This window comes from Xenopus tropicalis, chromosome 9 (assembly GCF_000004195.4).
Source record: "Xenopus tropicalis strain Nigerian chromosome 9, UCB_Xtro_10.0, whole genome shotgun sequence".
Taxonomy (NCBI): Eukaryota; Metazoa; Chordata; class Amphibia; order Anura; family Pipidae; genus Xenopus; species Xenopus tropicalis.
This window is the reverse complement of record NC_030685.2, coordinates 9672683-9816861: the sequence shown is the minus strand read 5'-3', so window position 1 is coordinate 9816861 and position 144179 is coordinate 9672683. Positions and strand designations below refer to the sequence as shown.

Here is a 144179-nt window from a genome sequence, read left to right as displayed (position 1 = left end):
ACAGTATCTTTATTAGTAACTACATAGGTTTAGTGCCTATCTTCATTTTCTCCTTCTTTTGGTTGTTCTTTCCAAATAAATAAGTGTCAGGACTGGCCTCTGGCGGGAGACCAGCAGGTAGGAGCCTATGTACAGATAACCCCCAGAACTCCCTTAAAGGGCCAGACAGCCAAATAAGATGAAAAAAGGTAGTTTAATGAAAATAAAACAAAAATAAAAGTAAAGTACAAGCCTGTGATGTGGTAAGATAGAGTCCGGCAACAGGCAAATCCGTAAGCAGGCAGGGGTCAGTCCAGGCAGGGTTCAAGCAGATCCGTTAATCAGGCAAGGGTCAGTCCAGGCAGGGTTCTAGCAGATCCGTTAATCAGACAGTGGTCAGTCCAGGCAGGGTTCAAGCAGATCTGTTAATCAGGCAGGGGTCAGTCCAGGCAGGGTTCTAGCAGATCCGTTAATCAGACAGTGGTCAGTCCAGGCAGGGTTCTAGCAGATCCGTTAATCAGACAGTGGTCAGTCCAGGCAGGGTTCAAGCAGATCTGTTAATCAGGCAGAGGTCAGTCCAGGCAGGGTTCAAGCAGATCCGTTAATCAGGCAGGGGTCAGTCCAGGCAGGGTTCTAGCAGATCCATTAATCAGGCAGGGGTCAGTCCAGGCAGAGTTCTAGCAGATCCATTAATCAGGCAGAGGTCAGTCCAGGCAGGGTTCTAGCAGATCCATTAATTAGGCAGGGGTCAGTCCAGGCAGGGTTCTAGCAGATCCATTAATCAGGCAGGGGTCAGTCCAGGCAGAGTTCTAGAAGATCCATTAATCAGGCAGGGGTCAGTCCAGGCAGGGTTCTAGCAGATCCATTAATTAGGCAGGGGTCAGTCCAGGCAGGGTTCTAGCAGATCCATTAATCAGGCAGGGGTCAGTCCAGGCAGAGTTCTAGCAGATCCATTAATCAGGCAGGGGTCAGTCCAGGCAGGGTTCTAGCAGATCCATTAATTAGGCAGGGGTCAGTCCAGGCAGGGTTCTAGCAGATCCATTAATCAGGCAGGGGGCAGTCCAGGCAGGGTTCTAGCAGATCCATTAATCAGGCAGGGGTCAGTCCAGGCAGAGTTCTAGCAGATCCATTAATCAGGCAGGGGTCAGTCCAGGCAGGGTTCTAGCAGATCCATTAATCAGGCAGGGGGCAGTCCAGGCAGGGTTCTAGCAGATCCATTAATTAGGCAGGGGTCAGTCCAGGCAGGGTTCTAGCAGATCCATTAATCAGGCAGGGGTCAGTCCAGGCAGGGTTCTAGCAGATCCATTAATCAGGCAGGGGTCAGTCCAGGCAGAGTTCTAGCAGATCCATTAATCAGGCAGGGGTCAGTCCAGGCAGGGTTCTAGCAGATCCATTAATTAGGCAGGGGTCAGTCCAGGCAGGGTTCTAGCAGATCCATTAATCAGGCAGGGGGCAGTCCAGGCAGGGTTCTAGCAGATCCATTAATCAGGCAGGGGTCAGTCCAGGCAGAGTTCTAGCAGATCCATTAATCAGGCAGGGGTCAGTCCAGGCAGGGTTCTAGCAGATCCATTAATCAGGCAGGGGGCAGTCCAGGCAGGGTTCTAGCAGATCCATTAATTAGGCAGGGGTCAGTCCAGGCAGGGTTCTAGCAGATCCATTAATCAGGCAGGGGTCAGTCCAGGCAGGGTTCTAGCAGATCCATTAATCAGGCAGGGGTCAGTCCAGGCAGAGTTCAAACAAATCAGAAGTCAGGCAGGGAAACTGGTAGAAATGCAGAAGGCACATTAGGGCAACTGATCCCATGGCACTCAAAGAGCCTCCTGTGGCTCAGTAAGCAAGTGTACGTGCAGTCTAGCACAAAGTCCATGGTTTGAATCCCCATAGTTCCTGACAATATGTCTATAAAAAAAACTATACATACTGAAATGAATATATATAGATCGAGGCCACCTTTTTATGGCTGTCACGCAATATCCTAGAGCAGTGAGAGCAATATATATGCAAAGCTTTATGCACGCAGAGCTTGGTTACCAGCAGTAATATGATACACCTTAGGACTCTCACCATGGGTTTACTAGGCACATTCTTGTTACTAAGGAAGTCCAACAAGGTAACTGCTTTCACTTTAACTTTGCTTCGTAAGTTACAGTTCACAGAGGAACAGAGATGGCTGGAAATGAAAGACCCGCGGATCATATGAGGGACTATATCCGGCGCTTCAGCCTTGATGGGAGCCAGGGCTATAACCGAGTCCTCCTCCAGCTGTTTGGGTATATGGGCCATGGCAAGTCCTCCCTCATCAACTCATGCAAGTACGTATTAGATGATGGGGAATATCACATTTATGCCAAAGCAGTAGCCGCCGATACTTGCGTCACTTTCAGCAGGACAGGCTACCCCCTCACCAATACCATTACCATTGTGGATAACAGGGGGATGCGTACATTTAATGCCTATGAGAAGGGAGAAATATACGCCCAGCTGGGTAAGTGCCATTAGAAAGAAACCGATTGGAAGAAATTGAAGATTTCATACAGATGCAGCCAGCAAGTTTTCACATTATGTCTCCCCATGTCCAGACACCATTGCTTGAATGTTAAACTTATGTTTTTATATACCATTTAACTCTGTCTGGCAAAAGGTATACTTTCTTTTGAAACTGGTCTCCTCAGTTACATATATTATTCTTCGGGATCTACAGTATCTAGTAGAATTAAGTCTAAAACAACTGGACTTTCTGAGTTTTTTCCTTGAAAACGTTTCACCACTCATCCGTTTTCAAGGAAGACAACACAGAAAAGTCCAGTTGTTTTAGACTTAATTCTACTAGATACTGTGTATCATGACCTGGATGAATGATAATCTTCATAGACTGATTGATACATAATGTATAAGACTTAATTCTACTAGATACTGTGTATCATGACCTGGATGAATGATAATCTTCATAGACTGATTGATACATAATGTATAAGACTTAATTCTACTAGATACTGTGTATCATGACCTGGATGAATGATAATCTTCATAGACTGATTGATACATAATGTATAAGACTTAATTCTACTAGATACTGTGTATCATGACCTGGATGAATGATAATCTTCATAGACTGATTGATACATAATGTATAAGACTTAATTCTACTAGATACTGTGTATCATGACCTGGTTGAATGAGAATCTTTATAGACATTCTTCAGGATAAAGTATCCCTTATTTTAAAAAACCCTTATCTGTATAACCTGTATACCTTTTATGTAGTTACAGAACCTCTCAAGTAGGGGGTACATTATCCCTTATAATACATGAGTGATACTCAGAGTTCCCTGTATAACTCAGCCTGCAGCCTTGTGCCTTTATATGGGCACAGAACCCCTCAGTGACTGCTAATATCCTTATCATTTACAGTAGGGGGTACATTATCCCTTATAATACATGAGTGATACTCAGAGTTCCCTGTATAACTCAGCCTGCAGCCTTGTGCCTTTATATGGGCACAGAACCCCTCAGTGACTGCTAATATCCTTATCATTTACAGTAGGGGGTACATTATCCCTTATAATACATGAGTGATACTCAGAGATCCCTGTATAACTCAGCCTGCAGCCTTGTGCCTTTATATGGGCACAGAACCCCTCAGTGACTGCTAATATCCTTATCATTTACAGTAGGGGGTACATTATCCCTTATAATACATGAGTGATACTCAGAGTTCCCTGTATAACTCAGCCTGCAGCCTTGTGCCTTTATATGCGCACAGAGCCCCTCAGTGACTGCTAATATCCTTATCATTTACAGTAGGGGGTACATTATCCCTTATAATACATGAGTGATACTCAGAGTTCCCTGTATAACTCAGCCTGCAGCCTTGTGCCTTTATATGGGCACAGAACCCCTCAGTGACTGCTAATATCCTTATCATTTACAGTAGGGGGTACATTATCCCTTATAATACATGAGTGATACTCAGAGTTCCCTGTATAACTCAGCCTGCAGCCTTGTGCCTTTATATGGGCACAGAACCCCTCAGTGACTGCTAATATCCTTATCATTTACAGTAGGGGGTACATTATCCCTTATAATACATGAGTGATACTCAGAGTTCCCTGTATAACTCAGCCTGCAGCCTTGTGCCTTTATATGGGCACAGAACCCCTCAGTGACTGAAATATCCTTATCATTTACAGTAGGGGGTACATTATCCCTTATAATACATGAGTGATACTCAGAGTTCCCTGTATAACTCAACCTGCAGCCTTGTGCCTTTATATGGTCACAGAACCCCTCAGTGACTGCTAATATCCTTATCATTTACAGTAGGGGGTACATTATCCCTTATAATACATGAGTGATACTCAGAGTTCCCTGTATAACTCAGCCTGCAGCCTTGTGCCTTTATATGGGCACAGAACCCCTCAGTGACTGCTAATATCCTTATCATTTACAGTAGGGGGTACATTATCTCTTAATACTCAGTATACCCAGACCGATCTGTATAACACAGAATGTAGTTTCTAGTGTCTCTGATGAATAATCTACAGCAAATCTGGCAGTAAAACTGTTCTCTTTGTGTAGGTAACTTTATTCCACTTAATCAGATAGTTAAATGGAAAAATAACTATGAAGAGATGATAAACAGATTGGAGGACTCAGAAATGGATCCTAATTTCACAGATTTTACTATTCCTGTGTTTGTTTACAGGTAAAATCTTGTTCCTTGGTTATTCTCTTTCATATCTCTCAATGCTGCCTGAGTCCTGTTTTATTCTGATCTTGCACGTTAGAAATACTCATTCAAATGCCTGATATAACTGCACATTGGGGGGGGGGGGGTTATACCTACACTATATACTACTAACTAGAAAATTCCCATTTTAACAAAATAATAATAAAAAAGTACCTGTAATTGATCCCAACTAAGATATAATTACCCCTTATTGGGGGCAGAACAGCCCTATTGGGTTTATTTAATGGTTAAATGATTCCCTTTTCTCTGTAATAATAAAACAGTACCTGTACTTGATCCCAACTAAGATATAATTACCCCTTATTGGGGCAGAACAGCCCTATTGGGTTTATTTCATGGTTAAATGATTCCCTTTTCTCTGTAATAATAAAACAGTACCTGTACTTGATCCCAACTAAGAAATAATTACCCCTTATTGGGGCAGAACAGCCCTATTGGGTTTATTTAATGGTTAAATGATTCCCTTTTCTCTGTAATAATAAAACAGTACCTGTACTTGATCCCAACTAAGAAATAATTTTTAGTAGTAGGTATGGAGATCCAAATTACCAAATTACGGGAAGATCCCTTATCTGGAATACCCTTGGTCCCGAGCATTCTGGATAACTGGTCCTATACCTGTACTAATCTTCTTAAATATACTCAAAAGGATGCTGGGATATCTTGTCAACTTATTGGTAAAAAAATGTGCATAGAACTTTGTTCTCCAATTTTTCAATTTTCATTTTATCTGTTTTTGAAGTGTTAAAAAAAGACTGGCTGAGGGGGAGAGGAACGAGACAAAAGAATTTATCGATATCTGCCAGAAAATGACAGGTGGGTTTCCAACAGGAATGGAGGGATACCGTGAAGGTGTTTGTTATTTCTGAGGGACATTCTGTGTAGGCAGGAACAAGAGCCCCTCTGCCCTCCCCCCTTGGCAGCTTAATGGACAGAATGGGTTAATGCCTTATATATATAAGGCATTAACCCATTCTGTGCATTAGGCTGCCAAGCAATGCCCTCCCCTTTATACAGAGATTGTTTGTCCTTATATTGCAATATATTCAAGCTGGCCAACTGTGTCCCACTCACCCCCGGTCTGTCCTACACTCACTCACCCCCGGCCTGTCCTACACTCACTCACCCCCGGTCTGGCCAGTCCTACACTCACTCACCCCCGGTCTGGCCAGTCCTACAATCACCCCCGGTCTGGCCTGTCCTACACTCACTCACCCCTGGTCTGGCCTGTCCTACACTCACTCACCCCCGGCCTGGCCTGTCCTACACTCACTCACCCCCGGCCTGGCCAGTCCTACACTCACTCACCCCCGGTCTGGCCTGTCCTACACTCACTCACCCCCGGCCTGGCCAGTCCTACAGTCACTCACCCCCAGTCTGGCCAGTCCTACACTCACCCCCGGTCTGGCCTGTCCTACACTCACTCACCCCCGGTCTGGCCTGTCCTACACTCACTCACCCCCGGTCTGGCCAGTCCTACACTCACTCACCCCCGGTCTGGCCTGTCCTACACTCACCCCCGGTCTGGCCAGTCCTACACTTACTTACCCCCGGCCTGGCCTGTCCTACACTCACTCACCCCCGGTCTGGCCAGTCCTACACTCACTCACCCCCGGTCTGGCCAGTCCTACACTCACTCACCCCCGGCCTGGCCTGTCCTACACTCACTCACCCCCGGTCTGGCCTGTCCTACACTCACTCACCCCCGGTCTGGCCAGTCCTACACTCACTCACCCCCGGTCTGGCCAGTCCTACACTCACTCACCCCCGGTCTGGCCTGTCCTACACTCACTCACGCCCGGTCTGGCCTGTCCTACACTCACTCACCCCCGGTCTGGCCTGTCCTACACTCACTCAACCCCGGTCTGGCCAGTCCTGCACTCACTCACCCCCGGTCTGGCCAGTCCTGCACTCACTCACCCCCGGTCTGGCCAGTCCTGCTTTCAAGGTTAAAACCCCCCATTGATTGCCCTTATTGGCCCATTGGGTTCACCTGACTGTAGCTGGGAAGGGTGGGAGCTACAACATGGAGCTGGCCACTACTAATGTATAAGTTATAGCAAACAAGGGAAAGTTGTGCTCAACCACTAACTTTAAACCATTAGATGGGGGTGCAATGAGGCTGTGACCACAGCAACTGATTATCGGGGAGTGCAGAGAACCTCTTGTCTTTGTCTATATGGTTTAACATTTAGTGGTTGAGCACAACCTGTACTTTTTTACTATAGGCTCCTTGTGGGACCTCTGATTGGGATTATATTACATAATCCCAATAATTACATGACCAATAAATATCTGGCTGGTCACATCCACCCTGGTGTTTCCCTCCCACCCACTCGTGTATAAATCCCACCTCAGAGCCGGCATGGAGTGGGGATTTTCATGTAAAATGGAGGAAGCAAACCCCGCAGTCTGCCCCCAACCCCCCTCAATTGTTACATCACACCACTTACCAACACCCAGCGGGTTTCCATAGGGACAATGCTATAACCAATTGTATTCTTTCTAATAGGAGTTTATCCAATTGTGGTTCTGACCAACAAAACCTCTGGTGACTTCATCCAGGCTGAGAAGGAGTTCCTGCTGATGGGGGTAGAAAAGGTAATTAAGGTAGAAAACTACACAAGGGAGGATCATGGCAGAACCCAAGGGCGCCACAAGGAGATCCTACACTTTCTCTACAGTGCTGTGGAAAATGTCAACCATCAGATGAGATGGAAGAGGAACCCAAGGAAAGAGAAGGTCGAGCGCAAGAAATTTCTCATTGAATTTCTACACAACAAAAACATGAATCAAAAATTGAAAGTAGACAAACAAACCCAAACCACTGAACCGTGGAATTGAGAGAACACATTGATATTGCCATAAAGTCAGCAAAATGATTGCCAACCTTTATGGCACAAAGCTGCCATCTTGAACCTTATGCTCCTGTCTAACTGCTGTAAGCTTAAGGTAAATTAGCCCTTCTATTACCACAAGCTACACCGTATTTTACCCAGGATGAGACTGTATCCTTTAGGGCTGATCCCTCGCTTGATATGGAGGCCGGGTAGATATGTGTTGTATCTCTCAATAAATGGGCACCAGTGGACGTTGAAACTATGAACTGTTTATTTACACAGCCACTTAGGAGTAATTACAGCACAGAATAGGTAGGTAGTAGCATCTCACAGACCAGGCAGTACTTATAATGAATGGTCACAATAACTCTTTAGCTGCAGGGCACAATGGGTTAACTCCCAGCTCTCAGGTATATGCTTCCAGTGGAACCTGGGGGATCATTATCTAACCCTAGGTCGGTACACTGGTAACCCTACTCTGGGCAGTATTATACCCAGGATTATAATCCCTCTACAATTCCTTGTTGGAGCCAGAAGCTGCTCACTAAATAGCCCTGTCTACCTAGTGTGACCTATAACAGGAGCTGCCTATTCCATCTGGGCCTACCTATTCCCAGATTTCACAGTAGCTTCACAAAATGGCCTCCAGCCTCATGGCTGCTCAGCCTTTTATACCACAGTGACACCTTATGGCCAAACTGTGGAACTGAACAAAAGATCATGCTATGACCCAGGAACAAGGGATTTACTTCCCATTACATTAAGGGCCCTTCATAGCTGTCCAAATACTAGGGGACCACAGAGTTAGAAAAGGTACAGTTTACCAGTTCTCTACACTGCTATAGACCTAGAAACGTATCGACTTGGTTCTTGAATCATTTGTACCAGAACATTGTTGCTACGGATCACCGGGGATCAAACTCCATCGCACTGGGTCATGGCTATACAAGACTACTATCTTCTAAGGATATGCTGAATATCATTTCTGGATTTGGATGAAGACTGAACCCAATCTGATCCCCATTTAACATATTTCAATTTGAGAAAAAAAAAAACAAAAAGACTGGGACAAAATGATAAACTCCAATTAGGAGACCAAATGGCTAAAAACTAGTGATGAGCGAATCTGTCCCGTTTTGCTTCCCTGAAAAATTCCCGAAACGGTGAAAAATCAGCGAAACTTGTTGTCACCTGTGCCCATTTTGACGTGACCGCACCCTTTTTTACGTGACCACACCCATTTTGTGACGACCACGACTTTATTTGGTGCGTTTTTTGCCGGTGAATTTTTTCGGATGTTTTGCAAAATAATTTGCCAATGGCGAAATGCAAAAATTCGCTGTGAATCTATGCTTGGTTAACAAATTCGCTCATCACTAGCCATTGGATCTTGGACACTATTTTATTGTGGGGGGTCAGTACCAAGGGGTTGTTCTCCTTTGAGTTTACTTTTAGTATGGTGACTAATTGCAATAGGTCTTCATTTTTCATTTGTTGTTTTTTTTATTATTTCAGTTTTAGTTACTATTTGGAGTTTCAGCAGCTAATTGGTTGATAGGAAAACCTATAAAAAATAAATAATGAAGACCAATTGAAGACTTGCTTAGAATTGTCCATTGTATAACATACTAAAAGTTAACCTAACAGTGAACCCACCCCTTTCAGTCTCTTATTTACTCTCCATATTGGATACATAGTGAATAAAGTACCCCCAGTTGTATAATATAGGGATATTATAAGCCCCCAAGGATTTCCTTATAATATATAGTGAATAAAGTGCCCCCTATTGTAACATATAGGGATATTATAAGTCCCCGAGGAGTTCCTTATAATATATAGTGAGTAAAGTGCCCCCTATTGTAACATATAGGGATATTATAAGCCCCCGAGGAGTTCCTTATAATATATAGTGAATAAAGTACCCCCTATTGTAACATATAGGGATATTATAAGTCCCCGAGGAGTTCCTTATAATATATAGTGAATAAAGTGCCCCCTATTGTAACATATAGGGATATTATAAGCCCCCGAGGAGTTCCTTATAATATATAGTGAATAAAGTACCCCCTATTGTAACATATAGGGATATTATAAGCCCCCGAGGAGTTCCTTATAATATATAGTGAATAAAGTACCCCCTATTGTAACATATAGGGATATTATAAGCCCCCAAGGAGTTCCTTATAATATATAGTGAATAAAGTACCCCCTATTGTAACATATAGGGATATTATAAGTCCCAGAGGAGTTCCTTATAATATATAGTGAATAAAGTGCCCCCTATTGTAACATATAGGGAAATTATAAGTCCCCGAGGAGTTCCTTATAATATATAGTGAATAAAGTGCCCCCTATTGTAACATATAGGGATATTATAAGCCCCCGAGGAGTTCCTTATAATATATAGTGAATAAAGTACCCCCTATTGTAACATATAGGGATATTATAAGCCCCCGAGGAGTTCCTTATAATATATAGTGAATAAAGTGCCCCCTATTGTAACATATAGGGATATTATAAGTCACAGAGGAGTTCCTTATAATATATAGTTAATAAAGTGCCCCCTATTGTAACATATAGGGATATTATAAGGCACAGAGGAGTTCCTTATAATATATAGTGAATAAAGTGCCCCCTATTGTAACATATAGGGATATTATAAGTCCCCGAGGAGTTCCTTATAATATATAGTGAATAAAGTACCCCCTATTGTAACATATAGGGATATTATAAGCCCCCGAGGAGTTCCTTATAATATATAGTGAATAAAGTGCCCCCTATTGTAACATATAGGGATATTATAAGTCCCCGAGGAGTTCCTTATAATATATAGTGAATAAAGTGCCCCCTATTGTAATATATAGGGATATTATAAGTCCCGGAGGAGTTCCTTATAATATATAGTGAATAAAGTACCCCCTATTGTAACATATAGGGATATTATAAGGCACTAGAGATGTAGCGAACTGTTCGCCGGCGAACTAATTCGCGCGAACATCGGGTGTTCGCAAGTCCGCAAATTCGCGAACTTTTCGTGATGTTCGCAATTTGGGTTCGCCGGCACCGAAAAAATCGCAAAACTTACGATAACGTTACGAATGCTCCGAAAAAGTCGCAAAACTTACGATAACGTTACGAATGCTCCGAAAAAGTCGCAAAACTTATGATAACGTTACGAATGCTCCGAAAAAGTCGCAAAACTTACGATAACGTTACGAATGCTCCGAAAAAGTCGCAAAACTTACGATAACGGTACGACTGCTCCAAAAAAGTCGCAAAACTTACGATAACGTTACGAAAGCGCCGGAAATTACGAAAAAGTCGCAAAATTACCGATCATTTCGAAAAACGGCGTGTGTCAATTTTTCAGAGAAGTTTTTGCCCTTGATCCCCCTCCTGCATGTCACTGCCCAGGTCGGGGCACCCTTTAAACAACTTTAAAATCAGTTTTCTGGCCAGAAATGGCTTTTCTAGGTTTTAAAGTTCGCCTTCCCATTGAAGTCTATGGGGTTCGCAAAGTTCGCGAATATTCGCAATTTTCGGCGGAAGTTCGCGAACAGGTTCGCAAACTTTTTTTTTGAGGTTCGCTACATCCCTATAAGGCACAGAGAAGTTCCTTATAATATATAGTGAATAAAGTGCCCCCTATTGTAACATATAGGGATATTATAAGCCCCCGAGGAGTTCCTTATAATATATAGTGAATAAAGTACCCCCTATTGTAACATATAGGGATATTATAAGCCCCCAAGGAGTTCCTTATAATATATAGTGAATAAAGTACCCCCTATTGTAACATATAGGGAAATTATAAGTCCCCGAGGAGTTCCTTATAATATATAGTGAATAAAGTGCCCCCTATTGTAACATATAGGGATATTATAAGCCCCCGAGGAGTTCCTTATAATATATAGTGAATAAAGTACCCCCTATTGTAACATATAGGGATATTATAAGCCCCCGAGGGGTTCCTTATAATATATAGTGAATAAAGTGCCCCCTATTATAACATATAGGGATATTATAAGTCACAGAGGAGTTCCTTATAATATATAGTTAATAAAGTGCCCCCTATTGTAACATATAGGGATATTATAAGCCCCCGAGGGGTTCCTTATAATATATAGTGAATAAAGTGCCCCCTATTGTAACATATAGGGATATTATAAGGCGCAGAGGAGTTCCTTATAATATATAGTGAATAAAGTGCCCCCTATTGTAATATATAGGGATATTATAAGTCCCGGAGGAGTTCCTTATAATATATAGTGAATAAAGTGCCCCCTATTGTAACATATAGGGATATTATAAGTCCCGGAGGAGTTCCTTATAATATATAGTGAATAAAGTACCCCCTATTGTAACATATAGGGATATTATAAGTCACAGAGGAGTTCCTTATAATATATAGTGAATAAAGTACCCCCTATTGCAACATATAGGGATATTATAAGGCACTAGAGATGTAGCGAACTGTTCGCCGGCGAACTAATTCGCGCGAACATCGGGTGTTCGCAAGTCCGCAAATTCGCGAACTTTTCGTGATGTTCGCAATTTGGGTTTGCCGGCACCAAAAAAATCGCAAAACTTACGATAACGTTACGAATGCTCCGAAAAAGTCGCAAAACTTACGATAACGTTACGAATGCTCCGAAAAAGTCGCAAAACTTATGATAACGTTACGAATGCTCCGAAAAAGTCGCAAAACTTACGATAACGTTACGAATGCTCCGAAAAAGTCGCAAAACTTACGATAACGGTACGACTGCTCCAAAAAAGTCGCAAAACTTACGATAACGTTACGAAAGCGCCGGAAATTACGAAAAAAAGTCGCAAAATTACCGATCATTTCGAAAAACGGCGTGTGTCAATTTTTCAGAGAAGTTTTTGCCCTTGATCCCCCTCCTGCATGTCACTGCCCAGGTCGGGGCACCCTTTAAACAACTTTAAAATCAGTTTTCTGGCCAGAAATGGCTTTTCTAGGTTTTAAAGTTCGCCTTCCCATTGAAGTCTATGGGGTTCGCAAAGTTCGCGAATATTCGCAATTTTCGGCGGAAGTTCGCGAACAGGTTCGCAAACTTTTTTTTTGAGGTTCGCTACATCCCTATAAGGCACAGAGAAGTTCCTTATAATATATAGTGAATAAAGTGCCCCCTATTGTAACATATAGGGATATTATAAGCCCCCGAGGAGTTCCTTATAATATATAGTGAATAAAGTGCCCCCTATTGTAACATATAGGGATATTATAAGTCCCCGAGGAGTTCCTTATAATATATAGTGAATAAAGTACCCCCTATTGTAACATATAGGGATATTATAAGCCCCCGAGGAGTTCCTTATAATATATAGTGAATAGAGTGCCCCCTATTTTAACATATAGGGATATTATAAGTCACCGAGGAGTTCCTTATAATATATAGTTAATAAAGTGCCCCCTATTGTAACATATAGGGATATTATAAGCCCCCGAGGAGTTCCTTATAATATATAGTGAATAAAGTGCCCCCTATTGTAACATATAGGGATATTATAAGTCCCCGAGGAGTTCCTTATAATATATAGTGAATATAGTGCCCCCTATTGTAACATATAGGGATATTATAAGTCACAGAGGAGTTCCTTATAATATATAGTGAATATAGTGCCCCCTATTGTAACATATAGGGATATTATAAGTCCCCGAGGAGTTCCTTATAATATATAGTGAATATAGTGCCCCCTATTGTAACATATAGGGATATTATAAGTCACAGAGGAGTTCCTTATAATATATAGTGAATATAGTGCCCCCTATTGTAACATATAGGGAAATTATATAGTATAGGTTGTGTGCTGGGTTTACTCGGATGGGTTGAACTTGATGGACAATGGTCTTTTTTCAACCCTATGTAACTATGTAACTATATGTAACTATGTAATTATAAGTTGCTGAGAAGTACCATGACCATATAAAAGCATGAGACTGAAGGCCATGGAACTCTGAGGTGACTTCTAATATCCTCATATTTTGCAACAGGGGGCACTTTATTTATTATAATATACAAGTTTTAGCTTTTCACTAAGCTCCAGTTATAACTGATGGCATCACTAAGCACCGTTCATAAGGTTATAAATTTACAGTACAGTTATAATAGTTTACAGTACCAATGCTAAAGGGGTTGTAAATCCAACAATAACCCTGTCCCACTGCGCCCCCTAGTTTTGCTCTGAAAGCTTCCAAAAAACATAATTATAGTTGCTTACGGGAATATACTGTATGTCATTCGATAAGTCAGAAATTGTGTTAGTTTTACAGTCTAGAACAGGGGTCCCCATTTTTATTTTTTTTTTTACCTGTGAGCAACATTTAAATATATCAAAGTTGGGGAGCAACACGAGCGACCAATTAGGGCTGTGATTGGTTATTTGGTAGCCCAATGGGGACTGGCAGAATTCAGAAGGCTCTGTTTAGCAGTAATCATGGTCTTAATGCCTCCAAACTTGCCTCCAAGTCAGAAATGAAAAAATGGGCACGAGCTTTGAGGCAACATCCAAGGGGTGAGCAATATGTTCCTCAGAAGCTACTGGTTGGAGATCACTGGTCTAGAAGTTCTGAACATGATCTAGAAGCAATAAAGAATTATCATTTTACATTTTAGTGATACTAAATAAAAGCCAAAGGAAACCCCAGGTGGGGAACCCTTACGTTGATGGCACATTAAGAGTTTTCTACAATGGCGTATCTCAGTTGGCAGCGCCCAAAACCGTACTTACCGCCTTCCATTGACTTCAATTGGAACCTCCTTACCCTGTAATATGTTCTAATTTGTGTTCAATGCAGTCAATCTCAGACCTCAATCCTCACTCAACCAGAAGAGTCAGTCACTGGTAAAAATAAATACATTCCAAAGGGTTCTACTTCTATAGAAACAACTGAGCTTGAGTCTGTGATTTTTTTTATAATAGAAGGGTGGGCTGAGAAGGTGGAATGGAGAGAAAGTTATGACAAGTTTCTGTCCCAGCTACAGGATTCTGGGTTGGACCCAAATTTTTCTTTTTCTTGTGTAAAATAAACCCTTCATTTCAACCGTGTCCATTTATAGAGTTCCTTTCATGTCACTGTTCTGACCAAGTGTCAAGCTTAGACCCAATCAGAAGAGCTACAGTCACATGACACACTGGCAGCCCACAGACGGTGGTGTAAAAAACGCTAGGAGAAAGGAAAGCTAGAGACCCCAGATAGATTTGTTACATTCAGCAGGGAAAGTTGGATATGGTAGAAGAGAAGGAAGAACTGAAGAAGAGAGTCGAGTGAAAGAACGGAGAAAAATAGTGAAGGGCAGTTTCAGGTCCTCTAGGCTCCTTTGGTAATCATTGGATCTCATGAGGTTCTATAAGGCTGGAAAATGATTCTGGGAAGAAAAGGAAGGGGAAGCGGCAACTGGAGGAAGGTTGAACTGCTCTAGGCCTGGAGGAGAGTGTCTTTCCAGAAGAGGGTAGAAGATCACCAGGAGGAGGGAAGAACAGCTACATCTCTAAGACTATTAGAAGGTTTAAGTCCAAAGTAATGAATAGGGCCCCATTTAATAACCATTAAATTTTTTTTTCTCGATTCAGATTTTTAGAGCTAAAAGTTGTCAGTTAAAAAGTTGAGAATTTTCAGAGATTTACTATGCCTCATAAACAGTTAAAAATTTGAATCCAACAATTCGCCATCTAAAACTTGGCGAGATCATGTAGAAGTCAATGGCAAAGGTCCCTTCTCTTCCCTCGAAGATCTTTCTTTTGCCTCAAAACTTTGGAGGTCTCGGATTTTTGACGCTGGTTTTCTGCGCAACAATTCAAAAAATGTCCTTATATCGTCTATTGCATTTGCAGGGCGCTGGCCACATTGCCAAACCAAGAGATGTCGCTAAGGGGAGATGTTTTTATTAACGGCGGAGACCTGGCAAGTAAGTATCAGTTACAAACAGTGCTAGGAAAACAACAATAATAGAAATGTGATTCAGAACTGAGCAACCAATGAAAAGCTGGCGAGAGCTGCTCATTAGCAACCCATTTTACCAAGCAGATGCCAGCAATTATATTCTTGGGAAAAATACTACATTGTGGTTAAAAGCCATGGTGATTTGTGTCTGTGCAATTGCACCTCATTCATAATGAAGCCCTGTATAAGCTGTGGAGAAAAGAGGAGGCTTGGAGAAGAGAGGAAGCTTGGAGACAAGAGGAGGCTTGGAGAAAAGAGGAGGCTTCGAGAAGAGAGGAAGCTTGGAGACAAGAGAAGGCTTGGAGAAAAGAGGAGGCTTGGAGAAGAGAGGAAGCTTGGAGACAAGAGAAGGCTTGGAGAAGAGAGGAAGCTTGGAGACAAGAGGAGGCTTGGAGAAGAGAGGAGGCTTGGAGAAGAGAGGAAGTTTGGAGAAGAGAGGAAGCTTGGAGAAAAGAGGAGGCTTGGAGAAGAGAGGAAGCTTGGTGACAAGAGGAGGCTTGGAGAAAAGAGGAGGCTTGGAGAAGAGAGGAAGCTTGGAGACAAGAGGAGGCTTGGAGACAAGAGGAGGCTTGGAGACAAGAGGAGGCTTGGAGAAGAGAGGAGGCTTGGAGACAAGAGGAGGCTTGGAGAAGAGAGGAAGCTTGGAGACAAGAGAAGGATTGGAGAAGAGAGGAGGCTTGGAGACAAGAGGAGGCTTGGAGAAGAGAGGAAGTTTGGAGAAGAGAGGAAGCATGGAGACAAGAGGAGGCTTGGAGAAGAGAGGAAGCTTGGAGACAAGAGGAGGCTTGGAGAAAAGAGGAGGCTTGGAGAAGAGAGGAAACTTGGAGACAAGAGAGGAGGCTTTGAGACAAAAGGAGGCTTGAAGAAGAGAGGAAGCTTGGAGACAAGAGGAGGCTTGGAGAAGAGAGGAAGCTTGGAGACAAGAGGAGGCTTGGAGACAAGAGGAGGCTTGGAGAAGAGAGGAGGCTTGGAGAAGAGAGGAAGCTGGGAGACAAGAGAAGGCTTAGAGAAGAAAGGAAGCTTGGAGAAGAGAGGAAGCTTGGAGAAGAGAGGAAGCTTGGAGACGAGAGGAGGCTTGGAGAAGAGAGGAAGCTTGGAGAAGAGAGGAAGCTTGGAGACAAGAGGAGGCTTGGAGAAGAGAGGAAGCTTGGAGACAAGAGGAGGCTTGGAGAAGAGAGGAGGCTTGGAGAAGAAAGGAAGCTTGGAGACAAGAGGAGGCTTGGAGAAGAGAGGAAGCTTTGAGACAAGAGGAGGCTATGTACGTATGTATGTACATAACCCTGTGTGTAAATAGAGCTCACCTACCAGCAGTAATATGATACATCTCAGCAAGCCTCTCCCTGTACGAAAATAAACACAGAGAGGTAACTGCTTTCACTTTTAATTTGCTTCGCAATTTACAAATCACGACGGAGATGGCTGGATATGAGAGAACCTCGGATCATGTGAGGGACTTTATCCAGTGCTTCAGCCTTAATAACTGCGCTCTTGGGAGCCAGGGCTATAACCGAGTTCTCCTACAGCTGTTTGGGTATATGGGCCATGGCAAGTCCACCCTCATCAACTCATGCAAGTACGTATTAGATGATGGAGAATATCACAATTATGCCAAAGCATCAGCTTCCCATCAGAGCGTCACTTACAGCAGAACAGCCTACCCCCTCACCGACACCATCACCATTGTGGATAACAGGGGGTGCGCTACGTTCAACACGTATGAGACGGGAGAAATTTACGCCCAACTGGGTAAGTGGCATTTGATAGATACGTAGCTTTCTAAGAAGTTCATTGCTCTATCGTGCCGTTATATGGTTACAGAACCCCTCAGTGACTTCTAATATCCTTATCATTTACAGTAGGGGGTACATTATCCCTTATAATACATGAGTGATACTCAGAGTTCCCTGTATAACTCAGCCTGTAGCCTTGTGCCTTTATATGGGCACAGAACCCCTCAGTGACTGCTAATATCCTTATCATTTACAGTAGGGGGTACATTATCCCTTATAATACATGAGTGATACTCAGAGTTCCCTGTATAGCTATCTCTATCCCTATAACGTATAGGAGTAAGTACATTGTTGATGATGAATACTCTGCAGCATTACATTGTTCCCTTTCTGTAGGCAACTTCATTCCACTCAATGAACTGGTTGAATGGACAAATAACTATGAACAGATGATTTACAGATTGGAGGACTCAGAAATGGATCCTAATTTCACAGATTTTACTATTCCTGTGTTTGTTTACAGGTAAAATATAGAGTCTTATTCTGTTCCATATCCCACAAAGTTGGCTTAGTCGTGTCTCGTATCCTGCATGTTAGAAATACTTCTTCCAGTGCTTGACATAGCGGCACTGTTTGGGGTATATACCTGTAATATATACTAAGAAAGGCTTTTATTTAAGTACCTGCTTTCTATACCCGTTTATATAATTTGCAGATCTGGAAGTCCACTAAGTTCCAGAGCAAAATGGCGCCGACACCTGGAGCTTCATAAACCCCATAGGGCTTATTTATATAAAGACACAATACAGAACCATTGCACAGACGCTTAAATATAAGGTGCCCCATCAGTAATAGCTTGGTAACTCAGCAGGGAGTGCTATAATATATAAATATTCTGCTTAACGCACTAGATATGGAGCTGTTTGAAGACCTTGACCATTAAGTTTTAGACACAAGGCCCAATAGACAATCTATTCATGCCCATTCTATGTCTCCAGATCTGACTTGCGCCAGCACCTTATTCACCAACATACAAGCTCCAGCCCAAGAGTATGAAGTGGTGCAACCCCCAGGCCAGCTTGGCAACTTACTATGAAAAATGGCCAGAAAACCTTGATCTCCATTGAACAATGAGGCCCCATCTTATCAGATGTTCTTTGTATCTGTTTTTGCAGCATTAAAAAGGGCCTCGCTGAAGGGGAGAAGAAAGAGACCAAAGAGTTCATTGACAACTGTCGGAAAATGACAGGTGGGTCATTGTCGAACCTGATATAGTGAATGGGAGCGTAAGGTTTCAGACAGTAATAATTAGGATACACCAAACCACACATTTAGATTTGGCTGAATACAGAATTTAATCCAAACAACTTGCATATTTAGATCAAAAGTTTTTTAAAAACTTGCATAGCCTGCTAACCAAGTATAAACACTTTCACTTGCCCAGACCTTAAAGCCACATAAGGGTTTACACTGCGTTTGGTCAGGAACTCTAACCCAAGACAAAGATCTCCCTTGTTGGGCCCCACCAGTAATAGGAGATAATAATAGGGTAGGAAGTAACAAAATAGCCTTTGCTTACTGAAAACTGAGGTCCAGGCGTGGAGCAACAAAGGGAGGAGATAAACACTAATCTGAAATAGCAGCTTTCTGCTAAAAATATCCTGTAGGGATATTTGCTCTAATAAAACATAGATATAATGGCAATGTTGATCCAGAGGTAAGGAGAAGCAAGTGGGAAAGGGTTAAGGTGGGTAACTGCAGTGGGAGGGAACGAAAGAGTCAGCCAAGAATATAATTTATTCTTTACTCAAAGGGAACCTGTCACCCTAAGAAATAACTCCAAATTATTTTCTATCATGTTGATTGAGCAAAATAAACTTCACTTACACTATATAAATAATATCAATCTTGTTTCCATCAGTCTTGGAATTACTCAACTACAGCAAGCAGGCAGGCGCCATTTTGTGGGCACTGATAATAAACAAGCTTTGTATCACCCCAAAATCATGTGTATGTGATAGAATGGGGGACCTGATACCCATGGACTGGCTTCACTATTAGATGGAGAGGAGGGGGGGGAATGTGAGGAGGGCAGTGACATCTAGGAAGTGCTGAATGGAAAGCGAAAGTTCTTGTCTGCCCCACCTCTATGCCTAAGGCATAGAGGTGGGACAGGCAATATGTGAATGACAGCTGGGATTATTCGATGCCTTTATAATGGGGATGGATGTATTAATAAAAAAAAGACTTTGGGTTTTATGTTTAATTTGAAAAGGGCTTTTATTATACAGATTTTTATGTCTGGGTGACAGGTCCCCTTTAATTGGTAGCCATGATAAGGATTTCAGCAACAAAGGGGCATGAGAGAAGGGGAATTCTAGTAGAAGAATTTAAGACAGACTTGATCAGGATTAATGGGTGGACAGTTAGTAGCAAGTTGCAGTAGCCCAAGTAGGATAGAATGAGGACATGGAAAAGTGCCTTAGTTGCTACTCATTGGCAGTACTGTGTAGGCTAAAGTGGCTGCAAAGTTCTTCATCAGAGAAGGTGGAAAAGTTAAAGATTCCCTATACATATTAGTAACAATAAAATAGGGAGTAGAGGCAGGGTAAGGTGGGAATATAATCGGGTCAGTTTGCGATGACGTTGGTTCATCCAATAGCAGATCGGTAAGAGGCAATTAGTAACCTCAGCCTCGGAAGTTTAAGAAGGAGAAATATATTTGTATATCATATGCCACATATAGATGATATTTAAAGCCCCATCTCTCAAGCTTTGGGCTAAATCAGTGTTTCTCAACCTTTTATCATCTATGCCTCGTGCCTTCAATATCCCCAGCTTTGTAACTAGCATGATGGGAGGCTGGGGAATACTATGGGGAACACTATGGGGAACACTGGGGTAGATTATATGTTTCACTCACTATTATTGAAACAGAAACTCAGCTGGGTCTCCCACCAGCCTCTGGGTTACTCTATTCATTGTTACGCTGAAAGGCTCATACATAGTTCTGAATATTACAGACATTCCCTTTTTGGTCATGATCTCATTGTATGTACGTTATGTGCAGTATTTCCTGTTCAGCCAGTTACTGTAAGTAAATACTAAACAACGCCCTCTCAATGACATATCAGTATATCATAGAAAAAACTTTTTTTTTATGGTTAAACTTAATAAACATACATGTAGCTCTTGTTAGAGGTAGATCTAGTATAAATAAATTTGAAGCAACTGGACTTGTTTAGTAATCATTGAAGACGTTTCACTACTCATCCGAGCAGCTTCTTCAGTTCAACTGACTGGTATGGGAAGTCCTCAGCATATATACTCTTCCACTAATCCAATCACAATGGCACTTTGTAACTCTTCCGCTAATCCAATCACAATGGCACTATGTAACTCTTCCGCTAATCCAATCACAATGGCACTGTGTAACTCTTCCACTAATCCAATCACAATGGCACTGTGTAACTCTTCCACTAATCCAATCACAATGGCACTTTGTAACTCTTCCACTAATCCAATCACAATGGCACTTTGTAACTCTTCAGAAAGGTGACATCTGAAACTCACAGAGGTGTGAATGCTGTGGAGTTACTTTGAAAGGATTACCCAAGTATCATGCAACTCTTCAAACAGGTGTTACTTGTTAGAGTTGCATGAATGGATGTGTGAAGAGTTCTGAAACTGCCGGGGTACAGCTGTTAGAACAGCATTGTATGTAGCAGACAGATGGTGTCGAAGTCCCCCGCCTCTGTTAAGGGATGGTTTCTCCACTTTGACATGAATGGCCTCTTTTACACCTCTTTCAAACCAGCGGTCTTCTTTGTCCAAAATTTGGACATTGCTATTTTCAAAGGAGTGTCCCTTGTCTTTTAGGTGTAGAAAGACAGCAGAGTCCTGGCCTGTAGTGTTCGCCCTCCTATGCTGAGCCATTCGCTTAGAGAGCAGTTGCTTTGTCTCACCAATGTAAAGGTCTGTGCACTCCTCGCTACACTGGACTGGACCTGGATGAATGAAAATATTCATAGACATCTTGTTAGAGGTGTAACATCAGGGGCAGCAGGTACCAAACCCATACTATGGAAATCCAATAGTTCCCAAAGCGCCATCTTGGTCTTACAAAAATAGTAATGTGAATGGGCTAGTGCATAAGGGAGTGGGATGGATAAATGGGATGACCTTGAGTATGTTTGGGAAGACAAGAGGAACCACCCAATTTTGCAACTGGACCTTTATTTAGACCATTGGCTAGTACTATAAACCCTACACTACACTGATGAGCCCCAAGAAGGGCGAAACCGGTCTGTAGTTGGGAATCGGATCAGCTATTATCCCAGCTTCTGCTTCAAAAACCCAGTGGGTGAGCGTTAGCCTATAGGGTAAACCCATGTACGTGAGATTTTTTTAGGGGTTTGTTTGGAATTCCCAGAATTCCTTTGGTCTATTTTGCTAGTACCATAACCGACACATTATCTACTGACTACTAACAGAGAGTTGTATTATCAGAGATGATAAAGAAATGAAAAAGATTGAAGAAAATGTACCAGCCAACAACCAAGCTGGAATTGTAATCATTATCTTATTGGCCTGATGCTTTTTCTTAGATAAAATACAACAGTATTTGTTAAATTCAAGTTTAAAATATAGGTATGTGAGTGAAAAATGTGGTTGATTCAGTCGGGGCTTGGTAACTAATAACTCATTGGCACTGCACAACCTTGGGTAAAAAGTATATGGCAATAAGTACAAATAATGTTTTTTTTCCCAAGACCCTTTTTAGTGAAGTTTGGGCCAAGGAGAGAACGGATTTTGTAGGGTCCCTTTCTGTTCATCCTTCCTCACTAGTTAAAATATAAATCTCTACACTCCATCCATCCTCTGATTTTAAAATATGTACCTTAAGGGGCACCATCCATAGTAATGTGGGCGGTGCCACAGCTGAGCCTGACTGACAGTGGCGTAGCTAAAGAGAAAGCAGACCTTGCACCCAGGGGAGAGAGTGGCCTCCTCTATAGCTCCAAGAAATTCCCCCTTCCCAGGGAGCAGAACACGAGCAGAAGGGTGAAGGGAGGGCCAGGTAGGTGTGCCCCAGGCCCCTCCTAAGATTTTTTGCTGGGGGGTCGTGGTTTGTCTTTGCTATACCACTGCTGACTGATATCATGTTCTCTGAATGTTGGTTCAGGGATCAGGCAGGTTAGAAAACGTTATCTGTTTATGCTCCGTGTTGGCCAGTTCATGGTGCACTGGCAGACTTACATTTGGACATTGAACTAGTAGTTTAAATTTGGCACCAAAAAATGGTGCCACGCCCCAAGGAGGGTAACAGTAATTGGAGTCTAGAGAGTTTTTAATTCTCTGAACCTCCATCCAGTGCTAGTAGGTTTATATGATCATAGACGGAATATTTTGTGTACATTCCACTCAGGGAATGGAGGTGATATGGTTGTCTATGACCACCATCCGTTAAGGCTACTTATTTTATTTGTGTTTTGTTTACAAACTTTTTATACCATTTAATAAAATGAATTAAGGGTCTTAAAGCGCACCCTCTAGTGCTTACCTTTTTGTATCCTTAGTAGAGGCAATGGAATAATCAGCTTTGTTATGTTTAACAGGAGTCTATCCAATTGTGGTTCTGACCAACAAAACCTGTGGTGACTTCAAACAGGCCGAGAAGGAGTTCCTGCTGATGGGAGTGGAAAAGGTGATTAAGGTAGAAAACTACACAATGGAGGATCATGGCAGAACCCAAGGGCGCCACAAGGAGATCCTACACCTTCTTTACAGCGTTCTGGAAGATGTCAACTTCCAGATGAAATTTAAGAGGAACCCCAGGAAAGAGAGGGTGGAGCGCAAGAAGTTTCTGCTAAAATTTCTACACGAGAGAGAAGTGAAGCAAAAACTGGAGCAAATGCGTCGGCAAGAGACAACAATCGTTGTTATTAAACTAGAGGAAAATTAGCAGGGGTATTTGCCGAATTATTATTATGACTAGGTTGTTCAGCGCCATTTTGATAATCTCAATAACAAGACACCCTCATAGCACAAATCCATCCATATGAAACCCCGGCCTCTGCCTCTGACTGGCCCAGGCGTTTATGTTTATTACCAGGTGAAAAAAATGTATTTACATAACATTCAGGTTGTTGTGATGACGAAAGACCCTCTTGTATCTGCTGTGATACAATGGAAGATACTGCCATGTCCGATGTTTATATTTATAACTTTAATAATACACATTCCACTGCCTATTTAGTACATTTAGATTTGTTATTATGAAATGAAGGTTTAATCGTCAGCTGGGCGAGGGTGATAAGAACACATTTTCCAATAATAAGATATGACATGTGACACTGTTGACAGGGATTGCTTTATGGGTATATGTTTTTGGATTTTTTTTAGAATTCCATCACTCCACACCCTTTAATATTCATACTTTAGGTGCTTTAAGACATTCATCACATAGATAGATTCTCTTGCAATGATTATGGCCCGACCGTGAATGGCTGGCGTGATGGGCAGCTTGGTCAGCCTCCAAACTAAGGGATAATTGCTATAAAAGTCTCCTGGGTCAGCGATCTCCCAATAGAAGTCACCAGTAGACAAGACCTTACAAGTTATGGGCACTCACAAGATTTCTGAAGATTTATTAGATCAGATTTATTCTTTCATGGTGATGACCTCCTCAGTATTCAGTAGAAGAACAAGAGTCTCTTTATCTTGTGGTGATACCTTAATATGTTTGTGGTTTAACTGCCTTACTCCAGCTAAATGATTACACAATGTTTGCATAACTACCAAATATTTACTGTTTTTTAATGGTTGGAGTCACTAAAACTAATCAATGTTGGCTTTTTCTTAACATAGATACTATATCATATGACTCTGTGTAGACTGTAAGGTTTTATAGATATAACATCAAGCACTCCGGACTGTAGAGATCTGCTGTAAAACCAGACTTTATTTCTTCATATTAAAAACAATATGCCTGACGCGTTTCGTGCGTACATGCACTTATTCATAGGCCAATGAATAAGTGCATGTACGCACGAAACGCGTCAGGCATATTGTTTTTAATATGAAGAAATAAAGTCCGGTTTTACAGCAGATCTCTACAGTCCGGAGTGCTTGATGTTATATCTATAAAACCTTGGTGTATTCTCCCTTCAGCTGCGGGTTCGGGGCTTGAGCACCCGGACCACCATTGGACCTTGGTGAGCATATGGTTTACTTTTGAATGAGACGCCGCTTATGTTATTCATTCTGTGCATTGAGAGTGATAGACTCGGGGTTTCCACACCCGGGTCTCAACTTTTCACTGGGTATATAACTAATTTAATCTAAATAACCAACTAATTGAGTTATTTTCGTTGTGGTTGTGCATGAGCGGTTGCTTATTGATTCTATTATTTATTTTGCAATGATTGATTAAGTTACTGGCACCTGTTTTATGCCGTTCTTTTTCTTCTGTGTAGACTGTAAGCTCCTGAGGAGGGACCTTTGGCCTTGTTTGAGATTGTCTATGTGTGTTGCAAATCTTGTATTGCTAACTATCATGCTCTTTACTCCACTTCGATGAGAATGGATGCACTTTACAAATAAATAGCGATAGAATATGAGAATGTAAGATTTTAATAAACAACTATTGTATTCCCTTCCGATGACTTGACTGTTTTATTCTACATATTCTGCAGAACAACTCAGAGAGATATATCTTTATCAAATGTTCAGCTTTCCCACCAGTGAATCAAATACAATTTTTGTTATTTAATGGCCCCCAAAACTAGAACAAAACAAAACATGTTGATAAACTCTGTTTCTCAGGGTCCTCTCTTCACAGCTGCTCCCAGCATGCATTGCCTAAAGGGAGTTTATATAAACTTTCCTCTTTTTCATATCTGAGCGGAGCCTTCCCAATAGGCATTAGAGAGTTATGTTTAACTAAAAACAGATCCAAAATGTACTGGTAAAGGTCACAAGCAAGAATAGTTTGTGAACATATTTGAACATTTTGTGCTCTTTCACTTAGGGGCCATTTTCTTTTTGAGCAATTTGCTATAATTTTGGTAAATCTTTTTGATATAGGTTTTTAAATGCCTAAAATGAAAAAAATCCTATACTACTTAATATAAACACATTTATCAGAAACATAATTTATTTTATACATGGAAATACAACTGATTTGGAAACACCCATCTGTCCCAAATGTGCCAATACCAAATACGTATTGTTGTATAGATTTTTTTTTGTTCAGGTCAAAAACTCCCAGCAGTGAGCTACTCCAAAGCACTGCCCCAGAAATCTGAATACTTAAGACCAAAACTGTAGGGCTATCCCAGGAACCAATACATTTTTGGAAACTAAACTTTCTAAAGAATCCAAAATGGGTATATATATCTTCATTGTTTTCATTTAGCACCCTGCCTGTGTATTATGTTTTACAAGATCCCCTAACAGTATAAAGGTACACATTGGACAAATTCAGTAAGGGTAGATATGTCTTTTTACACCAAACTACCAAACTGTAAAGCTTTGCTAAAAACACATAATTAACTATAATGCTTTGATAAATACAATAAAATAACAATAATCAAATAAAATTGTGTAAATCAATTAACTAACAAAATAACTGATATGTCAGAATGATTGGTGGTCAAAATACCTGTCAAAATTCCTGAGTGTGTGTATGTCTAAAAGATGTGTTACTGTGTGTATGTAAGTGTGTAAAAGCGTGCTATGTGAATAAATAAGAATAACTTACTGTTTTTGTAGTAGGAAGGCCGCTAGCATCCATGGAGTGTCCTTGTGTATGATTGTGCCAGAGTTGCAGAGTATTGTGCAGTAGGTGGTGAAGGGGCTGTAGGAAAGGTCCAACCAGCAGCACGTGGTCACATGAGGAAGCCACGGATAGCAGCGAAGTTGGAGGAGGGGTGGCATGACCCAGGCTCAATCCCTGCAGGTGCCCCATAGGTGGATTTAAGGAAAGGGGAGGGATTAGTACATGGGGGGAGGAGTAGGTGGCCATTTTAGAGTGAGAAAAGTTTACCTGGTCACCATTTTATGGGAGCCATAGGGCAGCAAAGTTCCCCACCTGCCCTCCCTAAACTTTATGGTTTGGGGGTGTCACACGTGTGGCCAAGGAGGGTAGGGGTACACAAGTTAATAGTTAATGGGAGGGACAGGCAGAACGGGTAAGTTACCTCCTTTCATTAAGGATATTTGTCACAGCAGATGGCGGGCCCTTGTCAGTCTGCCAGGATAAAATTGGGCCGGTAAGAGAGACTTATCTCGGTGGGATGGTTTAACCCCTAAGGTTGGTGGCCATTATTCTGGAGGGAAGATACTCAATAGGTGATGGCGGGCGCTCCAGGTAAGGTGGAGGCTCTTTGATAGTTACGGATGGGGCGGCATATCCTCTGGGCCAGGATGCTTTATGGCTGGAGGATATTGCTTCAGATAAGGAAGGGCAGACTGACTTGAGGTCATGCTGTTTGGTGGTCAGTCTGGCAACAAAGGTGTTGGTCGACCGGCATTGCTCGAACTTGTAAAACTATAACTGCCAGAGAACGTAATTAATAGACTCTTCGGAGTTAAAGCCTTTTCATGCCAACACATAGGAAATACGTGCTTAGCAGGCAAAGGGTTAAAGCGTGGTGCTTCACAGTATAGCAATACCCCTTATCTGAAAAACCCCAAATTTGGTTAATACATCCAGTAACTTAATCAGAACACTTATATTTTGTCACATCACCTCCAATGGAACCTCAGGGAAACCTCTAACCTAATTCTCTTCCCACTATGATCCCTACACTAACAAGCAGTACCACTGGGAGAGACACCCCCAATCTGTCCTACCACGTTGGAGCTCAGAGCTGCACTTTACTATCTGACTTGCCTATCTTACACTCCTAGAATAATCTATAAAAGAAGCTCGCCTACCTGTATCTACATACAGTACAGGTATGGGATCACTTATCCAGAAACACATTATCCAGAAAGTTCTGAATTACAGTAAGGCAATCTCCCATAGACTCCATTATAAGCAAATAAGTCAAATTTTTAAAAATGATTTCCTTTTTCTCTGTAATAATAAAACAGTACCTGTACTTGATCCCAACTAAGATATAATTACCCCTTATTGGGGGCAGAACAGCCCTATTGGGTTTATTTCATGGTTAAATGATTCCCTTTTCTCTGTAATAATAAAACAGTACCTGTACTTGATCCCAACTAAGATATAATTACCCCTTATTGGGGCAGAACAGCCCTATTGGGTTTATTTAATGGTTAAATGATTTCCTTTTCTCTGTAATAATAAAACAGTACCTGTACTTGATCCCAACTAAGATATAATTACCCCTTATTGGGGGCAGAACAGCCCTATTGGGTTTATTTCATGGTTAAATAATTCCCTTTTCTCTGTAATAATAAAACAGTACCTGTACTTGATCCCAACTAAGATATAATTACCCCTTATTGGGGGCAGAACAGCCCTATTGGGTTTATTTCATGGTTAAATGATTCCCTTTTCTCTGTAATAATAAAACAGTACCTGTACTTGATCCCAACTAAGATATAATTACCCCTTATTGGGGGCAGAACAGCCCTATTGGGTTTATTTAATGGTTAAATGATTCCCTTTTCTCTGTAATAATAAAACAGTACCTGTACTTGATCCCAACTAAGATATAATTACCCCTTATTGGGGCAGAACAGCCCTATTGGGTTTATTTCATGGTTAAATGATTCCCTTTTCTCTGTAATAATAAAACAGTACCTGTACTTGATCCCAACTAAGATATAATTACCCCTTATTGGGGGCAGAACAGTCCTATTGGGTTTATTTAATGGTTAAATGATTCCCTTTTCTCTGTAATAATAAAACAGTACCTGTACTTGATCCCAACTAAGATATAATTACCCCTTATTGGGGGCAGAACAGCCCTATTGGGTTTATTTAATGGTTAAATGATTCCCTTTTTTCTGTAATAATAAAACAGTACCTGTACTTGATCCCAACTAAGATATAATTACCCCTTATTGGGGCAGAACAGCCCTATTGGGTTTATTTAATCGTTAAATGATTCCCTTTTCTCTGTAATAATAAAACAGTACCTGTACTTGATCCCAACTAAGATATAATTACCCCTTATTGGGGGCAGAACAGCCCTATTGAGTTTTTTTTAATGTTTAAATGAATTTTTAGTAGACTTAAGGTATGGAGATCCAAATTATGGAAAGATCTCTTATCTGGAATACCCCTGGTCCTGAGCATTTTAGATAACAGGTCACATACTTGTATATTAGGATCATTTAGAGAGGTTGAACAACCCAAATTAATTATGTGACTATATAACATATTTTTACATGAGTTTTCAGGGTTTTTTTGCACTTAATAAAATACCAGACATTCCAGTTTTCAAGCCATAACTTGAATTGGAGTTTTTTTTTTCCAACTTACTTTTTATTATTTTTTACAATACATATAAACCACAATAAACACACTGCTTACTTTATCAATTTCTCCAGAGACAAAAGACAAACACCATAACTTGACATAACTGGTAGCTCCCAAAAAAAGAAAAAATTCCCAGACAAATTCGAATTTTTTTAAGCGCTAAAACCCTTGAATCAACAAAAAAAAAGAAAGAAACTTGAATATGAAATGTGAACTTTGCCTTTAACATACAGCAATTACATCACAAAACTGCAAGTTGTTATAGAATGCAGCAACCGTCCTTATCTTTACTATTCCACATCGGAACCTCATACCTTTGCATGGCCCACATTTCCAATTCTGTTTTCCTCATGGCTTTAGTTCTCCTGGACACTGCATACAGATCTGCTTGTTGGCACAGCTGATATCTCATAGCCTGCTCGGCTATCCTAGCCTCTTGCTTCATCTTCTCTTTCTCTATGCTTTCAGCCATAGCAATATCATGGACATACTTGAGCAAAAACTTCTTTCTCTCTATACGTTCTTCCTTTGGGTTCCTTGCCTTCTCCATCCGGAACGTGACATGATCCAAAGCAGATTTAATGAGTTTGAGGAAATCTGTATTTCTCCCCAGTGTCTGTATCTGATCCTCCTCGGAGTAGTTCTCCACTGCCACAACCACCTCTGCCCCCAAACATTTAAACATCTTTTCAACCTCAAAATAATCCCCACTAGTTTTAAAGGTAAGGACAATGATTGGGAAAACACCTAAAAGAGAGAAGGAAAAAATACCAATAGTATAAGCCAATTCCCCATTATACTGCCAGATATATATCCATAGACTATTTGAATATGGTAGATTATATTGTACTGTACATGAACATTAATACAACACTATCCATATCATGTATACAGTATCTATGTATATGGTTTGGGTTAAATCGGTTGTAAACCCAGCCACCCACTGCGCCCCCTAGTTTTGTTATAGAAGTTGCCAAAATACATAATTATAGATGCAAGAAAATTCACCAAAGAGAATTCTACTGAACTTCATTATAAATGCAAAAGAACTGGCCAATGAGAATGCTGATTCCCAGCACTGTGTCAGGCCCCTTGCTGGTACCTTACATATAGAGATAATGATGTCATTTTCCCGTCATTATATGGCACAGGAATCAGACATGGGGATAAAGGGACAGACTTGTTCAGTGCTGGGAAACTGTGCTTAATGCTCCCAACTCCAATTGCAGGAACAGAGAACAGGGAGCCAGATTTATACAGATCAGCTGGGATTCTCATTGGAGGATTTGTTATTGTGCAATATTGCTTTAAGAATACAGCCCTGATGTTGCTGGACTACAGCTCCCAGCATGCCTCACCCTTCATTATATGTTACATTATTCTGGGATTTGTAGTCCAGCAACAGCTGAGTAACGTTTGGTTTAGCCGCGCTGTGCAGCATTGTTTATATCCCCTTTAAACCATTCTTTCACTCATTCTCCTACCTTGGCTACAGGTTACACTTAGGGGTGTGTTTATTAACATTGGAGACAAACATCCCTGGTGACGTTGCTCATTGCAACCAATCAGATCTTTGCTTTTGTTTTCTGACTTGTAAGTGACTGTTCAAATCTAATTGCTAATTGGTTGCCACTTATTGGCATATGCAACGGCGCTGCTCCTCACCTAATGGACAGTTATTGTGGGTTGGGCCAGGTGATAGCACCGTCACCCCCACCCCCAGCTCTGGCACCAGATTGCCCCTAAAAGGTGGCTGGGGAGGTTTTTTATTTTTTAAAAATAAATTTATTATATAGGCATCCGAGGGCCACCCCCCTTAGAACTGCCGCCATTGGCACAGGCCCTCCGGTGACTATATATATTATTATTATTGTATGTAATTGATCGTTACCTGTCAGGTTTCTGCAATTTTTGAAAAAAGCTCTTATTTCCAACCCCTCCTGCTCTGACAATGGGGCCGACACCCTGCAATAAAAATAGACAATAGAAAAGAAAATCAAAGAGAATTTTCAAATATTCCTAAAACGACACGTTAGTGATGAATCAAATGTTGTTAGAAATGGATTCGCTGGGAACTTTGCTATGAAAAAAAATCACAAAGGTAAAAAAGTCACCATGAAAAATGTGGTTGAGACAAAAAAGACGCCGCAAAAAACGCAGATTGACTTTATTATATTTGAAGTAAGAAAAAACGCCCATTGACCAAAGAAATCACCAAGGGGCTGATTTACTAATCCACGAATCCGAATGAGAAAAATTCGGATTGGAAAACGAACATTTGGCGACTTTTTCAAATTTTTTTCATCGCGGTTACGACTTTTTCGTAAATTCTCGAGACTTTTTCATAGCCATTACGACTTTCGCGAATTGTCGCAACTTTGTCCTATTGAGCGCTTGAAAAATTCGCGACAATTCGCGAAAAAAATCGCAAAATACCGATCATTACGAAAAAACGCATTTGAACGCTTTTTGGACGTTCGTGGATTAGTAAATGTGCCCTATAGGGGCGGATTCATTAAAACACGAGTTCGAATCCCGAATGGGAAAAATTCTAATTGGATATGATAATTTCTGAAGATCGCAAATATCACAAAATGCTTACGGAAAAATCGTATTAGTCACGATAATATTGTATTGACGATCGAAAAGTCACAAAATTTTTGTACCGAACGATTGTAAACAGCGGAAAAACCTTTTTGATTTTTTCACGCAAGCGTACGAAAAAGTTGCGTAGGAGTCCGAAAAGTGGCGCAAGCATCGAAACAATCGGCGAAAATACGCTCAGAGCGTCCGTGTCTTTATAAATCTCCCCCAAAATGTCGCTGAGACAAAAAAGTTGCTACAAAAAATTGCCCTTTGACTTTAATGCATTTGGGGTAAGAAAAAACGCAGACTGACAAAAAAGTCCCCAAGGCAAAAAAGTCGCCAAGAAAAATGTGGCCGAGACAAAAAGTTGCTGCAAAAAATTCCCTTTGACTTTAATGCGTTTGGGGTATGAAAAAAAGTTGCTCATTAAAAAATCGCCTATTGACTTCAAGGCGTTTTGCAAATCTTTCAGAGTTTGGCGAATTTTTCGGTGAAGCGAGACAGATTCGCTCATCACTGACCCAAGTACAGTATATAAAGTGCCCAACATGAATCTGTCATTTTACAAAAAAATAAGGTGGGGGCTCAAGGGGAGACAAGTCCAGGGCTTCTTCATGCCACAAAATAAGAAAAATATTGGAAAAAAATTCCTTACTTATAAACAAACACCGGAACTACAAAGTCTGTGTAATTTGGGTCCAACCCGGACTCCTCCAGCTGGGACACAAAGTCTTCATAACTGTCTCTCCATTCCACCTTCTCATTAAGGGGCATGAAGTTACCTGGAAGTAGAAATTATTACTGTTAAATACGCTTGGGATCCATCGCTGCTTGTTGCTTCATACATATAGGAATTTATTATTATTCATTAACCGCAGAAGGTTTGAGATATTTTTAGGGTTCCAGATCCAGTCCCTCAACATTTGATCCAACCACCGGTCATTCATAATATGAATCCCCCCCCCTAATTGAATTGAGCTCTATTAAATATAATCCAGTAGTTACCTGAAGTGGAAATTAATCCTTATAAAAAACCTTTGGGAATGGGAGGCGCAAGCTGCTTCAAAGGACTTTTAATACTTCGTTTAATACAAATATGTGACAATTTATACATTCCAGACCTATCGTTGCACTTAGTTCAGACCACTTTATATCATAATAAGATAACAGGCTCCTGTTTACTTGTGTCACTGAAAAAGAATCCATTGGCAACCCCCCTCCTCCATTGCAACAGCCCATGCAGCAACTGTCCCTCAAGGCCCTGCTGGCTGCCTGTCTGTGTATTGCTGGACCTGTGGTCCCACCTTTTAGGCCTCATCCCCCCTATAAACTCTTCTAACATTGACCCCTTCGGCTGAGACTAAGGGGCATTTAATAACATTTGGATTTTTGTGGTTTTATAGTTTTTTGAATTCACAAATAAACTCCTTTCCATGAGCGTCAGTCATTTATAAAAAAATCCAAACCAAGAAATCACCAAAAAAAAAAAGACAGACTCTTGCACAAATAACTCAACTCTTTCCTATTGTTTTATGAAGTACAGCATCAAAAAAAACCCAGAAAACTTCTAAAACCATGAAGCAAAGAAAGATCTTCCAGTTGTCCAAGGGCCATTGACTTCTACATGATCTACACAGGGTTTAGATGGCATATTTTTGCTTTCGGAATTGTGACGGATCTTTTTGGTTCAAAAAACCTGAACCAAAAAAAGCTTTAGGAAATTTTTTCTAAATGTTGGCCAGCTCTTCTTTGCACGCAGCTGCCAAAGGTCTCTCTTGACTGCAGATGTCATCTGGACCTGGTGACCATGTTAAGAGAGGGTGGTCCTACCGCTGCTTCTAGTACTGTAACAAGTTAGATTTTTTATTTCTTGAGGTGGAGAGACCATATTTTCTTGCTGTAGAGACTGATAGGAACCTACATCATTACACAGGGATCTGCATTTGGCTGGTGGCATTTATGCTCAATCAGAGCTGATGGTCCATTATTCATAAAACAAGCTCTGCCTACTTGGGGTGGAGTCACAGGAACTTTAACTGGGAATATATTTGAAGACCCATATTTGAAGATCCTGGATAATCAGATTTCCTATGGAGTTTAGACCCAGGATGGAAGGTCTACTGTTCTGGCAGAGGTTTGTAGGCTGAAACACTAGTGAAATCAGTGCACATATTTTTGGCACCTAGAGTATAAACTGGGACCTACAGATGCAGCCAAGTTCCCTTACCGTGTTGTCATGTTAAGTCTCTTCCAGTTAACACAGGGGAAAAAGAAAAACCAAAATTTGACACCAGTTGGCGCATGGTCTATGGTGTTTCCTATTGTGTTTTGCTAAGTCTTTGCACTATCTAATGGTGTCTGGACATGGTGAGACAAAATGTGAAAACTTGCTGGCTGCATCTGTACATTAGAATACACATCAATATGTGTCTAATATAATATATAATAATCATTATAAGATAAAATGAAAACAGAATTGTGTAGGCTTGTGTTGAAACTGACACTTGTGGAAAAATGAAAAATTGAACCCAGCAAAGTTTACAATGGGGTGAACTCACCTAAGTAAGTGGCCCAGGTGCCCACACCTCACCCCTTCAGCTCTTGGGAAAATGTTAAACCAAATAGTCTCAAAATGAGAAAAGGTTGGCACAAAAAAAGAATTGTGGTGCAGTTAAAACATGTTTAGTTAATTAGTTAATTAAAGAGAAAAGCTAAAAACACCAGTCAGAATACATGAATGCATAAGCCCTGATGAAGCACATTTTTTAAGTCTCCCCGTGTTAAAGGAAAAATGGCATATATGAAAGATAAACATGTATACTTACCCAGCTGAGCATAAATCATTCCTCTCTCAGACTCGTTCATCCTTCCAAACCCTCTGTTATCCACCACCGTGATGGTGGCTGTGAGCTCATAGGCTCTCCTCTCCATGGTTACAGCACCCCCACTTGATATCACCCCTGATTTAGCATGTACTTCATACTTTCCTACATTCAAAACATACATGAGTGAGTTTATGAGGGCAGACTTGCCGTGCCCTGTGAACCCAAACAGCTGCAGTAGGACCCGATTGTAGCCCTGGTTCCCCCGAGGACAATAGTCCAGGCTGAAGTTCTGAATGTAGTTTCGGAGCTGGTTATAATCCATAGCTGAACGGTCTCTGAGGGTCTCTGTGCTTGCTAAGTAGGTGCTCCTTTGTTATCTTTCCTTGTTAGGTCTCTATTACTTTCACTTTCTATGTTTCCCTCGTTTACCGACCTGTGTTTGCAGAACTAGTGAGACCGGTCCCACCCCTTATAGAATTCAACACAGATACCGAGTTTATATCTAGATGTATCCTTCGTCTAAAACTGGCAATACACATACCGATGAAATAGTATCAACTGATTTTCAGTATATATATAAATGCTGTCTGGATGATCCTGACCAATATTGGTCGGTTGGTTGGGTAGGCTGGAAAACATCACCTGTCATTGGACCATTGGATGTGATGAGAAAATAAAATGGTTTTAATAGGGGAGAAGGGAGCCAGTACACAACCCTACCTATACTATCCCTTTACTATCACTTTAACAAATGGTCTATGCTGAACCTAGAACTGTACCACTACAAAATTGCCTATAGAATAGTCTATAGAATGTAAAATAAATTTAACAGAAAATTCTATAAGGAAGTTCCTAGAAGAAAAAATGGTTATAGGCACAACTGTGGTGCCGTATGTGGTATTACTGTATCATTGGTACCAGTTGTATTTGTATTTTATTCCTTGAGCGCGTAGAAGAACTATTGTGGAAACTTCAAATTTTTAGCCCATTTCAGGGATTGTATTAACTTCTTCCAAGATCTCTGCTGGGACGGTGGTGGGGGGATATCATTCCAACTTGCAGCACAGCAGTAAAGTGTGACTGAAGCTTATCAGAGCACAGGTCACATGGCTGAGGGCACCTGGAAAACTAAGAATATGTCTATCCCAGTGCTGTCCAACTTCTGTGGTGCCGAGGGCTGGAATTTCTCTAGCATACATAGTGGAGGGCCGCTAATGGAAGCCATTTTTGACCACTCCCCTTTTTAGCTTTTAGAATGATGCAGAGAGTAATATTCTGAGACAGTTTGCAATTGGTCTTTTTTATTTGTGTTTTTTTTTTTTTATTATTTCACTTTTTGTTCAGCAGCTCTCCAGTATGGAATTTCAGCAGCTATCTGGTTGCTAAGAGTTCAGTTTAACCTAGCAACCAGCCAGTGGATTGAATGGGAGACTGATATATGAATAGGAGAGGACCTGCATAGAAGAAAAAAAAGTAATAAGAAGTAACAATAACAATAAAACTGGAGCCTCACAGAGCAATAGATTTTTGGCTGCCGGGGTCAGTGACCCCCATTTGAAAGTCAGGAGAATAAGGTGAATAATTATAAAACTATTTAAAAAATAAAGACCAACTACAAAGTTGCTTAGAATTGGCCATTCTTTAACATACTAATAGTAACCCTAAAGGTGAATTTGTAGTTTGGTGGGTTGTTATAAAAAGATACATCTACCAATTTTATATGATTTGAATTTGTGTGAAAAACAATATTGTGCCAATGAATTGTACTCATCTAAATATAGAAGGAATGGGCTTTAAAAAGTAGCGTTTCAGGCTGATTTATGGAAAATTTCTCCCAAAACCCCACTAGTCCCGCCCATCTGTTCCACTTCCTGCTGCTTCCTTTTCCAGGCTGTGCAGGGGGGCTGGCAGCACTGTAGGATAGGAACCAATCAGCAGCTAGGCTAACCTGATAGGGAACTGAAGCCTGTCTGTGCTTGTGTGACTGCAGGGCTGTGATTGGCTACTCCAGTGTTGTAATGGGGCTGGCCAACATGGAGGGCACCAAAAAGTAGATAGTGGGCCTATATATAGCTAGCCGCTGTCTAATAGAGATAACCCTCTGCCTTAGAGTAACTACAGATACAGAAAAACAATTTTGTGTTTGTTTATTTTATATAAATACACACATCAATTTACTCAGCTGTTGCTGGACTACAAATCCCAGAATAATGTAACATATAATGAAGGGTGAGGCATGCTGGGAGCTGTAGTCCAGCAACATCAGGGTTGTGTTCTTAAAGCAATATTGCCCAATAACCCCTTGAACATTTAGCAGATTTAGACAGTGATATTATAACATACATTATTAGTCTTTTTTTTCTGCTGCTCACTAGGTTACAATTACAGTTTTCTAGTTGTTAGGGTCCCATTTACCCTAGCAACCAGGCAGCAGTATGGTAATAGAAAGGAGGATCAATTGGAGAGGGTCTCTATAGTGAGATAAGCATAAAAGCATTAGTATAAGTAATTAAAAACTAATATAATTAAAAATAAGGAACAATTGGCTAGTTTTTAAAAATAGCCACAACATATTGAAAATCAATTTAAAGGTGAACTTTTCCTTTAATACAGGTATAGGACCTATTACCTGTTATCCAGAAATCTCCGAATTACAGGAAGGCCACCTCCCATAGACTCCATTGAAAGCAAATAATTAATTTTTTTTTTAAATGATTCCCTTTTCTCTGTAATAATAAAACAGTACCTGTACTTGATCCCAACTAAGATATAATTGCCCCTTATTGGGGCAGAACAGCCCTATTGGGTTTATTTCATGGTTAAATGATTCCCTTTTCTCTGTAATAATAAAACAGTACCTGTACTTGATCCCAACTAAGATATAATTACCCCTTATTGGGGGCAGAACAGCCCTATTGGGTTTATTTCATGGTTAAATGATTCCCTTTTCTCTGTAATAATAAAACAGTACCTGTACTTGATCCCAACTAAGATATAATTACCCCTTATTGGGGGCAGAACAGTCCTATTGGGTTTATTTAATAGTTAAATTATTCCCTTTTCTCTGTAATAATAAAACAGTACCTGCACTTGATCCCAACTAAGATATAATTGCCCCTTATTGGGGCAGAACAGCCCTATTGGGTTTATTTCATGGTTAAATGATTCCCTTTTCTCTGTAATAATAAAACAGTACCTGTACTTGATCCCAACTAAGATATAATTACCCCTTATTGGGGGCAGAACAGCCCTATTGGGTTTATTTCATGGTTAAATGATTCCCTTTTCTCTGTAATAATAAAACAGTACCTGTACTTGATCCCAACTAAGATATAATTACCCCTTATTGGGGGCAGAACAGCCCTATTGGGTTTATTTCATGGTTAAATGATTCCCTTTTCTCTGTAATAATAAAACAGTACCCGTACTTGATCCCAACTAAGATATAATTACCCCTTATTGGGGCAGAACAGTCCTATTGGGCTTATTTAATGGTTAAATGATCTCTTATCCAGAAGATTACATGATGATGCCTTATCCGGAAATACCCAGGTCCCGAGCATTCTGGATAACAGGTCCCATACCTGTATAATTGATTAATAGCAAAATATAGTTTTTTCTTCCTGGTCCTCTTCCCTTTCCACTTATCCTTCTCTGGCTCATTGCAGCATTTCAGCTTTGCTTTGCTTCTTAGCCTTAGAACATCCTTAACACCTGCCTTATATACGCCCTTATAAATGTAAATAAAATGTTGTTTGGTTGGCCCTGGGACATTTCCCTAGAATAGTGATCCACAAGCAGTGACTCCCAGGGAACATGTCCTTCACCAACCCCTTTGATGTTGCTCAGATGGGGCAATTCTTGACATTTAATTGTAGTTAAAGGGAAAAGTAAGGTTGGGGAAACCTAAATTAGAATTTTGTGTAGTGAATAAAGCCTGTGGCCCCATCAAGGAGATTAGTGCGGGGGGTAGGACACCAGGGGCGCTACTGCCCCAGTTGGGAACCATAGTGTTTAGATGTAGGTTGAAGGGAGCTGCCAGTTGGGGCAGTTGCATGTTCTGCACTGTATTGTTGAACATGCCAGTGAGATGGGCTTGGGCATTGGCTGATCCTCCACCCCAGTTGGGAACCATAGTGTTTAGATGTAGGTTGAAGGGAGCTGCCATTGGGGGCAGTTGCAAGTTCTGCACTGTATTGCTGAACATGCCAGTGAGATGGGCTTGGGCATTATCTGGTCCTCCACTCATAACAGATAATGAAAGTCTCCTATTGCATTGCCAAGCGGCAGGAGTACCAAGAACTTCTTGAGAGTAACTGAGACGAGTTTGTGCGTTCTGAGACGGGAAAGGATAGTTGGAATTATTAGCGCCATTAGGCTGGAAGGTTGCGCCATTGAACACACCTGGAAGAGCTTGCTGAAGTAGAATATTGCCTGCGTTCATTCCATCTACGTGTGTGCCTTGTCTGCTTTGTACAGGAGAGGCCTGAATGGGTATCTGTCTAGTGGTAGGAGTCTGCAAGCGATCAATTAACCAATCACATGCTGCCCTAGCTACCTCTTTTACCCTAGCCTCTTCTTCTTTCTTAGCCTCCTTTCTTTTCCTGGCTTCCTCTCTTTTCCTAGCCTCCTCTCTTCTTTCCCATGCCTCCTCTCTTTTCCTAGCCTCCTCTCTTCTTTCCCATGCCTCCTCTCTTTTCCTAGCCTCCTCTCTTTTCCTAGCTTCCTCTCTTTCCCTGGCTTCCTCTCTTCTTTCCCTTGCCTCCTCTCTTTCCCTGGCTTCCTCTCTTCTTTTCCAAGCCTCCTCTCTTTCCCTGGCTTCCTCTCTTTTCTTAGCCTCCTGTCTTCTTTTTCTTGCCTCCTCTCTTTCCCTTGCCTCCTCTCTTTCCCTGGCTTCCTCTCTTTTCCGAGCCTCCTCTCTTCTTTTCCTTGCCTCCTCTCTTTCCCTTGCCTCCTCTCTTTCCCTGGCTTCCTTTCTTTCCCTTGCCTCCTCTCTTTCCCTGGCTTCCTCTCTTTTCCGAGCCTCCTCTCTTCTTTTCCGAGCCTCCTCTCTTTCCCTGGCTTCCTCTCTTTTCCTAGCCTCCTCTCTTCTTTTCCTTGCTTCCTCTCTTTCCCTTGCCTCCTCCCTTTCCCTGGCTTCCTCTCTTTTCCTAGCCTCCTCTCTTTCTCTCGCTTCCTCTCTTTTCCTAGCTTCCTCTCTTTCCCAGGCTTCCTCTCTTTTCCTAGCCTCCTCTCTTTCTCTCGCTTCCTCTCTTTTCCTAGCTTCCTCTCTTTCCCTGGCTTCCTCTCTTTTCCTATCTTCCTCAATTTCCCTGGCTTCCTTTCTTCTCTTAGCCTCCTCTCTTTCTCTTGCTTCCTCTCTTTTCCTGGCTTCCTCTCTTTTTATAGCCTCCTCTCTTCTTTTCCTTGCTTCCTCTCTTTCCCTTGCCTCCTCCCTTTCCTTGGCTTCTTTCCTTTCCCTAGCCTCTTCTCTTTCTCTCGCTTCCTCTCTTTTCCTAGCCTCCTCTTTTTCTCTGGCTTCCTCTCTTCTCCTAGCCTCTTCTCTTTCCCTAGCCTCCTCTCTTTCCCTAGCCTCCTCTCTTTCCCTGGCTTCCTCTCTTCTCCTAGCCTCTTCTCTTTCCCTAGCCTCCTCTCTTTCCATGGCTTTCTCTCTATTCCTTGCCTCCTCTCTTTCCCTGGCTTCCTCTCTATTTCTATTTTCCCTAGCAATTTGCTTCATTTTTTCATTCTTTTCCTTCTCATTCATGTCAATAACATGGGCAAATCTGAGCAGGAATTTCTTTCTCTTTATACATTCTTGCTTTGGGTTCCTTGGTTGGCCCATCCGGAATGTAACGTCATCCAAAGCAGATTTCAGGAAGGTGAGGAAATCTGTATTTCTCCCTCGTGTCTGTAACTTATCATGATCAGAGTAGTTCTCCACTGCCACAACCACCTCTGCTCCCAAACTTTTAAACAGCTTTTCAACCTCAGAATAATTCCTTTTTACTTTGTGGGTGAGGACAACAATGGGGAAAACACCTAAAAAAAGGAAAGAAAAAAATATGCATGAAGCATTCTCCCTATCAGGTTGCAGATTATTTATACCTCATTCAAAGTTTTTAGCGCTATAACTGTAGTATAACTAGAACATTTATGTCTACATAATGATCTAAATCAGTAAGTGCCTGCAAAAGTAGAATCAACAGCACCATCCTAGTAGAACCAATGTTCTGGCACTATATATTGAACACATGGAGTGCCAAGATCCCTGAAGATCCCTGAAGATCAAGATGACCCTGAATTGAAAAAGTTAAAAGTGCAAAACATGAAAAATAAAAATGGGAAAAAATATAAAAAACTATACATCTCAAATGTCAGTGTACATACCCCAAGCCTTTGTGATAGAGAAATGTTCCCCTAGAAATGCACTAGGCACTCATGAAACCCATGGAAGGTCATAAAAATGCAATAACACTGGAGGCCCACGAGGGAGACTATGAAGTGGATAGACAAGGTGGAAGATTCTTCATACAGAAATTTGTGTGATATTGAAACAGATTTACCTGTCAAGTTTCTGCATTTTTTAAAACAAGCTCTCATTTTTGGCTCCTCCTCCTCGGACAATGTGGCCACCACCCTGCAAATAAAAGAGGCAATATAATATAAGGACAATGGCATCAAGGAAAGAATGAGTATATTGGTAATATTAATATCCTAAGGGTACAAGGGTCACATCTGGCAGGGTTGCCTCTTTACATATGTTTGTAAACATTAAATAAAGAAAATAAACATTCCTTACTTATAAACAAACACCGGAACTATAAAGTCTTTGTAATTTGGGTCCAACCTGGAATCCTCCAGCTGGGACACAAAGTCTTTATAACTGTCTCTCCATTCTACCTTCTCATCAAGGGGCATGAAGTTCCCTGGAAGAAAAAAAAAATTACTGTTAAATACACTTGGGATCCATCACTGCTTGTTGCTTCATGCATATAGGAATTTATTATTCATTTGAGATATTTTGGGGGTTCCAGTCCCTCAACATTTGATCTAACAAATGATACAAATTTGATCTAAATATAAACCAGTAGTTACCTGATTTTGTTGGGGGGGGGGGGAGGGGACATGTTAGTACATAGGGGGTGATTTATTAGATTTTTTTCTAAAAAAAAACCTCAAATTCGAATTATGGTTCAAAAACTCGAATGTCCATATTGAGTGAAAAAAACCTGAAAATGTAAAAATTCACAAACTCGAAAATTGATAAATAAGCCCATTAATGTACCCCTATTTATTGGTAAGTCCGACCGATTACTGTACTCTTCTATTTATCTCTCTCTATAAACAGGTATAGGATCTATCATCCAGAATGCTAATCATCATTGGCACAAAATGTAATGCCTAGCAACCAGCTAGTGCCTCTCCATGGCAACTCTGTTCTGGTTACGGAAGTAAAGGGTAAACTGAAAGCTAAGACATGAATAAACAACATTACCAACATGTTGATAAAGATTGGCTTATTTTTGTAAACAAAGCTAGTGGTTGTATGAAATGGTGGATGGTCCATGGAGCTTCTGAACCAGTTTTTCGAAACCACACATTGAGTTTCTGCAGAAGCTATGTCTTTTAGATCAACTTTGGTCTCGTTTACATTTACAATGAGACACAGGTTAAGAGTAGACCACTTATAGGAACAAGGGAGACCTGTGCTCAACATCTGCCCTGGACAAGTATGGGGTAACAAGTCATGTATGGGGTTCCTTTGCACCTTGCACCCCCTGGTCTTCCATCCATGTCCTCTGTGCCTTAATTCCACATGATACGCCAACAAACTTTTAAGATAGGCCATAAATCTATGTAGGAGGACACATATCTAAAAGACAATGAGACAAAGGTTAAGAGTAGACCACTTATAGGAACAAGGGAGACCTGTGCCCAACATCTGCCCTGGACAAGTATGGGGTAACAAGTCATGTATGGGGTTCCTTTGCACCTTGCACCCCCTGGTCTTCCATCCATGTTCCACATGATACACCAACAAACTTTTAAGGTAAGCCATAAATCTATGTAGGAGGACACATATCTAAAAGATAATAAATATTAAATAGCAGTGTTGATGGGCGTTCCTATCTAGTCCTGATTTAGACTCATTTCCTATATTAAAGCAACCGTTGTCAGACATGAGAGATAACTTTTACTTGTCAATCATTCACTTACCCAGCTGAGCGTAAATCATTCTCATCTCGAAGTTGTCCATCCTTTCAAACCCTCTGTTGTCCACAACCATGATGGTGGCTGTGAGTTCGTAGGCTCTCCTCTCCATGGTTACAGCACCCCCACTTGAAATCACCCCTGATTTTGCATGTGTTTCATACTTTCTTTTACTCAGAACATATATAAGTGAGTTTATGAGGGCAGACTTGCCATGCCCTGTGAGCCCAAACAGCTGCAGTAGGACCCGACTGTAGCCCTGGTTCCCCAGAGGAGAATGGTCCAGGCTGAAGTTCTGAATGTCGTCTTGGAGCTGGTTATAATCCATAGCTGAACAGTCTCTGGTAGTCTCTGTGCTTGTCCTAGTAGTCACTCTCTTTCAATGTTCTTTGATCTATATTTTACTTTCACTTTTCACACCCATTTTCTTGTGTTACTGTTACTACCACACACTTTCCAACCCTATACTTCCTTGTGCTTACTGTCAGATCTGTGCCGGCACTCTCTTGAAAAAGGTTGAATGTTTATTTGACAGAAAGATATTTTTTTTCCCCCTTTTTGTATAATCACATTGAGCTTCTTCTTTATGAGAAAACTGAAATTTCCCAGCATGCAGGGCAATGTAAAACATATTAATAATGTTAGACAATAATGTTAGAGTGCACCCAGTAAACATCATTATTAGACCATAGAATATGTCCAATGCATAATTACTAATTCTACTATTAGCTAGGCTAGAAACTGGCCCAAGGTATTTGCCTGGTTTGCTTTACAGACTTCTATGGAGCTCTGGGGGATATGGTATTCTCATTGTCTGCCCTAGGTGCCCATCTAGTACAGTTGAACAGGGTGGTTGGAATGACATGTAACCCATTTATAGGAGGGTGCTTGTGCTAGTTGGTGGCCATTTTCGCCCCAGATTGGATTTTTTGGTGTTCCGTTGGCTAACAGTAATGGGCAGGTTAAGGGTAATGGGTAGGTAAGTGTTCAGGTCAGAATTGAATTCATGACCCCAGTTATACAAGGCAGAAAGGCCAGTACCATATTTAATAACAGAACACTGCTTCCCATAACAGATTTCTGGTATTATGACGGCAAAATTATCTTCTGTTTTGATTAGGTATACAGCTGGTCTAGAGGTGGCCATACAGGGTAAGATCCGCTCATTTGGTGATGGAAGTCACACAACAAGCGGATCTTCTCCTGATATGCCCACCTAAGATTGGCGATATTGGGGTAATTTGATTGTTTGGTCCTAGGGCATAGGCACCGTTGGGCTGAGGACTGCATCAACAAGCCGATGCGGCCCCTGATCCAACAGAACATCAAACCTACCTGATTGAGATCTGGCCAATTTTAGGGCAGATATCAGTCGGGGAGGCCGGTCGGGGGTGCCCATACTCGGACTGAAGGACCTCAATCGGCAGCTGAAATCGATGTATGGCCACCTTAACTCATAATGATCAACCTGGACTGAGCTGCTTGATGGAAGGTCCAACATGCAGTGCAAGGGGTAAGACACTCAAATCTTCTGTTGCAATTACTCAACTGTATTTGAGCACTTAGGGGTTTGTAGTTGCCCCCACCTGTCCCCACCTAAACCCTGACTTAATGCAGACTCTAAAGGTAAGGAGCTTTGTTGGGCAAAGGCCATAATAGGGAATGGACGTGCTCTTTGACTGAGCACTAAGTAGAGCACGTTTGTGCCCCTTGGTGTTCTTGTGCTTGAATCCGGGACCTGGGTAAATGACTGCTGTAGTCTCCATATGATCAGATTTATGTGTATAGTGGAAAACCTTCCATACATTAGTTATATGTCACCATCGGAGCAAATGCCTACCCAACAAACTGGCTCAGCTGGTTTCCTGGTTCCCAAAGGAATTCAGTATAGGCAATATCAAGTTTCTGATGGAGTTGCTATGGAAGGAACAATGTTATTTCCCTCTACACCTTGCTTCGAATACACACACCCCTTTATATTAAGGAGATTATATAAAAAAAACTTTTTTTATATATTTATTTATAAAACAACATCCTAGGGCTCATTGACCAATGCTGGGAGTCAAATAGGTAGGCAAGTCTTTACTCAGCATGGGCTGGTCAATCAGTCAAACTGGGCACCCTTGAACACAGGTTCCGAGCATTCTAGATAACAGGTCCCATACCTGTATATGGTCTCATCTTTACAAAGTTATTTTATTTTTTATTATTTTTGTGTATATTAGGCCATACCTTTTGGAAGGATCTTGGGTAGCTTGGGAAAAAGTTGGTGTTTCTACTGTAACTTTATGAGTTGAAGGCCAGTTAGAGAGAAGACCATTTGCTCCCCTAGGTACATCTGAAAGCTCAGTTTGAAGGCCAACCACTTAGTGTGAGAGTTGGGGAGAATGGCCATTTTCTCCCCTATGTACAGCTGGAGCATAGCTTGAAGGTCAGATAAGGTGCTATTTGGGGTGAATATGTATTCGCTGCCCTAGATATTGGTGAAACTATAACTGAATTACTGATACACCAATATTTTCTCTGTACACATCTCATAGCTAAGGGGAGCCCTGGCCAAAAGCCACTCAGTAACCCCAACAACCATCATTTAAACCCATGTTTTGAAAAAGGCAAAACAGAAAAGCAGATAATTCCAACAATTAAAAGTAAAGATTGAAAGGTTGAAAAGAACAGGCCGGTGCATGATGTTAAAAGTTAAGGTGAACTTCCCCTTTAACATTTTTCTTAAATGGTTATTGAATATGGCAACATCTCTTATTTCTTTTTTTCTCCTTCTTCCTGTTTAGCTCATTCTCATCCATTTGATTTTCCATTGCTGTCATAACCTGTATTCTTACATGTTCCCGCATCGGAGCCGCAGTGTATTTCCTAGCCTCCTCTCTTTCCATAATCTCCTTTGCTTTCCTAGCCTCCTCTCTTTCCCAGGCTTCATTCTTGGAATCAGAGTCAGTGGTATCAGAGTATCGATAATCTTCATATTCATTGTAACTAATATGTGCTGACTCCACCTCTTTCCTAGCCTCCTCTCTTTCCCTAATCTCCTTTGCTTTCCTAGCCTCCTCTCTCCTAGCCTCTACTCTTTCCCTAATCTCCTTTGCTTTCCTAGCCTCCTCTCTTTCTCTAATCTCCTTTGCTTTCCTAGCCTCCTCTCTCCTAGCCTCTACTTTTTCCCTAATCTCCTTTGCTTTCCTAGCCTCCTCTCTTTCTCTAATCTCCTTTGCTTTCCTAGCCTCCTCTCTCCTAGCCTCTACTCTTTCCCTAATCTCCTTTGCTTTCCTAGCCTCCTCTCTTTTTATAGCCTCTACTCTTTCCCTAATCTCCTTTGCTTTCCTAGCCGCCTCTCGTTCCCTAATCTCCTTTGCTTTCCTAGCCTCCTCTCTTTTTCTAGGCTCTACTCTTTCCCAGGCTTCGTTCTCAGAATCAGAGTCAGTGGTGTCAGAGTATCGATAATAATCAGAGTCATTGTATCTAACATCGGGCCACTCCTTTCCCCTAGGTTTCACTCTTTCCCAGCCTTCACTCTCTGCATGTGCCTTTATCTTCTGAGCCATATCAATATCATGGACATATTTGAGCAGGAATTTCTTTCTCTCAATCCGTTCTCCTTTTGAGTTCCTGAGCTGTTGCACCCGGAACGGCACCTCATCCAAAGCAGATCTGAGGACAGTAAGGAAATCTGTATTTCTCCCACGTGTCTGTATCTGATCCTCCTCAGAGTAGTTCTCCACTGCCACAACCACCTCTGCCCCCAAACATTTAAACATCCTTTCAACTTCAAAATAATTCCCACTTGTTTTATAGGTGAGGACAACGATTGGGAAAACACCTGGATGAAAAAAAAAACATTTGCATGTTGAATGAGCAGCCTTCCCTTCATATTGCCAGTTCTCCATATAACTTTATATACAGTCAGTACCGAGCCTTGGGTAGAACCTAACCCCCTGCCCACCTTTAGATTAGCCTATCTCCTTGCATGGAAGGGGGGTGCAACTTGGGCACCATGGCCCGGAGATGGCCTAAACCTGGAGGAAGGCAGATATAAAAAGGACGTGCCTGGGCCACCCACTGTTGCACCCTAGGAACGTGCCTCTTCTGCCCTTATCTTCTGCCCATGGATACAGTTTATATTATACTATACATTACAAGGGGCTTACATATTTTATTGGATGAAAAACATGAATGTTTGTGTTGTGTTTTTTTCTAACCTTTATTTAGCGATAGATGATGAATATCTAGAGAATAAAGTACCCCCTATTGTAACATATAGGGATATTATAAGCCCCCGAGGTGTTCCTTATAATATATAGTGAATAAAGTGCCCCCTATTGTAACATATAGGGATATTATAAGCCCCCGAGGTGTTCCTTATAATATATAGTGAATAAAGTACCCCCTATTGTAACAAATAAGGATATTATAAGCCCCCGAGGAGTTCCCTATAATATATAGTGAGTAAAGTACCCCCTATTGTAACATATAGGGATATTATAAGCCCCCGAGGAGTTCCTTATAATATATAGTGAATAAAGTGCCCCCTATTGTAACATATAGGGATATTATAAGCCCCCGAGGAGTTCCTTATAATATATTGTGAATAAAGTGCCCCCTATTGTAACATATAGGGATATTATAAGTCCCCGAGGAGTTCCTTATAATATATAGTGAATAAAGTGCCCCCTATTGTAACATATAGGGATATTATAAGTCCCCGAGGAGTTCCTTATAATATATAGTGAGTAAAGTACCCCCTATTGTAACATATAGGGATATTATAAGTCCCCGAGGAGTTCCTTATAATATATAGTGAATAAAGTGCCCCCTATTGTAACATATAGGGATATTATAAGTAACTGAGGAGTTCCTTATAATATATTGTGAATAAAGTGCCCCCTATTGTAACATATAGGGATATTATAAGTCACAGAGGAGTTCCTTATAATATATAGTGAGTAAAGTACCCCCTATTGTAACATATAGGGATATTATAAGCCCCCGAGGAGTTCATTATAATATATTGTGAATAAAGTGCCCCCTATTGTAACATATAGGGATATTATAAGTCCCCGAGGAGTTCCTTATAATATATAGTGAATAAAGTGCCCCCTATTGTAACATATAGGGATATTATAAGTCCCCGAGGAGTTCCTTATAATATATAGTGAGTAAAGTACCCCCTATTGTAACATATAGGGATATTATAAGTCCCCGAGGAGTTCCTTATAATATATAGTGAATAAAGTGCCCCCTATTGTAACATATAGGGATATTATAAGTAACTGAGGAGTTCCTTATAATATATTGTGAATAAAGTGCCCCCTATTGTAACATATAGGGATATTATAAGTCACAGAGGAGTTCCTTATAATATATAGTGAGTAAAGTACCCCCTATTGTAACATATAGGGATATTATAAGCCCCCGAGGAGTTCATTATAATATATTGTGAATAAAGTGCCCCCTATTGTAACATATAGGGATATTATAAGTCCCCAAGGAGTTCCTTATAATATATAGTGAATAAAGTACCCCCTATTGTAACATATAGGGATATTATAAGTCACAGAGGAGTTCCTTATAATATATAGTGAATAAAGTGCCCGCTATTGTAACATATAGGGATATTATAAGCCCCCGAGGAGTTCCTTATAATATATAGTGAATAAAGTGCCCCCTATTGTAACATATAGGGATATTATAAGCCCCCGAGGAGTTCCTTATAATATATAGTGAATAAAGTGCCCCCTATTGTAACATATAGGGATATTATAAGTCACAGAGGAGTTCCTTATAATATATAGTGAATAAAGTGCCCCCTATTGTAACATATAGGGATATTATAAGTCACAGAGGAGTTCCTTATAATATATAGTGAATAAAATGCCCCCTATTGTAACATATAGGGATATTATAAGTCACAGAGGAGTTCCTTATAATATATAGTGAATAAAGTGCCCCCTATTGTAACATATAGGGATATTATAAGCCCCGAGGAGTTCCTTATAATATATAGTGAATAAAGTTCCCCCTATTGTAACATATAGGGATATTATAAGTCACAGAGGAGTTCCATGACCATATGAAGGTACGAGGCCGTACCTGGAATTGATAATTACCTGTCATGTCTCGGCAGTTTTTAAAAAAATCTCTCATTTGTGACATCTCCTGCTCCGGCAATGTGACCAGCACCCTGCAAGTAAGTATAGGGAGTATGAGGAAACCGGCACACATTGAGACAAGAGGCTGGGTTTATAGTAGTATTGGTACCCATAAGATGGGATGTAGAGTGATAAGGAACAGTACAGCGTCCTGTATGGTTTTAATTGGTTGTACTCCCAACCATAATGTTGTCCCACTATTCTTAAATCAATATTAAGGGTGAGGCATGCTGGGAGCTGTAGTCCAGCAACATCAGGGCTGTATTCTTAAAGCAATATTGCACAATAAAACTTTCCCAGCTCTCTAGGGCCCGCATTGGCAGCATTGAAATGCAAAAGAATCCTCCAATGAGAATCCCAGCTGATCTGTATAAATCTGGCTCCCTGTTCTCTGTTCCTGCAATTGGAGTTGGGAGCATTAAGCACAGTTTCCCAGCACTGAACAAGTCTGTCCCTTTATCCCCATGTCTGATTCCTGTGCCATATAATGACGGGAAAATGCCATCATTATCTCTATATGTAAGGTACCAGCAAGGGGCCTGACACAGTGCTGGGAATCAGCATTCTCATTGGTCACTTCTCTTGCATCTGTAATTAAGTTTTTAGCCAGTAGAATTCTCATTGGTGAATTGGTTTCCATGTATAATTACGTTTTTCATCAACTTCTATAGAGAATTAGGGGGCGCAGTGGGGCAGCGTCTACTGTTGTTTAACTTCATTAATGACTTGGGGGAGGGTATTATGAGTAATGTATCAGTGTTTGCAGATGGCACAAAACTCTGCAGACCAGTCAATTCTATCCAGGATGTGGCACCTTGCAGCAGGATCTTGGCCAACTGGCAATTTGGGCGGCTAAGTGGCACCTGGGAGGTAACAATATGCCCCCATTTATACCCTTAATGGGACTTACTTATAAACAAATACTGGAACTATAAAGTCTGTGTAATTTGGGTCCAACTCAGAATCCTCTATCTGGGACACAAAGACTTCAAAATCTTCTTTCCAATCAACCCGCTTATTAAGGGGCAAGAAGTTACCTGGAGGCAGAAATACGTTGTTATAAATAATTTTGTGATGTTTTATACATATAGAACTATATTCATTTAAATAAACCTGAGTAACCATAGAGGGGGGGTATTTTAGGTCCCCCCTCCAGTAAATACAATTGTTAAGTTACACTAAATGGAAAAACATGTATAATGAGCTGCTTTTTGTCTCACTGCTTGCCATGCTGCAGATGGGGGAAGGGAGGGGTTTGTTTATACATAGGCATCTCATTGGACTGTTTAATTGTTCTCATTTGTGCTTTTCACAGGAAACCATGATAGTCTATCTCTGTTCACATGGAGAGGTTCCCCCACCTTGTTCCTGTAATGAAGGACTTAATTCACAAGCCCCATTGTGTGTAAAACAGTTCACTCTACTCCCTTATAGAAGAACCGCTCTCTCTAATCTTTCCTTCAGTTCTCTATCCAAGTATAAATATTATGGTTTTAGGCCAATATTCCTCAATTTTATTATTAACTTCTGTGCTTTACTGCATCAAACGCTTTAGCAAAGTCCAAGTAGATGAAATCCACTGCCATTCCAGCATCAAGGTTCCTACTCACCTCCTCATAAAAGGCAACTAAATTAGTCTGGCAAGATCTGTTACGCATAAAACCATGTGGCACAAACTAATAGTATTGTGAACTGCAATGTATTCAAGTACCCTATCCCTTATTACCCCTTCCAAAAGCTTTCCTACTACTGATGTTAGACTAACAGGCCTATAGTTGTCAGACTGAGATGGTCTATAGTGACTGGGGGAATCAATTTCATCTGCACCTTTCTTCCTTCTGGTTTTTGTGCATAAACCTATGCAGCACCAGATTAGCCATAAAATTCTAGCTATTATCAACCCAGGTATGTAACATTGGTACGTACCCCGCACTCACTTACCCAGCTGAGCATAAATCATTCTCATCTCATAGTCGTTCATCTTTCCAAACCCTCTGTTGTCCACAACCGTGATGGTGGGTGTGAGTGTGTAGGCTCTCCTCTCCATGGTTACAGCACCCCCACTTGAAATCACCCCAGATTTGGCATGCATTACATACTTCCCTTCATTCAGAACACATTTGAGTGAGTTTATGAGGGCAGACTTGCCGTGCCCTGTGAACCCAAACAGCTGCAGTAGGACCCGATTGTAGCCCTGGTTCCCCCGATGACAATGGTCCAGGCTGAAGTTCTGAATGTAGTCTCGGAGCTGGTTATAATCCATAGCTGACTGTGCTCCTTCCAGGAGGTGATTCCTTAAAAGCTCCTGTTCACTTCTACACTTATATTTTACTTTCTCTTTTCTGATCTGTCGCAGCCTACACAGTAGAAAAAAAAAGCGATTTCCTCATATTTGCAATGTTTGTGAGACAGGCACTGCCCCGGTAGAAAAACATTCTTGCTTTCAGAAAAAAACGTACCTTTCTGTGGTTCTATGGACCCAAAATACATGGCAGGAGAAGGTTGTATGCCCAGTGTGCAAATATGTAGAAAAATAGGAGAGGTAGAATAGGCTACGTAGGCCATGGATGTGACCAAGAGAAGATCCTTCTTCAGGGATAATTATCATTCATTGATCCAGGTATAAAACATGTTCCCAACCCCAACCCAACTGGCATGAGGTACAGTAGAGGACCATACATAATGCATAAAGAGTCCATCAGTGAAGAGTTTGTAAGTCCATAAATCCATTTCATAATACAAAATTCAAAAATATCCAAAACAATGAACAACAACATAAGAATTTCTGCATTTCTGGCAAAGCGGTGGGGGTGAGGTGGTTGTCCAGGTCACCTAGGGTGCCTGGCTGACTTGGCCCACCTCTGTCCCAGCCAATCAGGTTTCTCTCCAGTCTGTAACCGGGATAGATGATGTCACAGAGAGAAAAACAGGGGAAAGAGTTCTCTGAAACCCTACATAGGTTTTGGGGCAGCATTCCTGGGGCACCAGTGGTTGTTAGATGACTACTAAGGGGTGTGTATATGTACATATTGCTTGCAACTGAATACTGATTACTAAGTACCCTTTTTAAGCACCTATGCAGGGCACATCAGTCCCGGCTCATGTTATGGCTTATGGGAAATTGCTGCTCACCGGTAAGGCTAAGCACATATGGGACTTACTTCTAAAGGTACATCTTTCTTGTTATTTTATATAATTCAGTAATTTATTTCCCAAGTGTGAAATATTCTATTATTAAATAACACTTTTTATTTGAATACAAATTATTCATTGAATACTTTTTTCTTTTATAAAAGGTATAAATTCCATTTTTGAGCTTTTGACATTGAATCTTCCACTCTGAGAAGGGCAGCTTCGGTGGAAAGGTGGACCTTTAGGTTGACCAAATAGTAGTACAGGGTTAAATTATTTTAGTCTGCCCGGTCATTCTGTGGGATGTGTTGTGTAGTCACTAAGGAATCAGTAGGGTGGAACAGTTCTGCTTCATTTACACCTTGTAGGAATCTACTGTACTCTAACATCATAGCAGTATAGAAAGTGCTATTTGTATAGAGCATAAGTCTTGTACACAGTGACATCTACTGGCCATTTATATAAACACCCCAGAATGCCAATGATGAAGATGCTGCCATTGTAAAAGGAAAATCTAGCCCTGCTACTAACATGATCAAAATCCAATATTCCTTCTGTGCTTTACTGGATCAAACGCTTTAGCAAAGCCCAAGTAGATGACATCCACTGCCATTCCAGCATCAAGGTTTCTGCTCACCTCCTCAAGATCTGTTACGCATAAAACCACGCTGGCACAAACTTATAGTATTGTGAATTACCCTGTCTGCTTTCCATTCCCAAAGTGTTAGTAATGACATAGGCTGGTGTATGCTTAGATACTGTATGTATTGTAACTTTTTAGTTTGGTACTTTATGTGTTGTACATATGTAAAACTCATCTGGCTATGGATAAACAAACAGGAAATTGTCCCTCATCGCCATCCATACTTTGTCTTTATTATCATTATATAATTTGAATAACATCTTCTGCATACAATTGGGTTTATATCTCTAAGTGAATATCAGCCTACATGCCTGCAGTAACTATAATTACTATTAAACCCGTCTCTCTACTGTATACATTCTACTAAAATACTACATCATTTTATACTGATTTGAGAATTTAAAGAAGCAATTTCATTTTTTGCCAAAAAATCAGCCTCCTACAGCTTCTACTGCTACTAGTATCTCTATATCCGGTTACAATAACAATAAAACCATTTTTTTTGGGTTGCTGAGGGGGGTCGATGACCCCAGTAATCAAACGCCATTTACAATGATTTGTAGACAAAATAGAAAATGAAGCTTGAAACGCTACTAAGAATAGGTCAATCTAATTACGTTGTAGGGTATTAAAAGTGATAATGCAGATTGTTATTGAATGTGACATCTTTTTGTCTTCTCCTTCTTAACTGGGATATTCTCTTTTGTTTGTTGTTGTCCCATAAACATTTGAGCCACTGCTGCTTTCCTAGCCTCCTCTCTTTCCCTGGCTTCAATTGCTTTCCTAGCCTCCTCTCTTCTCCAAATTTCCTCTGCTGTCACAGTTTTTTCTCTTCTCCAAACTTCCTCTACTGTCACAGTCTTCTCTCTACTCCAAGCTTCCATTGCTTTTATAGCCTCTCTTTTCCTAGCCTCCTCTTTTTTCATAGCCTCTACCCTTTTCCTAGTCTCCTCTCTTCTCCTAGCCTCCTCTTCTTTTTTCATAGCCTCCTCCCTTTTCCTAGCCTCCTCTGCTTTTTTAGCCTCCTCTCTTTTCCTAGCCTCCTCTGCTTTTTTAGCCTCCTCTCTTTTCCTAGCCTCCTCTGCTTTTTTGGCCTCCTCTCTTTTCCTAGCCTCCTCTGCTTTCCTAGCTTCCTCTCTTATCATATTCTCCTGTGCTCTTCTAGCCTCCTCTGCTCTTCTAGCCTCCTCTGCTCTCCTAGCCTCCTCCTCTCTTTTCCTAGCCTCCACTTTCTTAGCCTCCTCTCTTATTCTAGTCCCTTTCCTCATTGCTTCTTTATTTATCCGCTCAGCCATATCAATATCATGGACATAAGTAAGCAGGAATTTCTTTCTCTGTATACGTTCTTCCTTTGGGTTCCTGAGTTGCTGCATACGGAATGTCACATCATCCAAAGCAGATTTAAGAACGTTAAGGAAATCTCTACTTCTCCCTCGTGTCTGTATCTGATCCTCCTCGGAGTAGTTCTCCACTGCCACAACCACCTCTGCCCCTAAACATTGAAACATCTTTTCAACTTCAAAATAATTTCCACTAGTTTTGTGGGTGAGGACAACGATTGGGAAAACACCTACAGAAGTGAAAAACAAAAATATACACGTAGATACAGTTTTATTCCATTTATAAACACATAAACATTTGCTATTTTGACAAAAAGTATGTATGTGTGTGTATGTGTATAACTATAAAGTCAGGGTCGACCCACTGGGACACCGAGGGCCCTGTTCTGACTGATGCCCACGTGGTTTTCTTTTACAACAACAGCAACAACTAATTGAGTGTGTCCCTACTCATTTCAGTGTTTATTCCCATAATTCCAGTGTCATTTTGGTCCCTGGGAGTTGCGTTGGTGGTAACTCCAGGTTCCCTTGGGCACACGTGTGCTTAATTTGGAACAGGAGTCAGAAGGTAGCGGCAACTATACTGTGTCCCTTTTATGAATGGTTTTGGCAAACTGACTGCAGTCAATCTACAGATGCAGCCAAGTTCCTTTCCCATGTAGTTGCGTTATGTCTGTTCTAGGGAAAAAAAACAAAATTCACCATCAGGTGATGCATGGTCTGTGGTGTTTTCTATTGTCTTTTGCAGGCAAGTCTTTGCACTCTGGCACCATCTAGAGGCAAGTTGAAAAATGGTGTCTGGACATGGTGAGACAAAATGTGAAAACTTGCTGGCTGCATCTGTATGAGCCCCCTGCATGTAGCCTTACATTTGCAGATTTGCATTCCCTATCTCAATTGTCCTGTCTCAATTCACTGTTGCTAATTCATCTACATGGTTAACCACTTAACTCGACTGATCCCAAATGATATAATTAAATTATCTATAGGAACTATACGTTGAGGAATCCCTTTCATAGCTATGCATTCTACAACACAAGGTGCAGAGGGAATCTTGTACCAGCAACCCCATGGGCACAATAGTCAATCTACAGATGCAGCCAAGTTCCTTTCCCATGTAGTTGCGTTATGTCTCTTCTAGTTAATGCAAGGAGAAAAAAAAAACAAAATTCACCATCAGGTGGCGCATGGTCTATGGTGTTTTCTATTGTGTTTTGCTGGCAAGTCTTTGCACTCTAGCACCATCTAGAGGCAAGTTATCACATTTAAAAAATGGTGTCTGGACATGGTGAGGCAAAATGTGAAAACTTGCTGGCTGCATCTGTAGCAGCCCCCTGCATATAGCCTTACGTTTGCAGATTTGCATTCCTTATCTCAATTGTCCTGTCTCAATTCACTGTTGCTAATTCATCTACATGGTTAACCACTTAACTCAACTAATCCCAAGTGATATAATTAAATTATCTATAGGAACTATACGTTGAGGAATCCCTTTCCAACGACATCTATGCATTCTACAACACAAGGTGCTGAGGGCATCTTGTGCCAGCAAACCCATGGGCACAATAGTTACTCTCAAATTTGCACCCTTTATGGCCTTAACCCTTCCACCCATGAGGTTGGGAAATGGGTCCGTCCATGTAGAATTTACTGAGCCAATATCAAGTAAATGTAACCCAATGAAAAACATTACATATAGTATTACCCATGCAGTGAGATTACTGAACCAAATGGAGCTCGATATCTATATATATATATAGAATTTACTTTACACAATCAGATTTTTTTTTTATATGAAATTGATATTTACCTGTCAGGTTTCTGCAGTTTTTAAAAAAAGCTCTCGTTTGTGACATCTCCTGCTCGGGCAATGTGACCAGCACCCTGCAAGAGAAATTATATTGACTGTCCAAGATTGTAAAATGTATGTTCTGGTCATCCAACCTTTATACTGAGGCATATCTTAAATGTAATTATCTGTAGCAGTTCCAGGTCGGAAACACAGGGCCATTGCCACATCTCTCCATGATTGTTGCCCAAGCCCTGAACAAAAAGCACAGGGAAGTTGTGTCTGCTTTCTGAACCCTTGGGAACCTCCACCTTGGCCTCCACAGTGACTCTCCATCAATAGAATCAATAGATTCAGCCTCTTCAGCTAAGAGACAACATTACTTTTTTGGAAGGGGGGGGGGGGCTGCAAACAAACAAATAAATACAAATACAGAGGGTCATTTTTAGGCACTGGGCAAATTAGCTCCTGGGCAGTAATGCAGGGCAACCAATCAGATGACTACTTTTATTGTTTTACCTACAGCTTGCTAAAAAACAAGTTTGATTGGTTGCTATGGGTTACCACGTTGGGGGTAAATTTGCCCAGTGTTTATTAATGAGCCCTCAAGTATTTTAATTCTGATCTCTACACTCCACATAGGGGCAGGTTGACTGAAAAAAATTGAGCTTAATAAATAAAAACTCACTCATTCCTATGGGATTTTTAGATTTTTTTTAGACAATTTTCAGAAATTGACTTTAGCTCAGATGTACGTTATAATCAATTTTGAATTCATCATGATCTAGGGTCAACTTACTCTTAGGGGCTTTAACAGGGTCGGACTGGGCTGCCGGGACACCGGGAAAAATACCGGTTCTAGTGGGCCCCGACGGCCCAGACCCGACCCTTGCCGGCGCTCCCCCATCCAACTGCTCCTCCCCTGATGCGTCAAATTTAGGCGCTAGGGTGAAGGCGTCGGGTGGGTGCCCTGCGAGGGTGGTTAGGGGGGCCCTTGTGGGGGGGAAGTGGGGGTTAGGGGACGCGCCCGGCTGAGGGCACCTGCAGGGCCCCTGGGATGAGAGCCCCAGTGGCTCTATTTTCATTTTGGGGTCTCTACGTAGAGCAAAGCAGCCCGAAGCTTCCTTGCGAGCCAAGTTTGGGGCGTATGTCTTCCCAGCAGAAGCAGATTTACATTACTGCAGGTGGGAAGGAAAGTAGGGATGCCTTTGTCGCCCGTGGTTACCCAAGGTTTGAAGAATGTGATAAGTCGGTTGGAAAACTCTTCCACCACTTCTAGAGCGAGAACCCAACTGGTACCAGGTCCTGTACTGGGAGCTGCAAAGAGTTTTTAGCCCTGTTTTTAGCCAAGGGCAATAGTCCGAAGCTGAATAAGTAACCCCACATCCCAGCGTAGTGGTACACTTACTTATAAACAAATATCGGAACTATAAAGTCTGTGTAATTTGGGTTCATCTCAGAATCCTCCAGCTGGGACACAAAGTCTTCATAACTGTCTCTCCATTCCACCTTCTTATTAAGGGGCATGAAGTTACCTGGAATTAGTAATAAATCCTATAAATACTTATATGAACAACAAATTCATATTTCTTCTTTCATACAGAGTTTAATTCATTAAGGAAGAGGGGTTCAGGCATTTTTCTAGCCCTTCTTGCTTGCACTCCATGGGTTTATCTTGGCTGGTGTATAAGTTATACAAGATTTGTGCTCCAATAGGTTTATTATTCCTTTTGTTTGTTATACCTCTTAGGGCGGCCATAAATGGGTAGACTTAAGCTGCTGATTTGGGTCTTTCAGTCTGATTAAGCTGCTTGTGTATGGAGACCCCCAATGGGGCTACCCAACCAAAATCTTGCCAATCTGTCAATTGAACCCCAAACAAACCCTGCACACCAGAAAAAAAACTTTCTCAGGGAGGTATTACAGTAAAAAGATATTTTTATTTAACAAATAATTCTGCAGCCAAAATATCAGTACAATATCCATCAATAAACAATACAAACCACCCAGTGAAAAAAACTGAACAAAAGGATATGAAGGCAGATACTCTGGATGAGAAAATACCCCAAGGTTTCGGCTCAAACGCCTTTAATGGGGGGATTGTTGAAACCCTAGCACCTGGATATTTCATATATTCTATATACTTATTCTTTTTGATTGTTTGTAAAGGGCAAGAATATCTTAGCCCAGAGTGCCCTCCATTATCCTAAATCCTATACAATCTGTCAATTGGGCAGGTTTGATTTTCCCATTGGATTGATGATCACTTTGGCTCATTGATGCAGTCCTTGCTCCAACGACTCCTATCCCTGTCGTTGTAATTCAATTGTTTGGCCCTTACAATTAGCCCTATATCGGGGCCCCACAACTTCCACTCCTAAAGGCTGCCATTTCTGTGGGAGTAAGGGGATGAATAAAGGATTTACAGTCACTTGGTTCATTTTTTTCAATGTGTCTGTATAGACAATAGACAAGGGTGAAAAACTGGTTCAGCCTGTATTACTAAGGCATTAGTGGAGTTTAGTGAATGCTCGTCAAACGTCCAGTTACATTGCCATGGCAATGGCACCATGGTATTTTGTAACTACACCAATCTGCATTACTCTCCATCATGTACTCACTGCCTGTAGTACCTATAGCAATGGGGCATTAAGAGTGTAGATGTGGAATTAAGTCACATAAGTTTGTATAACTGACAGATACATACATAGTCTTATATTTATGATCTTGGATGTTATAAAAAAATGCATATCAATGTTGTTAGTGATACAAATAGTTATCTGTAACAGAATCCTGTCATGGGAAAACATGTTTTTTTCAAAACCCATCAGTTAATAGCGCTTCTCCATATGGCTAGCCATATTCTTCATTTCCCAGGGTGCCACAGCCATGTGACTGATAAACTTCAGTCACACTTTACTGCTGCGCTGCAATTGGAGTGATATCCCCCCCCCCCTCACCCCCAGTGGATCAGCAGAACAATGGGAAGGGAGCAAGATAGCAGCTCCCAGTAGGTATCAGAATAGCACTCAATAGTAAGAAATCCAAGTCCGGCTTGGGACTCCTCCAGTTACATGGGAGTAGGAGAAACAATAGGTTAGCTGAAAGCAGTTCTAATGTGTAGCGCCAGCTGAAAGCTCAGACTCAGGCACAAGGCACTGAGATGGCGCCTACACACCAATATTACAGCTACAAATACATTTGTTGGTACAAGAATAAAAGGTTAAATGGGAAATGGGAATTATTTGCTGTGTAACCTATGCTGCCTCATTAGCCACCTTTCATATGTTTCTCAATATTTAGGGTATGGGAAGTAGCATTTATACTAACTGGGTCACTTACCCAACTGAGCGTAAATCATTCTCATCTCAAGGTCGTTCATCCTTCCAAACCCTCTGTTATCCACAACTGTGATGGTGGGTGTGAGTCCATAGGCTCTCCTCTCCAGAGTCATAGCTCCCCCACTGAATACGACTCCTGATCTAGCATGCATTCTAAAATTCCCCGTATACAGAACACACTTGAGTGAGTTTATGAGGGCAGACTTGCCGTGCCCTGTGAACCCAAACAGCTGCAGTAGGACCTGATTGTAGCCCTGGTTCCCCCGCGGACAGTGGTCCAGGCTGAAGTTCTGAATGTACTTTTGGAGCTCAATGTAATCCATAGCTGAAGGGTCTCCGAGAGTCTCTCTGCTTGTTCCAGTATGAACCTGAACTCTGTTGCACCATATTAAGTCTATATTTTACTTTCTCTTTTCACTCCTGTGTTACCGTTACTATCCCTCTTATACTTCCTTGTGTTCATTGTTATTCAGATCTGTAGCAGCGCTCCCATGACAAGTATTTGTTTTGAAGGAGAACTAAAGCCTAAGAAGGAATCTGACTAGAATACGGCAATATGGTATATAAAGAACTTATTTCTCCAGTGCAGAGGCTCAGCAGCCATAAATAATAATAATCACCATCATAAATGTAGATATCCATGATTTAAAGTTGTCCATAAGGGATCAGCATTTTGTGAGTGGGTGTCTTTTGAATGGTGGGGGACCATGAAGACCCTCAGTGTGCTCTGGGCTGCTGTTTGAAGGCTAAGCTTAAGGTGGCCATACACGGTAAGATCAGCTTCACCTACGGGTGGGCAATATTAGCTAAACAGCGGATATAGGTGGTGTTGGTTCGGGGACCGCATCAATGAGCCAATGTGCCCCCCGATACAATGGAAAAATCAAACCTGCCCGATCAAGATCGGAGTGATTTCAGGCCAGATATCGGTCGTGCAGACCCGTCGTTCCTGCTCATATACAGGCCGATAAGCTATCAAATTGGTCTAAAGGTCTGACATTAGCAGCTACAATAGGCCCCTCTATGGCCACCTTTGGGGATCATAGTAAATTATCAAAATAATGAAAAAGTCACATGGTGCTACAAGGCTGACTGGATTGACAAGATCAACTCTACATCTACAGATGGAATCTTGTTCTTGCCGCTGTTTATGGTTCCATCTCAGCTTTTTAAAACAAAGACCCCATTTGATAAAGCCGAGCAGATCATCTCATTATATGGAAACTGTGGTGATAAAATGCATCCTAAATGCATGCCCATATATTGCAGGGACCAGACTGATATTTTCTATATCTATGTAAAGCAGTTCTGACCTAGAAGATGCGTTTTAAAAGTTGTATGTAATATAATGATCTGCTAATTATATCTGATTCATACTGTCGGCCAGGGATCCCCAACCTTTTATACCTTTGAGCCACATTAAAATGGAAAAAATGTTGGGGAGCAACACAAGCATGGAAAAAGGTCCTAGGGGTGCAAATAAGAGCTATAATTGGCTATTTAGTAGCCCCTATGGGGAATGGCAGCCTATTGAAGGCTCTGTTTGGCTTTACACTGGGTTTTATGCAACCAAAACTTGCCCCCAATCCAGAAATTTAAAAATGGCACCTACTTTGAGGCCACTGTGAGCAACATCCAAGGGGTTGGGGAGCAACATGTTGCCCCCGAGCAACTGGTTGGGGATCACTGCTGTAGGCTCTAATGGCTTCTGTGCAACACATACAATAATTACACCAACTAAATTGTTTACTTTTATTGTCTTAACTGCAACGTGTCTATGAAGATTTTAATTCATTCAGATCAGGATGTACAGTATCTAGTAGAATTAAAGGTGGTCATACAAGGTAAGATCAGCTCGAGGTCACCAAATAAGCAGATCTTCACCCAATATGCCCTCCTAATGTAGACAATATTGGGCTAATTCGATTATTTGGCCCTAGAGCCAAGGAACTGAGAACAGCATTACCTCGTTAATGCGGCCCTCAGTTCCTTGGCCTTAGGGCCAAATAATCGAATTAGCCCAATATTGTCTATGAAAATCAAACCTGCCCGATCAATTTAAGGTCAGATATTGGTTGGGTAGGCCCATCAGGGGTGCCTATACATGGGCACCAAGTTGCTTGAGGCTTAATTCTACTAGATACTGAACTGCAACGTATGCTTGGATTATATAAAGTTCAGCCATAGAAGGTTATCAGCAAATCTAAATAAGAGCTTCCCTGATACATATACTCCTGTTTACAAGCTCCACAGCAACTAATTGTCCCCATACCATTATACACCAGTCTAAGGGAATGTACGGCCTGTCTATTTGTCTATGAGCCTGAATATTGTATTGCAAATATATGTATTACCTTCAAGGAAACCTTTGCATAATTCCTTCCCAGGCAGACAGTTATATATAAGCAGAGTGACTATAAATTTGGGCACAGTTTTTGCTTTCCCTATAATAAATACATAGGCAGTGCATGTAACCCCTGCCGGGATACATAGGGTTAAACTAGGGACACTAAACCCAACTGTAAAGCTGTCCCACTGCGCCCCCTAGTTCTCTATAGAAGTTGAGGAAAAACGTAATTACACTGTTTTATTATTACAGAGAAAAAGGAATCATTTAACCATTAAATAAACCCAACAGGGCTGTTCTGCCCCAATAAGGGGTAATTATATCTTAGTTGGGATCAAGTACAGGTACTGTTTTATTATTACAGAGAAAAGGGAATCATTTAACCATGAAATAAACCCAATAGGGCTGTTCTGCCCCCAATAAGGGGTAATTATATCTTAGTTGGGATCAAGTACAGGTACTGTTTTATTATTACAGAGAAAAGGGGATCATTTAACCATTAAATAAACCCAATAGGACTGTTCTGCCCCCAATAAGGGGTAATTATATCTTAGTTGGGATCAAGTACAGGTACTGTTTTATTATTACAGAGAAAAGGGAATCATTTAACCATGAAATAAACCCAATAGGGCTGTTCTGCCCCCAATAAGGGGTAATTATATCTTAGTTGGGATCAAGTACAGGTACTGTTTTATTATTACAGAGAAAAGGGAATCATTTAACCATTAAATAAACCCAACAGGGCTGTTCTGCCCCCAATAAGGGGTAATTATATCTTAGTTGGGATCAAGTACAGGTACTGTTTTATTATTACAGAGAAAAGGGAATCATTTAACCATGAAATAAACCCAATAGGGCTGTTCTGCCCCAATAAGGGGTAATTATATCTTAGTTGGGATCAAGTACAGGTACTGTTTTATTATTACAGAGAAAAGGGAATCATTTAACCATGAAATAAACCCAATAGGGCTGTTCTGCCCCAATAAGGGGTAATTATATCTTAGTTGGGATCAAGTACAGGTACTGTTTTATTATTACAGATAACAGGTTACACTTTCTGGATAACAGGTTTCCAGATAAGGGATCCCATACCTGTACACCTATAATTACCAGTAGAATTTTGCACAGTCCCAACTGTGCAAGACACACCATGACAAGGGGACTCCTCAATTTCCCTTCGCCTTCAGCCATCCCTCTGAACCCCATTGTTACATACATTAATAAAACACCAGGAGCCGGAAATGGGTAAAAAAGAGGCCACAGCATTTATTTACATTTTATCAAATAAATAGGACCTTGCCAGCCTCACCCCAAGGCAATATTCAAAGCCAGAATTCCATAAGAGATCGCTACTATGCTCTGCTGTTCCTTACTGAAGACTTGAGATCAGCACTATGTCATTATATCCACCACTGAGTATTAGGCTGCCTCTACCTACAGAGAGGATGGCCCCAAACTCTGCTACCAGCAGGAGCTGCATGTCCCACCATGAGAGAAGTTCAGCAGCCCTGCTGCCGGTCCTGAATCTGCAGTGCCTCGATGATAGGAAATCCAAGCAGGCTGTAACCTAGCACAAGCAGTAGTAGCGTCTGTATCAATCAACCCACCGTGCAGTCAAAGGAGAGAAGCTCCTTTCTCCCTCTTCTAAAATTTCCTGTGCAGTACTCTGGCAAGGTCCTACCGCTGCTGTGACAGAAACAACTTAAAATACATTAACATATATCAACTGTTTTGATCCAGAGGAAGGCAAAAAACCCAGCCTGAAGCCTGTGCCAATTATGCCTCAAGAGGGAAAAAATTCCTTCCTGACCCCACCTGGGGATCGGAAAATTCCCTGGATCAAGGATTTGACTTTTATTTAACAAAATTAATACCATGCAGACTCTCACATTCATACTGTATAGTGTTACCGAAACCACAATATAACAGTGCATATAGGAAAACATTCACATTCTGTTATTAATAGATAATATGAGAGCATAAGAAGAAAATATCCTGGCATTTTACAAAATATGCAAAAAAGAGGGGAGGGTGGGTGGGATGTTTCTACCTGTTCAGAAGATAGGAAGTGAACTCCTTTTGTGACATCACATCCCTATCCTTCTCCACCCCCAGCCCAGCTTTCCCCCTCCTTAACATACTGCTTCTCACCCAATCACAGCTGCATCTGATTTTTCCAATCTCTAAACATAAACCAGTATAATCTGGCTGCTGGTCATTCGGATCCCTTGTCATGCAGCCCCTGCGTTTATAGCTTCAGGGCTTCCTTTGTATTTAAGTAATGTACCACACTGAGCCTATATCCCATATGCATTTAATTGCACCATGCCTAATGTTAGTATTCTATAAATTCATTAAATGTCTCTGCATTCTCGTAGCAAATCATAAATACATATTTGTAACATTTTTATTTCCAGATTTGGGACAAATTACAAATGGGGCTCATTTATAAAACACATGGATAGTAGCTTATAGCAACCAATCAGTGATTGGCTTTTCTTCATCAGCAAACATCTGTTTGGTTGCCATGGGTAACTGCCCAGGGGCAAATTTGCCCAGTGTTTTTAATTGATCCCCATGTTTCTAATTTATGCATGAAAATATTAGCTTATGTCAGAGCCTATTATTGACTCCCATAGCCAAGTAAACCAAGGAAGGGACCCAAAGAGTTAAATACCCTAATAAGGAAGATAGTCCTGGTTATTGTAACCTATACCCCTAGTTAGAGTTTCAACCTTCATACATGAGCAGGACAGGGGGCCCCCCAGCAGATGTTTTATCCAGTATAACTTGCATCCTGCAGAGATAGCAGACCCCTCATATTAATCAACTGGAAAAGCTCTGCAGAATATTTATTTCACATCTTTGTTTTTTTCCATATGGCATCCCCATTTTCTCATTTATTTCCTCCCATGGTTGTTGGTCAAGGGCAGGACTAGTGATGAGCGAATCTCTACTGTTTCACTCCGTCAAAAAAATTGCCAAACTGGGAAAAAATTTGCAAAATGGCGAAAAATGTCCAAAATGCAGTACAGTGATACCTTACACAGAGGATTGTGAGTCTATCAGTCCAAAAATATCCACAGGGACTACTGCAGTTAAGCGTTGTATAATAGCTCTCAGTACAGTGGTTTGGGGGTCGCCACTTCCAAAATAATGGATCAAATATGTGAATGGAATCCACTGGAGAGCTCACGTCTGCGCAAACAAGTACTGAAATTGATTTAGAGATGCATAGAACTACATGTTTCAGGCCACATGTGTCCTTCCTCCACTGCAGTTTACAGAACAACTGAGTGTATGGCCTTATAAACCCACTAACCCATCACCCCCACCGAATCATGTGACACACAGTACCAGCTCCATCTAGTGGCCAGGTACTAAAATGTTTTTTTCTTTTTCTTTCTGGAAATTACCCAAAAGATCTATCTAAAAATACAGCACCAAGTTAGCGCATAAGTATACAGGTTAACAAAATTACCGTAATCAGTGTAAACAATGCATAGCAAACGGTTATATCCTACCATACGGTTAGGAACCCAGTCCGTTTAGTAACAGTGTCCATATTAAGTCAAAATAAGTCCAGAAAGGTAATCAAGTTTCACAAGAATGAATTCTTTGTGCCCAAGTTTCGCTGCGACTCCATGCCTGGTGAAAAAATCCACTCATCAGTAGGCAGGACACCTGGGGATCAGTCTCCGTCAGTAAGCGCAGACCTTTTCTAAACACTGTCTGCCATGTTATACTGAAGTTTATGTGCTTGAGAGTTTCTACCACAAACTTTTTTTGGGCAGTGAGTGTTCTTCCCCAAATAATAGAGTTGGTTTGAGAGAAATTGATAAATGGACACAAGCCTCCACCGCCTCCCCAGCCCTAAAAATATTTTTTTTACAGAAGCCTACTGGCTTCTCTTGGTTTGTATAAATAACATGTAAGTTGAGAACCAGAGCAAAGGTTGAATACTCACACCTTTTTGTATTGATCTAGAAGTGTAAGGAGTGTTTCTGTCTTTTGTAATTGGACATAAGTAATATTGCTGTCTGGTAAACACTATGATAGTTAAGTTTTCATGTAGATTTCTTAGACTTGACACAGTTCTGATTTTGTAAATTATTATTGAATGTTACATCTTCCACTCTTAGCAGATTCCTCCTCTCTTCCTTTCTCCCTAGCCCTAGCCTCTTCCTTCCTAGCCCTAGCCTCTTCCTTCCTAGCCTTAGCCTCTTCCTTCCTAGCCTTAGCCTCTTCTTTCCTAGCCTTAGCCTCTTCCTTCCTAGCCTTAGCCTCTTTCTCAGTTACATCAATATCATGGGCATATTTGATCAGGATTTTCTTTCTCTCAATACGTTCTTCCTTTGGGTTCCTCGGCTGCTCCATCTGGAATGTGACATGATCCAAAGCAGATTTAATGAGGTTGAGAAAATCTGTATTTCTCCCCAGTGTCTGTGTCTGATCCTCTTTGGAATAGTTCTCCACTGCCACAACCACCTCTGCCCCCAAATGTTTAAAAAAAAATTTCAGCCTTCAAATAATCCCCATTTGTCTTGAAGGTGAGAACAACGATTGGAAAAACACCTGAAGGAGCGAGAAACAAAAAATCTGTATTTAGTGAGAACAACCCCTCATACTGCAGGTTATCTGCCCTTTAGTCAACTGATATGGCTCTGCCTACAGTTTATATTGTATTGTAACGCTAAACTTCATGGGTTATAAATGCATTCAATTAACAGGACCCTGGTATTGTTTTTAACTGCCCTAAATTTAATCCTTAAAATAAAATAAAACAAAGTATAAAGATATATAACCATCTTTGTTCCATACTAGTATTGTTTAATCCTTGTTCTGCATCTGAATTATTTGCCTGATTGTGCCGCACTGTGACAGACTCTATTTGATATTTATTTACTAATGTGCTCACATAATAGATACAGTGTATTCCCATTGCCTTTCCTGCACTGTATGTAGCTGATATTTACCTGTCAGGTTTCAAAAAATTCTTTGACTTGTGATTTCTCATCCTCTGGCAAATTGTGCAGCACCCTGCAAGCGAGAGAGCAACGTGTTATAACCAACATCATAGAAAAGTGTGGGTAAGGGCCAGGTTTCAGGCAGTATTAATGCCCCAATATCATACTCAGTGTGGCACAAAGCAGAGTTACTGATAATTTACTTACAGTATGTGTTTAAGCCATGACATTTCTTTCATTTACTTACTGTACAATCCCAATTGAAACTGATGCACACTGTATATAAAAAATTAAGAAAAAAACCTTAAAGCAATACTGCCATGGGAAAACATGTTTTTTTTTTGTTTTTTTTAAACCCACTAGTTAATAGAGCTTCTCCAGCAGAATCCTGGATTGTAATGTGTTTTTCCCATGGGGCTAGCCATATTCTTCATTTCCCAGGGTGCCACAGCCATGTGGCCTGTGCTCTGATAAACTTCAGTCTCACTTTACTGCTGCACTGCAAGTTGGAGTGATATCCCCCCCCACTCCCAGCAGCCGATCAGCAGAACAATGGGAAGGGAGCAAGATAGCAGCTCCCAGTAGGTATCAGAATAGCACTCAATAGTAAGAAATCCAAGTCCGGCTTGAGACTCCTCCAGTTACATGGGAGTAGGAGAAACAATAGGTTAGCTGAAAGCAGTTCTAATGTGTAGCGCCGGCTCCTTCTGAAAGATCAGACTCAGGCACACTTTACTGATGTGCTGCAAGTTGGAGTGATGTCCCCCCCTCACCCCCAGCAGCCGATCAGCAGAACAATGGGAAGGGAGCAAGATAGCAGCTCCCAGTAGGTATCAGAATAGCACTCAATAGTAAGAAATCCAAGTCCGGCTTGGGACTCCTCCAGTTACATGGGAGTAGGAGAAACAATAGGTTAGCTGAAAGCAGTTCTAATGTGTAGCGCTGGCTGAAAGCTCAGACTCAGGCACACTTTACTGCTGCGCTGCAAGTTGGAGTGATACCCCCCCCCCTCCCCCCCAGCAGCCGATCAGCAGAACAATGGGAAGGGAGCAAGATAGCAGCTCCCAGTAGGTATCAGAATAGCACTCAATAGTAAGAAATCCAAGTCCGGCTTGGGACTCCTCCAGTTACATGGGAGTAGGAGAAACAATAGGTTAGCTGAAAGCAGTTCTAATGTGTAGCGCCGGCTGAAAGCTCAGACTCAGGCACAAGGCACTGAGATGGCGCCTACACACCAATATTACAGCTACAAATACATTTGTTGGTTCAATAATAAAATTTGAAATGGCAGAGGGAATGTTCCAGGATTTTTGGCTTTGGAATCTAAAGTATTCTGCTGTAATGCTTTGGAACATTAGGTAATTTACTGCTGGGAGTTTTTGATCTATAGAAGTCAGAAATCTCCATAAAACTATACATATCAGGTATTGGCACGTTCGGGAGACATGAGGCTTTCCCAATCAGTGGAATTTTTGGCTATAAAATAAAATATGTATCTGGTATAAATCCCTATATCATGAAACATATCATTTTTTCTTTTTTTTTGTATTTAGAACTATAAATCTTGTTCCAGAAGTGGAAATACACAAAAACTCAGCTCAGATTTGGAAAGCTCAGCCCCCCCCCCCCCCCAGTTAATGCCCTTAAAATGAGAGAGCCACAGAATGGCACTGAGGGAAACCGTAATGTGAAATTCTGCTGACCCTTAAGGGCTTAACCCCAGCATGAGCTGGATCTGATCAAATCTGGGGAGGTTGGTTCTGTTTACCTTTTAGGGTAAAATTTCCTGGTAATTTCTTATTGGCCAGGGGTGTCATGTGCTGCTGATTTTTCTGTCTCTTTGGCCCCTTATTTGCTGGAGTGGGTAGATGTTGCTGAAGAGCCTGAGGAGGTATCAGTGGAAGTATCTACTGTGAAGTTAGATTTAGTTAGCGTTACTCTAGGGGGAATATTTACGTAGCCATGTAAATAATGGAGTTAGATGGAGTTAGAATACACAGCGACCATTCACCAGTGTTCTGGGTGCAAACGGATTTTATGCTTTTTGTTATCAGCAGCCCTGTGTGCTATCTCCATAAAGCATAAAAAAGTAAAGCCCTTTAGCATTTGTTTATTTTGTGTGTGATTAGATGTTTATTATTTTTTTACTGACTAGTTCTATTTCTAGGGTGGGTCAAAAACTGCTTTAAAGGGACACTAAACCCTGCTGCACAGCCAAACGTTACTCAGCTGTTGCCGGACTACAAATCCCAGAATAATGTAACATATAATGAAGGGTGAGGCATGCTGGGAGCTGCAGTCCAGCAACATCAGGGCTGTATTCTTAAAGCATACCTCCCAACATTTGAAAAATGAAAAGAGGGACAAAAAGTTTTGGCAATTTTTTTGACCACGCCCACTTTTGTGACCACGCCCCCAGTTACCACACCCCATTTTTTTAAAAAATACTCCTTTTATATAGATGAAATGGCAGGATCAGACGCAAATGTGCTATTCCCTCATACTGTACTACCTAAGGAAAACAATATAGCAACTCCTACATTAAAATACAAATATAGAGAGAAGGCAGTCAATTATAAGTGAGTTATAACTATGTATCAGTTTTGCCCCCCATACACAGGAGCCCCCCCATACACAGGAGCCCCCCATACACAGTAGCCCCCCATACACAGTGCCCCTATACACAGGAGCCCCCCATACACAGTGCCCCTATACACAGTAGCCCCCTATACACAGTACCCCCTATACACCGTAGCCCCCCATACACAGTACCCCCTATACACCGTAGCCCCCCATACACAGTACCCCCTCATAAACAGTGCCCCTATACACAGTAGCCCCCCCATACACAGTACCCCCTATACACAGTAGCCCCCCCATACACAGTACCCCTATACACAGTAGCCCCCCCATACACAGTACCCCCTATACACAGTAGCCCCCCCATACACAGTAGCCCCCCATACACAGTGCCCCCCATACACATTACCCCCCCACAGGAGCTCCTCCTACGTCTGCGGCTCCTCTCCTTATCCGGCTCCCTATGCGGCGGCGACAGGCCCTTTTATAAGGTTGCACCCGTGCGTAATGACGTCACACCCACAGGCGCAATCATAATAAAAGGGCCTGTCGCGCTGTATAAGGAGCCGCATAAGGAGTAAAGCGCCGGGGAAGTCTGAACGTCCGGCTCCAGCCAGTGCATCCCGCTGTGCTGGATAGTTCAATGAATGTCCCGCAATGCAGGACATTCATGGAACTATCCGGGACAGCGGGATGCGCCATGAAAAGCGGGACTGTCCTGCGAAAAGCGGGACAGTTGGGGGGTATGTTAAAGCAATATTGCACAATAAAACTTTCCCAGCTCTCTAGGGCCCGCATTGGCAGCATTGAAATGCAAAAGAATCCTCCAATGAGAATCCCAGCTGATCTGTATAAATCTGGCTCCCTGTTCTCTGTTCCTGCAATTGGAGTTGGGAGCATTAAGCACAGTTTCCCAGCACTGAACAAGTCTGTCCCTTTATCCCCATGTCTGATTCCTGTGCCATATAATGACGGGAAAATGACATCATTATCTCTATATGTAAGGTACCAGCAAGGGGCCTGACACAGTGCTGGGAATCAGCATTCTCATTGGTCACTTCTCTTGCATCTATAATTAAGTTTTGGGTCAGTAGAATTCTCATTGGTGAATTCCTTTCCATGTGTAATTACGTTTCTCATCAACTTTTTTTTAGAAAAATAGGGGGCGCAGTTTGAGAGCTTTATGGTTGGGTCTAGTGTCCCAGAATGCAGCTTTACAAATATTTAGTAAACATGTTATCAACCCCTGGTGCTTATTACCAAACATAGGCATTTCCTAGTTAGAAATTTTTATTCCATGCCAATTATTTCTCCCTACGTGACTTGTGTTGAGAAGTAAAGTTTGAGCAGCGCTGCTGTTGAGTTGGTTTCCCCTGGTGCCCCTTGATCAGAATGGGTAAAATGCAAAATAACCCTTTGACTATTTAAAGTAATAGAATAAATTCTGACCTATTGCTACAGGAATATTGTTTTATATATCAGTTTATTAAAACCCCTTCCTGGGAAATGTTCTTACAGGTGAGAAAGGTTTGGCAAATGGGAAATATATCCAATCCTTCAGGGTTTCTCACCATATTTTACAACAGGTAAACCAATGGCATCCTGATTGATAGGCTGTAATAAATACTATTAGACAAAGTCAGGATGATCACTGGCTTTATCTAGTAACATAGGGCCAAATTTCTGAAACTGTTCTCACATCCAGTTAGTTGCTGCTAAAAAAAGCGGATGGCACATATGACTTACCCAGCTGAGCGTAAATCATTCTCTTCTCATAGTCATTCATCTTTCCAAACCCTCTGTTATCCACAACCGTGATGGTGGGTGTGAGTCCATAGGCTCTCCTCACTATGGTTACAGCACCCCTACAAATCATCCCTGATTTGGCATGCATTACAAATTTCTCTTCATTCAGAACATACATGAGTGAGTTTAAGAGGGCAGACTTGCCGTGCCCTGTGAGCCCAAACAGCTGCAGTAGGACCTGATTGTAGCCCTGGTTCCCCAGAGGACAATGGTCCAGGCTGAAGTTCTGAATGTAGTCTCGGAGCTGGTTATGATCCATAGCTGAACGGTCTCTGAGAGTCTCTGTGCTTCTGCCAGTAAGTGTCCCTTAATAACTGTATAACCCTCTCTCTAATAACTTTTACTTTCACATTTCTATTTTATGTGTTTACTGATATCAGCGTTGACTTTCCAAAGGTCACATTTTTATATCTCAGTAATAAACCTCATATCATATGTAGCCCACTTTTGCAGATTTCTGTGGCACTACCCGTTGGAGCACGATACTTTGGCGCTACAGGAGTCCTGAGCCCCCGCTTACTATGGGGGTATACAGGGATTTCTCCCTTCAATGGCGTGCCTCCACCCAGGGATGGTGTTGTGGAACTTTAATCCACCCCCTGGGAAACGATCAGAATGCTCCCGGTGTGATATGCTCCCTCTTGGAGTTATTCCTTACCAGCTGGGTAGTGGTCCTCTGGGCAAGGTAGATATTCACAGCAGACACAGTATTGTATATGAAATGAATGCAATAGTTTATTCAGGCAGAGACCTCTCCAGGAGCGGCATATCAATTATACACAGTGCAGGGCATATACTCCTTACTTCTCATTGAGAACCTTTTCCTGTTGGTACTACCACACGGTCATATCAGATGTGCTCCCCTCTAAGTGCTCTCCCCGGTACTATTTGGCAAGACACCCCTTTTGGAGCTCTCCCGGTACTCACGCTAGGACGTTACACCACAGGGACCCACTCCAGTACTTCCGTATGGCACCCTCAGATCAGGCCTCCTGGACTAGCGGTGACCTGTTCCACCTACCTAGCCACTTAGTGCCCTGCACTCCAGCAGATGTAATGCTGGGGGGTCTTAACCCCACTACCACTCCTGGAGGGGCAATATCTGCCCATTCTAACTTGGTGTCCTACATGGCACTCCTAGAATGTCCTATTACAAGAAACTACTATCTATTAACTGTGCCAGGGATGCACACTACCTGAGCAGCCCCTGGGCTAAAATGTCTGCCAGCACATGGCTGCATCCCCTTATATATCCCAGCACCCCATCTAGTGGTTGCTGGTGAGAAATGCACCAGCAGAAAAACATCTAGGACCACTTTTAGGTGTCCAATTCCCTAAGGCCACCCTCTAGTGCCTGTCTAAGGAGAACCCATCCTAGGGGCCCCAAATCTTGGGGATCCCTACACATATTTTAAAAGAACTGTTTTACTCTTTATTACATTTGATGTCAGAAGCAAATTCATAAATATTCAATATTTTCCTAAGAGAGTAACCTATTACTTATTGTGGGTTTAATCAAAATGGCAATATCACTAGCACTGTTTCTGTACTGTATTCTTCATGTTTCTGTAATACATATATCTATGTGCAGTTATAGGTGTTATGGGGTAATGGGGGGATCTCTCCCCTATAAAACTTCCCCATCTCTAACATGTGTGTGGGGGGGGGGGGGCATTTGGGGAACAGTGATCCCAACATGGTCTCCTTTGAGATAATGCTGCAGAGACAGCTCTATAAGGGAGAAACTAAAACGCTCAATTTTAGACGTGCAGACTTTGCCAGTATAAGGGCATCTCTGCAATGTGTCAGCTGGGAAAGGCTTCTCATGGGGTTAGACACAGAAGGGAAATGGAACATCTTTATAACATTGCTTTGTTATACACAACAGTATATTCCCCTTGTAAGCAAGGAGAGGCATAAAAATGATATGTCTTTATTATATCAACATAAGAATTAACAAGGGGTCTGGGAATGTGCAGGGATCAGTCTCTCCTTTTGAATGTTTGTAGTAAATATGTCTGAATCTGTTGCACTTCTATTGTATTAATATATTTACTTAGTCTTGAAGTGCTCCGACAATCCTCCTTTTATTGCACTATTTAGTAAATACATTTTAAAAATGACATATGAACTAATACTGAAACTATAAGGTCTGTGTAATTTGGATCAACTCAAATTCTTAAAAAAAAATAAACCCTTACAAAAACTTGTGAAAAGTACATGCATGTAGCTTTAAACATCTGGTAAAGGGAAGAGATCCTTTAAAGCATATATGTCAAACACAAGGCCCGGGGATCAAATCCGCCCCCCCCTGGCAGTTTAATGTGGCCCTTGGTGAGTGTGTCTGACCATCCAGCCTGATCAGTTTCCATTTTCCTCACATAGTAACTAAGACTAAGGGGTATATTTGTCATGCTGTGTAAAGAGTGGAGTGAAGCATTACCAGTAATGTTGCCCAGGGCAACCAATCAGTAATCAGATTTCAACAGTAGCAGAGCATCTATTGGCTGCTATGAGCAACATCACCGGTAATGTCTTACTCCACTTTTTACACATTGTGATAAATATTCCCCTTAGTATCTTACTAAGTATATTAATAAAAAATTTGGCCCGCGACTTAGCCTGTGTTTTAGATTTCGGCCCCCTTATGTGATTGAGTTTGACACCCCTGCTTTAAAGGAAAACTATTCCCCGAAAAAATGTAGGTCTCTATATAAATATATTGCATAAACAGCTCATATGTAAAACACTGCTTCATCTAAATAAACCATTTTCATATAAATATACTTTTTTAGCAGTATGTGCCACTGGGTAATCCTAAATAGGAAACTGCCATTTTAAGTACTAAGGGCCGCCCCCTGGGATCATAGGAGTCACAGTGCACACAAACAAACCAAGGCACACATACATGCTAGGCCCCATCAGCCAATGAATGGGCAGAGTTCTGCCTTTTGCTCCCACACTACTTCCTGTTACAGTTAGAGCTGCATCACTTCCTGTCAGCTGATCTCTGAGGGAGCACACAGCCCATCACAAAATGGCGGCTCAAGGGAAAGGATATAAAAGGGCAATATTTACTGATATATATATTCCAGTTTGGGGAGAATCTTTAATAGGCCACTTAACATAATATAAACTGTCTGTTGGTTACGTATTCATTCTGGGGGTATAGTTTCCCTTTAAGTATCTGTACATTTTGCCTAGGCTTGAACACTTTACCAAAAGGTTTGTATTTACTTAGTACCTGGCTGTTTTGAGCTGAGAGCAGGGATCAGGGACTGAGTTTGATTGCAGAGTAAAGGGAAAGCCATTAAATGCCATAAACACAAGCAGAATGTATATTATTTACAGGAACTGCCAGTGAGATAGCAGAGCAATAAAGGTAAATAATATCAGCCAATAAAAGTTGTAGTTCCAAGGAACAGTGTACTAATTCCTTCAGGTGCTACCAACTGCCTATGAAAATGTCATGTAGGTATGTAAGTATAACAAAAAACTAACAGAATATTGTATTTATACTGGATAATGTAATAACTCTTGTATTAGATGTATGACTACAAAATGCTACTTCCCTCCCTCACCTCCTTTATTCTGTACCCTTATTTAAAGAAGAAGGAAAGGTAAACACTCAGTAAGCTTTATCAGAAAGGTCTATGTAAATACAGCCATAAGCACTCACAGTAATGCTGCACTGAGTTCTCTGTCAAAAGAAACACAGGATTTCTTGTCTCCTTTTGTGTCACATGTTCTTCTGTGTCCAACTTCCTCTCTCAGAAAAATCCTTCATTACCGGGGCCAGAGTCTGGGCAGCTCCCTCCTCTCTGCCTTCTCCTGCTCCCCCCTCCCATAAGAATTCACTCCTCCTCCCATCAGAATGTGTAATCAGAGCTTCCAATAGCCAGAGCTGCAGCAGGAAGCTTCTGAGACCAAGCTAAAATGGCAGCTGCTATCTTAAACAAACAGAGGGAGCTTCCAGGGCTGTTTACTCAGGTATGGTAAAGCTTTCTGCAGAATAAATATAGTGTTCTACCTTGCACTATTGTGGCTAATCTATTGGAAGTAAAATGCCAACATGACTTTTCTTCTTAAAACACAGTACGGATTGTTTATTTACTGCAAGTGCAGTGCACAAAGTGCACTTTTGAGTGCCCCTGGCCTGTTTTTTCCCTATGATTCTGTGTCACTGTGGTTGCCAATGGGGAGTTGCGCATGATGCACAAAATTCAGAACAGGAGGCTGGAAGGACGGAATGATGCCAAGCACAAGTTCATGGAGCACATGTTGACCCAAGTATCTGGTTTAGGATTACCCAATGGCACATACTACTAAAAAAGTATATTTATATGAAAATGGTTTATTTAGATTGAAGCAGGGTTTTACATATGAGCTGTTTATGGAATATATTTATATAGAGACCTACATTGTTTGGGGGTATAGTTTTCCTTATTGGCCTTACAGCCAGATGTAGAACTTGTATCTACAGTCCTGTGATACCTGCTTTGTTCCTGCCCGGTTCCCTGTTCTATACCTTGTTCCTCTGCTGCTCCTCCTCCCCTTACCTGACCCCAGTTAGATCTCCTGGTATAGACCTCGGCCTGTTTATTTGACTGTCCTCTGTCTTCTGCCTGCCCCTGACAACTGTAAAGAACAATTAGGAAATTTTATGTTGAAGGTTTTCATAATTTCAGATTCATAAATCTAGTCTGTGTGAAATATAGTAACTAGGGTCATATTATCCAGGTCATTTTATTTTAAGATGTTCACAACAAAATAGTTCTAATATATATGGTTGGGTTTTTTTCAGCTTTAAAAAAAAAACAAAAAACAAAAAAACCCCCACAAATGACAGACTTTGAATGCTGTTAGCCTTTAAGCTGGAGTAAATGTCCATATCAGGGATCCCCAACCAGTGGCTCAGGGGCAACATGTTGCTCCCCAACCCCTTGGGTGTAGCTCTCAGTGCCCCCAAACCAGGGAGTTATTTTTGAATTCCTGACTTGGGGGCAAGTTTTGGTTGAATAAAAACAAGATTTCCTACCAAATAAAGCCCCTGTAAGCTGATAGGGTGCATAGAGGCCCCTAATAGCCAATCACAGCCCTTATTTGGCTCATCCATGAACTTTTATGGTGCTTGTGTTGCTCCCCAAGTCTTTTTACATTTGACTGTGGCTCACGAGTAAGAAAGCTTGGGGATCCCTGGTCCATATAGTACATATTACTCTATTTATGTAACTCTATTTTGGCCTTTGGTCAGCAAGGTTGGGATAGAGCATTGTTTATTTTAGAATCTAACACAAGGATGGGCCTTCACTATGTGGAAGGAATGAAGGGTTGGGGTTGTGGAGAACCAGAAGCTGCTGCAAAGGTTCTTGCAGCAAACAGAAAAGATTTCATTGCCCAAGACAATCCACAGGTTAAATACAGATGAGGCAGTGCTGCCAAGTTTAAGGTTCAACTTCTAGGGTTTCAATGCCTGATCTGATACAGCAGAAATGGATCAGGGAGATTCCCTCGGTACTGTGGTCCCTTCACTTAGGCAAGCAGAGCATGGGAAGGAATACTTCCTTCTATCAATCCTGGTTGGAGCACAGGCTGCACTTACTATCTTTGTCACATATAATGAAGGGTGAGGCATGCTGGGAGCTGTAGTTCAGCAACATCAGGGCTGTATTCTTAAAGCAATATTGCACAATAAAACTTTCCCAGCTCTCTAGGGCCCGCATTGGCAGCATTGAAATGCAAAAGAATCCTCCAATGAGAATCCCAGCTGATCTGTATCTGTAGCATTAAGCACAGTTTCCTTTACCCCAAACTGATTGCTGGTACCTTACATATAGAGATAATGATGTCATTTTCCCGTCATTATATGGCACAGGAATCAGACATGGGGATAAAGGGACAGACTTGTTCAGTGCTGGGAAACTGTGCTTAATGCTCCCAACTCCAATTGCAGGAACAGAGAACAGGGAGCCGGATTTATACAGATCAGCTGGGATTCTCATTGGAGGATTCTTTTGCATTTTAACACAGTTGTGGAGATTTGGGGAAAAATTTAGTAAAAGTTTTATTATGCAATATTGATGTTGCTGAACTACAGCTACCAGCATGGCTCTACCTTCAGTATATGTTGTATTATTCTAGGGCAGCGGTTCTCAACCTGTGGGTCGGGACCCCTTTGGGGGTGGAACAACCCTTTCACAGGGGTCGCCTAAGACCATCGGAAAACACATATTTCCGATGGTCTTAGGAATAATTTCATGGTTGGGGGTCACCACAACATGAGGAACTGTATTAACGGGTCGCGGCATTAGGGGGGTTGAGAACCACTGTTCTAGGATTTGTAGTCCCGCTAAACAGCTAAATAAAGTTTGGTTGAGCAGCGCTGTGCAGCAGGGTTTAGTGTCCCTTAAATATTATACGGTAGGTCTATAGGAAGTAGTATCCTACACAGTCAGATTGTATCGAGCAGGGTCGGCCTGGGGAGTGAAGGGCCCACCGGGGCTTCCGTCCCAGGCGCCCCCAGCCGGGCGCGTCCCCTAACCCCCCCCCCCCCGGCAGGGCCCCCCACCCGGCGTCCTCCCCTGAGTGCGTAAACTTGACGCGTCTGGGGAGTAGCAGTCGGAAGGGGGAGCGCCGGTAAGGGTCGGGTCTGGGCCGCTGGGGACCACTAGGGCCAGGGCGCACCAGGATTTTTCGCAGTGTCCCGGCAGTGTGTGTGTGTGCACATGTGTGTGGGGACAGTGCAGGAAGGGTTGGTGCAGAGCGGAAAGTGAAACTAAACTGAGAACAAAAATAATATAGAGACGAGGGGGGGGAGAAGAAAGAAGCAGAAGGAGCAGCTCTGGTGAAGGAGAAGCAGAGAATATCCCTTTCCTACCGAGGGACCCGCTAGGTGAGTCTTTTACCCCCTAAGGAATGGTTTCTGGGTGAGGCTTAATGCCCAGGGGCCCCACGGTACCTTTATTAGTATCCCTCCTCATACAGCTTTGTGCCAAAGCCCAGAGCTGAGCCTTTGGTGCCTGCGACACAGGGAGAATTAGTGTTTTGCTCATAGATTTCATTATTTAACAAGGTAGTTATTACCGGGAATGGATTCCCTGAGTCCTGTGGTTTAATCACTTACATTTCTATCTCTTTTTTTAACATCTGGTGCTGGACTACAACTCCCAGCATCCTCCAGTGCATGTTCTAGGGTTAAACCATGCTGGGGGTTGTTGCGCAGTAAGATCTGGGCACCCAGTAAGGAATCCCCTCCTGCCGGGGTAGTGTTTAACCCTTTAGAGCACACAGTACCAGCGACCAGATTGGTTTCAACCCTGTTATTCATACTACGCACATTGAAAAAAAGTCTCAAGTACTGAATAAAAGTTTGTATATTTGGAATATTTGAATGTTTGTATGGTACTAAGAGAATAATGGCAGGGGGACCACAATATGGGCAATCTCTGGCACACACCTTCCTAGGGGCAGTGGCCCAGGTGCTCTAAGGTCCCTTGCACTTAATAAATGAGCCCTTCAGGGACCCTTACTGACACATGTTCCATCATACTATGATCCATCATTGCTGCCCTATGGCACCTTATCAGGCAGGAATAGTGACCTTTCATCCTGTACTGGTTCTGCTGTTACATTCGGCCATTACTCTACTTATAATATCTCTCCTGCTGCCATGCTCTGGGCATTGTACTGGGGCAAGTTATACTACAAAGCCCCCGAGGCAGTCGCACTAGGGAGCCTAACTCTGGCTCTGCTGAATATACATGTAAAAATAGGTGCAGTTAATCATCTGGATTATTTCAATGTGCAGGTACATTAGTGAAAGAAACATGGAATGTGACTTACCTGCACAATATAATCAGAAAAGTTGTACCCTTATTTATGCCAGGAATGCCAAAGCAGTCTTATAAAGTATTTCCCAGCATGCATATGGACTTGCGTTTTTCCCTACTATACCTGCTATCTCACAGCCCCAGTCCCTTCCCAGAGGCTATTATCCCCCCACTGCTACTATAGGCACCATCTCTCCCTACTATACCTGCTATCCCACAGCCCCAGTCCCTTCCCAGAGGCTATTATCCCCCCACTGCTACTATAGGCACCATCTCTCCCTACTATACCTGCTATCCCACAGCCCCAGTCCCTTCCCAGAGGCTATTATCCCCCCACTGCTACTATAGGCACCATCTCTCCCTACTATACCTGCTATCCCACAGCCCCAGTCCCTTCCCAGAGGCTATTATCCCCCCACTGCTACTATAGGCACCATCTCTCCCTACTATACCTGCTATCCCACAGCCCCAGTCCCTTCCCAGAGGCTATTATCCCCCCACTGCTACTATAGGCACCATCTCTCCCTACTATACCTGCTATCCCACAGCCCCAGTCCCTTCCCAGAGGCTATTATCCCCCACTGCTACTATAGGCACCATCTCTCCCTACTATACCTGCTATCCCACAGCCCCAGTCCCTTCCCAGAGGCTATTATCCCCCCACTGCTACTATAGGCACCATCTCTCCCTACTATACCTGCTATCCCACAGCCCCAGTCCCTTCCCAGAGGCTATTATCCCCCACTGCTACTATAGGCACCATCTCTCCCTACTATACCTGTTATCCTACAGCCCCAGTCCCTTCCCAGAGGCTATTATCCCCCCACTGCTACTATAGGCACCATCTCTCCCTACTATACCTGCTATACCCCAGCCCCAGTCCCTTCCCAGAGGCTATTATCCCCCCACTGCTACTATAGGCACCATCTCTCCCTACTATACCTGTTATCCTACAGCCCCAGTCCCTTCCCAGAGGCTATTATCCCCCCACTGCTACTATAGGCACCATCTCTCCCTACTATACCTGCTATCCCACAGCCCCAGTCCCTTCCCAGAGGCTATTATCCCCCCACTGCTACTATAGGCACCATCTCTCCCTACTATACCTGCTATCCCACAGCCCCAGTCCCTTCCCAGAGGCTATTATCCCCCCACTGCTACTATAGACACCATCTCTCCCTACTATACCTGCTATCCCACAGCCCCAGTCCCTTCCCAGAGGCTATTATCCCCCCACTGCTACTATAGACACCATCTCTCCCTACTATACCTACTATCCCACAGCCCCAGTCCCTTCCCAGAGGCTATTATCCCCCCACTGCTACTATAGGCACCATCTCTCCCTACTATACCTGCTATCCCACAGCCCCAGTCCCTTCCCAGAGGCTATTATCCCCCCACTGCTACTATAGGCACCATCTCTCCCTACTATACCTGCTATCCCACAGCCCCAGTCCCTTCCCAGAGGCTATTATCCCTACTGCTACTATAGGCACCATCTCTCCCTACTATACCTGCTATCCCACAGCCCCAGTCCCTTCCCAGAGGCTATTATCCCCCCACTGCTACTATAGGCACTATCTCTCCCTACTATACCTGCTATCCCACAGCCCCAGTCCCTTCCCAGAGGCTATTATCCCCCCACTGCTACTATAGGCACCATCTCTCCCTACTATACCTGCTATCCCACAGCCCCAGTCCCTTCCCAGAGGCTATTATCCCCCCACTGCTACTATAGGCACTATCTCTCCCTACTATACCTGCTATTCCACAGCCCCAGTCCCTTCCCAGAGGCTATTATCCCCCCACTGCTACTATAGGCACCATCTCTCCCTACTATACCTGTTATCCCACAGCCCCAGTCCCTTCCCAGAGGCTATTATCCCCCCACTGCTACTATAGGCACCATCTCTCCCTACTATACCTGCTATCCCACAGCCCCAGTCCCTTCCCAGAGGCTATTATCCCCCCACTGCTACTATAGGCACCATCTCTCCCTACTATACCTGCTATCCTACAGCCCCAGTCCCTTCCCAGAGGCTATTATCTCCCCACTGCTACTATAGGCACCATCTCTCCCTACTATACCTGCTATCCCACAGCCCCAGTCCCTTCCCAGAGGCTATTATCCCACTGCTACTATAGGCACCATCTCTCCCTACTATACCTGCTATCCTACAGCCCCAGTCCCTTCCCAGAGGCTATTATCCCCCCACTGCTACTATAGGCACCATCTCTCCCTACTATACCTGTTATCCCACAGCCCCAGTCCCTTCCCAGAGGCTATTATCCCCCACTGCTACTATAGGCACCATCTCTCCCTACTATACCTGCTATCCCACAGCCCCAGTCCCTTCCCAGAGGCTATTATCCCCACTGCTACTATAGGCACCATCTCTCCCTACTATACCTGCTATCCCACAGCCCCAATCCCTTCCCAGAGGCTATTATCCCCCCACTGCTACTATAGGCACCATCTCTCCCTACTATACCTGCTATCCCACAGCCCCAGTCCCTTCCCAGAGGCTATTATCCCCCCACTGCTACTATAGGCACCATCTCTCCCTACTATACCTGCTATCCCACAGCCCCAGTCCCTTCCCAGAGGCTATTATCCCCCCACTGCTACTATAGGCACCATCTCTCCCTACTATACCTGCTATCCCACAGCCCCAGTCCCTTCCCAGAGGCTATTATCCCCCCACTGCTACTATAGGCACAATCTCTCCCTACTATACCTGCTATCCTACAGCCCCAGCCCCTTCCCAGAGGCTATTATCCCCCCACTGCTACTATAGGCACCATCTCTCCCTACTATACCTGCTATCCCACAGCCCCAGTCCCTTCCCAGAGGCTATTATCCCACTGCTACTATAGGCACCATCTCTCCCTACTATACCTGCTATCCCACAGCCCCAGTCCCTTCCCAGAGGCTATTATCCCCCCACTGCTACTATAGGCACCATCTCTCCCTACTATACCTGCTATCCCACAGCCCCAGTCCCTTCCCAGAGGCTATTATCTCCCCACTGCTACTATAGGCACCATCTCTCCCTACTATACCTGCTATCCCACAGCCCCAGTCCCTTCCCAGAGGCTATTATCCCCCACTGCTACTATAGGCACCATCTCTCCCTACTATACCTGCTATCCCACAGCCCCAGTCCCTTCCCAGAGGCTATTATCCCACTGCTACTATAGGCACCATCTCTCCCTACTATACCTGCTATCCCACAGCCCCAGTCCCTTCCCAGAGGCTATTATCCCCCCACTGCTACTATAGGCACCATCTCTCCCTACTATACCTTCTATCCCACAGCCCCAGTCCCTTCCCAGAGGCTATTTCTCCATTGCTACTATGGGCACCATTTCACCCTACTGTATGTTTTTCTATTTACAGAAAAGAAGACATTCCAGTTGTCATTTCTTTTAGAAGGAGACAATGCAAGAAGAGTTTTATAATTTTTTTTGCTGAAGAGCATCTACAGGAAAAAGTCTGATTAAAGAGTTTTCCTATGCTCAGGGACCTCAAGGCTGAGGCTCTTCAGTAGTCAGGACAGTATAAACATTGAGCTGCGGGTACTTAGCGGAATGGAGTCAGACCAAGGGGCATCCCAGCTTTCAGCTGTTGGTAAGAGTATGAGAAACCTTCGGGAGTATTTTGATAGTTAAACCTTAAGACATAAATAATATAATATGGAAGCCAATGTGCAGCCTTGACCTTATGTTTATGTTGTGTTTTGTTGTACTGATATTAATAACTACATTCATGGCACTTTCACTTTTTATGTTTGTATGATAAATTGCAAAACTGTGGACTTTATTTACTAAAAATGCCAAACAAAAATTGGAACAAGCCAACGTGTAGTGTTTAGCTCAGGTAGGGTTGCCACCTTTCTGTGGCCGTGGATCCGGGCAGGGACGCAATGCCAGTGGGCTGATACAATGTCACCGCTGGGTGGCTTTGACGTGGCAATCGGGTTTTGGAGAGTCCTGCCTGGTTTTCCAAATTGGAACACTGGGCAGATACTGTAATTTTGAGCCAGACAGCCCTTCCAAAAACCAGGCAACCCTATGCACAGGCCCTATTCACTGCACTCATAGTAAACAAGGGGTTGCACTGTCCCTTTTGCCACTTTAATATTAATGTCTAGTAAGGTGCAACTCTTGTCCACTTTCATGATTTATTAATGTTCTCTGCATAGCTGGTTAATGGAGTAACATAATAAAAGTCTAGGCTAGGCCTAGTAAGTCACATCAGCCAATCAGCAGGTAGCACCTACTGGCTCCCTGTTTCACACAAACATCTTATTGGTTGCTAGTCATAGTTAGGGAAACACCCCAAAAAATATATGGATTTTACCTTCTAATCTTATTTTTCATGCTACAGGAAATCAAGAAACAAGTGGCGCTTCAGATGCCTCAACTTCAGAGCCTGGTATTGAAGAGGGTGAATCCTACGTAGTGGTCCATGAAGCAGGTAGGATTCTCATTCAGATACATGATGTTGCACTGAATGCCAGATACAGAGAGTACAACTGATAGGTGCATTATCTCCATATAAAATAGCCGACTCAGTCAGCCAAAAACAAGATGGTGATGCTCACTGGGAGACCAGATCTACCCCCTATAGGGAAACACAACCAGAAGACAAAGTGCCAGAGTCAGGGTAACAAGTTTATTCCTACAGGCAAAATACAGATATAATTAGGAAAACACCACTGGAACCCCACCAAACCAGTTTATCAGATTGTGGTGCCATTACCCCTAGAGGGTCCAACATAGTTGAATGTAGGAAGCAGTCTGAAGACTAATGAGTATAAAATTAAAGTTATAACACTTTTGTTAAATACATTTGATAATGGGATCTGAATACTGTTGCTCAGCTGCACTTTCTTTAGATATTACTGGACTATACATGCCAAGGTATGTTAAAGGGGTTGAACACCCAACCATAATGCTGTCCCACTGTGCCCCCCAATTTTTTTTTAACTTGCCAAGAAATATATTTATAGATGCAAGAAAATTCACCAATGAGAATTCTACTGATAAAAAACTTATAGATGCAAGAGAAGTAACCAATGAGAATGCTGATTCCCAGCACTGTGTCAGGCCCCTTGCTGGTACCTTACATATAGAGATAATGATGTCATTTTCCCGTCATTATATGGCACAGGAATCAGACATGGGGATAAAGGGACAGACTTGTTCAGTGCTGGGAAACGTCATTAAAAATGCAAGAGAAGTGACCAATGAGAATGCTGATTCCCAGCACTGTGTCAGGCCCCTTGCTGGTACCTTACATATAGAGATAATTATGTCATTTTTCCGTCATTATATGGCACAGGAATCAGACATGGGGATAAAGGGACAGACTTGTTCAGTGCTGGGAAACTGTGCTTAATGCTCCCAACTCCAATTGCAGGAACAGAGAACAGGGAGCCAGATTTATACCCCTTTATCCCCATGTCTGATTCCTGTGCCATATAATGACGGAAAAATGACATAATTATCTCTATATGTAAGGTACCAGCAAGGGGCCTGACACAGTGCTGGGAATCAGCATTCTCATTGGTCACTTCTCTTGCATTTTTAATGACGTTTCCCAGCACTGAACAAGTCTGTCCCTTTATCCCCATGTCTGATTCCTGTGCCATATAATGACGGGAAAATGACATCATTATCTCTATATGTAAGGTACCAGCAAGGGGCCTGACACAGTGCTGGGAATCAGCATTCTCATTGGTCACTTCTCCTGCATCTATAATTAAGTTTTGGGTCAGTAGAATTCTCATTGGTGAATTGGTTTCCATGTGTAATTATGTTTTTCATCAGCTTCTATAGAGAACTAGGGGGCGCAGTGGGGCAGCTTTATGGTTGGGTTTAGTGTCCTTGGTTGGGTTTTAATGCTCCTTTCAAAAAAATGACCAGTCTTCTGTCCTCCCTACGTATTACCCTGGGGCAGTGTGTAGTTTGACATACAGATAAACTCCTCCCTCCATCAACTCACCGAGACAGGTTGGTAGGCTTCAGTTTATTAACAAAGGGGAAGGTGTGAAACTGGGGAAACAGAAAATATGGCAGCATTTACTATACAGTATAACGGCACAGCAAAGTACAGTAAACAAACATTGTGGGTCATATAATGTAACTAATGCATAAAGGAAGAGAGGCATCCGAGTGGGGAGTAAGGCCTAGATGCCTGGGCAAGAACAGATATGCCATGAGGCAACTGCACATAAGTCATAAACCGGAATTAAGAACAAGAAAAATATCTGCTTGTATCAATAACCCAAGGGCGAGGGGTAGATAATACCTACCAACAATGCTTCCACAGGGCTGGATGGGGTAGGATTAATGCAGAACCAGACTTATTGGAGACATACCGCATAACTGCCCTCCCCCTATTCTTTTAGGCAATAATGGATAATACATGGGACTGGTTTCGCTCTGGGCTAAAAGTAATACCTGTACTATATTTAAAAATGGCCCATTTATTTGAATGCCCTATAGATCTGCTATTTTTCCAGTTTCTCTATTAAAATTTCTGTAATTTGGGGGGGGGGGGGGGTCCTCCATCATCAGTAATAAACATGGCAGATTGTGTGGGTATTTACACTTGCTGTAATGAAATGACTTCCCCTGTATGGATAACCTGTTGAGTTGTACATTTCCATCATTAGAGCATCTACAGATATTGATAATAAAAAATTACATATTTTTCTCTTTCTTACAAAGGGGGTTGTTGTGACTATGTACAAAACGAACCCCAAGATCTGTGTACTAATTATATACCTCGTCCTATAACAGGTAAGACAACAATCATTTTTCCTAGCTAAACAATCCTTATTAAGCACCCCCTTGTCATACTGTAGGAGTAACATAATTACTGATCAGTTTCCCCCCTTAGACCAGTTCTGCCAGCCTCTACTCCAGGTTCATGAGTTCAGAATGGGGGGAATTTAAATACATAAAGGGTAACTTATTATTCCACAGGGTCCTAGTGTTAGAGCGCTAATGGGCACAAAAGCGCACCCCTTAGCGCTCACTTACTAAGCCCTTGCGCCCCAGGGAATGCTGCTCTCTCCACCGAGCACCTGGGTGTAACGCTCCATTTTTTCTAGACTTGAACACCTAAACCACCTTCCCTCCCAATTCTTTTCCAATACTTTACCAAAAATCGACCTGTTCTGCCCATGCAAAATACATTTTGTGAAAACGGGGGCATAGCCCCCCTGCCCCTGGAAAGCATTCCTCCGCCAGCTGTGACAAAACAAACCTGATGCCCCTAATCAAACCCCCACCCAGCTGATGATCCAGACACAAAGAGGGTGGACAAGTGGGATGTTGGTTATCCTCTGCTCACCACCCGTGAAGACCACTACTCCCTTTTGCCATTGTCCATATACCCTATTGTTCCCTCTCCTATCTTTCTTCTGTCAGAAAATTTAATTTTTGGTAACTATCCCCTTTAAAATGATAAGTATTACTATCAGAAAATGGGTTATTTGTGTGAAATCCGTTCCCTGTTGTTACAGAAAACCTAATTTCCCATGGGCATTGGATTGAATGGATATTCGCAGCTCTGAGTTCTTATACTCCATCTTGGGTAAGTATCCTAAGCACTTAAGCAGTGGCTGCTTTGGGTATAAAGGCTACATCTGAACTGATAGCGGTACATTTTAGTGTCTCTCTGATACGGGGCAGTAAAGGACATCTCAAGGTGCATTAATGAGTAGAAATGATATTCCTTGGGCAATTAGTGTAACAACATGAACCTTCTCACAATAACCACCAACCAACCCATAGTTGAGAAATTGCAACAAAAAATAAAATGGGGAGCACCTTTTATAAACATGATGATGAATGGTGTGCAGGGTCAGTATAGCATATTATATCACCAAAAGGAGAAGAAGAATGACCCTGTAGTACTGCACCATCCCATTCATTACTACCGACCATTTAGTGTACTGACATGATTAAAATATAACTTTTATTGAATAATTTCAATTAAAACAAAATAGGTCTGCAGAAGAATGTTAAAAACATATAGCTAAGTAGGGGTCTAGACCCCAATGGTGAGCTAGTTCCTTGCAGGAATTGTGGATATACCATGTATGCCACAGTGCCACAGTGTGGAAATGGGGGATTAAGTGGAACAAGCTACCTGAAAGCTTATTGCTAGCCAGCAGTTATCTTCCCCGATCTCTTCCACCCTTGCACAACCTCCCCACCACCATCTTTTCTAGATGGGGACCTAATTTTTAACAAGGGTTCTGGTGCCCTGACAGGATTTAGAAGCATAATAAAATATTGAGAACAACAATGATGATGAATGGGCCAAGAAGGAAGAATGGACAGATACTACGCTGGAAAAGTTTGTCCCAGAAACCAGTCACCATCATGGTTTTGTAAGATATTAGGGCAGGGGTCGGGAACCTTTTTGGCTGAGAGAGCCATAAACACCACATATTTTAAAATGTAATTCCGTGAGAGCCATACAATGGCCAACGGGAGCTAGGCCGAAGCCGGGGCCTTGATTTGCGGCTGCCTGTGGAGGACAATGCGGCTTCAGGCCTGTTCGGCTGTGGATGCTGCGGGGCAAGGTAGGGTGGGTGTCATCTTTAGCTGTTCAATATGGCTTGTTAGTGGTATAACTAGAGGGCTACCTAGCACAGTGCACAGTTGGCTTCTCTAGTTGTAGCCCCAACAGAGACATATTGGCCACATTTTATTTTCAATTCAAGCATGAACTGTCACAGGTTTCTGCTCCAGTGTGCAACCCGGTAAGGATGCTGGATGCGGAGGAGGGCGTGGCCTGCGCTCGACGGATAGAAGATGTGTTCTAAGGCTTAGAACACGTCTTCTATCCGCCAAGCGCAGGCCACGCCCCCGTTATTTATTTTTTTTTATTATTATTATAGCCATCAAAAGAGCCACATCTGTCTCTCAAGCCATAGGTTACCTACCCCTGTATTAGGCCAAGCAATGCGATGTCCTTGTCTACATAATCTGTGCCTGAAAGTAATATCTGTTATTAATTGTGCCACGAAGTTCCCTACGGAGCCTCTTGTGACTTTCTCTGTGGTCTTCAAGAGATTTAAGTGGGGTCTTTCTTCTACTGCTCCTGTGTGTTGTTTTGAGTGAACCCCTTCAACCTAAAGGTCCACCTAACCGATAAAGTTTATTAATTAAAAATGTATTTAACAGTTGTTTGTTATTTCCCTTTTAACTGCTTTATGTTATGTTACATCTGCTTCTCCTTTGTGCAGCCTTTCAGACAATCCTTCACTGTCGGGATACTGATCTTTTCAGAGAAGGACGAGTGCAAATGGTTGGAACACTTACTGAGGTCGGATGGCCGTGTAGATAAAGTACAAGTTATTTGCTACTCTGGAGATGAAGAAAGACTTAAAGACGAACTCACACAGTGTTCCTATATCATTTTTTACCACCGAGGCAGATTTGGACCTGACTCTATGACTGATTCGATGATTGCCAGCACCGTGAGACAGAGCACTTCCAAACTTGGTAAATGTTCAGCCATAATTGGCCTTGATCTTATACAGAAAAGTGGAATGGATGAAAGTTGTAATGTGAGGCAAGGGATATTTTTCTACACAAAATCAATAGTTTATTATAACTATTATTACAATAGTTAATTTTTACTTGATTTGCACTGGGCCAACTCAGGATGATTATATCCCTGGCCCCCAGCCCAATGGGCAGATGCTGTTATGGCCAGACTGTTAGAGGGTCTCATTACAGGCCAAAAAGATGCCGACTCGGTCTGGGTAGGCTGAGCTGGCAACTTTTCTTTCAGCCTGTGTATAGTCCCTAAATGAGAATTCAATTTATTCTTATAGGAATGAATGGAATGCAAGAAACTCAGTTAATACATAATTTTTGAATCTTTCTGTCAGAGATTGCATGTTACCTCTTTTATGTAACATGGGGCAGTGTTGCACAAATGTATTATAGATAGATACAGTAAAAAGATAGATCACTTGACCCAGATGATGTACACCACCATATATGTCAAGCTGAAGCCATCAGAACCCTATAACAGAGAGGAAGTATCTTTAATGGAATTATATAACAAAGCAAAAAATGGAAAATAATCCTCCCCAAACTGGAACTACCAGAGCTCTGGTTTATAAATAAGCAAAAAGATATCCCTTATTTATTCCATATACAAAAATACAGCATGCTTAGAAACCTATGTAACACCTTCTTGGCTGTAAAAACAGACCAGACCAGTTAGATAGGCTTTAGACCAGTGATTCCCAACCAGTGGCTCGTGAGCAACATGTTGCTCCCCAACCCCTTAGATGTTGCTCCCAGTGGCCTCAAAGCAGGTGCTTATTTTTAAATTTCTGGTAAGGGGGCAAGTTTTGGTTGCATAAAAACCAAGTATAATGCCAAACAGAGCCTTCTATAGGCTGCCAGTCCACATAGGGGCTATTAAGTAACCAATTATAGCTCTTATATGCACCCCAGGAACTTTTTCCATGCTTGTGTTGCTCCCCAACACTTTTTCCATTTGAATGTGGCTCACGGGTATAAAAGGTTGGGGATCCCTGCTTTAGAGCATGGGGTACACTGGACTCTAACACCAGGATGGGCTTATATGGAAAAATCAAGGGGAATGTAGTGCAACAATAACTCATACGATATTTGGTATGTGTATGGATGTTTGAAGAGGCGACTGATATCGCAGAAAAACAACAAGTGCAAGAGGGTTCCCCTTAGTGCTCATTCAGACAGAACTTCTTACTCCCATCTGGCTGAGGTCTGTGCACCATAGCGGGTAAGAAAAATCTGGCATGAGTTCCAAGGGGCATGGGCCAGTCCTGTTCTTACCACTTGTTATAGGGTAATAAGTACAGGGGCCTGTTTGTGTCCTGCAAGTTGGATGGCATGGAAAGGGGCACCTACATACCTCAACCTACCTCCTCATAAATAAAGCCAAATGCAAACAGCATTGCCTTCATGTGGGCAACCACTGGTCTCTTCTCTCCAAAACTGATGCACAAACCAGCAGCAAGTCTCCAAACAAGGACGGTGGTGTGCAAAGTGCAGAATGTTTTTTATACTTTACATGCTGCCTTTCTTATAGTAAATGGCCCCTACTATCTTCTATCTGTAAATACTCTTGTGATGCAAACTTTATATAGTATAGCTAATAACTAGTATCAGTCTGTGAGAATGCACCAAATGGGAAGATATCATTAAATCAGATTATGTTCATTCCAGACAATTCTTAATCCATTTATCCAAGCACATTTTTTTGTGGTTCTTATACCCCAGAGAAGAAGAACATGCTGATTGCTTTGGGGCATCTTAAAGACAAAACACACGAGGACAGGATGAAGGAGAAACTGCAAGAGAGAATTGGAAGAGAGTGTAACCAACTGTTATTCACAAAAGGAGAAATCAGGCGATATGAATACCTTTATGCCTTATATCCAAAGACAAAATTGGACGAGATAAGGGCAGCATTATCTACTGCTTCCCCAGGTACAGAAATACTAATGCATTTACCTGTCTGACAGGTAACAGAAATACATTTCATATTAGGGACACATTCCAAATAGAATTTCATACAACCCGTGGCATAGGGTGCGGGTAGTTCTTGGCCAGTAGCCCCATGTAAGATGTTATGATACAGAGAGGTGGGAAAGAGGTTCTGTACATTAAAGGGGTACTGTTATGATTATTATGGGGTACTTTTTATCCCTAAATGACACTGTTACACAGCAAATATTTCCCTCTGCCATTTAACATTTTATTCTTGAACCAACAAATGTATTGGTAGCTGTAATATTGGTGTGTAGGCGCCATCTCAGTGCATTGTGCCTGAGTCTGAGCTTTCAGCCAGCGCTACACATTAGAACTGCTTTCAGCTAACCTATTGTTTCTCCTACTCCCATGTAACTGGAGGAGTCCCAAGCCGGACTTGGATTTCTTACTATTGAGTGCTATTCTGATACCTACTGGGAGCTGCTATCTTGCTCCCTTCCCATTGTTCTGCTGATCGGCTGCTGGGGGGGAGGGGGGGTATCACTCCAACTTGCAGCGCAGCAGTAAAGTGTGCCTGAGTCTGAGCTTTCAGCCAGCGCTACACATTAGAACTGCTTTCAGCTAACCTATTGTTTCTCCTACTCCCATGTAACTGGAGGAGTCCCAAGCCAGACTTGGATTTCTTACTATTGAGTGCTATTCTGATACCTACTGGGAGCTGCTATCTTGCTCCCTTCCCATTGTTCTGCTGATCGCCGGCTGGGGGTGAGGGGGGGGGGGGATATCACTCCAACTTGCAGCGCAGCAGTAAAGTGAGACTGAAGTTTATCAGAGCACAGGTCACATGGCTGTGGTACCCTGGGGAATGAAGAATATGGCTAGCCCCATGGGAAAAACAGATTACAATGCAGGATTCTGCTGGAGAAGCTCTATTAACTGGTGGGTTTTGTAACAAACATGTTTTCCCATGACAGTGTTCCTTTAAAGTTTGGGAGAAATGATTGGAAGTAAGTACAAAAAAGTCAATATGTGTATTACAAAATCAATAATATTTTGGGGGAGGTTTTTGCCATATTTAACAATTATCTACTTATGAAAGTTGTTAAAACCTTTAGCAATTTATATTTCACCGAGATGACACAGAATAAGGTCACAATACAGTGTAGGGGGCAGTTAGGCATCTTCCATGTGTTCCCCTAAATGCCCTTCATGTTGAGCCCCCCCCCCCCAGCCATTCTTAAAGCCTCACTGTTTGAGAATTGTATTTCTAATATTTCTAACCTTTTTTTTCTTCTAGGACACGAAGGTTACATTTCTTCGGTAAGAGACCGTTTATGTGCCTTTATAAACCAGTCTTGCCCCCCCCCCTTTTTTTTTTTTTTTTTTTTAAATAACCAAATGTGTGAGAGAAGAAGCTAATAGTAACAGGACTGAGTATAACTGTACAGAGCTGATAAGCTTTTGATTATGGCAAAGTAAATTGCCATTGGCAGAAGAGCGATTCCTTCCTATTGTCTCCAGTTTGTCTCATCAATAGGTCATTCCCAAAAATGTTAAATTTTTACATTAAAGAATGACGCACGTCAAAAAAAATTGTAGCACATAAGTTTTTTAATGTGTGTGACAATTTTTTTCTTGTGCGCCATTTTCTGCGTTTCGAGAATTTTTCACAGTTTTCGAAACAGGACAAATTGGCTCATCACTAGTGATGGGCGAAAAGTTTCGCCAGGCATGGATTCGCGGCGAATTTCCGCGTTTCGCCATTGGCGGATTGTTTTGCGAAACGGATGAAAAATTTCGCCGCGGAAAAATTCGCCGCACGTCCAAAAATTGTCGCCGGCGTCAAAAAAGAATAGTCGCGGGCGACAAAATAATAGCCGCGGGCGACGAAACAAGAACCGCGCGACGAAACAATAGCCGAGGGCGACGAAACAAGAGCCGCGCGACGAAACAAGAGCCGCAGGCGACGAAACAAGAGCCGCGCGCGACGAAATAATAGCCGCGCGACAAAACAATAGCTGCGGGAGACGAAACAATAGCCGCGCGACAAAATAATAGCCGCGGGCGACAATTTTTTTTGTCGCACGACATTTTAGGCGTTTCGCGAATTTTTCGCCGTTTCGCGGATCTTTTCAAAGATTCGCGAATTTTTCGGCGAAACGGAACAGATTCGCTCATCACTACTCATCACTATATATAATGGCTGCCAAGCGGCATGCAGTAAATAAGCCCCACTGTGCCCTGAGCCTTTGCCTTTGAGTGAGTAAGGGCCAGCATGGGGAATGCCTACAACCCAGCCCACTCCTTATGAATACAGTGCTGCTGAATACAGTGCTGCTGAATACAGGTTCATGTGGGAGGTGCTTCTCAGTGCTCAGTGAGTGGCAGGGTACAGGCTTTCTGCCTCGGGTGGTGTAAATGAGCCCCTAATACATTGTGCTCTGTCCCTTTCTGTTGTAAATGCAATTATAATTTCTTTTTTCTAGCCAACCAATCACACTGTTGGAATCGTTTCACGGTCGGCAGAGAGTGATTATAAGTGGCTGGGCCAGTACCTCAAAGACTCATTTCAGATTGAGGTCAGACCCATTTACATCTCTAACAGCGGGAAACTGAAGTTCTGGGATGATGTCTCTCATTGCACATTCGCTATCCTGTATCACACCCAGAAACGAGGGAGGATAAACATCACTGACGTCACCAACTCTCTCTATGATGAAGAAATTCAACATTTGGCCTCTGCACTGGGTAGGATAATGCTTTATATGGTGAGAAGGTGTCTGCCCATGCTTGGTATGTGCATATAACAATTCAGGTTCCTGTCTAAAGGGGACGCTAAACCCTGCTGCACAGCGCGGCTCAACCAAACATTACTCAGCTGTTGCTGGACTACAAATCCCAGAATAATGTAACATATAATGAAGGGTGAGGCATGCTGGGAGCTGTAGTCCAGCAACATCAGGGCTGTATTCTTAAAGCAATATTGCACAATAAAACTTTCCCAGCTCTCTAGGGCCCGCATTGGCAGCATTGAAATGCAAAAGAATCCCCCAATGAGAATCCCAGCTGATCTGTATAAATCTGGCTCCCTGTTCTCTGTTCCTGCAATTGGAGTTGGGAGCATTAAGCACAGTTTCCCAGCACTGAACAAGTCTGTCCCTTTATCCCCATGTCTGATTCCTGTGCCATATAATGACGGGAAAATGCCATCATTATCTCTATATGTAAGGTACCAGCAAGGGGCCTGACACAGTGCTGGGAATCAGCATTCTCATTGGTCACTTCTCTGGAACTTATAATAAAGTTTTTTGTCAGTAGAATTCTCATTGGTGAATTTTCTTGCATCTATAATTATGTTTTTTTGTCAACTTCTATAGCAAAATTAGGGGGCACAGTGGGACAGAATCATGGCTGGGTTTACATCCCCTTTAAAGTGTCCAGATATCATGTTATGGACATTTCATCTTCTAAATAGAGGCCGGGCTGGGACTAGCGGTAGGCACAAAAGACAAGTCATATAAATTCCAGTTCCTGGGCAGTTGGGAGTGGGACCCGGGAGATCAGGGGTGGGTGGGTGCTGCTGTTTATGTGAGACAACCACAGTGTGATGGTGAGTGGGAGTGAGGGGAGTGTGGTGAGCAGGAGTGGGTACAAGAGGTAATTGCCATGGGAGGGAGTACTGTACTGCTTAAATAAGTGGCCAGTAAATGTAACCTGCTGATTGGTAGCCATGGATTACTATGCCAGTAACACTGCATCTCTTTTTTTGTACATTTTCTCCCTCTGATGCAACGGTATTCTGAACTTTTCCATATAAAAAGATAATTGTTCTAGGGGCGTATTTATAATGTAAAAACCTGCATTAAAATGCATCACATAAAGGGACTCAAAAACACAATTTTAGATTTTTGAAAAGTAAACATCATTTTAAGAAACTTAAAAGAGACTCAAATAAAATATAAACAGTAGTCGCCTGTCCTCAGCCTGCCTTCAGCCCAATCCCACAATTCCCTGCTGAACACGTGATATCAATAAGGAAAGGAACATCCCAGTGCAATGCATTGTGGGTTATGTAGTTCCTGTATGCTGTCTGTAAGCTGTGGGGAAGTTGTTATAATTTGTAACATCAGTGTTTTAGTCCCTCCTCCCCTGCCAGGATTTCCAATGATGCAGCTGGATTTCAGCATATAAAATGGGATTTATTGAAGGAACAGATTACAGGGATAGGGATCTTAGGGGTTTCTGGGTTGTGTGGGGTTCTATAACAGATTTTGGTTCAGAAGCCGGAGTTCCCCTTTAAAGCCACGGTACACCTTGTAAGGCAGCAAAGTTGTGTAATCATTCTTTTTATAGTATTTTTTTTTTTTTTACTCTAAAATCTATTTGCCACCTGAAATTGGCCCACTGACCTCCAATTGTTATGCCATGTCTAAATTGGTGTAAAATAATGGCATAAGTAATGGCAGTAACAAAAAATGCTTCAGGAGAGGCCTCGGTGTATGTATGATGAACTTGTGCAACTAGGGTTAAAAATGGAAACAAGGGTGGGGTGAATGATTGGGTCACCTCTTGGATGGTCAGACCAAAGATCAAGTATTAAAGGAAAACTATACCCCCAAATCCCTTCTAATGTATCCAGTGGGGTAACAATAGAGGAAGCAGACCCTGTGGTTGTGGGCCCAGAGGACAGGGGAGCCCGGACCATGGGGCCTGCTTCCTCCATTTAGGTAAATCTCCGCTCCATGTGGCTCCAAAGAAGGAGAGTGGGCGGGGTGCAGGGATTTACAGGCCAGTGGGCGGGGTGCAGGGATTTACAGGCCAGTGGGCGGGGTGCAGGGATTTACAGGCCAGTGGGCGGGGTGCAGGGATTTACAGGCCAGTGGGCGGGGTGCGGGGATTTACAGGCCAGTGGGCGGGGTGCAGGGATTTACAGGCCAGTGGGCGGGGTGCAGGGATTTACAGGCCAGTGGGCGGGGTGCAGGGATTTACAGGCCAGTGGGCGGGGTGCAGGGATTTACACGCCAGTGGGCGGGGTGCGGGGATTTACAGGCCAGTGGGCGGGGAGCGGGGATTTACAGGCCAGTGGGCGGGGTGCAGGGATTTACACGCCAGTGGGCGGGGTGCAGGGATTTACAGGCCAGTGGGCGGGGTGCAGGGATTTACAGGCCAGTGGGCGGGGAGCGGGGATTTACAGGCCAGTGGGCGGGGTGCAGGGATTTACAGGCCAGTGGGCGGGGTGCAGGGATTTACAGGCCAGTGGGCGGGGAGCGGAGATTTACAGGCCAGTGGGCGGGGAGCGGGGATTTACAGGCCAGTGGGCGGGGTGCAGGGATTTACAGGCCAGTGGGCGGGGAGCGGAGATTTACAGGCCAGTGGGCGGGGTGCAGGGATTTACAGGCCAGTGGGCGGGGTGCAGGGATTTACAGGCCAGTGGGCGGGGTGCAGGGATTTACAGGCCAGTGGGCGGGGTGCGGGGATTTACAGGCCAGTGGGCGGGGAGCGGGGATTTACAGGCCAGTGGGTGGGGAGCGGGGATTTACAGGCCAGTGGGCGGGGTGCAGGGATTTACACGCCAGTGGGCGGGGTGCAGGGATTTACAGGCCAGTGGGCGGGGTGCAGGGATTTACAGGCCAGTGGGCGGGGAGCGGGGATTTACAGGCCAGTGGGCGGGGTGCAGGGATTTACAGGCCAGTGGGCGGGGTGCAGGGATTTACAGGCCAGTGGGCGGGGTGCGGGGATTTACAGGCCAGTGGGCGGGGTGCAGGGATTTACAGGCCAGTGGGCGGGGTGCAGGGATTTACACGCCAGTGGGCGGGGTGCAGGGATTTACAGGCCAGTGGGCGGGGGTGCAGGGATTTACACGCCAGTGGGCGGGGTGCAGGGATTTACAGGCCAGTGGGCGGGGTGCGGGGATTTACAGGCCAGTGGGCGGGGTGCAGGGATTTACAGGCCAGTGGGCGGGGTGCAGGGATTTACAGGCCAGTGGGCGGGGTGCAGGGATTTACAGGCCAGTGGGCGGGGTGCAGGGATTTACAGGCCAGTGGGCGGGGTGCAGGGATTTACACGCCAGTGGGCGGGGTGCAGGGATTTACAGGCCAGTGGGCGGGGAGTGGGGATTTACAGGCCAGTGGGCGGGGTGCAGGGATTTACAGGCCAGTGGGCGGGGAGCGGGGATTTACAGGCCAGTGGGCGGGGTGCAGGGATTTACAGGCCAGTGGGTGGGGAGCAGGGATTTACAGGCCAGTGGGCGGGGTGCAGGGATTTACAGGCCAGTGGGCGGGGAGCGGGGATTTACAGGCCAGTTGGCGGGGTGCAGGGATTTACACGCCAGTGGGCGGGGTGCAGGGATTTACAGGCCAGTGGGCGGGGTGCAGGGATTTACAGGCCAGTGGGTGGGGAGCGGGGATTTACAGGCCAGTGGGCGGGGTGCAGGGATTTACAGGCCAGTGGGCGGGAGGGGGGATTTACAGGCCAGTGGGCGGGGTGCAGGGATTTACAGGCCAGTGGGCGGGGTGCAGGGATTTACAGACCAGTGGGCGGGGTGCAGGGATTTACAGGCCAGTGGGCGGGGTGCAGGGATTTACAGGCCAGTGGGCGGGGTGCAGGGATTTACAGGCCAGTGGGCGGGGTGCAGGGATTTACAGGCCAGTGGGCGGGGATTTACAGGCCAGTGGGCGGGGATTTACAGGCCAGTGGGCGGGGAGCGGGGATTTAAAGGCCAGTGGGCGGGGTGCAGGGATTTACAGGCCAGTGGGCGGGGTGCAGGGATTTACAGGCCAGTGGGCGGGGTGCAGGGATTTACACGCCAGTGGGCGGGGTGCAGGGATTTACAGGCCAGTGGGCGGGGTGCAGGGATTTACAGGCCAGTGGGCGGGGAGCGGGGATTTACAGGCCAGTGGGCGGGGTGCAGGGATTTACAGGCCAGTGGGCGGGGTGCAGGGATTTACAGGCCAGTGGGCGGGGTGCGGGGATTTACAGGCCAGTGGGCGGGGTGCAGGGATTTACAGGCCAGTGGGCGGGGTGCAGGGATTTACACGCCAGTGGGCGGGGTGCAGGGATTTACAGGCCAGTGGGCGGGGTGCAGGGATTTACACGCCAGTGGGCGGGGTGCAGGGATTTACAGGCCAGTGGGCGGGGTGCGGGGATTTACAGGCCAGTGGGCGGGGTGCAGGGATTTACAGGCCAGTGGGCGGGGTGCAGGGATTTACAGGCCAGTGGGCGGGGTGCAGGGATTTACAGGCCAGTGGGCGGGGTGCAGGGATTTACACGCCAGTGGGCGGGGTGCAGGGATTTACAGGCCAGTGGGCGGGGAGTGGGGATTTACAGGCCAGTGGGCGGGGTGCAGGGATTTACAGGCCAGTGGGCGGGGAGCGGGGATTTACAGGCCAGTGGGCGGGGTGCAGGGATTTACAGGCCAGTGGGTGGGGAGCGGGGATTTACAGGCCAGTGGGCGGGGTGCAGGGATTTACAGGCCAGTGGGCGGGGAGCGGGGATTTACAGGCCAGTTGGCGGGGTGCAGGGATTTACACGCCAGTGGGCGGGGTGCAGGGATTTACAGGCCAGTGGGCGGGGTGCAGGGATTTACAGGCCAGTGGGTGGGGAGCGGGGATTTACAGGCCAGTGGGCGGGGTGCAGGGATTTACAGGCCAGTGGGCGGGAGGGGGGATTTACAGGCCAGTGGGCGGGGTGCAGGGATTTACAGGCCAGTGGGCGGGGTGCAGGGATTTACAGACCAGTGGGCGGGGTGCAGGGATTTACAGGCCAGTGGGCGGGGTGCAGGGATTTACAGGCCAGTGGGCGGGGTGCAGGGATTTACAGGCCAGTGGGCGGGGTGCAGGGATTTACAGGCCAGTGGGCGGGGATTTACAGGCCAGTGGGCGGGGATTTACAGGCCAGTGGGCGGGGAGCGGGGATTTAAAGGCCAGTGGGCGGGGTGCAGGGATTTACAGGCCAGTGGGCGGGGAGCAGGGATTTACAGGCCAGTGGGCGGGGTGCAGGGATTTACAGGCCAGTGGGCGGGGTGCAGGGATTTAAAGGCCAGTGGGCGGGGAGCGGGGAATGCACCAGACTTCACGGGATGAAGCACCAGGGCACTTTATTCACTATATATTATAAGGAACTCCTCTGTGACTTATAATATCCCTATATGTTACAATAGGGGGTACTTTATTCACTATATATTATAAGGAACTCCTCGGGGACTTATAATATCCCTATATGTTACAATAGGGGGTACTTTATTCACTATATATTATAAGGAACTCCTCGGGGACTTATAATATCCCTATATGTTACAATAGGGGGCACTTTATTCACTATATATTATAAGGAACTCCTCGGGGGCTTATAATATCCCTATATGTTACAATAGGGGGCACTTTATTCACTATATATTATAAGGAACTCCTCTGTGACTTATAATATCCCTATATGTTACAATAGGGGGCACTTTATTCACTATATATTATAAGGAACTCCTCGGGGACTTATAATATCCCCATATGTTACAATAGGGGGCACTTTATTCACTATATATTATAAGGAACTCCTCAGTGACTTATAATATCCCCATATGTTACAATAGGGGGTACTTTATTCACTATATATTATAAGGAACTCCTCAGTGACTTATAATATCCCCATATGTTACAATAGGGGGTACTTTATTCACTATATATTATAAGGAACTCCTCGGGGGCTTATAATATCCCTATATGTTACAATAGGGGGCACTTTATTCACTATATATTATAAGGAACTCCTCGGGGGCTTATAATATCCCTATATGTTACAATAGGGGGCACTTTATTCACTATATATTATAAGGAACTCCTCTATGACTTATAATATCCCTATATGTTACGATAGGGGGCACTTTATTCACTATATATTATAAGTCTATGAAGATTTTCATTCATCCAGGTCATGGTATATCTAGTATAAAAAAATTTGAAGCAACTGGACTTGTTTAGTAATCATTGAAGACGTTTCACTACTCATCCGAGCAGCTTCTTCAGTTCAACTGACTGGTATGGGAAGTCCTAGCATATATACTCTTCCACTAATCCAATCCAATATAGTCATCCCCTATGTAGCAGGAGTGTCGGAGAAACTCAGGAGAATTTTCAACAAACACCACATCCCTGTGTTTTTCAAACCTAGCAACACACTGAGACAAAAACTTGTACACCCAAAGGATCCAACACCAAAGGAAAAACAAAGCAATGTTGTATACGCAGTCCAGTGTAGCGAGGAGTGCACAAACCTTTACATTGGGGAGACAAAGCAACTGCTCTCCAAGCGAATGGCTCAGCATAGGAGGGCGAACACTACAGGCCAGGACTCTGCTGTATTTCTACACCTAAAAGACAAGGGAGACTCCTTTGAAAATAGCAATGTCCAAATTTTGGACAAAGAAGACCGCTGGTTTGAAAGAGGTGTAAAAGAGGCCATTCATGTCAAAGTGGAGAAACCATCCCTTAACAGAGGCGGGGGACTTCGACACCATCTGTCTGCTACATACAATGCTGTTCTAACATCTGTACCCCGGCAGTTTCAGAACTCTTCACACATCCATTCATGCAACTCTAACAAGTAACACCTGTTTGAAGAGTTGCATGATACTTGGGTAATCCTTTCAAAGTAACTCCACAGCATTCACACCTCTGTGAGTTTCAGCTGTCACCTTTCTGAAGAGTTACATAGTGCCATTGTGATTGGATTAGTGGAAGAGTATATATGCTGAGGACTTCCCATACCAGTCAGTTGAACTGAAGAAGCTGCTCGGATGAGTAGTGAAACGTCTTCAATGATTACTAAACAAGTCCAGTTGCTTCAAATTTATTTATACTAGATATATATTATACTTATATTATCCCTATATGTTACAATAGGGGGTACTTTATTCACTATATATTATATAATAATAAGCCCACCTAAATACAAGAAATAACTTTTTGTCCCCGACTGTAGGGAAGGACAACGTGATTGTCGTAGCGGATGATCTTGATAACAGCAGCATTGAGGAGAGAGAGAGGATCTTGCAGAGACAACCCAGCATTGGCCTCTATGCCAGAGATTTGATCCTTTTCACCAAGAAGGAGACAGATCCTAATTACGAGAGACTCGTTACCCAGCAGGAACAGGAAGATGAAAGGAGTCTAAATGAAAAACTGGAAACATTAAGAAATATAATAGGAAAGGGTAAGGCTGTTTGTAATGTTACTCTATGCGCCAGTCAGTAACCTCATTAGAAATGTTTTCATTCCTCTGAGCCTCTAGTTAAGGAGCGGATTTACACAGGCAAGCGGATTTACACAGGCAAGCGGATTTACACAGGCAAGCGGATTTACACAGGCAAGCGGATTTACACAGGCAAGCGGATTTACACAGGCAAGCAGATTTACACAGGCAAGCAGATTTACACAGGCAAGCAGATTTACACAGGCATGCGGATTTAGACAGGCAAGAAGATTTACACAGGCAAGCGGATTTAGACAGGCAAACTATTATAAGGTGCTGAGCAAAATGATAATCAAGCTTTATCAGTCCTTAACAATTTTTAGTATTTATTTATTTTCTAGCTAAAGCTACCATGATGAGCGGAGCAGCAGATACCGCAGACGTCCACGGACAAGAGGAACCTTCAAATACACCCCCATCTGAGACAAATGAAGTAAATGAAATAGTATAGGGATGATGGCTTCTTCATGGTTTCAACTAAGTGGCATCAGTTAAATAAAAATATTATGTTAGCAGAGCTCTTGCAACCCCTAAAGTAAATGGCACATATCTATTAAAGATTGCTTACCCCACTGAAAGTGCAAATTAATAGAGCCCACAGTCTGGTTGGGGGAAACAATACCATTTTGTGCACTGTGTCCCCAGCAACAGGATGGAGCTCCCAGTGTGGGTGGCCATGTTGTGTCACTAGGATGCAAATACAGACCCAAACTGACCCATCTATCCACTCACATACAGACCCACACTGACCTATCCACTCACATACAGACCCATACTGACCTATCTATCCACTCACATACAGACCCACACTGACCTATCTATACACTCACATACAGACCCACACTGACCTATCTATCCACTCACATACAGACCCACACTGACCTATCTATCCACTCACATACAGACCCACACTGACCTATCTATCCACTCACATACAGACCCACACTGACCTATCCACTCACATACAGACCCATACTGACCTATCTATCCACTCACATACAGACCCACACTGACCTATCTATCCACTCACATACAGACCCACACTGACCTATCTATCCACTCACATACAGACCCACACTGACCTATCAACTCACATACAGACCCACACTGACCTATCTATACACTCACATACAGACCCATACTGACCTATCCACTCACATACAGACCCACACTGACCTATCTATCCACTCACATACAGACCCACACTGACCTATCCACTCACATACAGACCCATACTGACCTATCTATCCACTCACATACAGACCCACACTGACCTATCCACTCACATACAGACCCACACTGACCTATCTATCCACTCACATACAGACCCACACTGACCTATCCACTCACATACAGACCCATACTGACCTATCTATCCACTCACATACAGACCCACACTGACCTATCTATCCACTCACATACAGACCCACACTGACCTATCTATCCACTCACATACAGACCCACACTGACCTATCCACTCACATACAGACCCATACTGACCTATCTATCCACTCACATACAGACCCACACTGACCTATCTATCCACTCACATACAGACCCATACTGACCTATCCACTCACATACAGACCCATACTGACCTATCTATCCACTCACATACAGACCCATACTGACCTATCCACTCACATACAGACCCACACTGACCTATCTATCCACTCACATACAGACCCACACTGACCCATCTATCCACTCACATACAGACCCATACTGACCTATCCACTCACATACAGACCCATACTGACCTATCTATACACTCACATACAGACCCACACTGACCTATCCACTCACATACAGACCCACACTGACCTATCCACTCACATACAGACCCACACTGACCTATCCACTCACATACAGACCCATACTGACCTATCCACTCACATACAGACCCATACTGACCTATCTATACACTCACATACAGACCCACACTGACCTATCCACTCACATACAGACCCACACTGACCTATCCACTCACATACAGACCCACACTGACCTATCCACTCACATACAGACCCATACTGACCTATCCACTCACATACAGACCCATACTAACCTATCTATCCACTCACATACAGACCCACACTGACCTATCCACTCACATACAGACCCACACTGACCTATCCACTCACATACAGACCCACACTGACCTATCCACTCACATACAGACCCATACTGACCTATCCACTCACATACAGACCCACACTGACCTATCCACTCACATCCACTCACATACAGATCCACACATCCACTCACATACAGACCCACACTGACCTATCCACTCACATACAGACCCATACTGACCTATCCACTCACATACAGACCCACACTGACCTATCCACTCACATCCACTCACATACAGATCCACACATCCACTCACATACAGACCCACACTGACCTATCCACTCACATCCACTCACATACAGATCCACACTGACCTATCTATCCACTCACATACAGATCCACACTGACCTATCCACTCACATACAGACCCACACTGACCTATCCACTCACATACAGACCCACACTGACCTATCCACTCACATACAGACCCACACTGACCTATCTATCCACTCACATACAGACCCATACTGACCTATCTATCCACTCACATACAGACCCACACTGACCTATCCACTCACATACAGACCCATACTGACCTATCCACTCACATACAGACCCACACTGACCTATCTATCCACTCACATACAGACCCACACTGACCTATCTATCCACTCACATACAGACCCATACTGACCTATCCACTCACATACAGACCCATACTGACCTATCTATCCACTCACATACAGACCCATACTGACCTATCTATCCACTCACATACAGACCCACACTGACCTATCCACTCACATACAGACCCACACTGACCTATCCACTCACATACAGACCCACACTGACCTATCCACTCACATACAGACCCATACTGACCTATCCACTCACATACAGACCCATACTGACCTATCTATCCACTCACATACAGACCCACACTGACCTATCCACTCACATACAGACCCACACTGACCTATCTATCCACTCACATACAGACCCATACTGACCTATCCACTCACATACAGACCCATACTGACCTATCTATCCACTCACATACAGACCCATACTGACCTATCTATCCACTCACATACAGACCCACACTGACCTATCTATACACTCACATAAAGACCCACACTGACCTATCTATACACTCACATAAAGACCCACACTGACCTATCCACTCACATACAGACCCATACTGACCTATCCACTCACATACAGACCCATACTGACCTATCTATCAGCTCACATACAGACCCATACTGACCTATCTATCCACTCACATACAGACCCACACTGACCTATCTATCCACTCACATACAGACCCACACTGACCTATCTATACACTCACATACAGACCCATACTGACCTATCTATCCACTCACATACAGACCCACACTGACCTATCCACTCACATACAGACCCACACTGACCTATCTATACACTCACATACAGACCCACACTGACCTATCTATACACTCACATACAGACCCACACTGACCTATCTATCCACTCACATACAGACCCATACTGACCTATCTATCCACTCACATACAGACCCACACTGACCTATTTATCCACTCACATACAGACCCACACTGACCTATCTATCCACTCACATACAGACCCACACTGACCTATCTATCCACTCACATACAGACCCATACTGACCTATCCACTCACATACAGACCCACACTGACCTATCCACTCACATACAGACCCACACTGACCTATCCATCCACTCACATACAGACCCACACTGACCTATCCACTCACATACAGACCCACACTGACCTATCCACTCACATACAGACCCACACTGACCTATCCACTCACATACAGACCCATACTGACCTATCTATCCACTCACATACAGACCCATACTGACCTATCTATACACTCACATACAGACCCACACTGACCTATCCACTCACATACAGACCCACACTGACCTATCCATCCACTCACATACAGACCCACACTGACCTATCCATCCACTCACATACAGACCCACACTGACCTATCTATCCACTCACATACAGACCCACACTGACCTATCCACTCACATACAGACCCACACTGACCTATCCACTCACATACAGACCCACACTGACCTATCCATCCACTCACATACAGACCCACACTGACCTATCTATCCACTCACATACAGACCCATACTTACCTATCCACTCATATACAGACCCACACTGACCTATCCACTCACATACAGACCCACACTGACCTATCCACTCACATACAGACCCATACTGACCTATCTATCCACTCACATACAGACCCACACTGACCTATCCACTCACATACAGACCCATACTGACCTATCTATCCACTCACATACAGACCCACACTGACCTATCTATCCACTCACATACAGACCCATACTTACCTATCTATCCACTCACATACAGACCCACACTGACCTATCTATCCACTCACATACAGACCCATACTGACCTATCTATCCACTCACATACAGACCCACACTGACCTATCCACTCACATACAGACCCATACTTACCTATCTATCCACTCACATACAGACCCATACTTACCTATCCACTCATATACAGACCCACACTGACCTATCCACTCACATACAGACCCACACTGACCTATCTATCCACTCACATACAGACCCACACTGACCTATCCACTCACATACAGACCCATACTTACCTATCTATCCACTCACATACAGACCCGTACTTACCTATCCACTCATATACAGACCCACACTGACCTATCTATCCACTCACATACAGACCCATACTGACCTATCCACTCACATACAGACCCATACTTACCTATCTATCCACTCACATACAGACCCATACTTACCTATCCACTCACATACAGACCCACACTGACCTATCCCAGAGGCTATTATCCCCCCACTGCTACTATAGGCACCATCTCTCCCTACTATACCTGCTATCCCACAGCCCCAGTCCCTTCCCAGAGGCTATTATCCCCCCACTGCTACTATAGGCACCATCTCTCCCTACTATACCTGCTATCCCACAGCCCCAGTCCCTTCCCAGAGGCTATTATCCCCCCACTGCTACTATAGGCACCATCTCTCCCTACTATACCTGCTATCCCACAGCCCCAGTCCCTTCCCAGAGGCTATTATCCCACTGCTACTATAGGCACCATCTCTCCCTACTATACCTGCTATCCCACAGTCCCAGTCCCTTCCCAGAGGCTATTATCCCCCCAGTGCTACTATAGGCACCCTCTCTCCCTACTATACCTGCTATCCCACAGCCCCAGTCCCTTCCCAGAGGCTATTATCCCCCCACTGCTACTATAGGCACCATCTCTCCCTACTATACCTGCTATCCCACAGCCCCAGTCCCTTCCCAGAGGCTATTATCCCCCACTGCTACTATAGGCACCATCTCTCCCTACTATACCTGCTATCCCACAGCCCCAGTCCCTTCCCAGAGGCTATTATCCCCCCACTGCTACTATAGGCACCATCTCTCCCTACTATACCTGCTATCCCACAGCCCCAGTCCCTTCCCAGAGGCTATTATCCCCCCCACTGCTACTATAGGCACCATCTCTCCCTACTATACCTGCTATCCCACAGCCCCAGTCCCTTCCCAGAGGCTATTATCCCCCCACTGCTACTATAGGCACCATCTCTCCCTACTATACCTGCTATCCCACAGCCCCAGTCCCTTCCCAGAGGCTATTATCCCACTGCTACTATAGGCACCATCTCTCCCTACTATACCTGCTATCCCACAGCCCCAGTCCCTTCCCAGAGGCTATTATCCCCCCACTGCTACTATAGGCACCATCTCTCCCTACTATACCTGCTATCCCACAGCCCCAGTCCCTTCCCAGAGGCTATTATCCCACTGCTACTATAGGCACCATCTCTCCCTACTATACCTGCTATCCCACAGCCCCAGTCCCTTCCCAGAGGCTATTATCCCACTGCTACTATAGGCACCATCTCTCCCTACTATACCTGCTATCCCACAGCCCCAGTCCCTTCCCAGAGGCTATTATCCCACTGCTACTATAGGCACCATCTCTCCCTACTATACCTGCTATCCCACAGTCCCAGTCCCTTCCCAGAGGCTATTATCCCCCCACTGCTACTATAGGCACCATCTCTCCCTACTATACCTGCTATCCCACAGCCCCAGTCCCTTCCCAGAGGCTATTATCCCACTGCTACTATAGGCACCATCTCTCCCTACTATACCTGCTATCCCACAGCCCCAGTCCCTTCCCAGAGGCTATTATCCCCCCACTGCTACTATAGGCACCATCTCTCCCTACTATACCTGCTATCCCACAGCCCCAGTCCCTTCCCAGAGGCTATTATCCCCCCACTGCTACTATAGGCACCATCTCTCCCTACTATACCTGCTATCCCACAGCCCCAGTCCCTTCCCAGAGGCTATTATCCCCCCACTGCTATCACTGTAGGTACAGTTTGAAAGACAAAAGGTAACTTCTTCCTACTTCTGCAGTAAGTGGAGGGCCCAGTGAATTATATGTACATGTGTTTGAGCACGTTGATTGTGTTTGCTAAATGTAATCAATGTGGTTCCATACCTGAAAAAGTTAAGTTACTCCTCATCCCATCTGCCTTCAGGCTGAGTATAAGAGCTGTATTTTTGTTACACATCATTAGTCTGTGCTGCATGTGGTTACATAAATTATTAGAGCTGAAAGCTGAGAGGGAACAGGGAAGAGTAATGTGATTATTTTAGAAATAGTACAGACTTTTTATTATTAATTTTCAATGTTTTTTATTTGAATTGGATGAAGCTCATATTTATTTTTTGTTTTCATGTTATTTCCCTTTTATATAACATTATTTTGAATTGTTGCTTAATGTGGGAGTTTGTATTTGTGCCCAGCTTACAGAACCCCAGAGAATCGGAATCTTCTCCAGATCGGCAGAGAGTGATTACCAGTGGCTGCTAAATCTCCTTAAATCAGAATTCATGGCTCCGGTTCATGAAGTTCGACCCTGTAACATCTCTAACATTGAGCACAAAGAGTTCTTGGAGTTTCAGTGCACATTCGGGATCCTGTATCACATGAATAGAGGGAGGGAAAACATCACTTATGATCTCTATGATGACCTGAAACTCATGTCTGGAGTACTGGGTAAGGAACATTTCGGACGCTAGAGAAATGGTTACAAAGGGCAGTACGGCTGTACCATCCTGTATAGGTATGAGGAGCTTATTATGCTCACTGTATCCAGATTTCATGCTAACTCTCCCTGTGGTACAACTGGGCACTTATTAAGGTGAAACCCCCTGCTTTATACACAACTTGTGCATTTATTTAGTGCCTGCTGCTAACGGTTTTGTCAGTTGATTTGTTCTATTAATTAATTATTCTATGCGTCGACGCACCTGTGCATGATGTCATCACATTGTGAATTGGTGCAAAATTTAAAACAAAAGGACGCCAAGGGCGTTCAATGCCCAAGTATAGTTCTTACTTTGTATGTTCCTGGGTACTCCTAAGTTGCTAATTTGATTGATTCTCCAGTTCTAAACTATTCTGCTCTGATTCTGACTTTGTAGATAGCTGCCTGCCCTGACTTGTGCCCAGCGCCAGATTTCTACTGGGGGCGCCCCAAGGCCGCCCCCAATTCGCTGCCCCCCTATCGCCCCCACCATGCAAACGCGCATGCACGAACAAGCCACCCCCCCAGTGCGCACGAACGCGCATGCGCAAGTGCCAAACTTAAAACTCCCATATGGAGCAGTGGGGAGATGTCCCCATTGCTCCGTATGGGAGCAAAATTGCAAAATTTGCCTGCGGCGGGCCGGCATGCCACCCCTGTGTTTGTGCCGCCCTAGGCCTGGGCCTTTGTGGTCACGCCACAAATCCAGGCCTGCTTCTGCCTGAATCTTGACCCTTTTAACCCTTGGACACCGCATTCTGGATTATTTCTCTCTGCCTAAACTTCTCCTTCTTCCTCACTTCAGTTTCTGGTAAGGCCCGTCGGGCCATGACAGCAGGTTCTTTTACACACTCTTATTTTAGGGTAACAAAGGTAATTTAGTGCTAGACTCCTTAGTTTGACCTTAACGTTTGACCAAACGTTACTCAGCTGTTGCTGGACTACAAATCCCAGAATAATGTAACATATAATGAAGGGTGAGGCATGCTGGGAGCTGTAGTCCAGCAACATCAGGGCTGTATTCTTAAAGCAATATTGCCCAATAAAACTTTCCCAGCTCTCTAGGGCCCGCATTGGCAGCATTGAAATGCAAAAGAATCCTCCAATGAGAATCCCAGCTGATCTGTATAAATCCGGCTCCCTGTTCTCTGTTCCTGCAATTGGAGTTGGGAGCATTAAGCACAGTTTCCCAGCAGTGAACAAGTCTGTCCCTTTATCCCCATGTCTGATTCCTGTGCCATATAATGACGGGAAAATGATATCATTATCTCTATATGTAAGGTACCAGCAAGGGGCCTGACACAGTGCTGGGAATCAGCATTCTCATTGGTCACTTCTCTGGAACTTATAATAAAGTTTTTTGTCAGTAGAATTCTCATTGGTGAATTTTCTTGCATCTATAATTATGTGTTTCAGCAACTTCTATAACAAATCTAGGGGGCGCAGTGGGACATGGTTGGGTTTACACCCCCTTTAACTGGTAAATTATGTCTGAATCCTTTGTTCCAACATTTGGTTTGCATTGGTGAGTAAGGCTTCAGACACGTTAGTGCTTCATGATTTGAATGTTGTGTAAATGGGAATTTTTAGAGAAACCCCCTATTACAATCCCCACAACCATATGATTTGCACAAATTTAATGTGGGATGCAGATGCTGTATCAGTGTCAAACAAAGTTGTATCACCTGCAAAGATGGAATGATGAAACACTATAGGGCTGAGGGTGGAACACATAGCACGGTGCCTTAATCTCTGCAGTTTGCCCACTTTATTCTTTACTCCAGTTGCTAAATCACCATGTTTTGTTCTATCTTTTGTTTTCTCTGTTCCCAGGGAAGGAGAATGTGGTTGTGGTTGCTGATGGTATAGAGGGCCCCACAGAGCACAATATTGGGGAATACGCCTGTGACCTGGTGCTCCTCACACAAGCAGATAAGGGAGACCAAGGCCGGCTGAGGGAGAAGCTGGGGAGCATCATACAAAAAATAAAGACAGCAAAAAAACGCAAATTAAGGAGTGATGGCAACAAAGAGGAGAAAAAGACAAAGTTCCCAGAGCCTGGATATCGGCAAGGTACAGTAGCACCGGCACCAAACTACACTGAACCACAGAGCATGTTCTGCAGATAACAGGGAGCTCTGCTGCACAAAGGCAACTCTTATGTCTCCTGATAGAAGTGCTTCTCTATGAGTCTATAGGACTGTAACCCTTTTTTGGCACACTCACTTATTTGGGCTGTATACTTGCTTTAAAACAGATTTTGTTCCCTTTGCAATAGTGAAAGGTACTGGGAACTGGGATTTTAGAGCAGTGCCTCCCCCTAGTGGATTTCCACTAGGAAAAATAATTAGCACACACTTTGCAGCAAGGATAACTTTATATACCCGTTGAAATAGAATGTATCCTACCTGGATTAAATTCTGACTCCTTGGAAATGCCTATATGTAACACTTAAATTCACCGTGGCCACTGTTTTATTATTACAGAGAAAAGGGAATCATTTAACCATTAAATAAACCCAATAGGGCTGTTCTGCCCCAATAAGGGGTAATTATATCTTAGTTGGGATCAAGTACAGGTACTGTTTTATTATTACAGAGAAAAGGGAATCATTTAACCATTAAATAAACCCAATAGGGCTGTTCTGCCCCAATAAGGGTTAATTATATCTTAGTTGGGATCAAGTACAGGTACTGTTTTATTATTACAGAGAAAAGGGAATCATTTAACCATTAAATAAACCCAATAGGGCTGTTCTGCCCCCAATAAGGGGTAATTATATCTTAGTTGGGATCAAGTACAGGTACTGTTTTATTATTACAGAGAAAAGGGAATCATTTAACCATTAAATAAACCCAATAGGGCTGTTCTGCCCCCAATAAGGGGTAATTATATCTTAGTTGGGATCAAGTACAGGTACTGTTTTATTATTACAGAGAAAAGGGAATCATTTAACCATTAAATAAACCCAATAGGGCTGTTCTGCCCCAATAAGGGGTAATTATATCTTAGTTGGGATCAAGTACAGGTACTGTTTTATTATTACAGAGAAAAGGGAATCATTTAACCATGAAATAAACCCAATAGGGCTGTTCTGCCCCAATAAGGGGTAATTATATCTTAGTAGGGATCAAGTACAGGTACTTTTTTATTATTACAGAGAAAAGGGAATCATTTAACCATGAAATAAACCCAATAGGGCTGTTCTGCCCCCAATAAGGGGTAATTATATCTTAGTTGGGATCAAGTACAGGTACTGTTTTATTATTACAGAGAAAAGGGAATCATTTAACCATTAAATAAACCCAATAGGGCTGTTCTGCCCCAATAAGGGGTAATTATATCTTAGTTGGGATCAAGTACAGGTACTGTTTTATTATTACAGAGAAAAGGGGATCATTTAACCATTAAATAAACCCAATAGGGCTGTTCTGCCCCCAATAAGGGGTAATTATATCTTAGTTGGGATCAAGTACAGGTACTGTTTTATTATTACAGAGAAAAGGGAATCATTTAACCATGAAATAAACCCAATAGGGCTGTTCTGCCCCAATAAGGGGTAATTATATCTTAGTTGGGATCAAGTACAGGTACTGTTTTATTATTACAGAGAAAAGGGAATCATTTAACCATTAAATAAACCCAATAGGGCTGTTCTGCCCCCAATAAGGGGTAATTATATCTTAGTTGGGATCAAGTACAGGTACTGTTTTATTATTACAGAGAAAAGGGAATCATTTTTAAAAATTAGAATTATTTTCTTATAATAGAGTCTATGGGAGATGGCCTTTCTGTAATTCGGAACTTTCTGGATAATGGGTTTCCGGATAAGGGATCCCATACCTGTACTAACAGTCCATATTTTTGTAGTTCCCAACCCAATGCAGGACTCTACCGTGTGCTCAGTTGGCTAGACATAGTTTTAGGAAAATAATACGTAACTTATTAGCTCTGAAATGGTATTACTGGCCTACAGTAAGCCAATGCCGATACAGACATTACTGTGTATAGAAAATAAATCGAGAGAGTCAAAACAGAATCAGGAGAAATAGAGAAAACTGTAAAGATGATTATTTACTGACAGATACAGATTTCTGAAATTTTATCTAAACTACATAACTTAAGCTGTGATATAAAAAAGTTAAGAAAAAGTGTAATACAAAATAAAAAAAATAGTACTTTATTTTATCTCAATGATATAGGAGAGCCAATATGATCATTGTATTTAATTTCCAAAGCATATTATGTTTCTCCATGGCAGCTAAGCTGATTGTAAAATATTTACGCAAAAATTATACCTTTTAAAACTAAATTGTACATTTACCATATAGAAATTTATACCATTTCTACTTTAAAGGGACACTAAACCCTGCTGCACAGCGCGGCTCAACCAAACGTTACTCAGCTGTTGCTGGACTACAAATCCCAGAATAATGTAACATATAATGAAGGGTGAGGCATGCTGGGAGCTGTAGTCCAGCAACATCAGGGCTGTATTCTTAAAGCAATATTGCACAATAAAACTTTCCCAGCTCTCTAGGGCCCGCATTGGCAGCATTGAAATGCAAAAGAATCCTCCAATGAGAATCCCAGCTGATCTGTATAAATCTGGCTCCCTGTTCTCTGTTCCTGCAATTGGAGTTGGGAGCATTAAGCACAGTTTCCCAGCACTGAACAAGTCTGTCCCTTTATCCCCATGTCTGATTCCTGTGTCATAAGCCAAAATAGCACAGTAATCTCTGTATGTGAGATAACGGCAAGATAGCTGTCAAAGTACTGGGAATCAGCATTTTCATTGGTCAGTAGAATTCTCATTGGTTTCAATGTGTAGTAAAAAGGGGACCTATCAGTTGATCAGCTGGGATTCTCATTGGAGGATTATTCTGCATATTAATTGGCCCTGGGGGGCTGGGTCTCACACACAGGCACATAATGAGCAAACTGGGGCACTAAGTACCATTTGCATGTTAGTGACACAACATGGCCGCCCACACTGGGAGCCCCTCCTGTTGCTGGGGACATAGTGCCCATTAGGAGCATTTTTTTGCACAAAATGGTATTGTTTCCCCCAACCAGAGTGTGGGTTCTATTAACCTGCACTTCCACTGGGGTAAACATTTTTTCAGTGCTTTTCAGTAGGTGGAGATCCCGACCCCACAGAGAGATCTTCTCTTTTATTTTCTTACTTGCTTTAGTCAGATCAAAACTAATTGGCGGCCCTTAGTACTTAAAATGGCAGTTTCCTATTTAGGATTACCCAATGGCACATACTGCTAAAAAAGTATATTTATATGAAAATGGTTTATTTAGATGAAGCAGGGTTTTACATATGAGCTGTTTATGCAATATATTTATATAGAGACCTACATTGTTTGGGGGCATAGTTTCCCAAATAAATGCTACAGTGAAATATATATATATACTCAACAATTTAATCATTTTTATATGTGTTATTTACCTTCCGAGCCTCTGGGCTGGTATAGTAAGTTCAGTATATTTATTTTCAGTATACAAATTACAGTATTTCTGGCAATATTCCTCTTTAGACTTTATTTCTATCTGTGCAAACAAAATTGTTTTACCCTTTTTTATTTGATTATTGCAGGCACAGGCGGAGAGTAACTTTTGTTGTTTGGGGAGGCTAAAGCTGGGCCATACATAGACTGAACTAGAGCTAATGTGAGACTTAAGCCGGCCATACAGGCACCGATGATATTGTACGAAACTTCATTTCGTTGCGTATTCGGTGCGTGTATGGCGGATCAGCGAGACGACCAATATCACAAAGGCTGCAGATATCGGTCGTCTCGCCGATTGCCCGGGTTTAAAGATTTTGATTGGGCGCCATTGAATGCGCCCGAGCAAAATCTACAGTATGTTTAGGACTGAATCGGCAGGTGGAAGTAGAATTCCTATTGTTTCTACCTCTATATCTCACGATTCAGCCCTGAATGTCAGCGGGGGAAACGAACGATGAAGTGATATTATAGATGCCAGGTGACAAAAATCTATTTCATTTCAGCTAGTGGTTCAGCCTTCAGAACATGTACAGTATAGTGTACCTGTGGGGTGAAATCTGCAGCAAAAATTTAGAGTTTGTAAGGTTCTTAAAATGACAGCCTGCAGATGCTTCTTATAAGTCTTCATTTCTGCACTGCCTATATCTGTGCCTTGATTGGTCAGTTTTACTGTCTGTCACGAGAGCTGTGCTTTGATTGGAGAAGCCACAAGAAGAAAGCTCCAATCAGAGCACAGCTGATTACAACAGAACCGGAGCTTGCAGGAAGGAGGAATGCAAAAAGATTTCCCTGATGTTAAAGGTTTCAGAGCAGTGCAGCAACGGAGTGAGTTTTTTTTTGTTTTTTTTTTAAGCTTCCATGCATGGATTTTCTGGCATCACAACATGGATAAGAAATATCCTAAATAAAAATAAAGTAAGTAACTTGTTTGTTTTATTTTAAAACAAGGCCACATAAAACTGTTTCTGTTCCCCTGGTTTATAGAAAATTTCTATAAGAAAAAATATTGACAGGTGAGGAAAATGTAAGCATCACTCATGTATTATAAGGGATAATGTACCCCCCCGTGAATGATAAGGATATTAGCAGTCACTGAGGGGTTCTGTGCCCATATAAAGGCACAAGGCTGCAGGCTGAGTTATACAGGGAACTCTGAGTATCACTCATGTATTATAAGGGATAATGTACCCCCTACTGTAAATGATAAGGATATTAGCAGTCACTGAGGGGTTCTGTGCCCATATAAAGGCACAAGGCTGCAGGCTGAGTTATACAGGGAACTCTGAGTATCACTCATATATCATAAGGGATAATGTACCCCCTACTGTAAATGATAAGGATATTAGCAGTCACTGAGGGGTTCTGTGCCCATATAAAGGCACAAGGCTGCAGGCTGAGTTATACAGGGAACTCTGAGTATCACTCATGTATTATAAGGGATAATGTACCCCCTACTGTAAATGATAAGGATATTAGCAGTCACTGAGGGGTTCTGTGCCCATATAAAGGCACAAGGCTGCAGGCTGAGTTATACAGGGAACTCTGGGTATCACTCATGTATTATAAGGGATAATGTACCCCCTACTGTAAATGATAAGGATATTAGAAGTCACTGGGGGGTTCTGTGCCCATACAAAGGCACAAGGCTGCAGGCTGAGTTATACAGGGAACTCTGAGTATCACTCATGTATTATAAGGGATAATGTACCCCCTACTGTAAATGATAAGGATATTAGCAGTCACTGAGGGGTTCTGTGCCCATATAAAGGCACAAGGCTGCAGGCTGAGTTATACAGGGAACTCTGAGTATCACTCATGTATTATAAGGGATAATGTACCCCCTACTGTAAATGATAAGGATATTAGCAGTCACTGAGGGGTTCTGTGCCCATATAAAGGCACAAGGCTGCAGGCTGAGTTATACAGGGAACTCTGAGTATCACTCATGTATTATAAGGGATAATGTACCCCCTACTGTAAATGATAAGGATATTAGCAGTCACTGAGGGGTTCTGTGCCCATATAAAGGCACAAGGCTGCAGGCTGAGTTATACAGGGAACTCTGAGTATCACTCATGTATTATAAGGGATAATGTACCCCCTACTGTAAATGATAAGGATATTAGCAGTCACTGAGGGGTTCTGTGCCCATATAAAGGCATAAGGCTGCAGGCTGAGTTATACAGGGAACTCTGAGTATCACTCATGTATTATAAGGGATAATGTACCCCTACTGTAAATGATAAGGATATTAGCAGTCACTGAGGGGTTCTGTGCCCATATAAAGGCACAAGGCTGCAGGCTGAGTTATACAGGGAACTCTGAGTATCACTCATGTATTATAAGGGATAATGTACCCCCTACTGTAAATGATAAGGATATTAGCAGTCACTGAGGGGTTCTGTGCCCATATAAAGGCACAAGGCTGCAGGCTGAGTTATACAGGGAACTCTGAGTATCACTCATGTATTATAAGGGATACTGTACCCCCTACTGTAAATGGTAAGGATATTAGCAGTCACTGAGGGGTTCTGTGCCCATATAAAGGCACAAGGCTGCAGGCTGAGTTATACAGGGAACTCTGGGTATCACTCATGTATTATAAGGGATAATGTACCCCCTACTGTAAATGATAAGGATATTAGCAGTCACTGGGGGGTTCTGTGCCCATACAAAGGCACAAGGCTGCAGGCTGAGTTATACAGGGAACTCTGAGTATCACTCATGTATTATAAGGGATAATGTACCCCCTACTGTAAATGATAAGGATATTAGCAGTCACTGAGGGGTTCTGTGCCCCCCATATAAAGGCACAAGGCTGCAGGCTGAGTTATACAGGGAACTCTGAGTATCACTCATGTATTATAAGGGATAATGTACCCCCTACTGTAAATGATAAGGATATTAGCAGTCACTGGGGGGTTCTGTGCCCATATAAAGGCACAAGGCTGCAGGCTGAGTTATACAGGGAACTCTGAGTATCACTCATGTATTATAAGGGATAATGTACCCCCTACTGTAAATGATAAGGATATTAGCAGTCACTGAGGGGTTCTGTGCCCATACAAAGGCACAAGGCTGCAGGCTGAGTTATACAGGGAACTCTGAGTATCACTCATGTATTATAAGGGATAATGTACCCCCTACTGTAAATGATAAGGATATTAGCAGTCACTGAGGGGTTCTGTGCCCATATAAAGGCACAAGGCTGCAGGCTGAGTTATACAGGGAACTCTGAGTATCACTCATGTATTATAAGGGATAATGTACCCCCTACTATAAATGATAAGGATATTAGAAGTCACTGAGGGGCTGCAGGCTGAGTTATACAGGGAACTTATATCCAATATAATACAGCTTCAGTCTGAGGAATGTTCACAGTAAAATGGTATTTAGAGTTCAAATGACACATTTCTATGAAGATTTGACTCCTCCCCCACATAATCTCTAGGTCTAGATGATCCATATGGAAGCAAAAAATATTTTGAGTCATGTTTCGGAGGGAAGTGGGATAATATCATTGTGTTTTGTAATGTTTATAGTGTAACTTTAACAATCGTCTGTTCCTTTTCCCATTAAAAGCGTCTGACAGTTGGAATTTGCTCCCGAGAATCCCAGGAAACCTATAACTGGTTAGTGACTCTGCTAAAGACAGAAGACTTCCGTAAGAAAGTGACAGAGACACGGCCTGTATACGTCTCAAACACCTTCTCCCAGTTCAGAAGTGATGTCTCCGGCTGTACATTTGCCATCCTGTATCACTCGAAGAGAAGAGGGACAGTAAACATCACCGATGTGACAGATTCACTCTATGATCAGGAACTGGAACATTTGTCTCAATCTCTGGGTAAAAAGATTGTACTGTAAATAGTTCCCTTTGTTAGAGCCCCACCATTGGGGTTGTAGTTTTTGAACTATTTGCCTTCTTCTTCTAACTCTTTCCACCTCTCAAATGGGGGTCACTGACCCCGACAGCCAAAACCTATTGCTCCGTGAGGCTCCAGTTTTATTGTTACTTTTTATAACTTATTTCTCTATTGAGGGCCTTTCCTATTCATATACCAACCTCTCATTCAAACCACTCTCTGGTTGCCAAGGTAATCTGGACCCCAGCAACTAGATAGTGGCTGAAACTCCAAACCAAAGAGCTGCTGAACAAAAAGTGAAATAACTACAAATAATAAAAAATGAAGACCAATTGCAAATTCAGAATATCTCAGAATATTACGCTTTAAGGGGCAGATTTATCAAAATGTGAGTTTAGAGCTTAATACATAACAACTCAGCCAATGTTCTAGTCATCCCTACGGGATTTGTAGAAGCGTATTTATCAATTGTTGAGTTCTACCTTTCACCTATTGATAAATACACTTCCAAAAACCCTATAGGAATGAATAGAAGGTGGGTGAGTTTTTATGTATTAAGCTCTAAACTCACATTTTGATAAATCTGCCCCTTAGTATTTAGCAAATAGTACAGTACATGTAGCTTTCCCAAGACAAGACTCTTGTAACTACTCACTGCTGGTAATTCCAGGGTGTGGGCACCAAGGTGGATATTTCAGTTCTGGCCTTAAATTTTAGGAATTACAAAATCCCATAGCCTATAAGGCTTATTGATCTTCCCCAAGAGTGTTAAAGAGGTAGTACACCTTTAAATTAACCTTCAGTATGAACTTTTAAATGGGGGTCACTGACCACAGAAGCCAATATACAATCAAAAAATATATATAGGGGGGAGCACGAGACAAAATGCAAAATTTCTGCAAAAAAAGTGCTTTTATTTTTATGCCATACACGACATATTTCGGGCCCCTTTCGTGCCCTTTATCAAGTGTACATAACAAAGTGAGATTTAAACAGTCATACCCACCCCCTCCCTTTGGTAGCCAATCAATTCAAAGTAGAGCTGGGCGGTATGACCAAAAATTTATATCACTGTATTTTTCAAAATTATATCGGTATCACGGTATTTGACGGTATATAAATAAATAATAAATAATAAATATTGGTGGCCAGGGCCCCCCCACCCCCCCCAACCCCAACCACAACCCCAACCCCCCCAACCACAACCCCCACCAACCCCCCCCAACCACAACCCCCCAACCAGAACTTCAGCAGAACTTACCCAACTTGTGGTTCCTCCAGCTCCAGCGATGCGTCCTAGCAACGTCGCGTGCGCGCTGACGTCACATGCGCGCAGAAGTCACGTACGCACGCGCGCAACCCGGAAATACTTAGAAAAATTGCCAGGAGGCGCGCACACCGGTACGGCGGTATGTTAAAAATTTATATCATTTTTTTTTAAAAAAACGGTGTTCGGTTTTTATCGGTATACCGCCCAGCACTAATTCAAAGCATACTTAACTCTTTAGTTACCTTCGTGTGCAATATAATAAGCTTTTAAACACAAATCACAGCGCTATTAACACATTAATGTCCATGGTGTACAACCTTCATAACCCTTATACAGTGCTCAACAAATGCATCAATATCCATCCAGAGTCGATAATTCATGTGTACCCAAACCAAAAACATCAAAAAAGTACAAAATTACATTTAAAAATTTTTAAAACCACCATCAGGAACTGCACATCACTGTGCCTACCTATGCACTTCAGGGGTTACAGCAAACACTAAGTTATTTTATTTTATAGTGGCTCCTACCGTTTTCAGAGGCTTGCAAACTTCTATATACGTTTTACTATTAGTAATTTCCTTAAATATTTTTTTTCATCGAGCAATATATTAGTGCTCAGCTTTTACATTAGTATCTAGTATAAATAAATTTGAAGCAACTGGACTTGTTTAGTAATCATTGAAGACGTTTCACTACTCTGACTGAAGAAGCTGCTCGGATGAGTAGTGAAACGTCTTCAATGATTACTAAACAAGTCCAGTTGCTTCAAATTTATTTATACTAGATATACCATGACCTGGATGAATGAAAATCTTCATAGACTTTTACATTAGTCTTCACTAGAATTTCAAAACCTCAAATTGATTGAGACAATTCGCAATTGGTGTTTATTCCTTATTATTTGTAATTTTTTTAATCATTTAAATACCCCAGAAGCCAAACTATTGCTCTGTGAGGCTACAATTTTATTGTTATATATTTTAATTTTACTTATCTTTCTGTTCAGGCCCTCTCCTATCTCTCTCACTACACTGCTTGGTTGCTGGGGTAATTCGGACCCTAGCAACCAGATAACTTCTAACATTCCAAACTGGAGAGCAGCTACATGAAATGTAAATCATTTAAAAGCCATAAATAATAAAAAACAAAGACCAAAAAGCATAATAATTTATAGGCACACACATAACAAAATATGAAGACCAATTGCAAACTGTCTCAGAATCTCACTCTCTACATTATATCACATGTTAATTTAAAAAGCTACAAATACAACCCTGATGTTGCTGGACTACAGCTCCCAGCATGCCTCACCCTTCATTATATGTTACATTATTCTGGGATTTGTAGTCCAGCAACAGCTGAGTAACGTTTGGTTAAACAGCGCTGTGCAGCAGGGTTTACATCCCCTTTAATTATATTACATGAATGGCATAATCCAAGTACCTTTTGCGGTTATGTTAGTGCATTCTCTCTATTGGCTGCATTTGTAAGTATGAAAGTTAGAATATTTCAGTAACTTTTTCTATTTTGTGCTCAGGAAGAAAAAAGGTAATTGTGGTTATTGATGACCTGGAGGACAGCAGTGATTCAGCAAAGAGCAGTATCCAACAGAGCCAGGGGAGCATTGGCCGTTGGGCCTGTGATCTGTTCCTGTTCAGTGCCCGGGATAAGGAGTCCCTCCAATCTGGGTCCCGACCTACAGATGTGGAACTAAAGAGGAGGAGCCTGTATAGCATTCTAAGCCAAGGTACGGACATACACACTGGGTTGGACTCTCCCTAACACAGTATATCAGCCACTCACTCATATGATAATGTATAGAATTAGTTGTTTTTTTTAATAAAATAGTCAATTCATTTATTGGTAAATAAGTAAGAAGTAGGTCAGTCATACAACACAGTAGTTTCATGGGCATCACCCTATCCCAAAGGCAGGGGTGCCCTTATAACGAAATGATAGATAGAAGAACTAAAGTTCCCTTTATTATTGATTTTGATATTACTGACCAGTATAAAAATTCCAAATACTAGAGAATACATCTATTACATCTGTTAATTCCAAGCAAGAGAGGATATATTGATTTGTGCCTGTATATTCATGATTTTAGTTTTATTATAAAGGGATACTGGCACCTCTGCCAATCCCCAATGGAAAATGTAATTTTGCTATTGGACTAACGGAGTGCATTCTGGGAAGTAAAGTTTGTGCAGTTTCAGGAAAGCTACATTCATATTGAGGAGCTCCAGTGGACTGAGGAATGATAGTGAGCACCCAATACAGTGTTAGTGTGAAGGGAAGTACCTAGTACTGGCTACAATTACTGACCCCCAGAGTAGCTCCAAGATTTGAGAATTACACCAGTATGTTCTCCCTATATAGAGACATCTACAAGGCCAAACTCCAGGCCAACCACTTCTGGGCAGAGCGGAATGAAAATGGAAAAGGGGGAAATAAACATTGGAAAACAAACAGAGAGTTTGGGAGGAGGGATGAACCAGAGCAGAATGGGGGGCAGATAAGAAGATAAAGGGGTACATAAATGAGAAACAGTACTAAAGAGGGAGGGAGTGAAGAAAAAAGAAAGGTATTGGGGGAGAGAGAGAAGTGAGAGATAATGGAAGAGATGGCAAGAAAACATTTTTGTTTAAAATGTTTTCTTTTGAAATTATATTTGATGGATTGTCCTGGACATGATGCACTGCATTAAGGGCAGTATTTATGGGACTCTGGTTTCTGGTTTCTATGTCATTGGAGCATTTTGCCCATATGCAACAACTTTGGGCAAACCTCCAGCCAGTTATACTTTTTGCAAGCCCATCTGTGGGCAGTGTGACCTAGCCAACATCTTGCTATCCGTGTTTATTAGGGAATGAGGTTTAAAGGATCTGTATTATGTCCCCACGTTGCTGTGCAATAATCTTTCTCAAGAATATTCCTATTAGACTGTTTGCTGAAGCTGGAGGAGATGTAACAATGACATTCTTGCTCAATCTGCATGACTATTCTGTTTACAGTATCTAGTAGAATTAAGTCTAAAAACAACTGGACTTTTCTGAGTTTTATTTCCTTGAAAACGTTTCACCCCTTTGAGCGGCTTCTTCAGTTCAAATGACTGGTAGGGAATTCCCCAGCATTTAAACCCTTGAGGGTAGTACAGTCACAGACATCCAATCACAATGGTTCCATTGAACTTATTCAGTTAAGCGTTGGCTGAAACCTACAGGTGTAAGAAGGTAAGATCCAGTCACAATGGTACCATGATGCTCATTGGTGCAGGGGTTAATCCTTTAATGTACATGACTGGAAGTGTGAACTGTTCTGGGTAAGGATGTCAAAACGGCATTGTATATTTATGACGAGCGGTGTCGCAGAGAACTCAGAAAAGTCCAGTTGTTTTAGACTTAATTCTACTAGATACTGTGTATCATGACCTGGATGAATGAGAATCTTCATAGACTGATTGATACATAATGTATAAGACTTAATTCTACTAGATACTTTGTATCATGACCTGGATGAATGGGGACCTTCATAGACTGATTGATACATAATGTATAAGACTTAATTCTACTAGATACTGTGTATCATGACCTGGATGAATGGGGACCTTCATAGACTGATTGATACATAATGTATAAGACTTAATTCTACTAGATACTTTGTATCATGACCTGGATGAATGAGGACCTTCATAGACTGATTGATACATAATGTATAAGACTTAATTCTACTAGATACTGTGTATCATGACCTGGATGAATGAGGACCTTCATAGACTCATATTCTGTTTGTTATTTCCATACAAACCTACTATGAGCCGGTGTGTGCCATATAACTATAACTAGTGTTTTCTATAGGCCAGGTAATCACTGGATCAGGAATTGTATAAAGCAAACTTGTTTATGCCTCTTTATCTTGTTTCAGCCATGTGATCCTAGCCAATCCTTAGCCACCCAAGGGCAGGACCAATAAAAATGTAAGTTTGCTTTTGATTTAATATGAATTTTTGCATTTCGCAAATTTTATTGCAGTTTCAGGGCAGATTCGCTCATCACTGGTCACCTGTTAAAAAGCAAATATCTTATTGGTTGCTATGGGATACCGCACCGGGGCAAACTTTGTTTTTTTGTAAGGTTCCTGTTTTACCTTTCTTGTTTAACTTTATTATTTTCTTCTGGATTGGAAAGTCCTGATCCGATCATCCATTTTTATTCCTACATTTCTACTGAGTTCACGGTTCGGCTGTAATTGTACCGACAAACATTCTGGTAGCGCATCACAATATAATTAGCCCCGTGTGTGTTCATATTTATAAAGCTAGGCAAGATTGGCATATTTAATTGTTTAAGTTTGTGGATTGGTTTTAGCAATCATGCTTTTAAGCACTAAAAACTGTGGACTAATTTCTCTAAAAATTTGTAATCTACGAAAAATCAACGGGAAAATAAAATACGCCATCTAAAAGTTTAAGGGGTCATGTAGACGTCGGTGGTAAATTGGAACAGTCTTTCTTTGCTTCCTGGTTGAGAGGTTTTGTGGGATTTTTTTTTGTTTTTGTTTTAAAGTGCACGAAAATTGAAAAACAATTTTTTTTGTGATGTTCGAGGTTTACGAGGATTCTTTTCTTCTCTTTTTTGTTCTTGCTTTATAAAAAGGCCGTTTTAATAAATGACTTGGCATTGGTGGCTTTAGTGAAAATCAGTTTTTTTCCAGTTGTTTCAAAAACCACTAAAATGAGAGTGTTGATAAATGGGCCTCTAAATCTGACCTAAAATATTCTAATGATTCCAACCATCTTTATCTTTCAGATTTTACAGAAACCGAAAATGGCTGGATTCCCCCCCCCCCCCCATACCTGGGGAGCCACAGGCGCCAATAAATAGGACTTGAATGTACATAAAACGTTACCAATAGGTCATGCTGATCATTTTTCATTGTAAAGTTTAAGCAAAGACAGTGTTATGATATATTTAAAAAGTTTCATTTTAGGTGTCAGTTTCCCTTTAAAGGGGACCTGTCACCCACACATAAAAAGCTGTATAATAAAAGGCCTTTAAAATTAAACGTGAAACCCTAATTCTTTTTTTAATTAAATCATTCATACCTGTTATAAATACATTTAAAAATCTGAGCTGTCAATCATATATTGCCTGCCCCGGCTCTATGCCTGCGGCATAGAGGCGGGGCAGGCAATATATGATTGACAGCTCAGATTTTTAATTACAATTACTTTCATTTTCCATTCAGCACTTCCTAGGTATCACTTAGATGCATAAGATTTTGGGGTGATACAAAGCTTTGCCTTAATAATACTGTACACAAAATGGCCCCGGCCTGTTGGCTGTGACTGTCAATTCCAGGACTAAAGGGGAAAAATATTAAATAGTTTATACGGTATAAGTAACGTTTATTTTGCTCAACTAACATGATAGAAAAGGATTTGGAATTATTTTTTAGGGTGACAGGTCCCCTTTAATGAATTACATTTGTACATTTACAAGATAATCCAGAATCGATACATTCATAATGGAGAAATTTCCAGTTCTGTAATAAAGACATTTTAGGGCTGATTCACTAAAGGTCGATAAGCATTATCACGTGCTTTTTTGCGTTAAAATTGACACGAAAAAAACTGCGTGATTCTCTAAAGTATTATCGCATGTGTTAAGTCGCATACCGCGTGCATTAATTCTCGCGCAGACATACAGTAACACTAACGCATGATTCACAAACACTTAGACGCGCTAAATATCGCATTAGTCTGTGCGAAAATTAACTCCTACTTGAGGCAGGCGGTAATTATAGAAAAGTACAGTTCATGAGCTTTTGGCAACACAATATGGACTTTGCAGTGGGATTTATTCAAGTCTGTGTTGGCCCCAGAGTGATGCAGCCGCCAGTTTGCAAGGAAATGGGCATTTTCAGAACAGTAGTTTTACGAAAGTAATGGCGTGTATGGCTAATATGGCGTGCGTTTTTTTGCATGCGGCAACAATTTGTGCACGATGCGTTCATTAGCACGTGTTCTGTCAAATACTGCATGAAAATAATCTTCGCGATTTAAATAACGCAAGTATCCAATTACTGAATCGTGCGTTAAGACGCGAAAAATTTTACGCAATTACATTTTTAACGCATGCTATAAATAGCGCTCGAAATTTCGACCTTTAGTGAATCAACCCTTTTGTGTTTAATTTTAGCATTGATCTCGTTCTTCATCACCCAAACACATTCAGCACAATGCGGCACTTTAGGGGCCGGAGCAATAGCCACAATAATCGATACATTCATATATACAATATATCACTAAATTCATTTTGTAAACTTTCTCAGCAACAAAATATGTAGAAATGTCGCTTTATTAGTTTTGTGCTTACAGAATAATTTCGCTCGTGTTGCTTTATTTTTGTCAGAATTTTGTCAACAACCGATTAAAATCCAGTGACAATGAACAAATCACGGTGTTTCTAGTTTTTTTCCCTGCAGGCTCCTGTAACCAAACAACTGCATGAATTCATTCTCACACTTTGACAAATATGCCCCATAATCTGAATAGAATAGAGTCCTATTGGTTGGACATCTACAGCCAGGATTGGCTAGAACACTGCTGACCACATGTTGGGAGCTGCCAATGAGTAGGGAAACGGGAATGGGGCCTATAGTATCCGGTAGAGAGTATTTATATATGTAGTTTAAGCACAGCTGCTCTTAAAGGGTTATATAATCTTTCTTTATTTTCAAATTAGATGGTGGGTACAGGGAAGGGAGGAAATAGGGGGTTATATTTTTTCATAAACAATCTCTTTATACAAATTATTCTTAAAGGGGAATTTCACCCAAACACAACTTTTTGAAAAGTAAACAATTTCAAGCAACTTTACAATATACATCAATTTAAATAATATTGAGCCTTTTCATGATTTTAATGTAATAATATGGTTTGGAACAGTTTCCTAAGCCCCGCCCCCTGTTGATCTGGCTGACTACTTTGAGCAGGGATCCCCAACCTTTCTTACTCATGAGCCACAGTGAAACCTACAAAGACTTGGGGAGCAACACAAACATCATAAAAAATTATGGGGGTGCCAAATAAGGGCTGTGATTGGCTATTAGGGGCCTCTATGCACCCTATCAGCTTACAGGAGACTTTGATTGGTAGTAAATCTTGTTTTTATTCAACCAAAACTTGCCCCCAAACCAGGAATACAAAATAAATAAAAAAACGGCTTTGGGGGCACTGGGAGCAACATTAAAGAGGTTGGTGAGCAACATGTTGCCCCCGAGCCACTGGTTGGGGATCACTGACTTCCTGCACACGTGATGTCAATAAGGAAAGGAACATCCCAGTACAATGCATTGTGGGTTATGTAGTTCCTGCATGCTTCCTGTAAGCTGTGGAGAAGTTGTTACAATTTGAAACATCAGTGTTTTAGTCCCTCATCCCCTGCCAGTACAATGCATTGTGGGTTATGTAGTTCCTGCATGCTGTCTGTAAGCTGTGGAGAAGTTGTTACAGTTTGAAACATCAGTGTTTTAGTCCCTCATCCCCTGCCAGTACAATGCATTGTGGGTTATGTAGTTCCTGCATGCTGTCTGTAAGCTGTGGAGAAGTTGTTACAATGTGTAACATCAATGTTTTAGTCCCTCCTCCCCTGCCAGTACAATGCATTGTGGGTTATGTAGTTCCTGCATGCTGTCTGTAAGCTGTGGAGAAGTTGTTACAATGTGTAACATCAATGTTTTAGTCCCTCCTCCCCTGCCAGTACAATGCATTGTGGGTTATGTAGTTCCTGCATGCTGTCTGTAAGCTGTGGAGAAGTTGTTACAATTTGAAACATCAGTGTTTTAGTCCCTCATCCCCTGCCAGTACAATGCATTGTGGGTTATGTAGTTCCTGCATGCTGTCTGTAAGCTGTGGAGAAGTTGTTACAATTTGAAACATCAGTGTTTTAGTCCCTCATCCCCTGCCAGTACAATGCATTGTGGGTTATGTAGTTCCTGCATGCTGTCTGTAAGCTGTGGAGAAGTTGTTACAATTTGAAACATCAGTGTTTTAGTCCCTCATCCCCTGCCAGTACAATGCATTGTGGGTTATGTAGTTCCTGCATGCTGTCTGTAAGCTGTGGAGAAGTTGTTACAATGTGTAACATCAGTGTTTTAGTCCCTCCTCCCCTGCCAGTACAATGCATTGTGGGTTATGTAGTTCCTGCATGCTGTCTGTAAGCTGTGGAGAAGTTGTTACAATTTGTAACATCAGTGTTTTAGACCCTCCTCCCCTGCCAGGATTTCAAATGATGCAGAAAGAGAAGAACTGTTTTGCAGCTGGATTTCAGCCTATAAAAATGGTATTTATTCCTACTGTTTGAAGGAACAGATTACAGGGATAGGGATATTAGGGGTTTCTGGGTTGTGTGGGGCTCTTTAACACATTGTGGTTTGGGAGCCAGAGTTCCCCTTTAAAGAGAGTCACCAACAAGTCATTACTCAAGATTTACAATAACTTAATTGCTTTTAGCCAAGGTATCCCAATACATTTTGGTGTTATTATGTATGACATTTGTCATTGCTTCCAGTTTTCTGGTCTCTTCTACCAAATGGATTCATTCTAAAAATGGGGAGGGGGGGCGGAATCTATCGTTTTCCATTTTTGGGGGGGGTTTAAGGATTTTCCTGCCTGAAGGAGATGGAGGGTTAGTTTACAGTATAGTTTGTTTCTCAGGATTCCATTGGAGGAGAATATGAGGTACATCATTAAGGAGTCTTTCTTAAAGGTACAATGCATTATAGAATGTTTCTCAGCGCATGGTTCAAGTTTCAAGTGTATTGTCATATACAAATAACAATGAAGCATCATTACTGTAATGAAATTTTTTTGACCCGTGTTCCTCCCAACTTTACATAGACAAACAAAAAAAAAAAAATACAAATATTAAATATAATAAAAGTGTGCAATAAAGGTACAAGTATTTACAATAATAAAATGCAATGCAATATTTGAAATTGTGCAGTGAGGATTTAAAGTGGCTTTGCTTAAAGTGACACTGCGAAGAGTCCAGTAGTTATGGGGAGGCAGAATGTCAGCAGTTCAGAAGCCTGATGGCTTGTGGGTAGAAACTGTCTGCCAATCAGGTTATGGGCAGTTGTATCCTAAAAAAACATTTAAATGCACTAACAGTCCATGTTTTTGTAGTTCCCGACCTAATACAGGGCTCTACTGTGTGCTCAGTTGGCCTAAAATCTATGGACCGCTGGTGTAGACATAGCTTTGGGAAAATAATGGGCAACTTTATTAAATTATTAAATCAGCTGTAATTACACATCATGTATTTTTGGATTTTCATAAATACCCATAATGTGACAGAAGGCACTGTAGGATTTAGTATAAAGCTTTAATGGAAATGTATTGCAAATATGCCTTTATCTCTATGGAAATGAGAAGTTCTCTGGCAGTCCAGCAGAACTACCTGCTTCAGGACTGAAAGTTAGCCAGTAGTTGTGCAGACTACATTCAAATCATTAGGAGATAGTATAGGCGATAATTTCTGTATAATCCTGCAAATTACCGTATTTTTCGCCCTATAAGACGCTCCGGAATATAAGAAGCACCCAATTTTAAAGGAGCAAAATCTAGAAAAAAAAAGATTCTGAACCAAATACTGTAGTAAAATATTTTATATCAACTGTATAAAGTTAATTGTCTCTGGGCTCGCACATAATGAGTCTTCCCCCAGGGCCCCCCAAAGCATCCTTCAGCTTCCCCCAGGGCCCCCCCCAAGTATCCTTCAGCTTCCCCCAGGCCCCCCCCAAGTATCCTTCAGCTTCCCCCAGGGCCCCCCCAAGTATCCTTCAGCTTCCCCCAGGGCCCCCCCAAGTATCCTTCAGCTTCCCCCAGGGCCCCCCCAAGTATCCTTCAGCTTCCCCCAGCCCCCCCAAGTATCCTTCAGCTTCCCCCAGGGCCCCCCCAAGTATCCTTCAGCTCCCCTACGGCACCCCCAAGTATCCTTCAGCTTCCCCCAGGGCCCCCCCCAAGTATCCTTCAGCTTCCCCCAGGGCCCCCCCAAGTATCCTTCAGCTCCCCTACGGCACCCCCAAGTATCCTTCAGCTTCCCCCAGGGCCCCCCAAAGCATCCTTCAGCTTCCCCCAGGGCCCCCCCAAGTATCCTTCAGCTTCCCCCAGGGCCCCCCCAAGTATCCTTCAGCTCCCCTACGGCACCCCCAAGTATCCTTCAGCTTCCCCCAGGGCCCCCCAAAGCATCCTTCAGCTTCCCCCAGGGCCCCCAAAGCATCCTTCAGCTTCCCCCAGGGCCCCCCAAGTATCCTTCAGCTTCCCCCAGGGCCCCCCCAAGTGTCCTTCAGCTTCCCCAAGGGCCCCCCCCAAGCATCCTTCAGCTTCCCCAAGGGCCCCCCCCAAGTATCCTTCAGCTTCCCCCAGGGCCCCCCCCCAATGTCCTTCAGCTTCCCCCAGGTCCCCCCAAGTATCCTTCAGCTTCCCCCAGGGCCCCCCCCAAGTATCCTTCAGCTTCCCCCAGGCCCCCCCCAAGTATCCTTCAGCTTCCCCCAGGGCCCCCCCAAGTATCCTTCAGCTTCCCCCAGGGCCCCCCCCAATGTCCTTCAGCTTCCCCCAGGGCCCCCCCAAGCATCCTTCAGCTTCCCCAAGGGCCCCCCCAAGTATCCTTCAGCTTCCCCCAGGGCCCCCCCAAATGTCCTTCAGCTTCCCCCAGGTCCCCCCAAGTATCCTTCAGCTTCCCCCAGGGCCCCCCCAAGTATCCTTCAGCTTCCCCCAGGGCCCCCCCCAATGTCCTTCAGCTTCCCCCAGGGCCCCCCCAAGCATCCTTCAGCTTCCCCAAGGGCCCCCCCAAGTATCCTTCAGCTTCCCCCAGGGCCCCCCCCAATGTCCTTCAGCTTCCCCCAGGTCCCCCCAAGTATCCTTCAGCTTCCCCCAGGGCCCCCCCAAGTATCCTTCAGCTTCCCCCAGCCCCCCCCAAGTATCCTTCAGCTTCCCCCAGGGCCCCCCCAAGTATCCTTCAGCTTCCCCCAGGGCCCCCCCCCAATGTCCTTCAGCTTCCCCCAGGGCCCCCCCAAGTATCCTTCAGCTTCCCCCAGGGCCCCCCCAATGTCCTTCAGCTTCCCCCAGGCCCCCCCCAAGTATCCTTCAGCTTCCCCCAGGGCCCCCCCAAGTATCCTCCAGCTCCCCTATGGCACCCCCAGCATTCTTCAGCTTCCCCCAGGGCCCCCAAGCACTTTCCATTTCCCCCCAGCGGCCTCCGGCTCCTGTGATGTCTTCCTCTCTGTGCCGCGGCTCCCAGCTGCTTCTGTGCTTTTATAAAGTTGCAACCTTATAAAAGCGAGGATGTAGCAGAGAGCCGCGGCACATAGAGGAGGACGCAGTTCGCCGTATAAGACGCACTAACTTTTCCCCCCCAGTTTTGGGGAAGAAAAAGTGCGTCTTATACGGCGAAAAATACGGTAGTGACCATTCCATTATTTATTTAAAGTTACATGTTAAATTCTCCCCAAATCTAAAGGCACCTGATTGGTTGAGTTGGTTGAGATGAATTTGACCTCACTGACATACCTACTAATACATATTAGAAAGTGTCCATCACAAAAAGGGTATTTTGAGTCTTTTATGTCTTTTTCATATCCAGTCTGGTTAAACTGCCATCAGTGTGAAGGCTGATAATTACAATCACATTATCTAAATATAACAACAGGCTCATATGTAAGTGCAAACGAGTACAAATCAGAAAACAGTAACTATAATTACTAGGAAAGCTTTGACATTGCTTTTATATTGATTCAAGAACTTTTAGGCGTAATTTAATTTTTTCACTAAACTATCAACAGCGGATTGTTTCTGCTACTATCTGCTTCTATATGAGGCTAGATTTTGTCGGACTTAGTGCACTTCACCTTTTAGTAGATATATAAAGTGAACTGGTCGTCGCTTTTTATTTTTTGAGTAGTTTGGAATTCAGAGAGTGAGATGAACAGAAGAGGGTCTGTATGTAATAGGGTGAACTTCCAGGTTCCAAACATTTTGAAATTGCAAATTGTCACTGAATCCAGCAGCTTTCATTCTCCCTTCTTTGCTGCTCAGCTCTCCTTCTAGCCTCCTCTGCTCTGATTCTAGCCTCCTCTCTTTCCCTAGCCTCCTCTGCTCTGATTCTAGCCTCCTCTCTTTCCCTAGTCTCCTCTGCTCTGATTCTAGCCTCCTCTCTTTCCCTAGTCTCCTCTGCTCTGATTCTAGCCTCCTCTCTTTCCCTAGCCTCCTCTGCTCTGATTCTAGCCTCCTCTCTTTCCCTAGCCTTCTCTGCTCTCCTAGCCTCCTCTCTTTCCCTAGCCTTCTCTGCTTTCCTCCTAGCCTTCTCTGCTCTCCTTTTAGCCTCCTCTCTTTCCCTAGCCTCCTCTGCTCTGATTCTAGCCTCCTCTCTTTCCCTAGCCTCCTCTGCTCTGATTCTAGCCTCCTCTCTTTCCCTAGTCTCCTCTGCTCTGATTCTAGCCTCCTCTCTTTCCCTAGTCTCCTCTGCTCTGATTCTAGCCTCCTCTCTTTCCCTAGCCTCCTCTGCTCTGATTCTAGCCTCCTCTCTTTCCCTAGCCTTCTCTGCTCTCCTAGCCTCCTCTCTTTCCCTAGCCTTCTCTGCTTTCCTCCTAGCCTTCTCTGCTCTCCTTTTAGCCTCCTCTCTTTCCCTAGCCTCCTCTGCTCTGATTCTAGCCTCCTCTCTTTCCCTAGCCTCCTCTGCTCTGATTCTAGTCTCCTCTCTTTCCCTAGCCTCCTCTGCTGTGATTCTAGCCTCCTCTCTTTCCCTAGCCTCCTCTGCTCTGATTCTAGCCTCCTCTCTTTCCCTAGCCTCCTCTGCTCTGATTCTAGCCTCCTCTCTTTCCCTAGCCTCCTCTGCTCTGATTCTAGCCTCCTCTCTTTCCCTAGCCTCCTCTGCTCTGATTCTAGCCTCCTCTCTTTCCCTAGCCTCCTCTGCTCTGATTCTAGCCTCCTCTCTTTCCCTAGCCTCCTCTGCTCTGATTCTAGCCTCCTCTCTTTCCCTAGCCTCCTCTGCTCTGATTCTAGCCTCCTCTCTTTCCCTAGCCTCCTCTGCTCTGATTCTAGCCTCCTCTCTTTCCCTAGCCTTCTCTGCTTTCCTCCTAGCCTTCTCTGCTCTCCTTTTAGCCTCCTCTCTTTCTCTAGCCTCTTCTTCTCTCCTCATAGCCTCCTCTGCTCTACTCCTAGCTTCCTCCTCTTTCCTAGCAAAAAATCTTCTCCTAGCCTCAAATCGTTTCCTAGCCATAAATCTTCTCCTATCCTCCTCTTGTTTACTTTTTTCTTCCATGTCAATATCATGGACATATTTTAGCAGGTATTTCTTTCTCTCTATATGTTCTGCCTTTGGGATCCATTTAGTGATGGGCTGTGTGCTCCCTCAGAGATCAGCTGACAGGAATTGGGAAGCAAAAGGCAGAACTCTGCCCATTCATTGGCTGATGGGGCCTAGCATGTATGTGTGCCTTGGCTTGTTTGTGTGCACTGTGAATCCTATGACCCAGGGGGCGGCCCTTAGTACTTAAAATGGCAGTTTCCTATTTAGGATTACCCAATGGCACATACTACTAAAAAAGTATATTTATATGAAAATGGTTTATTTAGATGAAGCAGGGTTTTACATATGAGCTGCTTATACAATATATTTAGAGACCTACATTGTTTGGGGGTATAGTTTTCCTTTAAAGTGTCTCTTCCTGTGTTGCACACAAAAAGAATAGTTACAGAAGTTTAACGCTACATACATGTACTTTTCAAAAGTTTTTCTAAGGGTTTAGTTTTTGCCTCCAGGTAATGTTATGCCCCTTTAACAAGAGGGTGGAATGGAGAGATGATTAGGAAGAATTTGAGGATTCTGAGTTAACCGACCTTATAGGATTATTTTATATGTAGTTTTTAAAATTTACTTCGCAGCCAATTTCCACATTTCGCAATTGGTGAATTGTTTTGCAAAACTTCAGTGAAAATTCCCAGCGCGGCAAAAATAGCTGCGGCCGCGTCAAATTGGGCACGGTCATGTAAAAGAAAAAGGCGTGGGTGACAAAAAAGTTGCGCAACAAATATTACATTTTCCTTCTGTGTCTAACCCCAGGAAAAGCCTTTCCCAGTTGACACATTGCAGAGATGCCCTTATACTGGCACAGGCTGCCCGTCTAAAATTGAGCGTTTTAGTTACTCCCTTATAGAGCTGTCTCTGCAGCATTATCTCAAAGGAGACCATGTTGGGATCACTGTTCCCCAAATGCCCCCCCCCCCACATATGTTATGTGCCATCCGCTTACACAGTAAGTTGTGAAACAGTGAAACTTTTTATAGATATGGCCCTATGTTACTAGATATAGCAAGTAATAAGCCTGACTTTGTCTAATAGTATTTTTAGCTACAACTTATGAATCAGGATGTCATTGGTTTACATGTTATAAAATATGGTGACAAATGAATGGGCTGTATACTGCAGAACTGAGAAACCCTGAAGGATTGGATATATTTCCCATTTGCCAAACCTTTCTCACCTGTAAGAGGAAGGGGTTTTAATAAACTGATACATTTATAAAACAATATAACTGTACCAATAGGTCAGAATTTGTCTGATCAAGGGGCACTAAATGGGAATCCAGCAAAACTCAACAGCAGCACTGCTCAATCTTATCTTCTCAACAGAAGTCACATGTGGGGAGAAATAATTGGCACAATTTTTTTTTTATAGATTAGAAATTTTTAACTAGGAAATGCCTATGTCTGGTAAAAAGGACCAGGGGTTGATAACTTGCTTACTAAATATTTGTAAAGTTGCAGTTCTTTAGAATACCAAGCTTTCAAATAAATTCCATTCTGCTTCTTTTAAGGGGAAGTAAACCCTGCTGCACAGCGCTGCTCAACCAAACTTTACTCAGCTGTTGCTGGACTACAAATCCCAGAATAATGTAACATATAATGAAGGGTGAGGCATGCTGGGAGCTGTAGTCCAGCAACATCAGGGCTGTATTCTTAAAGCAATATTGCACAATAAAACTTTCCCAGCTCTCTAGGGCCCGCATTGGCAGCATTGAAATGCAAAAGAATCCTCCAATGAGAATCCCAGCTGATCTGTATAAATCTGGCTCCCTGTTCTCTGTTCCTGCAATTGGAGTTGGGAGCATTAAGCACAGTTTCCCAGCACTGAACAAGTCTGTCCCTTTATCCCCATGTCTGATTCCTGTGCCATATAATGACGGGAAAATGACATCATTATCTCTATATGTAAGGTACCAGCAAGGGGCCTGACACAGTGCTGGGAATCAGCATTCTCATTGGTCAATCGTCTTGCACGTTCAATAAAGTTTTGGGTCAGTAGAATTCTCATTGTTGAGAATTTCCAATCACATTTCCGATTACTTTCATATCACTCTAGAAATCTGGATACTTTACAAAGATCGCACGGTCAAACTCTACTCCAAACTACAAAAGCTTTATTTAAGTTAGCAGTTTTAAAAAAAAATGCAATGCTTTCAGTTTCCATCATCTTTTCTCCGTGTGCCAATATAAATCAGGAAAAATATAAACACTATGGGGCCGATTCACTAAAGTGCGATAAAACGTGCGCTATTTATAGCGTGCAGTAAAAATCTTATCGCGTCTTAATTTTCGTGACTTTCTGCATGATTTACTATAAGCATACTTGCGCTATTTTACGTGCGATATTGCATGCGTTATTTAACTCGCAAAGATGCGTTATTTGCCGGTACATGCGCTAAATAACGCTCACGTTTAGTCGCCGAATATAAATAGTAGCTTTAAATAGTGTATATAAATTGTCGCCGCATATACATGGTAGCATATAAATAGTAGCATATAAATGGTAGCATATAAATAGTAGCATATAAATGGTAGCATATAAATAGTAGCATATAAATGGTAGCATATAAAAGGTAGCATATAAATGGTAGCATATAAATGGTAGCATATAAATGGTAGCATATAAATGGTAGCATATAAATAGTAGCATATAAATAGTAGCATATAAATGGTAGCATATAAATAGTAGCATATAAATGGTAGCATATAAATAGTAGCATATAAATGGTAGCATATAAATGGTAGCATATAAATGGTAGCATATAAATAGTAGCATATAAATGGTAGCATATAAATAGTAGCATATAAATAGTAGATGCTTATAAATAGTAGCCACTAGTGATGAGCGAATGTGTTCTGGTTATCTTTAGTGAAAAATTAGCAAATCTTTTGAAAGATCCACGAAACGGCAAAAATGTTGTGCGGGCAAAAAAATTGTTGCCTGCAACTATTATTTTTTGACGCCTGTGTCAATTTTTGGATGTGCGGTGAATTTTTGCGTGGCGAATTTTTTTAATGCGTTTTGCCATTGGCGGATTGTTTTGCGAAACGCATGAAAAAATTTGCTGCGGAAAAATTCGCCGCATGTCCAAAAATTTGCTGCGAATCCATGCCTGGCGAAACATTTCATCACTTGTAGCCAAATATAAATAGTCACGCAAATGAACGCACGCCATGTTAGCCATACACACCAATACTTGCGGAAAATTACTGTATTAAAAATGAACATTTCCCAGCAAACTGGCGGCTGCGTCACTCTAGGGCCAACACAGACTTGAATAAATAACACTGCAAAGTCCATATTTTATTGCCAAAAGCTCATTTACTGTACTTTTCTATAATTATCGCCTGCCTCAAGTAGGAGTTATTTTTCACATAGCCGAATGCGATATTTAGCGCGCCTAAGTGATAGTGAATCATGCGATTGTATTCTTTTCAGTGCGGAAATAAACGCATGCATTAAAACTAGCACATGCGGTCGCGCGGAAAATAACGAATGCGATATGGCGACTTAACGCACGCGATAATACTATGGTGAATCGCGCGCTAAATATCGCGACTAATTTAACGCAAAAAAGATAACGATAAATTTTATCGCACTTTAGTGAATCAGGCCCTTTGGGTTCTGAAGTTGATTCCCAGTACACAGAGGAATACCAAAATCTCTGCCTTGAGAATCCCAAATTTAAACAAATTATCATGCTGGTTTGTTCAGTTACCGTAAAATAATCTACTGCAGTTTATACAGATCAAAGCCATGAAAAAAAATATTGACCCCAGACAACTATATAATTTTCAAAAGTGCACATTCTGAAAAATAAGAAATGGATAAATATGTATTTCTACTCCAAACTACAAAACCATAAATCATTTTGATGAAACATCTGAAAAATATCTCAGTGTTTGTATTTTACAACATCTTATCACTCACATTATCAGTGAAACCCCAGGGAGCCCTGATCCCCGCGGCCCCTTTGGCATAAATCACCCTGACTCAAAACAGCAGCTGCAATCTGTACTTGTGCCCGACACTCCATCGGTTATACCAACATGGGCAGGTCAGGCACTGCTATGTAAGGGACTGCAGCACAGTCATTGGCCAAGGTCTGCATTGGGTTTTTATGTTTTTTTATTAAAAACTTCAAAAGAAAGAATTAACATAACTCAGACCGACATGCCAGCCAATAAATACAACTTGCAACCAAAATTCACCCCTCCAGTCCACTGGCCAAATGAGTGCGGGGTGTGTCACTAGCAGCAGTCGGGCCCCAAGGTACCCCCCAGTGCTGCACGTGTATTAGTTAAACATAAATATACCCCCTAAATATAAAAGCCAGAAGTCCAGCTAACTGTATGCCTGGAATGCCTAGGATCACCCATGTATGTGCCACGTAGAGTATACAAATGCCAAAGGGGTCACTTACACAACTGCAAAAATATATTTACTCCAGAAAACCATATATTTTTGGAGAGTACTCATTTCAAATGTCTTTCTACTTCAAAATACCATGTTTCAAAGTTTTCCTTAAGTTAGCAATTTCTATGAAATATCTGAAAATCTTCTCAAAGCTTCCACTTTGTAGCATCTTATCACCCACATATCCTTAGGCGCCAAGGTAAAACATCATAATGGCAGCTTACAGTGCCTTTCACATGACTTTCCAGGTGGGATATAGGAACATATTGTGATAGCACCAATCATATCTAATACTGCTGGGTCAATTGGATGCCATTTGTTAAGCATGCCCAGTTTATAACAGAAATAAAATGCAGCAAATATTTAATTCAATCACAAACAATTTAAACCCTGCACTGGGGAACCCATATGATATATTCAACTCCTGGCACAGTCTCTCCCACACTCCACCCCAGGTGGACAATACTCTTGATCAGTTCAGTCTCTGGCAAAAATGTCCCTTCCCAAAAAAAACAAAAAAGAGACGACTTGTAATAAAATAACCGACAATAATGATTGTCATGGTGTCTAAAATACATGGAATCAACAGACTATTGGTTATTTAATTACAAGTGGTCTCTTTTTTGTTTTTTTTGGTATATGACACTGGTTGGAAGTTACAAGGAGTATCCATTTGTACCTCACAGATCTTTATGGTATGAAAAAAATGTCCCTTCCCCAAGATCTCTTTAGTACCCCATGTAGCGCTACCTGCCCCAAAGTATCTCTTTTTTGAACAAGGCAGTTTCCCCCATGTAGCAGGCACACAATCAACCCCTGTCCACAAACACAGTGGACCACACACTGGAGCCTTCCAATACCTTCCCTCAGATGGATCACCCATGGGGACTCACACAGGGACACACACTGGAGCCTTCCAATACCTTCCCTCAGATGGATCACCCATGGGGACTCACACAGTGATAAAGACATCCAATAGCAGCTAAGCAGAACTCTCTCTTAATATGACTGGAGCTCAATGCTTTTCTCCAGTCTGTAACCTGGCTGGATAGTGTCACAGACAGACAAAAAGGGAAAGGGTCCTTTAAATCCCTACATAAGTTTCTAGTGCTCTGTTTATTTGTTTCTGGATCCCTTCATTGTTTCCCTGTGGCAGTTTTCAGTAGTCTAGGTGAAAAGGTTAAAAAAACTGCTCAGAATTAACATTTAGAGTGACCCTAGCAGCCACCTTTGTAAGCCAGAAAGGGAACAGCCCCTGTTATATATAAATATAAATCTTGGCTACTGCCATTTGTGCGTGTTTTTTTCCTAGAGGAAATCCCCTGAAGTGTTCATCTCACTGCCCACTAGGTGGTAGAGCTTTGCTGTAAATCCCAGCTCTCCAGTATCTTTCATGCAAAGAGTGTCAGGCAATTGGATTCCAAATACAGCTAAGAGCCAAAAAAAGAGAGAGTGAGCCGATTCTACAGGAGTGTGGTAAGAAAAGGGTTACACTTATATCACTCACATGTACTGCTGGAATATTCATAATGATTTGTCTGCTTCCAGGTAACTTCTTGCCCCTTAATGAGGAGGTGGCATGGATAAAAGGTTATGAAGAATTTATGTACAAGCTGGAGGATTCCGAACTGGACCCAAATTACACAGACTTTATAGTTCCGGTGTTTGTTTATAAGTAAGGATTTTTTTTTTACAGATATTCTTTTGTTGGCATAAAACAGCTGTTCCATTTATCTTAGCTATTTTAGAGCCAAACTACATGGGAGATTATGTAGGAAGGTGTCAGATAAACAGATCAACCCTACAAGTCGGATGTAGTTGTGTGGGTCAAAATACAAACTCAAACTTCCAGATGTTACTATAAGGTGGTACAGATACAGTCACTTAACAGTATCTCAGTGCTCACTTCCCTTGATGTGATGGGCACAGGCAGGGCATTAGTACCAGTCAGTAGTAGGACTCACTATCCGGTGTACCGTCCCCAGGGCCCTCCCAGTGGTGCTTCTCCTGGGATCTCTCTATCCCTTGGCTTCACCATATGAGTCCCTACACTTGACAACCAGGGTAAATCACATGACTTTTTGTTCCTCAGCTTCATTGCTCTTACTGGATTACACCAGCTCTGAGGTGGTATAATATAATGATGGGCATTTCTGGATTGCTTGATGCCAATGCAATTTACAGGAAAGAAATTTAAAAATATTTGATGGCCAGTCATATTTTTTCTAGAAAAGTTGGCAATCCTACACCCATTACACAGTTTTTTGATAAGTACACATTTTACACTGTATAGCATGGAATTAGAGTGGTGATATGTGCTGTAATCTAACTCCATTTTTTACATAGTGATAAATATTCCCCCTAGAGTGAGCTATAACTAAATCTAACGTCACAGCAGATATTCTACTGATACCTCCTAACTCAGGCTTTTCAGCGCCATCCGCCCCCTCCAGCAATAGGGATCCAAAGAGACAGAACCACATGGCCAATAAGGAATTACCAGGAAATTTTAGCCTAAAAGGTCCCAACTCTGAACAGATCCAGCCCATGCTGGAGTTAAGCCTTATGGGTACTTCTTTATGGGGACCTGTCACCCAGACATAAAAAGCTGTATAACAAATGTCAAATTAAACATGAAACCCAAATTCATTTTTTATTAACACATCCATACCCATTATAAAGGCATTTAAAATTCCCAGCTGTCAATCATATATTGCCTACTCCACCCTTATGCCTTAGGCATTGAGGCGGGGCAAACAATTACTTTCACTTTCCATTTAATTGTGTAGCCAGTGTATGGGTACCAGGCCCCCCAGTCTGGCACATACACAAGATTTTGGGGTGATACAAAGCTTGCCTTAATAACAGTGCCCACAAAATGGCGCCTGCCTGCTGGCTGTGATTGAGTAATTCCAAGACTGAAGGAAACAAGATTTATATTATTTATACAGTGTAAGTGAAGTTTATTTTGTTTGATAAACACAATAGAAAATGATTTGGAATTATTTCTTAGGGTGACAGGTCCCCTTTAAAGTAAAGGTGGATAAAACCTTGACTGTCCCTCATGTGTTATCTCTATAACTGAAAACACCATTGGGCAGGTTGAGGGAAATAGTATTTATTTCCAATTTTAATATTTTTTCTTTATTTCATTGTTAAGTGTTTTTCTTAATTGTCTATATACATGTGCATCGGGAACCTCTTTGGGATCCTATTTTTGATAAAACGTACACAGATTTACTAAAACTCTATAAATTCTCTATTTTATTTTCCAATTCGACTAAACTCGTGTAGGGACCCATAGGGTTAATATGCCCCTATGGCTTTAAACCCTACACTTACTTACCTCCTTGTCACTAGGCAAGGATTGATGTAACCATTTGGTATTAACAGATACCGTATTATTGGCCCACAGGGTGGACCACTCCCTGCCACACTTTAATATAGTGTTAGGGAAGGGGTGGTTCCTCCTTCTTGGCCTGCAGCATCTGACCAGAGTGGATGTTTCCAGGAAGCCTGGGATCCATATGGCCCAGAAGGATAGGCCCTAAGGGGACAGGTACCCTTAGAGAAGTCGGGGAGCAGGGACCCCGTGAATGAGGGAATAGCAAGCGCAGAATATCACCTGTTATAGCAGGTGTCAGACTTATTTAGTAAGGGCAGTTTCTGGCTCCAACTAGGAAGTTAGAGTCTCCTTTACAGACTGTGAGGGTAATTACTGAACCCTGCTATAACATCTTTGTCTGCATAAATAAACCAGTTGTTAATTAGTTTATCAAGAGCTTCTGGTGTCCATTTGCTTATTTACTGCATTTTACACTTACACGTTGCAGTGGGAGGTGTAGTAACACAACACAGTATAGTAACCTCCCCTTAGTGAAGGCCCATCCTGCTGAAAAGGAGCCCAATGTACCCCATGTGCTACCCACAGCTGGAATTTGTCTAATTTAGCCAAAAAGGTGTTACACTCGTTTTCCCGAATGTCTAATATTTACTAAAAAACGTCCCAAGTAAAAGGCACTTAGATAAAAATCACAAAAAACTCAGCTTTTTCAAATTGTCGCTGCGAAAGCCGAGAGCTTTTCTAATTGTTGCAGCAACAACTCCAAAAAAAATCATGATTTTCGGGCAAAACCCAGTGAAATGACTAAAGTTTTTAGACAAAAGAAAGAACTTTGAGGAAAGGGACCTTTGTCATTGACTTCTACATGAACTGGGCAAGTGTAACCTGGGGAATTGTCAGATTTTTAGCTGCATAGTAAATCTTGAAAAAGTCACATTTCTCTGTAACTAAAAATCCAAATTAAGTTTATTTAGATTAAGTCCCATACTGTATGTAAATTATCAGCAACTCTGCTTTGTGCCACACTGAATATGATATTGGGGCATTAATACTGCCTGAAACCTGGCCCTTACCCACACTTTCCTATGATGTTGGTTATAACACGTTGCTCTCTCGCTTGCAGGGTGCTGCACAATTTGCCAGAGGATGAGAAATCACAAGTCAAAGAATTTTTTGAAATCTGCAGAAACCTGACAGGTAAATATCAGCTACATACAGTGCAGGAAAGGCAATGGGAATACACTGTATCTATTATGTGAGCACATTAGTAAATATATACCAAATAGAGTCTGTCACAGTGCGGCACAATCAGGCAAATAATACAGATGCACAAATCAGAGCTCAGCTATCACATACTGCAACTGCTCACGGCAAAGGGATTTAGGTTCTATCCACCTTATTTCCCTGTAAATGTTCAGTTACATATTAGTGTAGAATACTTTACATGGGGAATCTCTTGTACATTTTCTGCTTATTCATGGAATTAGCCATTATATGTTTTTTCCACATAAAATCAAATTTCCAATACACTTTAATTTCAATCTTTAGTCACACTGTACAGCAGAAGATGGCGGGTAAGTGTAATACTGTATAGAGAGTAACTACTGTATGCTGATGTAATTATTCCTGGGTTTAGTTCTGTGTTACAATACAATATAAACTGTATTCAAAGCCATATCAGTTGGCTGAAGGGCAGATAACTTACAGTATGAGGGGTTGCTCTCACTAAATGCAGATTTTTTGTTTCTCACTCCTTCAGGTGTTTTTCCAATTGTTGTTATCACCTTCAAGACTAATGGGGATTATTTTGAGGTTGAAAAGAAGTTTAGATGTTTGGGGGCAGAGGTGGTTGTGGCAGTGGAGAACTACTCCGAGGAGGATCAGCTACAGACACTGGGGAGAAATACAGATTTCCTCAACCTCATTAAATCTGCTTTGGATAATGTCACATTCCGGATGGAGCAGCCGAGGAACCCAAAGGCAGAACGTATCGAGAGAAAGAAATTCCTGCTCAAATATGCCCATAATATTGATGTAGCTGAGAAAGAGGCTAAGGCTAGGGAGAAAGAGGCTAAGGCTAGGGAGAAAGGAAGAGAGGAATCTGCTGGGAGTGGAAGGAACAATGCACATTGTAATTTTCTATAATTTACAAAATCAGAACTGTGTCAAGAAATTTACACAGAAACTTCACTATCATAGTGTTTTCCAGACAGCAATATTACATATGTCGAATTACAAAAGATGGAACCCCACCTTACACTTCTAGAATAAATACAAAAGGTGTGAGTATTCAGTCTAAATAATGGGCTCATCATAACTGCCGTTATAATATCAGCTTAGACTCACAATCCCCTGGTTCTTGGCCTACTATATACTATAACTGCTATAGGAACTGCACACAGGGCCACTTTACGGTTCTCCCAAACCCTTTTTGCCAGCTGCATCACTGACATTTTTTCTCCACCGCCTGCCTTTGCTCTGGTCCTCAACTCACGTGGTTTTTTAAAAATTTCCTATATATTTTTGTTTGGTCTGGGGAGGCGGTAGAGGCATATGTCCATTTATTCTTTTTTCTCATTATTTTTTGGGGAAGAACACTGGCTGCCCCAAGAATTTTGTGGTAGAAAAACTCTCAAGCGCATAAACTTCAATGTAACAAAACAGAAGAAAAGGTCTGCCCTTGAACAACAACCATGGGAGGAAATAAATAAGAAAATGGGGGTGCCATATTAAAAAATGCAAAGATGTGAAATAAATATTCTGTAGAGCTTTTCCAGTTGATTAAAATGAGGGGTCTGCCACTATTTGATGAGTAAATGAATCACTCACTGCTTCACAGCACCAGATACGGTATTTTTGTATTTCAAGCTATGGATTTTTGGGCCCTGGCAGTTAGGGGCCCCCACACCAGGAGGCACGTGACCCTTACAAGAGTTTTATACTGCCGGAAGCACTCCACCTTAAGTCTTACATATATATTATATTTGGTGATCATTTGTTTTACGTTTACAGGTAACCAGTATGGGAATCAATAATACTCTCTGAAATAAGCTAATCTTTTCATGCATATATTGGAAACATGGGGATCATTTAAAAACACTAGGCAAATTTGCCCTGGGCAGTTACCCATGGCAACCAATCAGAAATTTGATTTCATTGTTCTACTTGCAGCTGATGAAGAAAAGCCAATCACTGATTGGTTGCTATAAGTTACTGACCATGTGTGCATTTGCCTAAGTTTCAAAATATGATAGAATGTTTGTGTAATTCCACTTCAGTAACAAGATATAGGCTCCTATATAGGTTTAAAAAATGAAGAAAAATAATGTATCCCATAATATAAACACATGTATCAGAAACATGTATTTTCGTGCATAAAATAAATTTTGGAATGATTTGGAAAGTTCAATGTCTCTTGAATGCGCCAATACCAAATATATATCATTTTATTGGGATTTCTCACTTGTTTAGGCCAAAAACTCCCAGCAGTACCCTACTAACTTTCCAAAGCCCTGCTCCATAAAGCTACATACTTCAGATTTCAAGGCCAAATATTCCCCTTAGAGTAAGTTTACCCTAGAAAACGATACATTTTTGGAAAGAACAGATTCTGACGAATCCAGAATAGGCACAACTGTCTTTCTACTCCAAATTACCAAGTTGCAATGCTTTCCTAAATGTACCAGTTTTTATAGAAATTTTTGAAAGTTTCCAGTCTACAGCTTCTTCTCTCCCACATATCATTATGTACCTGGTTTAACCCAGAAAACCATATATTTTTGGAAAGTACACATTCTTCTGAATCTATAATGGGTACCCATGTCTTTCTACACCAAAGTACCAAGCCACAAAGCTTTCCTAAAGTTGGCAATTTTGATGAGATTTCCGAAAATCACCTCAAAGTTTTTATCTCCCACATACTATTCAGTACCAAGATAAAACATCCTAATTATGTACCCCAGGGGTCCACTGAACAGTTGGATGCCCAATATGTATAGGTTTACCTAAGTATGTGGCATGTAGGGGCCCCAATGGGAACATACCCCCATATGATCTATCATTTGTGTCATTTCAGCTATTGCAAAATCAACACATTTACTGGATGGTAATAAGGGAATCTGTCCCGCTTTGCTTCACTGAAAAACTTGTGAAACGTTGAAAAAATTTGTAAAATGCCCAAAAATGACGCGCGTCAAAAATAATTTGCCACACGTGACAATTTTATTTAATGTCCGTCATTTTTTGGATGCAAGTTGAATTTATCCACAGCAAATTTTTATGCCCGTTTTGAAAAAAAATCTGCCAATGGCAAAACATGGAAATTCGCTGTGAAACAATGCCTGCCGAAAAATTTCGCTCATCACAATTACTGACTTTTATGTAGGGTAAAGCAATAAAAAAGTACACTCACCCCAGGGAACTATATATGCTTGGAAAGTACACATTCCCACAAATCTAAAATGGGTTCCCACGTCTTTTTACTCCAAAGTTCCAAGCTGTAAAGCTTTCCTAAAATTGGCAATTTTGCCGAAACTTCTGAAAATCACCTCAAAACCTCCACTTTGCACCATCTTTCCTCTCACAGGTCATTAGATACCATATAAAACACCCTAAATATGAACCTCAGGGGTCTACTGAACAGTTTAATGTCCAATATACATAGGTTTATCAAAGGACATGGCACTTACAGACCCCAAAATATACCTCGTGCGCATTTCATGGCTTACATTTACCTAACTCAAACATATGGGCAGTTTTGGTAAAAGAGGCAAAAATGTAGGGTGACACCTGAAAAATATACATTTTACAAGTACACATTCAGACAAATCCAACATGGGTAAAGAGTCCTTTCTACACCAAAGTACCAATCTGCAAAGCTTTCCTAAATTTAGCGGTTTTGATGGCATTTCTGAAAGTCACCTAAAAACGATACAATTTGCCATTTTTATCTCACACAATTTTTTTTACGTACAAAGGCAAATCCTCCTAAGTATAAGCACCAGAGGTCTACTGAACAGTTTGATGCCCAGCATGCATAGATATACCTAAGTATGTGATATGTATGGATCTGAAATAGAAGTAGTACATGTGAATT

General features: G+C 42.5%; 4 protein-coding genes and 1 long non-coding RNA gene across 5 annotated transcripts; 3 read left to right on the top strand and 2 right to left on the bottom strand.

Annotated features, from left to right (window-relative positions):
• Nucleotides 1-16939: 16939 nt before the first annotated feature.
• On the top strand, nucleotides 16940-24213 carry LOC116407709. Its single transcript, XM_031893574.1, has 4 exons — nucleotides 16940-17283; nucleotides 17664-17790; nucleotides 18443-18516; nucleotides 22886-24213. Exons 1-4 carry the CDS (start codon nucleotides 16953-16955, stop codon nucleotides 23230-23232), a joined length of 879 nt encoding a protein of 292 aa, XP_031749434.1. The 5' UTR covers nucleotides 16940-16952; the 3' UTR covers nucleotides 23233-24213.
• A 4515-nt stretch (nucleotides 24214-28728) lies between these two features.
• Nucleotides 28729-34513, bottom strand: LOC116407708. The gene is made up of 4 exons (XM_031893573.1): nucleotides 34140-34513; nucleotides 31970-32096; nucleotides 30620-30693; nucleotides 28729-29475 (listed from the first exon to the last, which is right to left on the bottom strand). The coding sequence occupies exons 1-4, from the start codon at nucleotides 34459-34461 to the stop codon at nucleotides 28988-28990; spliced, it is 1011 nt and encodes a 336-aa protein (XP_031749433.1). The 5' UTR covers nucleotides 34462-34513; the 3' UTR covers nucleotides 28729-28987.
• Nucleotides 34514-52915: 18402 nt separating this feature from the next.
• Nucleotides 52916-59177, bottom strand: LOC116407659 (golgin subfamily A member 6-like protein 1). Its single transcript, XM_031893400.1, has 4 exons — nucleotides 58737-59177; nucleotides 56803-56929; nucleotides 55416-55489; nucleotides 52916-53835 (listed from the first exon to the last, which is right to left on the bottom strand). Exons 1-4 carry the CDS (start codon nucleotides 59056-59058, stop codon nucleotides 52916-52918), a joined length of 1443 nt encoding a protein of 480 aa, XP_031749260.1. The 5' UTR covers nucleotides 59059-59177.
• A 17965-nt stretch (nucleotides 59178-77142) lies between these two features.
• LOC116407497 lies at nucleotides 77143-82739 on the top strand. Its single transcript, XR_004220361.1, has 3 exons — nucleotides 77143-77327; nucleotides 81665-81895; nucleotides 82655-82739. It is a non-coding gene; the product is annotated as an uncharacterized LOC116407497 (long non-coding RNA).
• A 2267-nt stretch (nucleotides 82740-85006) lies between these two features.
• LOC116407756 lies at nucleotides 85007-121931 on the top strand. The gene is made up of 14 exons (XM_031893735.1): nucleotides 85007-85074; nucleotides 85803-85873; nucleotides 87537-87795; nucleotides 89575-89784; nucleotides 91085-91107; nucleotides 92274-92535; nucleotides 99760-99990; nucleotides 100371-100462; nucleotides 107014-107266; nucleotides 109131-109370; nucleotides 113670-113731; nucleotides 116399-116663; nucleotides 119493-119702; nucleotides 121880-121931. The coding sequence occupies exons 3-14, from the start codon at nucleotides 87744-87746 to the stop codon at nucleotides 121885-121887; spliced, it is 1908 nt and encodes a 635-aa protein (XP_031749595.1). The 5' UTR covers nucleotides 85007-85074; nucleotides 85803-85873; nucleotides 87537-87743; the 3' UTR covers nucleotides 121888-121931.
• Nucleotides 121932-144179: the final 22248 nt, after the last annotated feature.

Coding starts and splice junctions, on each gene's coding strand:
- LOC116407709 (XM_031893574.1), top strand. CDS start 16,953: ATGGCTGGATATGAGAGAACCTCGGATCATGTGAGGGACTTTATCCAG. Junction 17,284..17,663: donor AGAAATTTACGCCCAACTGG/GTAAGTGGCATT, acceptor CCCTTTCTGTAG/GCAACTTCATTCCACTCAAT. Junction 17,791..18,442: donor ATTCCTGTGTTTGTTTACAG/GTAAAATATAGA, acceptor CTGTTTTTGCAG/CATTAAAAAGGGCCTCGCTG.
- LOC116407708 (XM_031893573.1), bottom strand. CDS start 34,461: ATGGATTATAACCAGCTCCGAAACTACATTCAGAACTTCAGCCTGGAC. Junction 32,097..34,139: donor AATGATTTATGCTCAGCTGG/GTAAGTATACAT, acceptor TTCTACTTCCAG/GTAACTTCATGCCCCTTAAT. Junction 30,694..31,969: donor GTTCCGGTGTTTGTTTATAA/GTAAGGAATTTT, acceptor TTTTTATTGCAG/GGTGTCGGCCCCATTGTCAG.
- LOC116407659 (XM_031893400.1), bottom strand. CDS start 59,058: ATGGATTACATTGAGCTCCAAAAGTACATTCAGAACTTCAGCCTGGAC. Junction 56,930..58,736: donor AATGATTTACGCTCAGTTGG/GTAAGTGACCCA, acceptor TACTAATTCCAG/GTAACTTCATGCCCCTTAAT. Junction 53,836..55,415: donor AAACTGCAGAAACCTGACAG/GTAAATATCAAT, acceptor TCACTTCTGTAG/GTGTTTTCCCAATCGTTGTC.
- LOC116407756 (XM_031893735.1), top strand. CDS start 87,744: ATGACTGATTCGATGATTGCCAGCACCGTGAGACAGAGCACTTCCAAA. Junction 89,785..91,084: donor ATTATCTACTGCTTCCCCAG/GTACAGAAATAC, acceptor TTTTTCTTCTAG/GACACGAAGGTTACATTTCT. Junction 113,732..116,398: donor ATATCCTAAATAAAAATAAA/GTAAGTAACTTG, acceptor TCCCATTAAAAG/CGTCTGACAGTTGGAATTTG.